General features: G+C 32.9%; 3 protein-coding genes across 5 annotated transcripts; 2 read left to right on the forward strand and 1 right to left on the reverse strand.

The window, feature by feature from the left end:
- The first annotated feature begins 26,584 nt into the window (after positions 1–26,584).
- LOC132732449 (tubby-related protein 4-like) lies at positions 26,585–96,949 on the forward strand. 3 transcript variants are annotated; one of them, XM_060718868.1, is made up of 16 exons: positions 26,585–26,650; positions 41,439–41,575; positions 44,429–44,707; positions 50,210–50,925; positions 65,537–65,665; positions 66,903–67,067; positions 69,574–69,754; positions 73,215–73,337; positions 85,970–86,112; positions 86,574–86,801; positions 87,489–87,732; positions 88,419–88,624; positions 92,081–92,318; positions 93,743–95,130; positions 96,033–96,203; positions 96,567–96,949. In XM_060718868.1, the coding sequence occupies exons 4-16, from the start codon at positions 50,659–50,661 to the stop codon at positions 96,681–96,683; spliced, it is 3,600 nt and encodes a 1,199-aa protein (XP_060574851.1). In that variant the 5' UTR covers positions 26,585–26,650; positions 41,439–41,575; positions 44,429–44,707; positions 50,210–50,658; the 3' UTR covers positions 96,684–96,949. The 3 variants fall into 3 exon arrangements, with proteins under 3 accessions (XP_060574851.1, XP_060574850.1, XP_060574852.1); XM_060718867.1 differs by having other exon boundaries at positions 26,591–26,749; XM_060718869.1 differs by lacking the exon at positions 41,439–41,575 and having other exon boundaries at positions 26,591–26,749.
- LOC132732447 (uncharacterized) lies at positions 34,018–35,758 on the reverse strand. The gene is made up of 3 exons (XM_060718865.1): positions 35,031–35,758; positions 34,534–34,792; positions 34,018–34,225 (listed from the first exon to the last, which is right to left on the reverse strand). Exons 1-3 carry the CDS (start codon positions 35,044–35,046, stop codon positions 34,018–34,020), a joined length of 483 nt encoding a protein of 160 aa, XP_060574848.1. The 5' UTR covers positions 35,047–35,758.
- A 38,795-nt stretch (positions 96,950–135,744) lies between the features above and the next one.
- LOC132732448 (uncharacterized) lies at positions 135,745–136,870 on the forward strand. Its single transcript, XM_060718866.1, has one exon. It carries the CDS (start codon positions 135,746–135,748, stop codon positions 136,868–136,870), a length of 1,125 nt encoding a protein of 374 aa, XP_060574849.1. The 5' UTR covers position 135,745.
- The last annotated feature ends 7,309 nt before the right edge of the window (positions 136,871–144,179 follow it).

Here is a 144,179-nt window from a genome sequence, read left to right on the forward strand (position 1 = left end):
TATTTTCTATAATATTTTGAAATATACCTGTCACAAAATCTTGGTAGGTTTTCATTTTTCTTTTCCTCTAAATATTTTCATCTTCCTCCTGAACTTTTGACACATGTTTAATTACCATAATTTTCACAATCTGAAAGACGAAATATAATCGTGTTAGAATTAAACCATGTGGTGGAAGGATGTTTGTCTAATACAATAGGCAAAATTCAATTACTATTAATCTTAGTTAACTCATAAGCGCATGAAAAACTGATATAACAAATACCAAAATGAAATTAATTCTACTCCCGCAAAACTTGATATTGTTATTTTTTTGTATTCAATGTACTTTGTACAAATGCTCATATATCCATTTTTCCAACTAGCTCTGCTACAGAGGCCACTTGCTCTACTTACACATTAACTTTTGTTTTGTAGAAAAAGAAGATAATAGGATGACAGCCCAATTTTTGTATTTTAAAAAAAAGCTTTTAAAAAAACCCGAAGAAAAAAAAAATTTGACAAAAACAATAAGTGACAAATTTTAAAAGATCGGCAGGGGGTTTTGAGCGGTTACCCCTTTAAGGGAATCAATCCTTATTATTATTTTTGTTTTTCCCCATATTTTTTTCCCCCCAAATTCCCTGCAAGTTTCTATTTAGCCTTTCTTGGAAATTTTTTAAAAAGGCCCACCAAATTTACATTGTCTTTTTGTATCCCCCAGTAGCATGAAAAAAAAGGTCTCCCACCCAAAATTGTATAAAAAATTTTAAAAGAGCCTATTTAATTTTTGAGAAAAGAGTACTAATTTTGTTCCAAAAATTTTTTTCTTTTATAAAAATTTTTATAAGGTTGTTGCTATTTTGTAAATATTTTATTGTGTGTTGTATAACTGGTCATGAAAACATTCTATTATCTTAGACATACAACAAATAAAAATAGGACATTATGTTATCTTAGAGATACAGCAAATGAAGACTGTGCCACAATGAAGAAACGAAATTAATTTATCATTTTCTGCAAGTCTTTACATTTACGTTCATTGAACGCCGCCTTTCCTTGTTGATCTTGCTTTTCATATTTTACAATTCAACGTACATGTGTTATTGTGATTTCAACAATGTTTTACTTCCGATTACTGTCTAGTTGTATCAAGCTGACACAGCTGAACTTGTATCATCCTTTAGGATCACAGGAAGTAGATTCGTTTCCTCACAGTGAGTATATTATGTTACTTTAAACATTGACCAGATGACTGCGAATTCTGTTATCTTAGACATGAACCAGACGGGACAGTTCATTCTTTCATATTAGATATACAGCAAATGAGGACAGTACATTCTGTTATCTTAAACATACTGACGTGAACCAGACGGGGACAGTACATTCTGTTAACTTATACATACAGTAAATGAGGACAGTACATTCTGTTATCTTAAATTTACAGTAAATGAGAACAGTACATTCTGTTATCTGAAATATATTGTAAATGACGATAGTTCATTTTATTATCCCTCACTTTTTCCATAATGTTAATTTCCCATAGGCCTCTGGGTGTTATTCTTACTGTTAATGCAAGTGTACCACGTGACTAAGAAATTTGTACTGTTACATAGATAACAGTACTTTTTAACAGTACAAAATCTGGTCACTTAGTCTATTTTCTAAATTAAATAAAATCAAATAAAATGGCCGCCTTTTTCTCAAATTATTCTTTATTCCGAAGGGTTCACCACTATTTTGCGGGATTTAGCAGAGAACTATTTACACCCTTAAAAATAAGATTTTTTGCACCCTGGAGGTTTTTTTTCGTATAAAATTTCCTTTTTTGGGTGAATAGTCAAAAAACATCAAAGTAATTGCAAAGTTAAATTTGTAAATTTTTCAAACGGGGCAAAAACAAAACACAAAAAGGGGTGCCAAAAGAATTTTATTTTTTTCCCAAATTTTTAATCAAGTGAAACATTTAAAGGGTATTTGGTTTTTAAAAGGAAAATAGGGTATCAAACCCTTTAAATTTTTTCTAAATGCCCATTTTCAAAATACCCATGCGGAAAAAAATATTTTTGGATACAGAAGGGTCAAAATTCCCCAAGTTCTAACCCTTGTTTAACCCCGGTTTTGTTGGTTTTTTTTCTAAATAAAAGCACAAAATTTTAAATTTTATGGGTCTTAAAGAAACCCGGGAAAATCATCAACTTGCTTAAAGAATAAAAGAAAAATAACGTCTCAAGTAGGCCTACAGTACGCTTAACTTGCAAAGTTAGCCACAAACCAATGTGTTATTTATATAATGTTATCTTAAATATACAGTAAATAAAGATAGTACATTCTGTAATCTTAAATATACAGTAAATAAGAACAGTACATTATGTTACCTAGATACACAATACAATAGTTTAGCTTCTACATAAAGCAAAATGCCATCTTTGACAATAAAATCAAACCATTCTGTTAGCCGAGACATGCAATGGGGGCTGTTATATATTTGGCATATAAGGGACGTTGACAGTGCGTCGTAGTTGGTGGGAAATATCTGAAAAAGGGAGATGCAATAGACATACATCAATGCCAGGCGATAAGTTATACTATCGCAGACTTATCAATTACCCGGTTTAATTAAATTACGTGTTAGTGATTTATCTTATAAAGATTGAATATGAGACATTGATCACTGACTTTGATTTTCTTTCTAGATTGAATAGATGAGACCACTTAAGAATCATTCATTGTTGACGATTTGGCATGCGCATTCAAATGGTAAAGATATAATGAGACTATGTAAACGTAATTATTTGTTATGTGTAATTTCGTTTAATGAAAGAGCTTGCGAAATGTAAACTCAGTGCCTTTATATACTGCATGTATGAAAAGTTTATTTTCATTGGATAATTGTGATGTTTATATCGTTGATATATAATTCATCAATAAAAAGAAAATAACACAAATAAATACCTGACTCATCATCAAATTGAAAATAACACAAATACATAACTCGTCATAAAATTAAAAATAACACACATACATAACTCTTTATAAAATTGAAAATAACACAAATATATAACTCATCATAAAATTGAAAATAACAAAAAAAATACATAATTCATCATAAAATTGAAAATCACACAAATACCTAACTCATTATAAAATTGAAAATAACATAAATACCTAATTCGTCATAAAATTGAAAATAACACAAATACATAACTCATTATACATGTACAAGTGAAAATAACATAAATACATAACTCATCATAAAATTGAAAATAACACAGGTATAATTCATCATAAAATTGAAAATAACACAAATACATAATTCATCATAAAATAGAAAATAACAAATAAATACCTGACTCATCATCAAATTAAATTTAACACAAATACCTAACTCGTCATAAAATTGAAAATAACACAAATACCTCACTCGTCGTAAAATTGAAAATAACATAAATACCTAACTCGTCATATAATTGAAAATAACACAAATACCAAACTCATTATAAAATTGAAAATAACACAAATACCTAACTCATAAAATTGAAAATAACTCAAATTCCTAACTCATTATGAAATTGAAAATAACACAAATACGTAATTCATTTAAATTTCTATGTTTTGCCCTCGTTATAGGTTTTTTCGGCGATATCAACTGATAAACTGTTTAAAAGAATTTAAAATAGAGAAAAACAAAATTCCTTAAAAAAGCCCAACACGACAAAATTGGAAATGTTGCAGGCTCGGTTTAATTGAGCAAGTTCATGAACGGTAGTGATAATTGCAAGCTACTGTCCACGCCTCTAGCACCGACTAAAGCAGAAATCAACATTTAAACATGAACGGGTATACTTTTGAGTTTAGAAATATCTGCAGATGTGTTCAAATGGCGGTGATCATGGAACCTCCAATGTGACACATTAGTGTCATTCTATGAAAAGCGGCATAAGACATAAAGTTTTACAAATCTTTTTCTAATAGCTACGTTTTATAATTTCTTATATGAGTAATCTTAAAACAATTTAAGACACTGGGCGCATATAATGATTTATTCAGTACCAAAATTAAATGGTGGATAAGTAAACATATTGCTCATACAAAAATTATTATATAATAAAAATCACGCAACAACCATTTTAAAACAACTTTTGTTTGTAATTATCTTTGAACAAAAACATATATGACAACTTATTTTGTTATAGGGTTGATTATAATCAATTTGGTAATCGATTTTCTAATTATAAGGCCTTCACTGAAGTGGACTCCAATTGATGTATAAAATAATTTTATCATAGTTTTGAAGTTTTCGTAGACAAATCGTATAACCGAATGCATTACGTTAACTTGAGCGTGGGCTTGTAGGCAAAAGAGTTAAAAAGTTGAAAGTTAAGTTGAATTGTTATTTAATCATTTTGAGAATTTGAAAATAAATTCTTACCTATATTATTGAAATTCATTTTCCAAGATAAATGTCTTCCACAACTGTTCATTTCCTTATATTTCCTTTCTTTATATTCAATATTAAGACAGTGTATTTGAACTTGATATACAGACTGCCTGACCCGATATATAAAAATGGGAATTAAAGTTTACACTTTACAAGATCGCTGATTGGCTACAACATTTTTCCGGTTTACATATTATGACAATAGGAAAACATTTTATTTGATTCTACTTGTATTAATCATATAACCGCGCTCTTTCATGTACTTTTTAAAAATTATTTTATGAAAGGTACGTTGTGCTTCAGAAACGCATAAATATTTATTTCTTTGTAAAGGACAAAGATAAAGGACAAAGATAATTTATTAACGTTGGAATAATTGTTTAACAAGGATAGTAGATGCTTGTTACCAATATTTAAAGTAATTTATCAGAAAGATACCGGTAACAAAATCTAAACTCAGAAGCCTTTCGATTTTTTATACAAAATACTAACGCACTATAAGTGTGCTTTTTGCCAAAACAGCTACAACAGAAAAAAGACGTTTGTCTAAAAAGTATCTTTAATGAAACTATAAAAGAACATCAAAATCTGGAAACAAAGTGCAAAACAAAATTGTTTTAAGAAATGAAAATATTTTTTTTTAATTTATGGGGGCATAATAGCCATTTACGATTCCAAATTTCGCCGTTGAGGATTAATAAAGCCGGTGCTAGAGGGCATGGATGGTAGTTCACATTTACCACTATCGTCCATGAGTTCACATTTACCACTATCGACAATGAACATGGTATGCAATACTTTCAAATTTTGCTTAAGAACTTTTGCATTCTGAGTCATCAATGCGCAATTTTAACTCTGTTTCTTTAAATGCAGCCAAGTCTTAGTAGTAGTCGCAGTTCATTGAACGCCGCCTTTCCTTGTTGATCTTGTTTATCATATTTTAGTAAATAATTCCTCCAAATGTGTCTTTACACAAGAATCTGCCAAATTATCGAAATTTAAGCTACATCTCAATGATCTGTGCTAAAATTGCTTCTATATAATTGTCTTAGCATTGATTTATAACTTCATTGTTTAAAGGAACCACCTTACAATAGCTTTTGTTAAAGAAACAATTATTTGTCCCTAAATAGTATATTCACTTACCAAATGAATTGCAGAATGATGGAGGGAAATGTTTTGTGATAGTAATAAGTGTTGTGTTTTGTATAACATGCACACAATTGTTACAACAGCGTTGCATAATATTTACTTTTTATATTATATACTAGGATTTTATAGTATTACAGCAATAAACAGCCTTTTATAAAAAATCTTTTATTGAAGACTTGCAAAATAAATCGTGTCATTCTGCAGCTGACTGAAAGTATATTTGTTTTCGACATTTCGCTGTAATATATTTTGAGCCTGATATAAAAATATTCCTTTTTTAGTTTTTTTTCGGTCTTAATAAAATAAAAAGTTAATCTAAAAGTCAAGAAAATGTGATGATGTAGAAAAAAATATTCTAAACTTTTCTGTTTATGTTATAAAGATATCAATCATTCTTGTATAATAAGTAACATTTGTTTGATTTCTCTGTTACTACTAAGCTAGGCTCATTTTATAAGACTGAACGTTCTCCGATAATCGTTCCTTATCTGACAGGTTTCCAATAAACTTTTGGTAATCGGAAGCAACAAATAAGAGAATTCAATGTGTTTAATATGGTTCTTAGAGATCACAAATACATTGCTTGTATTAGGATTGTCCGTGTAATGCAAGAGGATATCTTACGTACAATGACTATCAAGATACAAAGTATAAGTTAAAGAGACCATAATATTTTTATGCAAAATGTGTAAAATAAGGTATGTTTTAACTAAACCATTTTTTTTTAATTTTAATTTTTAGTTTATTCTTCAGATAAGTAATAAGAATATATAATCAATAAAACAAAATTGTTGTCTAATATTTTAATGTGAAAGCATATTATATAGTTTGTAATTGGTTAAAAAGTGAAGATAAAAATATTGTAGTATAAAAAAACACTTCTTAATGATAAAATGCATGCTCACATTTTGCATTGATATACTCCTTTATCTTAATATATGGCTTATCAAAGTTACAATTTCTCTGACATCTTTATGACGTCTATTGGTATCCAATAAATCACGGTCTTTCCGAATCTTTATAACACTTCCAAACTTATTTGAGGATTTCTATTTAAAGTAGATGTAAAATCAATTTTGCTTCATACTTTCAAATAGAATATGTTAATTCTGACAGAATAATTTCCGAATCACAATTTAGATTTGTAGTGACATCACATCAAGTTGCACAAAGAACAACATTTCTGAATTATTTATAACTTATACCATGACATACTACACTTTTTTATTTCAAACACTCAGGAGAAGTTTCATTGATTTCCAACAATATTTAAGATAAAAACCGATTGGCTCGAAACTTCATGATTCATTGAACGTGATCTGCCGCACATTACCAAACAATTTTACCAAATGTTCATAAGTTACAATTTCAAAATGTTTAAGTGCATATCCATGTCTGTTATAAAGTCATGTCGTGAATATTAGCCAATCCAAAAAAAAATCATATTAAGAACAAGTTTAACAAATTGTGTGACTTTTAGTTTGATAATTTCACCGGTTTTTCCTTTATCTTGTTGGCAGTAAAAGGTACATTAAGCCAAAGAAATTAATATGTACTTTCTTTCTGTAGAAACCTGACCTTTATAATATTGTAACAATGGATTTAGAACGTGCAAGATGCTTATCACTTGAAGAAAATAGCTTTGAATGTGGAGTTAAAGTAATAAAAAGAGCAAAATGTAAAAAAACTTTAATACTCGCTGTAATAATTGCGCACTATAACTGTATTAATGCAAGGAAATGGTTAAGCTATATGGCAATCGATTTACCTTTTGGAAACTGTGACAGAACACGAAAATTAAGAAGAAGAGGCTTAATTGGCCTTTAATACATTTTCCTTTAGATCGTTTGAATAAAATGCAATGACCTCAAATGTAATTATTTGTTGGTTTTACTTTAAAATACATTGCCACAATTACTCAAAAAATGTAATGAAGGTTTAAAAGCTTTGTTTGGTATTAACTTTTACGATCAAGTATATCTAAATAACAACAGACACATAACAACAGAAATAGAGGAAAAAGCGTGGATACATGTAGCATGACAGAACGTAAAAGTATAAGAAAAGTGTAAAAGTCAAATGTTGTTAATTGTTGTTAAATAATAAACCAAGAAATTTACTTTAATACGGCTACAGGTTGTTACAACAAACCATTGTGATTTAACGTATACGTGTCTTTCCATATTTTCCTATTTACTGTTACTGTTACATGAACGAAAATAATTTGTGAGTAATTATGTTGAAACATATATTTATTTAATTTTCAGAATGTTTCCGACGTCAGAAATGCGACTGATTTAACAGTTAAATAGAGAACAATTGTCTAGACAATAAAGTACGGCAATATCACTTATAATGTGTTTCATTACTAACGTTTCAATAAAACATGAAACTTTTACATGTTTCTATATCCAAGCAATCGATTTTCAGATTCTTCAAGAGAAATGAGAAAGTTTGCTGAGTTTTGGCGTAACAAATACCAGATATATCTATAGCTACTAATTATTACTTCATTAAAAGTATGTGCGTGAAATATAGACGAAACAAAGTATCTATGTGCAGAGTGGTTAAAGGTCTCCGACCAAGAATTTCACAGTGAAAACTATAAAAATATAATTTCACACTTTTCAATGACGAGACTACTTTTTAAAGATTTTCCCCATGTGGTACCTCACTTATATTCATGCTTATAATTCCGATATAATTATCCAGGGCAGTTTAGAGAAAAGCAAAGCTGAAATTGGTAACTTATATTTGAAACGTGATCAAAAAGAAAAAAACTTCAATCCATTCAATTTACCGATCACCAAATTCGTCTCTACTGATTCGTCTCTACTTTTTGATTTCGTTTATAACAGTCTGATAATTACTCTTCCTTCATCATGCAAAACTGCTCTTGGTGACCATGTTTTCCAAATTCCTAGTCGCTTCTTGAATGTATACACATATGTCAACAATTAGTTATTGTCTGTTACAATCCGTGAATAAGTATTTTTTCCTTATTATAGATGTAAAATTATCAAATCCAAATGAAATCCTTTCGAATCAAACACATTTTATTCTTTCCTCGCTTGAAATAAACAACTTTTAAATAAGGGGGTGGTTAAAGAGACTTATATATCCCCCGTTTTATTAGTTATATAACAGAATTAAGTTCGGCCTGATGTAACATTTTCATCTTTTTGCAATGTTTGTTTTAATTAAAATCATTCATATTTTTTGTTCAAAATAAATAATATTATCGCCATTTACCGTTGATTTTCGAACTTATTTTTCAGCTCAAGAAATTCGTTTGAAATTTAGGCTACCAGTGAGGAAAACAGATTTTAATATTTAAGTTAATATTGAGGAAATTTTATTTAAACTTGCTTTTAAGCATAAAAGAAAAAATTGCTTATATATAAGCATAAAAATAGAAAATATGTTTGTTTGTTGTGTAAGTTTTTTTATTTTTCATTTCATCTCGTCAACTTCAGAAACATTGAATGAACATACTATCGTAATAAGAAAGTCTGAACATTTTTGGGTAAACTGCGAGGACAGGTTTAAGGTTGATGAAACAGTTGATGCCGAACTGGGCAGCTATAACAGACAAATGTATCCAACGGCGGGAAAGAGATCTATCAAATAGATTATCTATATTTTCTTTCCAGCTTAAGTAGTTTGCGTTTCAGCGTCTAGGGAATTTTGCCATCTATATCTACTTTTGTCTTTAGTTATGCCCGTGTAGCATGAAATAAAACGTATCCATAAACTTCGTCATTCAGATAATATATTAACATAATAAAACGATTTTGAAAGTATCTAGTACCTTTTAGTGACAAATTATATTTATTCCTTCATTTTGAAGTATTCGAACCAAGCTGAAATAAAAACTTTGTTCAATTTTTCAGTGTTATATCAAAAAATTGACTGATATTTAATCATTAAGCAGCATTAAATAAATTATTACACAACGATACTTTACTTTGTCTGCCCAAAGAACTGGTCAGCACAAGCACTGCATACCTTAAGAAGAGCCCGAAAAAAATGCTCCATGGAGGAAGTTCGCTCATTTCGTGTCTATGTAGATTTTGTAAAGAACATTTTGAAGTAAGAGAGCATCAACTAAATAAAATAGTGAATACACAACAAATGACCTGAAAGTAGTATTTCTAATGTATGACCTCAGAGAAAGTTAGATGAATTATGCTTATGATTTTTGGTTACAAGGTATGTAGTTCGTGTAGTTGACAAGCTAATTCTGATTCCTATCAAAATGGACGGCGTTAATATCATATATTTTAATAATTACCTGCATTATACTTGACAAACATATTTTGGCATGGAACATTTTGCTTTTTTTTCATAAGCGATAATTTTGAAATTTCATGAAGTGTAAGGGTTTTAATGGGCGACTTCCCCATTTTTGTAAATTTTTTTTCAAACCCAAATAAAACCTTAAATTTATATATTTTGTTTTTTCTTTTTCCTTTTGTTTTTGATTAATGAATAACGACAAAAATTAAAAAGAAAATTTTCCCTTTTATTATTCTCAAAAAATTTTTTCTTGATCTTATGAAATTAAAAGATGTTTTTCCTGAACTCAGTTCCCCATATATTATATCTTCAAATCTTTTAATATGGAAAAACAAATAGGGGGCAATACTTTTAAATACTTTCATGATGAAAATTTTTTATGAGGAATGAAAATTTTTCCATTGTTGTAAAAATGTTTTCCCATTCCCCATTCGTCAATAAAAAATTTAAAACATATTATTTGTCTTATTCCTAAATGTCTTTTTATAATGTATCAATACTTTTTTACAAGGGTCAATAATTCGTATGTCAATCAATTAAAGAAAATAAGACCAAACGTGAGGAACCAATATTTAACAAACGCATTCAAGTTAACATGGCACTTGTATTTGTAAATCAATAAAACGCTTGATAATTTTAACTACTGTATGCAGTAGAATTAACTATTTATTACACCTTATAATAGTAGTATAACCTTTAAGTCACGATAATAAAGAGCATTAATTTTGTCCTGCAACTATTCTAAGTCTTTAGAAATGAAAAATGCTGTATTTTTTTGTGACATAGTTCGAAAGAGCATGACTAAACCCAATTTTTTTAAATAATAGCAAAATCCAACCCACATAAACTACTGTACTAAATGTTTCCTAACGGTACATAATATCGATACTTATAATATAGATATATATAATATACATATAAATCTACAATACACGAAAAGAAGATATCGTAACATAATTTTAATACTGTGTTTACAGTAATATTTTATAATCGTGAATATAATTGGATACGATATTACCTACGAAAGCCCGGTGACGTGAGGGCATTAATTCAACTTCATAAATTACCGATTTCATCTTCGTGAATTCACAATTTTAACTTTGTGAATTCACGTTTTCAACATACGGAATTCACGAATTGATTAGTTCTGCTTAATAAATTCACTATTTAAACTTAACGAATTCAAGAATTCAACACGAATGAAGTTGAAATGGTAATTCGACATCTTGAAAGTGAGACTCATCCTTCCGCTTTTTACATGATGGGCATTATTTATTGATGAATGTTATGTTACTCCATCTTACTGTGTTTCACAATTTAAATGGTGCACGAGTTGATAATCTTAGACTATTAAAACAGTCATGTTTTTTCTCATATTAACATATTTCTGATTAACAAAAGTTTTTTGTTTCTTTTTGTAATAAATGAGATGATTACCGATCAATGTTTGATCAATTTGAATTTAAACGTTGTCAACAACAACAAGAACAACAACAAAAGGATAACAGACAAGTTCGCCATAAATATAATTATTCAGTGTGGAGTTTTAAAGATCCTGTAACACATTTTTTTCATTGTTTTACTTGGGGACCATACGCCGCTTTTCATGGAATGGCACTACTGTGTCACATTGAAGGTTCCATGATAATCGCCATATGAACACATATGCAGATGTCTCGTAATTCAAATTTTTATTATTTTTGGTGTTTAAATGTTTAATTCTGCTTAAGCCGGTGCTAGGGGGGCGTGGACGGTAACTTGCACTTTCCAGTACGGTCCCTGAACAGGTTCAATCAAACCGAGCCTGCAACATTTCCAATTTTGTCGTGTTGGGTTTTCTTTAGGGATTCTGTACTTCTCTATTTTATTTCATAAATACGATGCTCAAATTAAGATTTGTCAGTATTGTAAGTTCCAGTAAGCATTATTTATAAAGATAATACCCAATTTAACATTTCGTGTAAATAAAGGGAAGTAATTAGAAAATTATTTTCTATAAATTCTAAGAAGAAATGAATGCATGTAATCTATTGATTAAATATAATGTGCACAAATTTTTGCAAAAAACATTTAACATATTCTTCGATGTTTGAAAATTGTTTTATTTGCATAATTATAAAGAGATTTATTTTTGCAAGTGTGGTATACACACAGTAACAATATCAATCACAAAACATACAGGATCTTTAACATAATGACTAGATTAACAAATTAATGTATGAATTGTCTCTATTTGATGAGCTTAAGTGAAACCTATACCAAAGTCCCGTAAAAAGGAAAAGATGAGTAAGTTTAACTAACTTATAAGTTAATTATAAATGTAATCAGTAGGAGAATTGTACAACAAATGCAAATACTTCATTAGCCTTAAATTGCTTTTTATGCTTGACAAGATAAAGTTGTACGTGTCTCCGTGAAATAACTATTCGACAAAAATCTGTATACTAAAGTAAATCCTTCAGAATTTAAAATTAAAAAAAAACTACTTATTTCCTTTCAAATGGAGCTGTAATAACAAATATACATCTACCCTTACAACGTGACCAATGCTATACACAGTCCTCATCAGTTTTAAGAATGAATGCATATAGCCTGTATAGTTTCAGAAATCCTTCAAGATACGCTTTACATTCATTAAAGAGAAGAAAAAACGTTACAATATATGTGATTCGATAGATTAAAACCTTTTAGCAAACCTGTTTTTAGAAAGACAATGTACACTTTTATTGTAAGATGTTCAATATATTCATTCGGAAAGTGAACAATTAGAGAATTGTGATATACGAACATATGTTTAAGAACCTTTTTATGAAATATTTCAGCAAACAATTAAATAATGTCTATTGAGGTAATTCCTTAAAGTACCATACGGAAACACTTTAGCACGAATTACATTTAAAAATCAACCTCAAACTCAAAAGGACTGCGAGGGAAATGTTCAACATTCGCATAATGTTTGTTGTATTTCCTAAAATTGCTGGTAACTTGCCGAAAACGTTTTGGAATAATACATAATGTTTGCCATTGCGTTTTCAAATCTCCCAGAGGCAAGCAATTGATCATGAGCGGTTCTAAACTGCAATATAAACCATTACTCTAATATTGAACCAGCTATAAGAGTTTAGTAATTAAGGTATATATCCACGAGAGACATTGACAGCGCCTGAAATCATTTCAATTAAAAATTTCCATGTAGAATTTCATTTAGAGCGTGTAAGAAGCAATTTTGGATGTCTCAAAGGTAAGTGGAATTTTGTATGGTGTGAAATCTGCAAACATTATATGTTAAACTTGTTTATTTAATTCTATACAGAAGAACTACTAATGTATATGTGTTTAATTTTTTATTATACATATTCTCATATTAAACATGTATATTGCATCCTGCTTTGGGCCGAAATCGGACGAGGTGCATAGACAATAGTCTTCAATGTTTTGGACATTTCTTTATATTATATTTTAAATTATCTCTCAATACAATCTCAGTTAAAACATTTTCTAAAACAAGGCAAATGAGATTTCTGATGTGACAAAATAAGTAATTGTAAAGACGTGAGGAAAAAACCTAAGTAATTTGCTTAGTTTGAATTATTTGCTGACATTACTTAAGAGAAAAGTAAAGAAAAACAGAATCCCTAAAGAAAGCTCAACACGGCAAATTTGAAAATGTTGCAGGCTCGGTTTGATAGAGTCTGTTTATGGACAGTAGTGATAATTGCAAGCTACCGTCCACGCAAGCTATCTTAGCACCGGCTTAAGCAGAATTACACATTTAACATGAGCTAGTAAAATTTCGATTTTTTTTATCATCCGCAGATGTATTCTTTAATTATTATCATTGTTTGTTAGGAGTAACGTTATTCGTGATATAATTTATTTGTTAATCCATTTAATCTGGTTTATTTGTTTGTCTTGACTTTCTTTCTGACATAAATTCATTTAAATGTTCTTGAAATTTTCTTTTACTGATCCGAACTTTGCATTTAAATATAAGTTGTTTCAATTACATACGTGAAGCTAGGAATTTAAATGCATACACTCTGACTGGTACATGTAAGAAATACTGTCCGATTGTTTTCAAAGAAGTATAAATAGTGCAACATATCATAATTTTGTTATAGAAATTAAGAAATGATAATGTAATAATAATAATAATGACTTAGATGATAAAAATTTCTTACATAATAAAATGATGTCAGTATTTCTGAGTATTTGAGAGAAAAAAAAACTTATTGTAATGGGATACAGACAATATAATGTATGATATGAAAATTTTCCAGACATGTACTAAATAGAGAGAAATAAAGAATCCAAAACGACACACAATTGTAAATGTTGCAGGCTCGGTTTGATTAAGCCTATTCATGGACGGTAATAGAAAGTGCAAGTTACAGTCCACGCCCCTTAGCACCAGCTTAAGCAGAATTCAACATTTTACATGAACTGGTAAAATTTAGAAACATCATGTGTTCATAAAGTTTTATAACTCTTAAGATTACTTTTGTTATCTTGTTTTGTTAGCGATTTTTCTATAGTTCCTCCTTTGAAATATACAAAATAATGTCCAACACAGACAAAAATGATTGTATTCTCAGTATATGAAAAATTGTAACTTCGTAGAGTTTTACAGCTTCATTTTCTTGTTCAACAAACTTAACAAATAAGGGTCAATAAGTAATTTCTCATTGCAGAAAGTTATTTACATTTGTTTCGCGTGAAATTCTATTTCCCTACAAAAAAATCCTGGCTATCGATTTAGCTGGAAAAAGAAACTGATAACAGAAAACACAATATTCACATGGATACATATTGAATCCGAGATAAATCCTCCAAGTTCCGAAATAATTGCAAATCAGTAGAAGAGCGCTTACGTTTTCTCTTAAGACCAAGAAACATGACCTGATATTGGCATTCGGGCTCTTCTATTTTAAATTTAATCAATAATATATTCCAGACATCTATTTCCACCGGATAATGTTTCTTGAATCCCATTTCTCACCCCACTTTGCAAAAAACTAAAATATATCTTGATTTGTTGGAACAGGGAGAAATTCAGTACCTAGTTAGTTTACATAGAAACTGAAGGTTTTCCATAAAGCTGAACGTATGATAATATTATTGATGTTGGATGTTTCGTAGTTATTGACTTGTAATTGTAAACGTGTGAAGTCGTCAAAAACGGACACGAAATCTTTGAATTTCCATCTTTTATGATCGCATTTTCCTCTCATATTACATGCTATAATAAATATGTATTAGCAAAAAATAGAAAATGTTGAATGAATGTAGGTTCAATACTGAATTTAATGCACAAGTTTAATAAAATTATATTATGTCACCCTCTGTCGAACGAAACAATGTTTAATTAAGGAGTTGAATAATAAATTTGGTAATGAACATATACGACTAGAATAGTCTATATTTGTATAATACAAATAACACCACGTTGTAAAGTAATTACATTAGTACAGTGTAAAAATACCTAAACAATGAAATTCTAGCGTATCATTACTATATCTTTTGAAATGGCAAAATCGTTGGAAGTGATAATAGAGAGGTATGCTCAGAATCAATTAAAGTCGATATCTTTGTGCGATTCTCAGCCATATTCGAGTTAAAAGAGTTGCACTTTTTATATATGGTCAGGTTCTCTTTGCTGACCTTGAAGGATTCATTTACTTTCAGTGCAAACACTTTTTTTTTAAAGTAATCCTTTGATCACAGATCTTTATTTGTATACAAAAGTATTTCTCCACTTCTACTGCAATAGATAAGTTTTTTAATATCCATATAAATCCAATTTTATACTAGCTTTGTAAAAGTATGGATTCTGGGAAAGGCTTAATCTAATGTTGCTCAACCCATTTGTTTTTTGTTATATACTCATCATTTGTATAACATTTGACATTATTTGATGGAATAAAATATGTTTAAACTAAATTGAAAGTACTGATTAATGTCACTAAGGTTAGCATTAGACTAGACTTCATTTTCAAATTTGCCGATGTTGGCGTTCTTTCACCGTTTTTCTAAACTTCATATCAATGGGGTGCATGTTTCTAATTAAAGACAGCGTTTGTCAACACCAAAAATCATTTCTTTGCAAATATATGTGTCGTAATATACCCCTTTTGCTGTATTTTTATTTTAAAATACCAAATTAGGTAAAATTGTATTAGCATAGAGATGATATTTAGAGAAGGAAGTGAAATTCAACTTACTATCAGGTTTTTATAATTATATAAAATAATGTTAATTTTAATGAATTAGAAATTTACAATTTGATGGGGTTTTTTTGTTTGTTTATTTTTATTAGAATTTTAAAGTGAATGTTTGATTTTGAAAACTATTCAATAATCCAAGGATATTCTTTCTTAAAGACACAGACAATAGAAATGAATTTATCTATGCCTCTTTGCTCTTATATAATAATAAAATATGGAAAACATTGATCAAGAGACAATAGAATGTGTGTCCTACCGCCCCAAGCATCAGATGAGGAATGTGCAACATTGTTCACACCTTACCATTCCTAGCATCAGCAGATAAATATGCATCATTGTTCACGCCTGACCGGCCCCATCATTAATTGGTGAATGTGAAACATTGTTCAAGTCCTATCACCACAGCATCAGCTGATGAATGGTAACATTGTTAACGCCTAATCACCACAGCAACAACTGATGAACGTGCAACATTGTTCATGTCCTATCATCCCTAGCATCAGCTGATGAATGGTAACATTGTTAACGCATAATCACCACATCAACAAGAGTTACTGATGAACGTGCAACATTGTTCATGCCCCATCATCCCTAGCATCAGCTGATGAATGGTAACATTGTTAACGCCTAATCACCACAGCAACAACTGATGAACGTGCAACATTGTTCATGTCCTATCATCCCTAGCATCAGCTGATGAATGGTAACATTGTTAACGCCTAATCACCACATCAACAAGAGTTACTGATGAACGTGCAACATTGTTCATGCCCCATCATCCCTAGCATCAGCTGATGAATGGTAACATTGTTAACGCCTCATCACCACAGCATCAGCTGATGAATGTACATATTGTTCACGCCCCATCTCCTATAGCATTAGATAGAGAATATGCAAAATTCAATTTGAAGACAAAAATAGTTGAATGTCTCTAAAGCAGTTTTTAGGGGAGCATGCACTTTCCATTTCCTGTTATTAACATTCTCCATAAAACCCAGTATTCTATGTTGAACTATTTGTTTTTCTCAGGGTATTGATTATGAGGAGTTAGAAAGAGCAATTACGCTATATAAGTTGTCTAGACTCTTGGTCATTATAATGATATATGTTGTTTTTGTTTTGTAATTATTCAAATGATGCTGCAAAATTCCAAAACAAAAAATCTTCTTTCTCTTTACATTTATATGAATAATTTTATACTAAATGTAAAAATGAAAATATATGTTTTGAAAACAATTTTTAATGAAATCTAATCATCGTTACTTATTATTGTTATAATTCATATTTGACATTAGATTGGCAGTAACCAATGCAGATCTACAACAAGAGTATTAGAAATGACGGTAAATATGGTGATGTATTATAACAAATAATTGCGATGAATCTAAACCTTTTCAGAAAAATAACTATCAAGCCAAAATCTTTCTTAACATTTGATTAATCTAAAAAGTTTTATGTTTTCTTGAATAAAGACAATGAGAACTTGACACACGTTATTCTACATATACCATAATTTAAAATTTTAGGCAAAATTTTGGTATAAACATTTGACTGACTACATGTATAAGGATGGACGGTTCAATTACTATATGCCCGGGGGCATAAAAACACAAATTTTAAGAGTCTTCTTTTCTGAGCACTTTGTTATAATTATAATAAATACTTACAAAGAGGGGCCCTGTAATATAATGTTTAAACTTTTGTCTCTGGGGTTAAATTTGGCCCCCGCCCCGGGGTTCATGTGTTGGTTTTCCTTTTACATATACACATGTATAGCAAAAACTTTCTCTCAAGAACTTTAAAAAGTTCTCTTCTCTGAATCCCTACGTGCTAGAGCTTAGATATTTGGCATGAAACATCATCTGATGAATCTCTTCTGAGATAGTTGAAACCATTGGACAGGGATTAAAATTGGCCCTGCCCAGAGGGTTATGTGTTTTCCTTAAATATATATAGTAAAAATTTCAAAATATTTTTCTCTGAAACCCCAGGGACTATAGTTTATTTAGATATTTGGTATGAAACATCATCAAATAGATCCCTACTAAGATTGTTTAAATTACCCGTAGTAATTTAACTTGTCTGTGGCCTTGGCCTGGTGGGTTATCTCGAAGACTGCGCGAGTAATGTTTTGATAATAAATATACGGTAGACATTTGTTTCTTTCTGGCATGGAATGATGGACCCATGGACCTTCCATAGTCACAATGAATGGGTAAGGTACCAAATTATCTCATCGTTCATTGACATTTATAAAGTTATATAGTCTAAGAAGTGCGGACATTTTAATGTGGATATGTTCTCAATTCGAGATGAGATGTATTAAATTTTCATGGAAAAAACAAACAAAAAATGCCTGTTTAGTAAAACAAGAAGACCATTTACCCCAATGCGCTCACCTGTGGACAGAATGAACTTTGACCTGCTGACCTCAAAATCAGAAGGGCTCATCTACTAGTCATGGTCAATATGATAAAAACAAGATCAACAGGGAAAGGGGGCGTTCAATGGGTAAAACCCACGACCACCCGGGACGTGGTCAATTTTAACATCAGAACAATAATTTGAGGAAAAAAATCTTGTTAGAGGTCAGCTAGACAATTTAATGAATGTTTCATCACAAATACCCAAGTTTAAGCCTTTGGGCAAATATTTAGAAGTTTTACTGTGTATATTTATTAGGGAAACCAATAAACTTGTTTTTATAAAATATTAATGTCAATGGTGACCTCAACATCGGTACAAAAATAGAGGTATTATTTTTAAAAATGAAACAATATATATCAATGAATATTTTTAAATGTTAGCTTTTTCAGTCAGCGTTCGTCTTCCTATGATTTAATACAACACGAGCATGCCAAATATCAACACTAATGGAAGCTATAATAAACCAGTAACTGTTTTTATAGAAATATGTTTACTTATTTACATTTAGGATAATTTTGTTTAGATCTATGTTGCATTGACATGTGTTTGATTATATGGAATTTCAAAATGAACTGCTGGCATGCCTATCACGCAATAAGACGATCTTTTCAACAAATGCACGCTAACTCCATATATATCGTATCGTTCTGCATGTAAACTGAATATATTTTAACATTGTGTCTGCACGGTGTAAAATCTTAACATTTCCCATGATTTATTGTTTGCCGCATGGGCACTTTTAAATCGGGACATTATAATAGACTGAGTAAAAAAACTGAGATATGATAAAAGTAAAACGTAAATTTCCCTCATCATGCAAAACTACATTTTCTTATTCCCTTAATGTCTTCCTTTTTTATAAATTTTACACCGTGAGCTGAAGTTCTATCTTTAGAAATTAGAACTCATAAGAATATGATTATTTGATTAAGCAGGTCCTTCGATGGCCCATTTGACCCTCTATATACAGTTTATCTTGCAAAGTGTGTCTCGTTTTGCAAAAATTATTTTGTTTTCATCTTTCATAAAACAAAAATGTGTGGATAGGGAAATTAAAATATTGCAAAATTGTCTCAAAGACAAGGCATTAACTTTAAATCGTCGTAACTTTATATTGTAATGCATATTTTTTCATATTAGAAAAATTTGAGATTTAGAAGATTATAATACAATAGTTGATACCAATGTAACGTTAGTTAAGGGAAATCCCCCCCCCCCCCAAATTTTTTTTTTTGATTTTTTTTTTTTTTTGTAAAAAATCTTTATTTCTCTCACCAGATAATTTCGTCATTTCTTTACCACTAGTAAATTAATAGTTTTGTAAAGTTTCAGGATTTCATGTCAATATTGTGTTTAATTAAATGACTACCAATTTCTCCGTGTTATGATTGGCGGTCAATAGAAAATGATATTGACCTCTTGTAGCCGACCGAATCAACGTACAGCTTTAGACAGCTTTCTTTCTGTCCAAAATACAAAATAAAAAAATTTCTTATGAAGTTTTTCACACTTTAAATTGGAATCGAATGCCGATAATAGGAAAACGACGTACCTCTCTCCGTTCGCTTATTGAGGCGATGTTTGCCTGAAAATGGAAATGAAAAATTTCAATTTGTAGTCAAATAATAAAACAGTTATTATATGAAGGTTTCGGTGAATATATGTTGGCATTTAATGTATCAGTGTTCATCAGATGCAAACTGGGAAAGTATAGATATGCGAAACTTATTTCCGAACGTGCTTCGATAATATTTCATAAGACACACTTACAAAAAACATTTTCTTCATTATATATCACCAATTTACAAGTACGTTCATATTTCATTATTTAGTATACACTTTTAAGACAGTTATAAATATAGGATTGTACATTGTAATTAGGTAATTACTGTAAACACAAATCACTTACTATTCATGAAGAGACTATGTTTCAGGTATGAGACAATCTATTTTATTATACATGTATATTTAAGATTTTTTCTTTCTAATTCTTATGAGAGGCATGTACTAGCAGTTTTATATACATGTATATACATGTATAACAGGGGAAGGGGTATCCATATAAACATTAAAAACGGCAAAATTGACAATATAGCAGGCTCGGTTTGATTGACCCTATTCATGGACGGTACTGATAACTGCAAGCTACCGTTCGCGCCCACTAGCACTGGTTTTAGCAGTATTCAACATTTAACATAAAGTGGCATAATTTTGTGTTTAGAACATCCGCAGTTGATTTTTTTTTGAAAACAAATCTCACAGATTAGAAAAATAAGAAAGGAATACCAATATAAGATCATTTTTCAGTTATTGTGATTCTACTGATTTGTTATTAGTCTTGTATTTGGTAGATTTATTTCGGACACACTTTATGTCCAAGTGAATATTGTATTGCCATTTTCATTTTCCCTGTCGATTTAGAAGGCTGTAAACGTATTTTCCTTCTTAGAGAACTGTAATCAAATGTTTACGACTGCAATAAGTAGAAGTTCAATTTCTTTTTCATCAAATCTATTTCTGATCAATCGACACGGAAACAATATGTTAAATGAAACAATGATAATCACTATACGAAACATTTGTTACCGAAATAAAGAAAGAAAGTCGTATGTAATGCGTAATACCAGTTTAATCTTAAATGAATACAAGTTCTTAGAACCTTGATAATCTTAAAAAAATTCTTTTCTTTAGTAATATTTTGATATTGTTTTACATGTATTAACTACAGGAAATAGTTATAAATTATCTTTATGGTATGTGACAATCTTAAAATGTTGCCAAAACCAATTAGGATAAAAGACAACTGACGTAACTTATTTCAAGACACTAAGCATACATCCAAAAACATAAAAAGACACATACAGAATATTCGTACAATTCTTTTCTTACAATAGTAATTGCATCTATTAAAGGCACATTAATTATGCCTAAGAAACGAATGAATTTTTCCTTTTTTAGAATGGGCACACAAATTTTGTAATATTTAAATAATGGTTTTAGAGCATGTTAAATGCTTATTACCCGAAGAAAATAGCGCTGAATGTTAAGTTATTTATCATAAAAGTATCAAATTGTAAACAACGTAGTATTTTGACTCCCATACTTTAACTCCATTAATTATCAAAAGGCCACAGAAACAAAAAGTGATCCAAGTAATTCACCAATGAGTAATATATTCAAAACTACAACATGACACTAAAAATAAAACAAAAAGCTTTTGAGAAATTAAAATAAAAGCATTTTGGTGGTAAAATGGGCCTTTAAACTAATGTGACCTTAACATGTAAACAGCCTACTGCAAGAATAATACTATGTTTCCTGGAAGTCACAAATTACATGCAGTAATTGCAGTTTGGATAATTTGTAAATGTTTTGTTTCTGCAATATTCTAATGATTGATGAGCTATTTCTAATTTCTTTAGACTCATGACATTTGGTAATCTCACACTGCAATTCTTCAGATTTGTTTTAAGTTCAAAGGCAGTGTTAATTACCAAAACTTTAGTTTATTTTCTTACCTTGAAAGAATGCTACTACATGTAGTAACAATTATATCTGGAAAACAAAACAATTTTCAAAATGTTAATTGAAAGCTTAAATCACATATTTCCAATGAGATTAAATGAGAACACAAAAGAAACTAGGAGATAAGCAAACGATACCATAGTGTGAAGTCGACAAAACTAAAATCAAAGCACCCTGGAGTGATGTTTATGGCAAGAAATATTTAAGAAAACAAGTATATGCGCTTTTAATTTTTCGAAAGTTAAGATTATCGAAAAGCGTGATTTTGTGTTTTTCTTTTCAACAAGCATCCTTTCAAAGCAATATACATGCATACCTTACTGTTTAATTCAACAATAAATTAAATCAATTGAAATGGAAAATTTATCATATCAGAGCTTTTCTTTTTAATTTGGATAAGTAAAGTTATCGTAAGGAAGCTGTCCGAAACTAAGTAGTTTAAAATTTGCAGAAATGCATTTTTGTTAATTTTTTATTTAGACTTATTTCCAGGGATCAACCTTTGTTTAGATTTTTTGTACTTCATTTCAGTGTTTTATTGTCCATTGAGAAGATTGAATACCGCTAAAGCCAGTACTAGGAGGCGTAAGGTGTGATGCATTTTCCCATTAGCCCTCATGAGCAGACCTAATCAAACCCAGCCTGAATTTTTTTTTATAATTTTGTTGTTTCAATCTTTCTGGGAGGTATAACCCCTTTTCTAGATTTTAGTACAATTTCTTGATAGATTGATATTAACATTAAAAATGCTCGTAAGCAAGTACAGTCACAACGCGAAGCAACTACTCGAAAACATTTCATTTTCAATGTCTGAAATTGGCAGCAGTATCTTGCCCATATCAATACAGAGACCACTGCCATCCGCCACAGAGCTGAGTTTGTTTTATGCTCGCCGAAGGTAGAACTTATAGTCACCGCTTTGTCCGTCCGTCCGCTTTTCTTGTCCAGGACATAACTTTAAGAGGTATCAATATGAACTTTGTAGGTAGATAGATCTTATTGAGTAAAAATACAGTGCAAAAAATAAATCTAACTCTGCCTTACCACATTTTGGACTTATTACACTTTGAACTTTGTCCGGGACATTACTCTGAAACCACAGGAGGCATCAACAAGAAATTTAGTAGGTAAATAGATCTCACTGAGTAGAAGTGCATTGCAGAAAAACCGTCACTCTGCCTTGCCTAATTTCGGAGTTATTGCTTTTTTAAATTTTTATACTTTGAACTTTGTCGGGTACATAATTCTAAAACTACATGAGATATCACAAGTACTAGTAGATCGATCTTATTGGGTAAATGTGCAAAAACGTAACTCTGCCTAGTCTTATTTTGGAGTTATTGCCCTTTGTTTCACTTTACACTTTGAACTTTGAGACAAAACTCAGTAACCACAAGAGGTATCAATTAGATGACTTATAAGGTAGATAGATCACATTGAGAGTAAAAATGCAATGCAAAAGAACCGTAACTTTGCCTTGTCTAATTTTGTAGTTATTGTCCTTTGTTCATTTTAAAACACTTAACCTTGTCTGGGACATAACTTTGAAACTACATGAGATATCAATAAGAAACTTTGTCCGGGACATAACTCTGAAACCACAGAAGGCATCGACAAGTATACAGACATATCTCTGTGAGTAAAAGTGCAGTGTAAAAGAAACGTAACTCTGCCTTGCCAAATTTTGTAGTTTTTGCCCTTTGTTCATTTTTACACTTTGAACTTAAGTTTGCCCGTGACTTAACTCTGAAAACACAAGAGGCATCAACAAAAAACTTTGTTGGTAGATAGATCTCATTAAGTAGAGGTGCAATGCATAAGAACTGTAACTCTGCCTTTCCTAATTTTGGAGTCTTTGCTCTTTTCTTCATTTTTTTACACTGTGAACCAATTATCTTGTTTTCTTTTTGTTTAATGTGGTTGTTGTTTAATAACTACATAACTTATATGAGTATAAGTATAAACCTTATTCATTTACACATGTGTAATGCTTTATATAAATAAACACATACGTGTTGAAAAATGTGCTGAATTTATAAACATGTGTACTGTGTTTTGCTAATGTGAACATTTTTCCTTTGATGAAATCACAGACACTTGGAGTGTGGAGCTTAAAACGCCTTTAAAATCAGCGCAAAATGCGCTGCGCTTTGAAGATGGGAACCAGTCGGCTATGGGCGGAGCCATTCGGTAATATGTTGGTTCCCATACTTCAAAGCGGGGCGTATTTGTACACGGCAAAGCTGGGGCCACGTTTGAATTTATAGAAAGATTTTGTAAATGGAGTAAAACGGCGATAGTCTTGATGTTTATTTCGGCTGTTGCGTTGTTTATATTACCGTTGAAGTTTAAAATTGACCATCATCGTGAAGAATTATATCTTCTGTGTCGATGGACCAAAGGATTATGTGAAAATATTAGAAATGGAATGAAATACATGGTGATGTTGACGGTATGTGTGCGGATTTTTTCCGGCGAACATTTTTATCTTGTGTATTATTATAGATGTTGAAATATGATTTTTTTCAAAACGGCTTATAATATATTAAGTTTTTTGATATATATGATCAGTACATTTGCTGGGATTGACAAATATATACATTTTATTTGGATTTTAAAGGCGTTTTAAGCTCCACACTCCAAGTGTCTGTGGATAAAATAAGGTTATATGGAGTATACCCAACATCACTAATTCCGCGCCTGGTAATGGCATATTTCTATGTGACCAGTATAAAAATTGGTAAGAATTGACATATTTTATTAAAACATCTAAACAACAAAGTTTTTGTACAAAATAGTTTAAATCTATAGATTTTACGTAAAACAGAACAATATTTTACAAACTTCTGCTAAAAGCAGCAATAGTCCGTTAAATGTGTACATACGTCTGAAACAATCATCATTACAAAATGTTCTCGTTTGTTGAAAAAATAAATTTTGAGTTACACTGTAAAGATACTTTTAATATTTAAATTATGCAAAATAACATGTAGAAATTTGAACTGAAACATGAAAAAACTGAAATAAAACACCATTACCGCGATTTAAATGATGACATACTGTTTTCGAAATGGCCGACATATGACCTACGTCTGGCTCATTTAAACTGATTTTGACTAAAGATATTGTTGTTTCCTTGTGTAATACAGCAGAAAATACCCATATGTTACAGCTCATGACAATTTCTGTACCATAAGTTTTGTGTGTTGTTTTCTTTCTTGCTTCAAAGCGTTAAGTACCATGAACTATTAGGAGCAAGTACAGTATAATATTGATGTTTAGCCATATCCTGTACCATGCAGAAATGCATGGGTTAAATTATTCTTCATCTACATCTACATTGTACGTCGGCGCAATCACACTTGATTATGACGCGACGGGTGGTGCTAGGTCAAGAAAAAGAAATATACGAGAAAGTAAGAAGAGGTTGGATATAGTACAAAGATAGAGATATAGACAAAAAGTATGGCCAGCTATATTTCGCCTCTTCAACCCAAACCTCTCCGGTTACGGTGGCCGCTGCCGGCACAGCCTTGGATATCACTAGTGGGTACTTGTAGCTGGGCCCCTAAGGCGAATTAGAATGTGAGGGCTGATAGCCCCTGCTTGAAGGATACCAAGTCAGGGGCCTCTGCAACGGAGGCAGGTAAGCTGTTCCATATCGTGGCTGTACGAGGGAAGAAGGAGTTCTTGTAGTACGATGTAGATGTTGATGGTAGATGGAACTTCTTGGAGTGGTCACTTCTAGTGCGGCTCGGGGCAGGGGTGAGATAATCACTGACTGGTATGTCTACAAGGTCATTGGTGATCTTGAACATCATGGTCAGCTGGGCTTTGGTCCGTCGTGACTCTAATGTCTCCCACTCCAAGTGTTGGATCATTGAGGATACGCTGCTTGTGTTGTGGTAACGGTTCGTCACATATCTTGCAGCTCTCCTCTGGACCATCTCGAGCTTGCGTGTAAGGTCCTTGGTATAAGGGTTCCAGATGGTGGAGCAATATTCAAGGCCTGGTCGCACGAGTGACATGTAGGCTGTGCTCTTGACCTGTTCATTGCTAATGCGCAGGTTGCGTCGAAGGAAGCCGAGTGTGCTGTTGACCTTCTTTACGATCTTGTCAACATGTTGATTCCAGGAGAGGTTTCCAGACATATGGACTCCGAGGTACTTGGTTATCGAGTCTATCTCGAGTGTGTGGCCCTTCAAGGAGTACGGGTATATGATGGGGTTCCTCTTCCTGTGGACCCTGATTATACTGCATTTCTCTGGGTGAAAACTCATGCCCCAGCGTTTCTCCCACAATGCCAACTTCTTCAAGTCATCTTAGCATGCACATTTTTTCATCAAGTCTCTATTTTATGTAAGATTTATTTGAATGGTAAAAAACACCTTATCTCACAGTAGAGAACATCATTCGACAAATTTTAAATAAATGAGTTTGATTGGTAAAAGAGAGGGACAATCTTTTCGGTTATTACATTATTTCCGCGAAACTTCCGAGAGAGTAATCTTCACAGTCATTGCTTTTTCACAGTCACCGTTGATTTAGTGCGCATGCTCATTGGAAGCAGACAAAGTAAAAAAGTGTTTTTGTCTAAAGAAAGGTAATTTGATACCTTTTGCAGCCCCTAATTATCTAAAAATAGATATTCTGTAATTTCTATTTGTTGCTCGTGGAAGGTTTACATTAAATTCTACGGAAGGTAAGAAATTTCTGTTGATGATTCATTGGGATGTCTCCATCAATTTTCAAATATTTTATTCTTTAAATGAATGATTCTGTCAAATTTATGAATGTACTAATGAATGACAGTTATATCATCTCATTACTTTGATTTCTGTTGATTTAATGCATGTCTGATAAATTGAGCTTTATCAGACACCTCATAATAGGCTCATGAATTATTCAATACATATTGTAACAGAAGTGGACTATTTCAATATTTTTAAAATATTTAATTAAAGACCAGGGTTCCCGCTGTCGCTCGCCAATGGCGCCAAATGCGACAATATATTAATTCTGGCGCATAAAATCTTTAATTGGCTAATTTAACTGGCGCCAACGTAAGATTAAAGCATGCCAACGTAAGATTAAAGCATCCGACAACTAGTACACTAAATGTCATAAGCGGCCGCGTCAATTACATAAGCGGCCCAAATGTGAAAGGTCACGCGCTATTAGTTTGTTTATCAAACTGTATAATCGGGTACCGTATAATCAATTATGTCATCAATTGTGTAACACTTCGGGAACATGTGAAGATGAAAGTGTCAATGTGTTAAATGGAACAATTTACGTCTTGCATTCTCTGACATGTGTGGTCAACAGGTGTTAGTAGCGAACAGAGAAGTGAAAGATTGTCCGTGATGTTGACAAACATTGAACTTTCGGTAAGTTGACTCGTCAACTGATTAAAAATAATTACAGTTTGAATATTAAATCGGATGACAATTAAAAGAATAATTTCACCAATGATTGATCTAAAGTCACTGTACTGCAATGTTAATATTTTCATATCTGAATGTAAAGTGCTGAAGTGTCTATTCACATGCATTAAACCCTATTAAAATAAACAATATTTTTCATTGTTAAAAATACTTAGAATCTATTTCATTTTTTGTTCTCCTTGATTTTTAGATGAAGTCAATTTATAGTAATGTTGTTTTTTTTATTTTGTATCTGTAGATCACCAGATTGTCGGGTAGAGGCTGGGAAAGATCTTGGCTCAGTCCAGCCTGTGAGAAGAACTGCTATACTGGCAAAAGAACATGGAGAACATGACCTCCCATGACTAACTTAACATGATGTTTTTGATTACATTTATGCCGTCATGTGTATTTATTTAAATGGAATTTGAAAACCACATAATAGTATGTCTATATTTTAGATAATAAACATGTGCAGCTGTAATAAAATGAAATATTATAACTATGTGTTTGTAATCATAATAATATATAACTGCTAGCATATCTTAGGAAAGATAGGCATGTCTCCCTTGCAGAATTATTGGCTCCAACTTTGGAGCCATTGGCTCCAACTTTTTCTGATTGGCGAATTTGGTGGCGCAAACTAATTTTGACCCAGAGGGAACCCTGAAGACGATAGCTTTATAGCTTTCTTTCGGTATTTTACGTTCCTTTTTGTAAACCTTTTTTTTATTGGTCTTTTAATTCTTCGTTTTTATTGGTCCAAGTTGTTGATATAACGACGCGTTTAGAATATCGCGCCACTTCTCTGAGAAGATTTTTCATAGTGGTTCATACAAGAGGAAATATTTATGTTACTTTGACATCGTCTAGAACACTACTCATCATGTAGCAAGAGACATGGAAAAAGATCTTATGTTTTAATTAATTAATTAAGGGAGAATGGATTATTTTTATGTCTACTGTAACTAGTTTGAAAATAATAAAGTGAGCTCTTTGACAGAAATTATAGTATTATTATAATTTAAAACCACTGGTGGCTACACATTTTATGTTTTCAATACACTTAGAACTGCACACTTTGCAAAATCATTCATTTTTATTTTGCATTTTCCGTTTTAAAAGTGTCCGTATTTTATGCACTGCTTTCGTTTATTCTGGTTCCCTGTCCTATATGATTCACATAGAAGTATGCAGGAGAACAGTCTATGCGTCTGTTTTTAATCAGAATTCCTTGGCTTTTATCCTTTTTTCGTAAGCCAAAAAGTTGCGATAGACCATAATAGACCATTGCCCAAAATTTTGCGAAAGTTTTCAGACACTAGCATGGTATTTTCTATACCTTTTACTAGTTTGAAAATAATATGAAAATAGGCAAAACCTATGAACAGGTTAGTCAATGAAAATAAAATTGTTGATTTCTTACTTTACATTTTCCGTTTTAAAGGGGGCATTTAATTTTTTATGCACTGCGTCCGTTTAGGCTGGTTCCCAGTGCACTTCATCTTGGATTGGAACCATGGTACAGGGAAGTAAAAGCCCTGGGCTGCAAAGCGGCTCTGGGCTTCAGCTTACCCGGCTATAGACTACACATGTATATTTAAAAAGAAAAAGGAAGAAAAAAATATATAAAGAATTCTATACCTATCATCAAAATTTTCAGTATCATTTCTTGTTTGGCGCTGTAACGCAATGATACACGGCGATGTATTCCAATAAAAGCCAATCACAACTTTTCAACTTACAAGATAAAAGCCGAGGTATTCTGATTTTTAGCTTGACTATTCAAAGTATATGGAGAGCTGTCCTACTCGCCCCGGCGTCGGCTTCCGCGTCCAGATTTCAGATAAAAGTTTTGGTACAGTAAACTATTTTTCACTATAACTTTTTCATTTCTCAAGGTATCAACTTTAAATATATGTTCCTTATCATCAACTACATCTTATGTGACAAGGTTCATAACTCTAGCACAAATATTTTCAGATTTATCTCCCCTTGAACTTAGAATTTTCCTAAAAAAATACTATTTTTACTTTTTTATGTCCTAAGGGATCAACTTCATACTTCAAATGTATGTTACTTATCATTAACCACATCTTATGTGACAAGGTTCATACATGTAACTCTAGCACCAATATTTTCAGATTTATCTCCCCTTGAACTTAGAATTTTTCTTAAAAAATACTATTTTTTACTGTTACTTCTTTATTTCTTAAGAGATCAACTTCATACTTCAAATATATGTTCCTTATCATTAACCACATGTTATGTGACAAGGTTCATAACTCTAATACCAATATTGCAAGAATTATCTCCCAATAAACTTGGATTTTTAAAAAAAATGTTATTTTATACTATAATTCTTTAGTTTTAAAGGTATCTACCTCAAACTTCAAATACTTATTCCTTATCATCAATTACATCTTATGTGACAAGGTTCATAACTCTTGAAGTAATGTTTTCAGATTTATCTGTCTTTGAAGTTAAGATTTTCTTTTCTTTGAGCTTAGGATTTTCTTTAAGAAATATTATAACTTCTTTACTTTTTAAGGTATCTACTCTAAACTTCAAATATATATTTCTTATCATAACACACATGTTGTGTGACAAGATTCATAACTCTAGTGTGACTATTTCCAGAATTATTCCCCCTTGAACTTGGAACTTATGTTAACAAATGCTATTTTTTAACTATAACTTATTACATAATTATACATTATTTATTTTTCTTTCATAGTTTTGTCTTCCTTACTGCATCCAGTATTTTATTAGTCGAGCTTCGCTGTCTCCTGTGACAGCTCTTCTTTTTTCTTAGCCTTGCCTGATAAATTTTGTAGTATCAGACAAATTAGCATTAGCAAGGTACATGTATTATATATGATTTTGACTGTTTGAGTGAGAATGTATATATGTTATTGCAACAGATATTAGATACCTGTTTTCTCATAATACCTAACCCTAGCAACCTGGTGTCTAGATGTTTACTTTTAGAGTGTACCAATGAAGTTTGTTTGGTGTTTAGGGATGCCTGACCTGGAATACTGACCGAACCAGATCTTCTCACTAGTGCTCCAGTTGTGACCTGCAGTACAGTGATGCTTGTGTATTTAGAGAGTTTTTTTTATCCCATATGACTTACCTTTTATTTTTAGATGATCTCAATGGCTTTCATGTTTGTCTGCAGAATGTATGTCATTTAAACTTTTGTGATGTTACCCGAAGGGAAAGCATATAGTCGCTGCTTTGTCTGTCTGTCCGTCCACTTTTCTTGTCAGGGATTAGTGTAACTCTGAAACATCAAGAGGTATCAATATGAAACTTTGTAGATAGATAGATCTCATTGGGGTGAGGTGCAGTGCAAAAGAATCAACCATAACTCTGTCTTGCCTAATTTTGGAGTTATTGTTCTTTGTTCATTTTTACACTTTGAATATTCTCTGGGATATAACTCTGAAACTATAAGAGATATCAACATGAAACTTTGTAGGTAAATAGATCTTATTGGGTAGATGAGCAGTGCAAACTGGTTTAATTGGTTCTCATTGACTTGGTTAAGGTGATTACAGTTTCTTGACATGGTGCAGATTTAAGTTTAACTTGCATAAAATGGCTGCAAACTAGATAGTGACACAAAAAGATAACATTTATCATTGACGGGTACATGTATTTCTGTTAAGATGCAATAATCAAGTCAAGAACTCAAAAATCGTTTTAATGTTGATGCATGTTCCTTATTAATCTGTAATTCATAAATTATGAAAATTTGTCATTTCATCATAACATGGCAAATGTGATTTAACAGGCCCCCACCCCCTGCCCTATGCCCCCATCCCCTTCTCTCACAAAAAAAATATTAAAAAGATTTATGTCATATATAATTAAGCAAAGATCATATAGGCATTTTCCACTTTTCTATTTAATAGCCAGCTCGATGATGAGCTAGCCTAAAGGGCCTTACAGTAATATTAGTTTGTTGTAAATAACATGTATGACTTTGAACATATTTGTTCCAACAATTCTGTATGTTTATAAATGTGGTCTTTCTAACAACTGTATTATTAGGATGAAAGAAAAATACATATGCCGGTACTGAAAACAAATTTGGAAAAAAAAGCATCGCCTTTACTAAAATGGGGATTTTTTATGTAATACGCCATGTATTCATTGGAATTTGTCTATTTGACAATTTTTTTATTTGGTTGTTTTGTCGGGTAAGTACTTCTGAAAATTACTTGCCCTGACCCAAAGCTTGATTGCCCTGACCTAAACTGGCAGAGTGATGAAAACAGCTATACATGATTTAGTTTCAAGAAATAGGGTGTGCAATCTGTCAAAAGGGAGTTACTTTATCCTCTTATCATATTAGGGTTTCTAAAGAGCGCATGAGATGAGGGCCTTTTATATCTCCTGGAAATAAACAGGGGTTGTGTTATCAGAAAAATTATTTACAAAGTTATAATGGCAATCTCTTAACAGTTGTTCAACCAACTGGTTAAATGTTTTATTACTATCAAAGAATTCACATCTTCAGAATCACAGGTCAAATATAAATTGATTGATATAAGTGGATATACCTATCAGAAAGTTAGAAACAATTTTCACATCTACATGTATATAGATTTTTATGTATGCATACTTTAACTACCTTTCTTTTCTGACATGCTTATTGCTACCACTGCAGTTTTCTATAAGAAACTTATATGTTTCATAAAAAGTACTGATCAGACATCATAGGAAATAAATTATCTGAAGCAGTAACTTCCCCTGATCTGTACAGTAAGGTACTGTGACATAGTCATTTAATGTGAGCTGAAAAACTTCACTTGACTTGGGCCTTTTTGCGCATATATTGCCATATAATGGGAGTACCGCCTCCGTGGTGGAGTGGTTAGAGTCGATGACTTCTAATCCAGTTACCTCTCTGGTGTGGGTTAGATCCCGGGAGAGGCCTTGGTAGTTTAGCACAGAGGAAGGTAGTCTAGTACTAGGAAGAAAAATTATTTATAAACAAGATATGTAGAGTAGAGCTTGTTTCCCTGTTGTTAATAGGTTTACCTTAGAATGTTTGATTTCAAGAGATAATATTTAACTAATTAAATTTAATACTTGAAATTTTCATCTTTGTTCAACATATTTATCTTGAAATGTTTTGCAAACAAAAGCTATAAACGGTTTCAATGGAAATTGTTAATAATCCAACATAAAAGTAAAATACTTCATGTATGTTTAACTGATTTAGCAGTAAGAAATTATCTCTATACTATGAGAGGGAATTAATGCTGCAAGATATCAACTTGAAAATATTAAGATTGAAGCCTGCTTACAAACTAGGCTGTGTACTATTTAAGCCTTCTTGGAAAATGGACTGTCTCTTTTTGAAGCCTGCTTTTAAAATGAGCTGTTCACTATTTGACCTGCTTGTAAAACGGGCTAATTGTACTATAAATACTTGCTTGTAAAATTTTCTGTGTACTATTGAAGCTTGCTTGTAAAATGGGCTTTACACTATTGAAGCCTACTTGTAAAAAGGGATTTGTACTATGGAAGCCTGCTTGTAAAATGTACTGTGTACTATTGAAACATGCTTGTAAAATAAAGTGTAAAATTGAAGCCTGCTTGTAAAATGAACTGTTCGATATTGAATCTGCTTGTAAAATTGGCTGTGTATCATTGAATTTTGCCTGCTTGTAAAATCAGCTTCCTTGTAAAATGGGCTGTGTACTATTGAAGCTTTCTTGTAAAATGGACTGTGTACTATTGAAACCTGCTTGTAAAATGAGCTGTGTACTATTGAAGGCTGCTTGGTAAGTGAACTGTGAACTATTGAAGCCTGCTTGTAAAATGGGCTGTGTATCATTGAAGAATGCTTGTAAAATGAGCTTGCTTGTAAAATGGGCAGTGCACTATTGAAGCCTGCTTGTATTAAGTGCTGTGTACTATTGAAGACAGACTGCAAAATGTGCTGTGTACTATCGAAACCTGCTTATAAAATGTGCTGTGTACTATTGAAGCCTGCTTGTAAAATGGGCTGTGTATCATTTAAGCCTGCTTGTAAAATCAGCTTGCTTGTATAATGGGATGTGCACTATTGAAGCCTGCTTGTAAATTGAGCTGTGTACTATTTAAGCCTGCTTGTAAAATGGGCTGTGTATTATTGAAGCCTGCTTGTAAAATTGGATGTAGTTTGTACTATTGAAGCTGCTTGTAAATTGGGCTGTGTACTATTAGAGATGTACGCGCTATAGTCGGACATGGATGTGGACAACGGACACACTACATATATTGGGGGTTTTCTCAAGATATTTTTGTTTACGATTTTCTAAGGCCAAGCAAATTTGTTGCATTGTTTTTTTTAACAAAAAAGGAACAAACATTTTGTCATCATATTTTAATTATGCACTGGTTTACAGGTTTAATTCAATCGCTCCCAGTGTCAGAACTTATGCCTAGCTCTCTCAAAATCTTTGGCATTGTTTTCTTTATAAATTTGTTGTACTGGGTATGATTTTCCCTGCCCAGATCTGCCAGATACCTCTTCCGTGGCCTACGGTTTAGGTTCCTTATCCTGGTCACTCTCATTTGAAATTGCGGCAGCGATCTCATTTCGCGGGTCCTGTGCAGGACGTTGCTCTGGATTGGGAAATGCAGGTGATACAGCAGGAGCAGCTGCATTGTCTTGCTGTGGAGGTTGGGGCTCTGGTTGCACGTGAACCAATTGCCGCTCCATGTTTCTGATGTCATTCAATTTTTCTCTGAAAGAAAGCAACAACAAATATAAAAATAGAGCTAATTTACAGCAGGAACAGTCTAGCCTTTGAACATAACAAGGGCTACTAAAATGCGCAACGTTTGTTACGTAGTTTAATATATTAGACGGTATAGAGAATAAACAAGCACGACACAAGCTATTTTACTAGAAACATCGCGACTTTTGTGTACATATTCTACACTCTCTAAATGATGATGCAAAATACAGTAATAAAGGACAAGTAAATCTGGTAAGTATTAGACTATAAGGTTTTATAAACATTGGCAGAATTCGATATTACAAAACAATTACCTTATTGGTTCACTTTCTATATTTTCCTGCCTCTTAGACATGAGTGAACTCAATTTCGTCCACATGCGGTCCCTCAATTGTTTGTTTGTGGCTGAACTATACAGATTTCTGGTTGCTTGTTCAAGCTGATCTATGTTCGCCTTCACATCATTAATTATCTCTGACCATTTGCTCGGGTGAGTGAGGTAGGCCCGCAAAATTAACAGAATTTCCTGTTCTGAGAATTTCACCGTTCTTTTACGTCTTTGCAATATGGTTTCTGAAAATATAAAAAATAATGTTTATTATTTATAATTGCTTTAGCAGAGGAACCCAATATAAGATTTCAATGTTTACTTGGCCTAATGACAATGAATACACGTGCGATATGTAGTTATAACAGATAACATTAGTATTATATGGATAGGAATATATAAAACTTTTATTGATATAAGGTAATTTATTATATATAATATAATATTATATAAAACGAATGACAAATTAGTAATACTTCTTACCTTCATCGTTTTCCATTTTAACAATTCAAATTCAACTTTTTGTAAACCAATATGATGATTTTAAACTACACTCAATGATGGTTTATGCTACTACTTATATTTCGTGAAAATCGTGCACAATTTACTACCAACAATATTACATAGTACTGTATAGGCTGTTAGTTTTGCGGGTACTTCAGTGTGTGTATTCAATCTTTTTACTATTTTTTTCAGAATAAGATGGACCGCCAACGACGAAGACGTATGTTACGAGCAGTTATTTTGTTTGCCCACCTTCCGCCCGATTTTACAGAATACCAGAAATGTGTTATGAGATCGCTACTTCTTGTCTGTCGCCTACCTCCAGATCCTCTACTAGATGTAAGAAACAGGCTTTTACCCAACTCCGACGGTCCATGTACTGGTAGAAATGTGTTTGGCTTGATCTCAGATCGGCGATACGAGTTCTTTGAAACCACTGGAGAAAGTCCTGAGACTTTCCTAGAACTTGTAAATATCATACCTCTTCCAAGTAAACATGATAACATTTTGTCTAAAAGAAATCGGGTTTTACTTGTTTTGATTTGGTTACGAACTTACCATTCTTACAGAGTACTAGCTGTTTGGTTTAACATTAGTGTGACGAATGTACAAGAGGAGATAAAACGTGCACTACCATTTTTTGATGCATCATTATCTGATTATATTCACTGGCCAAATTTGCATGAATGGAATAATTTGCGTGGAAACTGGGCAAGTTGGGGCAATAGATGGTACTAGCCACGAAATTTATAGACCAACAGCAAACCAACAACAATATTATTCTGGTCATAGGCATTATCACTGTTTACATTCACAGGTCATAGTTGATAATACGGGTAAAATAGTTTACGTTGAATCTGGGTTTTTGGGACATCAAAATGATGCACAGCAATTTGGCCTAATGCAACAAATTGGTAGAGAATTACAATTTCCTGATAATTGCTTTTTGTTAGGTGACAAAATTTACCCAAACGGGTATCCCGTTCTTACTCCATATTCCGCTGCACAGATTAGAAGAAAACATGGTGTAGAACGACGGCAGTCATTACGTTTTAATCGTTACGTAAAGCGTTATAGAGTTTTGGTGGAACACGCTATCGGAGAGATTAAATGTTACTCAAGTGTTAGTACCGTATGGCGCCACCCGAGGCGATTGCTAGCTAGAACTGTTAAGATATGTGCTGCACTTGTATGCAGAAGGAAGCAAATTGGACTTATTATGTAAAGTTCAAATTAAAGTACGAAAAATAAAGATTTATGAAAACTTCGTTTTACGGTATTACTTTAAATCAATAAGTATTTTGAGATAGTCCCTAAACGATGTCCTTAATCCGATGTCCACAACTGCAGTCCGCTTCAGACCGTACATCTCTAATGAAGCCTGCTTGTAAATTGGACTGTGTACTATTGAAGCTGCTTGTAAATTGGATTGTGTTCTAATGAAGCCTGCTTGTAAAATGGACCTTGTTCTATTGTAGCTTGCTTGTAAATTGGACTGTTTACTATTGAAGCCTGTTGGAAATTGGGCTATGTACTATTGAAGCCTGTTTGTAAATTGGGCTGTGTACTATTGAAGCTTGCTTGTAAATTGGACTGTGTACTATTGAAGCCTGCTTGAACAATTTGTTTAATTGGCTGTGAACTAGCCTAGGTTCAGTCTTGGGCTATTTAAAATTTGTATAAGTTGTAGAGGAAATAAAAGTCAGACAAATAATTATTAACTGTAATCATTTAATTTATCACATTTACTGCTTATTTCTTTGTTATGTTATGATATTAAGGTTCAAGTTTTCCAATTAAGGTAAATTGGGTTCATTTCCATCATGAAAGGCCAAATGTAGAAAACTGTTATTGTGAATGTACCAGCCTACAATACTGCTTGTTATAGTGATGTGTGCGTGAATGAACAACCATTAACTGCTTCCAATCAATACACTTTAATTAACTCTTCACAAACCTCATGTTATATCAGTTATACATGTATGAACATATATGTATGGATATGTTAGTATGTTACTGTTGGTAACTCGATAGGCACTGGTACACTGTTCTGTTTTATTGATATAACAGGTTTCACAGCACTAAATGGTAATTAATTAAGATAGTGTTGATAACTAGCTTACAATTATTACTTATTTTATATGTGATTAAATTAAGTCATGTAAGTCACAGATATAATATACATATAAACTTGTGTCATAGGCCTCTTTTAATGAACAACAAAGTTTGTGAATTGATCACAGACAGTGTATTTAGGGCCACCTTTCTTGATAAGAATTTCACATTTGTTTCTGCTAGCAGCTTTTTGCAAGTAATTTAATGAACTTGCAAAATGAGAAACTACCTAACAAAGTAGAATAAAGTAATAGAAAGAGCATCGAAACACAAGGTTATCTGATTTGTGCCAAGGGGGTGTAGCCCCGTTGACCCCCGGCACCCCCTTTTCTATTGTTATCTCTTTCCCTGTCGTCAAAATAAGTAAACCCTAGAAAAAAAAGCCAATCTCAATGGGTATACTCTGGAGTGCTGGTAACTAATATCTGCACTCTAGTAAACCCACTGTGCATGTATATGTATACAATTTAACTCTGACACATTTTCAACAGAAAGGTCCCCAAACTATGATACAACTGAAGTTTAATTCCTGCTCGCATTCTCCATGAACTTGTTGGCAAACCATGCAAAAATTATAAATTATTGTCTGAGTTTGTTATATGAAATAATTATAAAATTTATGATTTTGAAGGTAATCTGTGGTTGGTTTTCTCAGCCATGTTGTAAACAAACTTTGTTTCAAAAGTTTTATTTTTAGCTTGTCTTTTTTGTTGAAAAAAAAGTAGAGTTATTGTTACAGTCATGTCGGCCTTGCCGTTGCATTTCCGTCCCTGTCCACAAACTTGTATGTTGATTATAACTTGTAAGGTTCTTGGTGTATTGTCTTCATACTTGGCCACAACAGCCTTTAGGACACGACCTTTCAGTAGACCAGACTTACCTTGACTTTCATCTATAAATGACCTTGACCTTCAAGGTCAAATGTCCAAATCTTTGCTTGTTTCTTGCTTTTAGTGACTTTAACTTTGTTATTTGTGAATGATTGTCATCAAACTTGAACATAATAATCTTTAAGCGTAGCGTAGCCTTTTAAGTTAACCAGACACACCTTGACCTTCTCACATATTTGACCTTGACGGCAAATTAATTAAATTTAATTTAAATTAATTGGATGTTAACTTTATTATTGATTGATTGATTTCATATTATAACAGAACATTCTTTAGGGTAAGACCTTCATGAATATCAAACTCAAATTGACCTTAGCCTTTTCATGACCTTGACCTTGAAGGTTAAATTATTGAATTTTCACTGTTTTTTGCTATAATTGCCTGTAACTAGGTTGTGAATAAATGGATTATCTTCATTCTTTGATAAAACATCATTTTGGACAAGACCTTCTGAAAGGTTGAACTGACCTTGACTTTGATTGACATTTTGATCTGACTTTTTTTTTATAAAAAAATAGATCCTTTATATAATATTAGAATATTTTAATATCTATTTGGATATTATTTTACTGCTATAAAATATTGTGAATATTTTTTTATTACTCTTCATTTTTGGTCTGCTTGTTCAGAATACCTTCTAACTTTGTCGAGGGGTTAGAGTCGATGACTTCTAATCCAGTTACCTCTCTGGTGTGGGTTCGATCCCCGGTGATGCTTTGGTAGTTTAGCGCAGAGGAAGGTAGTCTAGTACTGACGTAACTCTCCAGGAACAATGGTTAGGAAACTACCCGCCTATATGACTGAAATACTGTTTGGAAAAGGTGTTAAATGAAACAAACAAACAAACTTTATTACTAAATGTTGCAGTGTGTACATAGTTACAGAACAATGATATATAATTTACAATTGTAAATTTCTTAATAAATTGAAGTATTTCAATGTAAAATAAAACAACATCACAATTGAAAGAGTGTCTGTCTCCCGGCTACAGAATGTCCATGGATTTCCATGGATATAAGCATGGACAGTGTCCATGGAGTATTGAAACACTTGTCCATGGACAATTCTTTATATCCCTGGACAGTGTCCATGCTATCCATGTCCATGCTTTCCATGTCCATTGTCCATGATACCCATGGACAATGTCCATGATGTCCATGGACAATGTCCATTCTTACCATGGACAATGTCCATTCTTAACATGGACAATGTCCATTCTTTCCATGGACAATGTCCATTCTTTCTCTGGACAATGTCCATTCTATCCATGTTCAAAACAAATTTTGAGAAATCTTTTATAACATCCATGGTCAATGTCCATGATATCACACTTGTGTTGAGATACCTGTTTAAAAGTCTGTAAAAAAAGGTCCCACACAATCTTTTTCACTTGGGAGTTGCACTAGTGTAACAATGATTTTGAATTGACAAGGCTGTAAAATTATGACACATTAAAGATTTATTTACACCATATATGAAGTAAAACAAGTTCTCAAATGTTCTCATTTATATTGTTCTGAATGGCTAAAATGGCCACAGTTTATTTTGTACACATATTTATTGTTTCACTGTTTTGTTGGCAGGAGATGGCTTGACAATATCACGCAGCTTTTCCCTGACCATCACTGGTGTGACATGCGGAAAATTCCTTTTGATGATATCTGTAAAGAACATAACAAATTATATAAATATTGACTTGACAAATCAATGTATTATACTTAACCCTTGAATAATTAACAATTCAAATTATCTACATGGACAAGTAGCAATTAGAAGACACTTACATTAGTCCTGCAAGACGATTGGCTATGGAAAAAATTTTCAATCCCTGTTAACATATATGTATGGATATGTTAGTATGTTACTGTTGGTAACTTGATAGGCACTGGTACACTGTTCTGTTTTATTGATATAACAGGTTTCACAGCACTAAATGGTAATTAGTTAAGATAGTGTAATAACTACCTTACAATTATTACTTATTTTATATGTGATTAAATTAAGTCATGTAAGTCACAGATATAATATACATATAAACTTGTGTCATAGGCCTCTTTTAATGAACAATAAAGTTTGTGAATTGATCACAGACAGTGTATTTAGGGCCACCTTTCTTGATAAGAATTTTACATTTGTTTCTGCTAGCAGCTTTTTGCAAGTAATTTAATGAACTTGCAAAATGAGCAAAATGAGAAACTACCTAACAAAGTAGAATTAAGTAATAGAAAGAGCATCGAAACACAAGGTTATCTGATTTGTGCCATTAGGGGGTGTAGCCCCGTTGACCCCCGGCACCCCCTTTTCTATCGTTATCTCTTTCCCTGTCGTCGAAATAAGTAAACCCTAGAAAAAATAAGCCAATCAATGGGTATACTCTGGAGTGCACTCCAGTAAACCCACTGTGCATGTATATGTATACAATTTAACTCTGACACATTTTCAACAGAAAGGTCCCGAAACTATGATACAACTGAAGTTTAATTCCTGCTCGCATTCTCCATGAACTTGTTGGCAAAACATGCAAAAAATTATAAATTATTGTCAATGATATATATAATTTACAATTGTAAATTTCTTAATAAATTGAAGTATTTCAATGTAAAATAAAACAACATCACAATTGTAAGAGTGTCTGTCACCTCTGTTAAACAGTCTTGTTTTGTTATCTATTATACAAGGTAGCTGATATCAACTTGTTATATGACTCAACAAGTTGCATTCAATTTTACATGTATTGATTGATATCTGCCCATTTTATCTTTGTTGGGAGGTTTTAGGATGGTATTCTTGAAGGAGTTCTTAAAGCTCTACTTTATTTTCTGTCAGGGAAAGCATCACATTTATAATCCAAGGGTTGCTAGTTATCTTCTCGGGTGAGTGACAAATTATCTCAGACATTGAGCTGAATCATTATTTGCTTCTCACTGATGATTTGTGATACAATTTGATACTAATAATAATGCACATATTTTCAGACCAGACTGATTTAATTCTTGTTGTAATTTGTCTGTTGTCACTGTCAAAGAGTGAAGTTATGAGTCTGTATTATTGCCATTCATCTTTTAATAATCTGTGACCTCATTTATATTTAATAATAAGTATTCCTGCAAAGGCGTGATGTTTTGCTGTTGTTGTTGTTTTATGAAGTTGTGTTGTACATTTTTTGTTGGTACAAAAGCCAATTCAGTGTTATGTCAATATTAGCCTACACAAGCATTATCAATATTTGGATGCAATTATATTGAACATGGAAAACAATTAGTACTTTTAAGTATTCATGATATTACCCATGATTAGCTATAGGCCAATAAAGCATCGTGGCTGGAAGAAGTTGTGACAGCCATGTATTGAATTTCACTTTTTTATCCCTGTCTGTTTTCAGGCTTTAGTCTTGTAAGACATTCTAGAGAAGAAGTTATTGTGACTGGTTCCCAATATTGAAGTATCTCCTGCCAGGAATATATTCACTGCTATACTGAGATCGGATCGCTTGTTAAGTGGGCAACATTATTTACTCATGTAGGTACCAGTATTTATTTGTGGAATTTATTGACACTGTCAAGAGTAAACCACTTTTGGAAAACTTCCTATGTGTAGGTGTTATTGTTTAGAATATTTTCACTTATATGGTGTTATTTTTGGCTGCTATTGTCACGCTGAAAGTAACTTCAATAATAGTAACATTGGATTTTAATGTAATACTGTTCTATGTGTTCATCTAACTATGAGGTGTGTTTTAATGAATAATTAATTCCTAATTGATTGTAATATTGACTGGATATTTTTGCTTCATCCCTTGCTGTAGTAACATTAAAATAAAATGGTAAGACCTTGTTTATTTTATTCCTTTTCTTCATTTTAATAGTTAATTTAACACTTGCTGTTATATTCTTTAATTTAATGCCCTCTTATGTAGATTAAAGTTACATGGTGAAGTATATTTCACTTTTTGATGTTCAGAAATTAGGAAAACAGAAATAAAAGGATAAATATTGCATCTGCATTAAGCAGTGTTTGTTTAATTTGGATATTTTGATACACATATATTTTTTAATGATAAATGTTTTTGATTTATATTCATTGTAAACTGTGAGGTATATGTGACCTGATATGGTGAAAAAATAATTTGTTTGATAATTAGCAAAGTTATTATTAATTTAGATACAATGTATTGTTTACATGTTTCTAAATATTTCCATTATAATTCTATGTATTTGTTTGATTAGCATGATTAATTTGGCATGTATTATTCTAAGCCTTTGACAGGATTTCAAGAAAGTAAATGTAAGTTTTTTTAGAAAATAATTTACGCACAACAAAGTTGTTCAGCACAATAATTTCACTAAGTAAATCTCAAATAAGTTATTTTGACAACTAGCACTTTAGTTGTATGATTTGATTAATCAGTTATAACAAGTTTTTCCTTTGATTGTATTGAGAATAGTAAGTCAATTACTTGGTCAGTTCATGTGAACAAACAGGAACCCTTGTACATACTTGGGTCTTGAAAATTGTAAGAACAGAAATCCCTGCTGATATTGTGTTTCTAAATTGTAAAGATTAAAGAAACTCGGTATTTTATTTCCTTCCTTACAGTTAAATTGACCCTAGCAAGCACTGCTGCCGTAATGCTCTATACAGTAACACATAATGATTTCTCATGTATGATACATAATTTTTTTTCATATCCAGCCTGTACTGATTTCCTGAATCTTATTTTTACAAAGCAATATGATTATGCTGAATATAAAATAAAATGTTTAGAAAAATTCATATTAATATTGATGGTAAGGATAACTTTAGACACCAGTGACATATGACAATTTGCTTTATAGCATTATAGATTATGTTTGTATGATTTGTTTTAAATTGTCTATATTCTTGATAAATCAATGGCAACATTTTAATATGTCTCATGTGTTTTAAGATCCCTCATTTTACTTTTATTTATATAGGATATACAATCTAGCAACTTTATTTGATGTACCAGCACCTGTTACTTTAATTTGAAAAGAATGTAGATAAAGGTCACTTTAAATATTTATATTTTAATTTCAAATAAACTCTCCAATAATGTATATCTGATCTAACTAGTCAGTTACTTCAAGTTAGAAAGCTCTGATATTCTTTTCATATTTGAGACAATGTTATTTTATGACATTGTATACTAGATTACTACGATTAATCCAGTGATATATTCTGCTCAAGTATCGACATTATAAGCTCTTCATACATAAAGGAAGAATTAGGAAAATGAACAACACTTGAAGTCAAGAAAAACAGCATTGTCATTCAAAAATTACACCACAGACTGTCTTCAAGAACCTGTGTGTTGCACAGAGCAAATCAATAGAATGTTTTTTTAAGCTCTTGATTTTTTGGTTGCTACCAGTTTCTTTGATAGGATGATTTCAGTGTTGGTATTGATTTTAAAATGACTCATTGTACATTGTTGTATTGATTGGTTTACAATGACCTTTTACTGGATTGTCATGTAATATCTTGTAATTAGTTATCTCAATGTTTTGTGTGATATAATGATAATTCTGTATCACCAGTATATTAGCCATAACTAACTTTATATTAATTCTGCTGTCATATAAATGTTATTATTGAAGTAATGACACATAGATTTACAGCTTATCTCTAGTTGATTTTTAGCTCCTCTGTTTGAGTAAATATTATCATGACTCCACTCACTGTCAGTTAACCTTTTTGTTAACAAAGCTATCCAGATTACATGTATTTAAAGTACATTCACCATCATTTAAAACTGCAGATAACCCTCCAAGATTTTTGCAAAGTTATGCCTCCTTTTCAACTGCTTTAATTTTATCATCCAGCACTGTGCTGTCCAGGGACAGGTCTTGTTGTATGATATAGTCATAAGTATGTCTTCATTCAATTTCAGAGCGATTTTCAGCTCTTATAAACAGTTTATTATGTGTGAATTTGAAATATCAATGACTATTTAAACTTGAAACTTCTCTTAATGAAAAAATTACTGATTTTTATTCAGAAATCATGGGGATATTTACTTGAATGAGCAGGATCTACATTTTATCCAGTTAAAAATAATATTTTTTTAAAATGATTATGAAAGAAATTCTTAACTGGACAGGACTATTTTATCAGTTATATTGCCCCACTTAGATAACTAAGTGTCACATGATATAAGCAAACTTCAGTTCTTTATAACCAAGGTCAAGGTCACATGCAAAGGTAAAAGGTCAGATTATATATAAAGATATATATCATTCGACTTAGCATTTTTAACAGCTCTTAGCTTTTTAACAGCATATTTTGTTTTAACAGCATATTTTGTGACAATGGCACTCTTACATTTATGTTATGTTTATTTTCAATTTTCAGATCACATGTGTGCTTGAAGAGATAGAGTTCTTGGAATTCATCAACACTTGATTTCTACAAAACTGTGGTGTATTGAGTGTATAAACTGTTCATAGGTCATTGTGATAATTTGCTTGACATAAGTTGACAAACTTGCTAACAGAATTTCACACAAACACTTGTTAGTCATACAGTATAATTATGTAAGATGATACAGCCAGTGCTCTCTGATTAACAGCAGGCCAAGATTCCATGAGGGAAACAACAAGTTACATGCTGCTATTAGAATGGAAGTTACAGGTAAATTAAATATTGATGTTTTAATCTCTGCTTAGATAACATTACCTGTATGTTAGCTGACTTTAGATAATTAAAACAAGATAATCAATTTTTACTGGACAGGTTTAACCAATACAAGCTTTCACAAATATTAATTTGTTTTAAAGTGCTTTAAATGTATCTTTGTGTTTGTGGTAACAAATGGGATTACTCTCATTTATTTTATTGGAAATTGTGGATTTACTCTATTTTAGAAATTAATGTTATATTGTGATAACATCTTTACAATGAGAATACCCATTTATGTGTGTTTAGTGTGAAAGTATTGGGAGATGTGCATTATTGACTTGATTTTATACAGTTTGTTACTGATCCAGTAAGTCGAGTCATTGAAACAGGCTACTGCTGTATTAAGTGATTCAATTATTTTTTCCCCTCATTACAGTAACCCTATGACTTCAAAATTGTATTATCAGAGTAAAGGCCAATTTTATTCATATAAAGACAAATAATAAACTGCAATTATTGTATAAGGTTACATGCAATTTTATTTATTATATTTTCATAAGTCCACAGGGGTTATAGAGCTACATTATCAAGTAAAAAACAACAGAAATTTACCTTACTTTTTATTGTCAGATAATTGTGGTGAGTGATAAAAACATAATAGATCTAGGTAGATGTAATTTTACTTAAAATACATAGATCAAAGTTACCTGATGCTGTAAGAAAGTTTGATCAAATAAATATACTTTACAATATAATAAATAAGTTTTATTTCTATTATTATGTGAGGTTTTGTAATCTAATAACATGCCATTTCATCTACATTTTGTACCTTATAATAAAATTATCTGAAAATCAGGATATTAAAGTTGTTTAATAAACAGGTATTACACCTTACAGTTTAATACAATCATACAGTTATATCAAGTACCTTAAGCCCCAGTTACATTAGAGCTTACGATCAGTGAAGACCAGTTCATGATCACCAGTGACCTCTGGTCGCGGACAATCTTTAAAACATCTTATGACGGTCATCAGTGATCTTTGACAGTCGCAGGTTATCTTATTTAGGTCCCAAGACCAATTTCAGTCGTAGAGAGGTTTTAGAGCTTGCACAAAAACCTCCCTGCGATTAAACAGGTCGCTAGGGATCTTATAAGGTCTTAGGCTGTCTCATGATCATCGTTCGGAAGTGCGACAATCTTACGACAGTCTTTACAAATTTCCACTAGTCACTGATAATCTTGAGTAACCTTGAGTTATCGTGCGATGGTTGTAGGACAAGTTGTAGGTGATCGCATGACAGGTCACTGGTAGTCGTAAGTAATCCCAATCAATCTTGAGACCATCGTACGTTTGCTTATGACCTGTCATGCGATTGTCAATGATGACTGGTCTTAAGATAGTCGCAGAAGTAAATTTATCTGTGCAAAAAGGGTTTTGGTCGCAGACAATCGCCGATGATCGTCATTTTTACAAGTAGCCGGTGGTCGCAAGTAATCGTAAGCTCTAGTGTGACTGGGGTTTAATGTTATATATTGTGGAAGTGGCTGGCAGGTAAAACATATCAGGAACAGAAACATTGTCTTTATGTAAATCATGACATATCAATTATGGGTCATCTTGGCTTATAATTTAGGTCACCAGGTCAATACAGTGGAGAAAAAATATTCTTTAAGCCTCAAGATGAGTCGAAATATTAAAAGAAAATAAAACTTGAGAAAATTAACTAAGATTTTAAGAAGAGTCAAAGTTCCAAGATTTAAGTAATAATTTACATGTAATGTACAATTAATTACTGATTTTGCAGTGTTTATCATCATATTTTTGCTGTGTGACTAAAGCAATAAGGGCTATTTTTGCATATTTTGACCTCTTTTTGGTCATTTATGTGGATTGTAAGTGCCGTTTGTAATAACTTTGCTCACTTTGCAATATTTTACTTTTAAATGCATCTTCAAAATTGTAAGACAAATTGGCATGAATCTGGAGGCTACAGCTTTAACACTAAAGACCACTATTTCTATCAAGTGAAATTATCTTGAAGATATTTAAATTAAAAGATGAATACAGATCATCTGGGTTAAGAAAAAACTAGGGCGTATCATTAAATAGAGTTAAGGTGTGAGATAAAAGGGTTATTTCTTCCCCAATGTTTTATTATCTTTCTTATATTTAATCTATAGTCTTCTACTGTAAAATAATGAAATAAAATATGGCATCTTAAAACTATAATTGAGTTACATTTGTATGTGCCACAAATCAGAACTGTTCACTATTTAGGGGAGCAGATATGTGAGTGGCCACATAGGTCAGTGGGTAGAGCGGCGGAATGGTATTTCTAGGGTCCCAGGTTTGAGTCCCTGTCAGGCTGCACTTTTTCCTCACCCTGTGACATATGTTATCTGTTCTGTTCCTATATACATATCTTATTTGGTTTGTTACAATTGCTTGTAGACATTGATATATATTAGTGCTAACACCTGAGGTTGTGTACTATACACGAGTAATATTAAACACCTGAGGTCATATTACAGTATTGTATGATAATAGTTTTTTTGTATAAGATTTCATTCATTCTTGGTTTACAATAAGTGAGATTTTGTCTTATATTTTAGGGATTTTCATTCATTCATTTTATGTTTAATTTTTCTGGTGCATTGAGGTCCTTAATAATAATAATAGGGTTACTGATATCTGTATTTCATATTCATTCAATTAAATCTGATTTTTATTTGACTGAATAAAGTTTTTTTGTCTGGCAGATTTTCAAGAAAAGACTATTGTAGTTGTACAAAAGTTATATAAGTAATGGGGTTTGATAAGGATCACCTAGTTAACATGAATTATATAGTAAAAATGTCTTAAAAACCTTACCTTGGAAACTAATATGTCCAGAGCTTAGTCTCAATATCATGATTTTCTTACAGCAATCAATAAAGTAAAATAACTATAAATACAAAATTGCATATTTTGAGTGAAATAAGAAATAACATCATATTCCCAGTAGATAAGAGATTTAATCTTATTCATTTATTACAGTGATATGTGACTCTGTCATATAAAAACCTGAAACTAATCAACATCTTGAAGAAATCAGTTTCTGAATATTTGATCCTAAATACAATTTTTTTCCACATTTTAAAGGTTTAGTTATTTATCATTTTTACACTGTTGCATTATTATACTAAATATTGTAGTATGCAGTTTTTACAAAACTTAATATTCTTTCTAAAATTTAAATGGGAATAAACATTTGAAATTTGATCATCACATTGCTAAAAAGTTTAAATCATAATCACCACGATCACTGTTAACAACCTGCAAGGTAAATTAATTAAATTCAGTACTGTTAATCTGATATAGCTAATTACTTTCAGCAATAGAAAAAAAAACTATTTTGCTTGAATTTGTATTATATGTCGCTCTATGCAGAATTCCTCTCTAGATTTAAAAAATGAGGAAAAAAGGCTTTTGTTTTGAGAATATAAAAATTATACATATTTAATAATGTACAAGCAGTCACTGTAAATATTATCTAGGTGCTGAAAATATACAGAGTTTTGTAAAGCTTACCTCAATCAGCACTTATCATCACAAACATATAATATGTCTCCTTAATGGTGAGATACTTCTTATTATACCTTTAAAGTATAGAGCTTGCTTCTATACTCACGCCCGTTTAACTCACAACAAGTGAAAAATGTCCATCGGTTAAAATGTTGTGAGCAACTTCCGTTCCTCGTTGTGAGCACCCATCTTTGACGTGTGACACGATAAACAAGGTGAGTTTTTCATAATTTTTGAAGATTACAGACATTTATGTAAAAATATCGAAATGCAGTTAGCTAGCGATGTGTTTTCTGAGTATGCACATGTAAAGATATTGCCTGTTGGTGGACAATTTGATGGAAAAAGGGTATATCTTCGTTTCTATGAAGACTTTCAGATAATAATTTTCGCTGAAGACTTGTGGGCATCTGTTTTAGGTTAGAATGCACAAAACTTCACCAGAATCGACGTTTTCAATGTTAAATTAGGTCCAAAGAGAAGTTGTCTCCAGTTTTCCTGCTACCCCGAGTGACTGCGTCGCACGGTATTTCCATCAAATTGTCCACCAACAGGCAATATCTTTACATGTGCATACTCAGAAAACACATCGCTAGCTAACTGCATTTCGATATTTTTACATAAATGTCTGTAATCTTCAAAAATTATGAAAAACTCACCTTGTTTATCGTGTCACACGTCAAAGATGGGTGCTCACAACGAGGAACGGAAGTTGCTCACAACATTTTAACCGATGGACATTTTTCACTCGTTGTGAGTTAAACGGACGTGTATACTGGTGACACTTGTTTATCACTATGTTACAGTAAGGTAAGGATTTAAACAGTGAAGTTTCACAGGGCTGGATCAGTAACATATTTAAATATCACAGCCCTCTGAGGGTGACACCCAAGACAGGTGATGTCAACTGAGGCTTTGACTGAGGTTCTTGTCAAGGGTGAACATTTGTTCTGTCAACCTTAGTGGGATGTAATATTTATTCTGTTATACCAAACTTAACAATATTCAAGATAAACCTTTAAAAGAAAACTATATAATAAAACATCACACCCATTAAATGCATTTAAAGGCAGTTTGATAATGTCAGCTGGCCAACATAACAAATTGTTATTCTTTCAAGTCTCATAAGGCTATATAGTAAATAAATCATGTAAGTAATGTAACATTAATTGTTTTCTAACACTCCAGTTTATTGAAATAAATAAGGATGATCACTGAATTTGGATATCAAATCTATAAATCACTGTCTGATTAGACCTTTGTTACATGAACCAAATAATAAATCTTCTTCAAATTTTTTCGGTAACATTTTCTAAATTATAAATTCACTTGAAAGAATTTAAAAGACTGATCAATGCCATTGAAATATAAAGCTGATTATATATGATGTTCTTAAATTAGTTCCAAAGGCTGTAAGTCTATCAAAATTGATAAACAAAAATAATCAAATAAACATGCTGGACAGTAATTTTGACAATAATATAATGTAATAAAAATGTAGTAATTAATTGTTAGGTTGTTATAGAAATTATTCAATATTTTGATACTTTACTGTTAATTGTTAGATGCTCTGTATTTGATAAACTATCAATAAACAGTTTCATACTCGAAGTAAGGCTAGTTTATTATTAAAATTCAGTGTAGAGTTGGAATGTTAAAGGAAATGGAGAGATTGGGAGAGGTGTATAAACTAATTTTTTTTATTTTCTGATGAAAGCTTGAAGCTTATTAGAACAGGTAGCTTTCTAGCATCATATCCCATATACACATACAGCTTGAACCCACATTATCCTTAGATTAAAAGGCAGTCACTTTACCCTCCCTTTTGAGTATTGTTTAAGGGAGAGGTAATCTTGTGAAAAGCAAACAATTACATTGAGAGTTTACTATTTAATCAAAATTGATTTTGAAATAATGATTTATTAATCAGTTTTAATGTCATTACAGGTGAAAAGAACAGAAGATAACTGGATTACTGCAGAATTGGAGTTTGATGTTTTTAGATATTTTGATAGCCTAGATTCTCGGAAATAAGTTAATTCAGCATGATCAAAGGATAAAAATAGAGGTATTTTAGAATATCTCCCTGTAATTTAATAGCAATCAAATTTGCCTGAATATGGTTCATCCTAAGACATTTTGAAATTCAGAGAGTCTTACTGTTGAATTCAATTGTTTAGATTCAGAACTGAACAATGACGGCACTGTAATTTGATATACTGAGGATATTACTTTGGAAAATTTCTGAGATTTCTTTGAATTGTGTTAATGTTGCATGGAAGTGATCACGCAAGTCTCTGTAAATCTCAATGTCTCCAGTTGTCAGAAGTAATTTATCTCTTCCTTGAATAATGAAAATCTGAGCTTAAAAGGTATTTGAAAGAAGGGAGAAAAAAATGTATTTACATTTTGAGCAAAACATCTCCTCACGAACAGAGTGTACTATACATTCTTTGTCATGGATGGGAAAAGTTCCAGATTCCTTGTTGCCAGGAGACACAAATGGTGGCTGGAAGTTAAACCGAGGCCAGTATTACAGTGAGGGCTGGTTGGCCAGTGGAAATGCTAAGGGTATTGTTGGGGCAACATTTACAGCAAGTCATTGTAGGAAGTATGATCCTCCTAATAGATCCAACTTTAATCTTCGTGGCCATAGATCTGAGGTTAGTATTATAAAACTGCTGACAATTAATATAACATTTGCTTTACAATGTAATCTCATATAATCTTGTAAAAGTGTCAGATTATTTCTTGTCTTAACACAGGCAAATTTCTTCTTAATTTGGCTCTGTCTCCAGATTAATAAGTCAGCATCTTGTTTTGCATAATGAATAGACTGTATAGTCTAGAGAACAAGTTAAATGACCTTTTGATGATGTTAGTTGGTAGCTCTAGGATATCAGTATGCTTGTACTTCATTAAGATTTGGACGAATATGTAATGTGTATTACATGGGATGTAAATAGTTTTATACTACCATAAATAGTGTCCCATGAAAGAATAAAAACTAATACATAGAAGAATATATTAAATTATTGATCATAATTATACCATAATCTTTACCATGATAAATATTTTAAATGGGCTTTCAGTCTTAACTAAACTTTTCATCATTTCTGTATGGAAAATTTTGTATATTACCTACTGTCTGAATAGTGAACAGTGTAGATCATGATTTGATGCCGGCATGGGTGTGCAAGTTGATCCCGGTATACATTGATCTACAAGCAGCATAATTTAGGTGTGCAATAATTGAATAATTATTTGTGATCTATATTCCATATGTTTAAGTAATAGTATATAACTCTGTCTAGGGTGTTACATCATTGTCAAATAATTACAATAGTTGAGGTTGTTGTCTATAGTGGACAACCTTTAGTAACCATTATGTCCTTAATGTAATAGAACTGAACGTGAAAACAAGTTTTTCAGTGAAGTTAATTTTGTTGCTACAAAATTATATATTACAATGCTTTGACTACAATCTTGATATAATTACATACTTATATTGATTTTATTATAAGAATTCAATAATTACAAATGCATAAAATGAAATGGTAGCAATTATCACTAGCCTGATAGCAAAAAAATAGTAAATTTTCTCTCTGCTTGTCTGACAAGATGACAGTCTTTTCTTCTTATGCCATTCTTGTGAACTGTTCACTATGTTTGAATAATAAATAACATGTGTCATCAATGTAATAAATAGATTACTATGATTTCTAGTTTATACATCAATGAATTACTTACAGTCATAATGTCAGTAAATATGTAGAAACTTTATGTCTTTTTATGTCACATCTAGTATCTCTGTTATTCCTATTACTTGTTATTTTTTATAAGCCCTTATTAAATAATTATAATGATTATGTCATATACGGCAACTTATGCTACAAGAGTTAATTTCTGTCTTTTTTATGTTTTTTTGTAATATATTTTGTTTTATTTTGTAATGTTTTTTGTTGTGTTTGTTATGTTTGTTATGTTATTTGTAGTCAGTATTAATTGCAATGGTAGTGCATAATTTTCCGTCTTCAGTTTTATGTAAGATCAACAAAACATACACAGAAAAGTGAACAATTATGACCATCTAAATGCCAAACTATTACGTCATACCTATTTGGTAAATTGTTAAATCAATAAAAATACAGCAATATTTATGGGTAGTGTTCAGACACCAAAACTATATTGCTGGAATATTCATGAGTGGTATGATTAATTCACATCAGTACAAGTTGTGGTGTAGACATGTAATTATATAAGGTTCTCTACTGGATGTCATTGTACATGTAGTTAGTGACAGACACAGTACTGCTGTATTGTATAAAGTGTAGCCTCCAGCCTTTCTCCCATTTAATACATTAAAACACAGACAATCAAACATATTGTTTCTTTGTTTATTTCTGTATTTAAGCCAAATTCAGCATTTTTTTGTCACATCCTAGCAGTTGATCTACCTTATTTGCTTTCCTGGATAACTAACCAGTAAATTACCAATTTCTTCACAAGTTATTGACTACCATTCACACATAATTTCTGAATAAGCAGTGAGAGTCAAGTGACCATCAGATCAATTATCATGGAGAAAGTTTACCTTGACAGAGGATCAAACTAGCAACCTCTGATGCTCTCCTTATTAAGCTAAACAAGACAAGTGGGCTTAGTAAGATTTAGTCTACCCAGATGCTTAGCTGTACTTGAAGAAATTGCAAAAAGTGAAAAGATTTACTGTATTTGTCTTGATTATTTTTTTATATAATTTAAGGCAATTGAATTACATAAATTAAAAAATTAAAAAAGTGAAAGCATTTCTGGGACATAATGGACCTTTAAGATGAGATTTGATAATTATGTCAATTTTAAGATGACTTGTATGACATACAAAATTTTACTAAAGTAAACATTGATTGATTTCAGAGAAATAAACCAACTTGGATTCCTTAATTATTATCTTCTCTTATAATATTGACTTAAGAATCCAAATAAAAGAAATTGTCATATTTGATGCAGCCTCTAACATTAAGAGTCTGAATTTTGTTTGGTAAATCTAATTTGCTTACTACAATTTATCATCAAGCGAAATATGTACAGAATATGTCTGAATATTTCATATATATGAGATCCTGTCATCTTTCCTTGCATTCATCTTTAATGGATTTTTCTGGTAACATTGGCAAATTCTAACAAGCAATTATATAGATCCTCCTAATTTGCCAGCATTTCTTATTGTGGCTTTTAAGCGATATTTTGTCTTGCTATGTAATATAGATGATTCTTTCTGTACGAAATTTACCAGACAAATAAGTGAACCTTATAAAGACATTAAACGGAAGAATGAATCTGAGTTACAAGTTAGTCAAATGCTTAAATTGCCATGATTAGCCAACAAATTATTGTCCTTCATAGATGAAACTAGGTAGATATAGTGGCATTAATCTGTGTATACTGTATCTTGTAGTTCTATTGACAATGGACATGATAGTTAAAATAAAACATTTAAGTCCTTTTGTTGAATTTATTGATGTTGTTTCATCAGTGATATTGCAACAGGTGTCCTTCAGTGAAAATCTGTGTGTTAGTATTTTATGCTTTAAATTGATATTGGGTATGTTTCAAAGTCTGGAAATTAAGTTGTAAATTTTGATGACTCTTCCTTTTTTGTTCTAAATTTTTGGGCATTTGTGTTTAATTATGGTCATATCATTGTTTGGTTTTAAAATGATGACATGTTGTTACACGTTTACAGATAAAGTTGCCATAAAGGAATAGGATGTTTCCTTCCCATTTCTTAACCTAGTTACCCCATACATGTAATTTACATAGCATCTGAAACGTGCAATGACTGAAATTTAAACTAATCTTGTTTTTAGAAATATTATTTAGCATCATAAGCTAATTTGGAGGTTAAAGTTTGTCCATGTGCATGTTGGTGTTATTATTGCAAGAAAGAGTAAGCAATATATTTAAACCAATAACATTCTAAATTTATTAAACAGACTTGTCCTGTCCATTAACAATTTAAGGGATATTAAGATGAAAATCTAAAGTTGGTCAGCCAACAGTCAAGAGTCTTGATGTGCAGGCTGGCCTGTCTTTATACTGTTGGCTGAGGTTACTCACTTTCAGTTGCAGCACTGGTTTAAGGTTAACTGTCACAAATTATCATAATTAATCTTTTAATTGTGCTATAATTGACCAATGTCTCACCTTTATTGAAGATATAAGTTAGGAATTGTTGAGTACTAAAGAAATTGTTTTGTTGAAATGTTGAACAACATGAGCTGTAGGTTTTTATAGAATTATAGTAAAAGCCCTTCATACTGTATAGAATGTATTGATCCTCTGAGCTGAGATTAATTGCCAGGGAGTGAGCTTTAGATTTATTAGTAGAAAACTTTTATATGTGAGAAAAATATTTGTTGGGAAAGTTCATTTCGGATTAGCTTTAGGTAAATTAGACCTGTTAGTATATGAGATGGTTAGTAAATGAGACTCAGCTTTATGGTTGGGAAACCTTAGAGATAAATAAATGAACAGTACTGTTAGTAAATGAGAGCTTTATGGTTGGAAAACCTAAGAGACACATAAGTGAACAGTACTCTTAGTAAATGAGTTTTATGGTGATATATAAGTAAACAGTACTGTTAGTAAATGATAGCTTTATAGTTGGGAAACCTTAGAGATATATTATTGAACAGTACTGTTAGTAAATGAGAATTTTATGTTGGGAAACCTTAGTGATATATTAGTAAACAGTACTGTTAGTAAATGATAGCTTTATAGTGATATATTATTGAACAGTACTGTTAGTAAATGAGAATTTTATGTTGGGAAACCTTAGTGATATATAAGTAAACAGTACTGTTAGTAAATGATAGCTTTATAGTGATATATTATTGAACAGTACTGTTACTAAATGAGAATTTTATGTTGGGAAACCTTAGTGATATATTAGTAAACAGTACTGTTAGTAAATGATAGCTTTATAGTGATATATTATTGAACAGTACTGTTACTAAATGAGAATTTTATGTTGGGAAACCTTAGTGATATATAAGTAAACAGAACTGTTAGTAAATGATAGCTTTATAGTTGGGAAACCTTAGAGATATATTATTGAACAGTACTGTTAGTAAATGAGAATTTTATGTTGATAAACCTAAGTGATATATTAGTAAACAGTACTGTTAGTAAATGAGAGCTTTAAGGTTTGTAAAACACTGAGATATATAAGTAAACAGTACTGTTAGTAAATGAGAATTTTATGTTGGGAAACCTTAGAGATGTATAAGTAAACAGTAGTGTTAGTAACTGAGGCCATAGGTAATGTATAGGTATACAGCTAGATAAATGAGGGCTGTCATATTTGGAGGCCATAGGTAATGTATAGGTATACAGCTAGGTAAATGAGGGCTGTCGTATTGGGAGGCCATAGGTAATGTATAGGTATACAGCTAGATAAATGAGGGCTGTCATATTGGGAGGCCATAGGTAATGTATAGGTATACAGCTAGATAAATGAGGGCTGTCATATTGGGAAGCCATAGGTAATGTATAGGTGTACAGCTAGGTAAATGAGGGCTGTCATGCTGGAGGCCATAGGTAATGTATAGGTATACAGCTAGGTAAATGAGGGCTGTCATGTCAGGAGGCCATAGGTAATGTATAGGTTTACAGCTAGAAAAATGAGGGCTGTCATGTCTGGAGGCCATAGGTAATGTATAGGTATACAGCTAGGTAAATGAGGGCTGTCATGTCTGGAGGTCATAGGTAATGTTTAGGTTTACAGCTAGGTAAATGAGGGCTGTCATGCTGGAGGCCATAGGTAATGTATAGGTATACAGCTAGGTAAACGAGGGCTGTCATGTCAGGAGGCCATAGGTAATGTATAGGTTTACAGCTAGAAAAATGAGGGCTGTCATGTCTGGAGGCCATAGGTAATGTATAGGTATACAGCTTGGTAAACAAGGGCTCTCATGTCTGGAGGTCATAGGTAATGTATAGGTATACAGCTAGGTAAATGAGGGCTGTCATGTCAGGAGGCCATAGGTAATGTATAGGTTTACAGCTAGAAAAATGAGGGCTGTCATGTCTGGAGGCCATAGGTAATGTATAGGTATACAGCTAGGTAAACGAGGGCTGTCATGTCAGGAGGCCATAGGTAATGTATAGGTTTACAGCTAGAAAAATGAGGGCTGTCATGTCTGGAGGCCATAGGTAATGTATAGGTATACAGCTTGGTAAACAAGGGCTCTCATGTCTGGAGGTCATAGGTAATGTATAGGTATACAGCTTGGTAAACAAGGGCTCTCATGTCTGGAGGTCATAGGTAATGTATAGGTATACAGCTAGGTAAACGAGGGCTCTCATGTCTGGAGGCCAGAAATAATGTTTAGGTATACAGCTAGATAAATGAGGGCTGTCATGCTGGGAGGCCATAGGTAATGTTTAGGTTTACAGCTAGGTAAATGAGGGCTGTCATGCTGGGAGGCCATAGGTAATGTATAGGTATACAGCTAGATAAATGAGGGCTGTCATGTTGGGAGGCCATAGGTTATGTATAGGTATACAGTTAGATAAATGAGGGCTGTCATGTCTGGAGGTTATAGATAATGTATATAGCAAGATAAATGAAGGCTCTCAGGATTGAGAAGCCATAGATAAGTATAATGCAAGATTAATGTAGATTATAAGGTTGGGAAGCCATTGATATATAAAAGTAGTACAGCAAGGTAAATGAGTGCTGCAAGATTTGTTAAACAGTTTATCCTTGTTTCTTACACATATTTTGAAAAGTTCACTGAAATTGGTAGTTTTCTATTGCTTGATGAAGACTTGTTTGTAATTATAATCAGAATCAAGTAACTTTATAGAATATGGATACATACTACATGTTTGTTTTACATTTATCTAAATAAAGTTAGAAATGACAGATAAATGAGACTATTTTTACAAGACATAAATTACATGAAGTTAAGCTGAATGTCTTAAGGTATCAAGTTCTCAGTGTAGTTGTAAGATGTAATTTTTTTACTGAAATGATATTTCTCAGTTATTTTTGTTGAATATTTTTGAGCAACATTTAATGGTACTTTTATCTCTTCCATTTGCCGCTTGTCTTAAAAGTCTAGAAATAAAAGCGTATCAGCTTTTCCATGTGCCATTGTTATTGAGATTTTATTGTCCTGAATGGTAACATACAAATGGTCATTAGAAACTGTAATACAATGTAATATTGAGGTTCTGTTAACAAGAGAATTTTTACGAGATAAGACATCAGGAATAAAAAGCTGGTCATGATTGCCAGGATATAAAGGTTTTTGAGATTTCAAGATGACTCAAAAAACTAGAATTTATTTGTTTTATTTCTGATTAAAGTCCCAGACAACTTCTCAAATTGTGTAATCCTAGAAACCTAGGAGATATAACACTGTACTTTTAAAATGGATGCTGTAGCAGACATGTAATTGTAGTCAGTGATTTCCTTGCAATTATTTAGGATTTTTCTTCTTCTTCTGTTTATCTCTGCAGTATTCTTAGTTGTAATTATAGCTTAAAAGGTGTGTTTCCCTCTAGGAAAAATGTTCAATATTGAAAATATAATAATATAAAATGCAAATATTTATAAGCCCATAATAAATGCTATAATTCAAAATTTAATTATGAGAAAGGAATTTTTTAAACTTAATTGTTGATGTAACACATGGTTTTAATCAATAAAATTTTCTTTAATGATGTTGAGATTTTCATCTCAGTAATATAATTAACTAATTTGATTTAATTTCAAATCCTGCACAAGTAAAAAGTAATGAAATTTGCAGATGAAATAATAAAAAAATGTGCATGTGTTTGCCTGCATAAAGAGACATGAAAAAATTCTGGAATTCAGAATTTGCTTCTGAGGTAGCAATTTGTTGATTATTTAAATAATTATATTATTATTTGCTCAAGATGAATTGATGTGATGTGATTACTGCTATGTTCATATACACAATACATCTGTATGTCCATATACACAACATATCTGTATGTCCATATACACAAAACATATGTATGTTCATATACACAACATATTATGTATGTTTATATACATAACATATTTGTATGTTTATATACACAATACATCATTCTGTTTGTTTATATACAGAATACATCTGTATGTTGATATACACAACACATTTGTATGTCCATATGCACAATTCTTTGTATGTCCATATACACAACACATCTGTATGTTTATATACACAATACATCTTTATGTCCATATACACAACACATCTGTTTGTTCATTTACACAACATATCTGTATGTTTGTATACATAACATATATGTATGTTTATATACACAACATATCTGTATGTTTATATATACAATACATATGTTGGCCCATATACAAAACAAAGCTGTATGTTCATATACACAACATATATGTATGTTTATATACACAACATATCTGTATGTTTATATACATAACATATATGTATGTTTATATACACAACATCTGTATGTTTATATACACAATACAAATGTATGTCCATATACACAATGCATCTTTATGTCCATATACACAACACATCTGTATGTTCATTTACACAACATATTTGTATGTTTATATACACAACACATCTGTATGTTTATTTACACAATACATCTGTATGTCAATATACACAACACATTTGTATGTCCATATACACAACATATCTGTATGTTCATTTACACAACATATTTGTATGTTTATAGACACAACACATTTGTATGTTTATATACACAACATATCTGTATGTTTATATACTCTTATCTGTATGTTTATATACACAATACATATGTATGCCCATATACACAACATATTTGTATGTTTATATACACAACACTTATCTGTATGTTTATATACTCAACATATCTGTATGTTTATATACACAATACATATGTATGCCCATATACACAACACAGCTGTATGTTCATATACACAACACAACATATATGTATGTTCTGATGATTTACACAACACATCAGTTTGTCCATATACACAATACATCAGTATGCTCATATACACAACACATCGGTATGTCCATTTATATGTTCATACCATGTTCATAAAAACAACATTACATATATATAGAGGATATTTGTTTAGTTCAGTGTAAGATTTGAATATATTTCACCGAGTGAGCACCAAAGGGTTAGGGTTAGCCTAACAAGTGAAATATGAACTTTTGGTGTTCACGAGGTGAAATATATTTTGATCTTGCACTAAACTAAACAAATTTTCTTTTTATTACATGCAAAGAAACGTTTTTATAGACATATTTACCTTATACTAAATGAAAAGCGCGCCAAATAATGATACAATGTGACATCATTTACGACGTCACGTCATTTAGTTGGTTTCCAGTCGTGTGCACCTTGGTATTTCACTGAAAAATGTAAGGGGCTTTAATTCAAAACAGTGAAATTATCAAATTGATAATTTCACTGTTTAATTATTAATCAGTGAAATTATCAGTTTTATGTTTCACTGATATATTTCTATAAACCACCGAAAAGCATGTAATAAATGCTTATATACTCAATATTACATTGATATGGCAATGTAACAATTGTGTGTCAATATACACACTGCTACATCTATATTATGCTTTTATAATAATGCAGATAAATTTCTTGAATTTTGATTGGCTTAAACTCAATCCTATTTCTATGTCTATATAGTTATAACTGTATTACATCTATATTTCTATATATACAACATTAGTTCTGAACAAATAGATCCATATTTTATAAAACATTACATACATGTTTCCAAATACACAATACCATTACCATTCCTTCTATTAAAATGTAGTCAAGGTGGTTTTGGCTTATAAAAGTAAGATCTTATTACCATATTGATACTGTCATGTCTGGCCTTTAGTAGGGGTAATACAATCAAACACCATCTTCAATATGTATTTCTAATATTCTCCTGAATTTCAAATCAATGTTCCTTTTTCAAAAAAAAAGACATCATTGAGACAAACAACAGTGTTGGTTTAATATAGAAACCTGTAAATCTTGTCATATTTTGGTGCTAGTTTAGAAATGGTAGAAACTGTTTAAGTGACAATGTGATATATGGGTGTCTAGGACAATTCTCATTTTTATGCTGGTCTTTCATTCATTCCTTTTGTGTGACAGTTGATATTCTCCTAGGCCCAGCTTCTATGGTATCTATAGTCTCTCTAAGGGAGTGATAAATCAAACTTTACCAATCATATGATCACGCTATGACTCACACTCAGATATATAGTGCCATGAAACAATCTTTCTAAGGAAGACTTTGGCATCATCAAAATTATAACTGAACTGTGCAACAGAGATGTTATCATAAAAATTATATTCACCGAGTGTTTAGATAATGTTTCACTGTAACACTGTTCACTTAGGGTTTATATTATATGTCACTGTTCACTAAGTGTGTAGCTCATGTTTCACTGTTCACTGTGTGTTTACATAATATTTTACTGTTTGTTGTTACAGTAGTCAGATATGTAACATAACACATTTACTGAGGGTTTAGATATTGTAATACTGTTTTTAGATTAGAGTTTACATGATTATACAATGTTCACTGATGGTTTAAATGATGGTGAACTATTAACTTATGGGTTAGGTTTACTGAGGGTTTATAATTAGAAGAAAGAACACCTCTTTTAGATGATGGTGCACTGTTAACCATTGGTTTTTTGTAATAGTACACTTTTCTCTAAGGGTTTAGGTGATGGTACATTGTTTACTGAGGTTTAACATTGTTTACTGAGGTTTAACATTGTTTACTGAAGTTTAACATTGTTAACTCAGGTTTAACATTGTTTACTGAGGTTTAACATTGTTTACTGAGGTTTAACATTGTTTACTGAGATTTAACATTGTAAACTGAGGTTTAACATTGTTTACTGAGGTATAACATTGTTTACTGAGGGTTTAACATTGTTTACTGAGATCTAACATTGTTTACTGAGATTGTTAACTGAGGTTGAACCTTGTTTACTGAGGTCTAACATTGTTTACTGAGGTTTAACATTGTTAACTGGGGTTTAACATTGTTTACTGAGGTTTTAACATTGTTTACTGAGGTTTAACTTTGTTTACTGAGGTTTAACTTTGTTTACTGAGGTTTAACTTTGTTTACTGAGGTTTAACATTGTTAACTGAGGTTTAACTTTGTTTACTGAGGTTTAACTTTGTTTACTGAGGTTTAACATTGTTTACTGAGGTTTAACTTTGTTAACTGAGGTTTAACTTTGTTTACTGAGGTTTAACATTGTTAACTGAGGTTTAACTTTGTTTACTGAGGTTTAACTTTGTTTACTGAGGTTTAACATTGTTAACTGAGGTTTAACTTTGTTTACTGAGGTTTAACATTGTTTACTGAAGTTTAACATTGTTAACTGAGGTTTAACATTGTTTACTGAAGTTTAACATTGTTTACTGAGGTTTAACATTGTTTACTGAGGTTTAACATTGTTTACTGAGAGTTTACAAGATGGTACACTGTTCTCTTAAGACGATGGTAATAAGCTATCAGTATAGAACAAGGAAAGAGTATATTGTAGTCTGTTTTACTTTGTGATCTTTTAAAGTATTTATCATTAGACTGTTCTAGTATAACTGAAAGGGCCTGTCATACAAAATCATTTAAACAGTATAAGGGAAGATGCTTTTCCTCTTTCTACTACATCAACATAAAGCAACAGGTAGAAGTATTAGAATATGTATGATTTGTCAAAGATGTCTGTCTTATACAGGATATTATAAAGAAGAAATTAATCAAGAGAGAAGTTATTAAAACTAGTGTAAGGTCATTAGATAGAACATAAAGCTTTCTCCGATAATTAGATCCATGTATTAGAGAAAAACTAATAAAAGTGTTAGTTTTAATACCTCTGATATTCCCTGAATAATAATAATTCATTAACAAAGAATTACATTTCTTGGGATTTTTTTTCCAGTATCTCTGATAATTATTAAAAGATTTTTTAGTAGCTTAATTTTTTGTTTTGTTAAATTGGAATAATGAAGGTATGATGTTTTTATCTTATAGTTTAATTATTTCTATAGGATGTCTGTCACAGAGTGGTTATAAAGGCAATGCTAATGATTATTTAAAAAAAAAAAGACTATACAAATTGCTTTTTGTTAATTTTACCCCTTACATTTTTTCAGAATTTTCATTTTACCCCTCACTCTTGATTTTGAGTGGCCAATAAAATTATTTAGAAATCTGAATCGTTAATTATATATTTGTGCTCCTCAAGTTGGCCTTATTTGAGTGAAAAGTGTTGAAACTCTTCAATTTTTGGTCATTTTTCACAAGTAAAATAAATATTCTGGAAAACAGAGTGAGGGAATGATCTGAGATTTTGCACATTAGTTATTTGTCTAGACCTTCATCAAATGGAACATTAATCTCGAAAAACTATTTCCAGTCATGTAATGTCAAAAAATCTAAGTGGAGTCCCTTTAAAGTTTAATAAAAGTTTTTAAAGTAGGGAAAATTTTATTGTTTTATCAAACCTGTTGTGTTATTATACTGAGAAACAGTTGGAACACTCTTTATATAAATGTAAATTATAATTGAGATGTAAATGTACATTAAAATACATAAAGTGATTTGACCTTTGAAGTATTTTAACTGATGTGATATTTATATTACATTGTAATTGCTTCTTACTTATTATGGCTACTGTCATATAACTATGATTAAAATTTCAAAACAAACAATATTGTTATTCAGATAAAAAGGGGGAAACCTAAAATCAAATTCAAACTATGGAGAATGGAATTTATCCACACCTTTGATACAATTTTCAATTTAACATGCATGGTACATAGCAGAGGCTATCTACAGTGACAGCTTTCTGTCTTTCAGTCAATTAAAATCAAGTAACTGATATAATTCAGCTGCTCTGGTGAAGAATGTGCACATGTATGGAATTTCAGGGGGAAATACAGTATTTTTAGCTGAAAATATACCTATTCTAGGTTAGGAGAAACAGCATGTATTTGGCTGTGAAATGTAGAAAACAATCACTGATTGTTAAAGACTATTGGTCAAGATTTGAAGTATTTTGCTTGTGTGTCTATAAAAAGTTAGATTGATTCTGTTTAATTGGTTCAGACAAAAATTGCTGTGAGTCAAATTAATTGTGTTCAAAATAACCAGCTTAAGTGCTGGTGAGGGTTTAAGGTATATTAGATGTATAATTAACACATTTTCAAAAGGCATTTAAAATTTTTTTATATTAATGAACTGTATTATTTTCTGGACATGACTCTAGAAACAAAATTTCCAGAGTTATTCCCCTTGAACTTTGAATTTTCCTTAAAAAATGTTATTTTTTAATCTTACTTAATTATATTTCTTAAGGTATATTCTTCAAACTTCAAATATATGTTCCTTATCATCACCATCATGTTTGACAAAATTTATAACTCAAGCACAGTTTTATTAAGAATTATCCCCTCTTGAACTTGGAATTTTGTTAGAAAAAAAATGTTATTTTGCTCTAACTTCTTTATTTTTAAAGGATTTACTTTAAACTTAAAATTTAAGTTTCATATTAACTACAAGATTCATAACTTTGGTGTCAATTATTTCAGAATTATCTTCCCCTTAAAGTTAGAACTTTTTTCATTTTCTTTTTGTGACTTCTTGATTTCTTCAGGGATTTATTTCAGCAATCGGAGCGTCCTCGGCTTTTTAATCTATAATAACCTCAGAAACGAGTGAAAGTTAAGCTTACCACATGGTTTCAGATGCTCTTCCATAATGTTAAACAATTGCACATATAATTGACATCCAAAAGAAAATTAAGTCTGTTTTGGTACAATTATGATTGAAAATATGTCTGACAACCATTTTTGTATTTTCTGATCGCAGATCAGTAAATACAATGCTGACATTCAATCTCTGACACAGAAGCTTCACGACAAACCTAGCAACAAGTAGTTCTCAAAACAGCTTAAAACTAGCGATGTAAAAGAAAGAAATATTTTTATTTTGTAGGAAATAATGTTGTGAGAATATTTTATCAAAATCATTATTCTTACCTGTGCAATCAATCGATTGAATAATTAATGGATAGCGGTATTCATGTACTGATCTTAATCTAGAGCATCTTGACATTTCAATTAAAACAGTTTGTTTTAACCGAGGAAATTTACATGTTTTTCGTCTTTTGGGACTTCAAAAAATGGTTTGCTATATCCGAAAATTCATTTTAAGTGAATACGTATTAAGTGATGTGATTTAATATAAATAAAGAAGGAATCGGATGGGGATGTCAGATTTAGTTCGCTATTAACGATAATTCGTTATAAGCGAGTTCGTTGTAAGTGGAGTCGACTGTAAATGATTTTTGATGCAACTCTAGTCATGCAAAATTCGGTATCTATCAAACTTAAACTTTTATAGTAAAATATCCAAACGCAGTCGCTGCATCCTGGTGCCCTGCAAGGTGAATTAAAGTATATAAAAATAAACTTATACAGGAAAATACATACATATATACAGTACGATTTAGATTGCAAAGATCAGAAAATACCACAGAGCTTGCAGCCCTTTGATTAATTTAAATATGCCCACTGATGAAACAAATGAGACTAAATGTCAACAGGTTGGCATTTCAGTTTCTACAACCATAATAATAAATATACAAATATAATGTCTTGTTTGCTTTTGTATCTATGAAGTCACTTATTTTAGGTGGATGATGATTTACTTGATATATTGGAAATGACTTGTCAACAACTCACAACATTAAATTATTATTTGTTTACATATCTAGTTTCTTAGTGTAGGATAGACTGAAATACTGTATCCATTCTGTGTATTTATATTATTGTGTTTGAGGTCCTTATCTGAAGACTGATGGAAAGGGCCGAAAAGTTGCGATTGTCATTTCCGACTTTACTTAATCAAAAATTTTCAGTGCACGCAAAGCTGTGTTATTTTCAGACTTGTTTTTCATTTGTCAAAATTTCCTGTTGATTTTCTTAGGTTAAGTACATTTAATGCAGTTCCATCCGTCAAAAAACATGTTCTTATTTGACAAAATGGCATGTATGGTTATTTTGGCAATTACAGTGGCTTGTTATATTAATGTTTCAGAAACTTGTATTTGTAAAATCATATGATTACAGCTGTAAAAATACCAAAACTATGATATAAAGCTACTACAAAATATAGTTACCATGACAACATTGTATGTCATTTGAGTATTTTGTATTTTTCAGGTTGTTTTAGTGAGATGGAATGAGCCATATCAGAAGTTAGCTACATGTGATGCTCAGGGAATTATTTTTGTGTGGATAAAGCATGAAGGAAGATGGTCTATAGAACTTATCAATGACAGGAACTCTCAGGTAGGTATCTGAGTTGATGTTTTTATGTCAATATTTAATAACACCTCAACTTACTAAGGTAAAATTCCAGCCATACTTATTATTACATGCACAGGTTATAACTTACTGGGTAAAACAAACATCTGCAAGCCATTCTGGTAGTCTCTGTTCAGTTCTTAGTGAAGCATTTGTTGTTCTTTCAGTATATCCCCATCACATTAAGTAAATAGGCTTTTTTGGAATCAGTCTGTTGTTTTGATTGGTCTGGCCATCAGTTTGTCCTTTTTTCCACCGTGTCCACTTATACCTCTTGACAAATATTCTTTCAAACTTGGTTTACAGTTGTTCACCTCAACAAGGCAATAGACAACATCCATGCTGCTGCTGTGTTGGCTCAAAGTCAAGGTCACCCTTAATTGTTAATTGTAAATATCAGGCAATTTTGACCTTTAAAGTATTTTCATCAAATTTTGGTCACATGTTCACCACCACCATCATGCCAGCTCAAGGGCAAGGTAACCTTAAAGTTCAAATGTCAGATACTTTTGTGTCCTTTCTTCTACTTCTTGAAGGTCGAATTACTTCAAACTTGGCTAAAATGTTCACCTCCATAGAGCAATTTGCAGAACATATGCCACTCAATTCAGCTCAAGGTCACCCTTGAAGGTCAAATGTCAATTTTTGTTCTATAAAGCCTAAATAGTGATAAATTGTGATTTAAATCCTGTGCCAGATGTAGAGATGTTGTGGGCTATTGGTACTTTCTGTGACAGCTCTAGTTTGTTATGCATTCTGCTAAAATTAAACACTTCCCAAATTTTGAAAATCTAGTAGATTATATGCTTTATTGTTAGATTTCACTAAGAAATGCGTTTTATATTTTATAACTTTAACAGTGTTCTGTTAATCCAAGAAATTCCTGAGTAGTATTGTTTTAACAGAAAATTACCCACTACAATTTAAACAGCAGCATTTCCTGGCAACCATACAAAAAGCTTTACTAGAACAGAAATCAATCATTATAAATAAGTTACAGTCAAATTGAAATTGTAAATTTTAAACTTTTTAAAGACAATTACATTCAAATAATCATAGACACTGGTAACAGAAATCTGATATTTTAATTCATATGTTGCATGTTTGACAAATTGGTTATGGGAAACTAAATTGACAATGTAAAGTTTTGATATATCACTGTTGTCAGATGTTCTCTCGTAGCTATGGTTACAATTATTATAAAAGATGTTGTTGATTGTAGGTGACAGACTTTGCATGGTCACATGATGGCCGAATGGCGTTGATATGTTACTGTGATGGTTTTGTGTTGGTTGGGTCAGTAGCTGGTCAGAGGTACTGGTCATCTATGCTCAATTTGGACAATACCTCAATAACCTGTGGTGTATGGTCTCCAGATGACCAGAAGGTTTGTTTTATGTACTGCAGTTATTTTTACTCAATTCTCCATAGCACATCTAAATTTTCATCAAAATGTAAACATAATTTTATTCATGCCATGACAAATTTAGTCCATGTTTTTAGCTCACCTGTCACAAAGTGACAGGGTGAGCTTTTGTGATCGCTTTTCGTCCGGCGTCCATCCGTCCGTCGTCCGTCCGTCGTCCGTCCGTCCGTCCGTCCGTAAACTTTTGCTTTAAATGACATCTCCTCATAAACCACTGAGCCAATTTCATCCAAACTTCACAGGAATGTTCCTTTGGTGGTCACCTTTAAAAATTGTTCAAAGAATTTAATTCCATGCAGAACTCTGGTTGCCATGGCAACCAAAAGAAAAAACTTTAAATATCTTCTTTTAAAAAACCATAAGAGCTAGAGCTTAGATATTTGGCATGAAACATCTTCTAGTGAGTGTCTACAAAGTTTGTTCAAATAAAAGCCCTGGGGTCAAAATTGGCCCCGCCCCTGGGGGTCATTGATTTTCCCTATATGCATATAGTAAAAACTTAAAAAATCTTCTTTTAAAGAACCGTAAGAGCTAGAGCTTAGATATTTGGCATGAAACATCTTCTAGTGAATGTCTACCAAGTTTGTTCAAATAAAAGCCCTGGGGTCAAAATTGGCCCCGACCCAGGGGGTCATTGATTTTCCCTATATGCATATAGTAAAAACTTAAAAAATCTTCTTTTAAAGAACCCAAAGAGCTAGAGCTAAGATATTAAGCGTGAAACATCGTCTAGTGAGTGTCTACCAAGTTTGTTCAAATTAAAGCCCTGGGGTCAAAATTGGCCCCGCCCCGGGGGTCATTGATTTTCCCTATATGCATATAGTAAAAACTTAAAAATCTTCTTTTAAAGAACCATAAGAGCTAGAGCTTAGATATTTGGCATGAAACATCTTCTAGTGAATGTCTACCAAGTTTGTTCAAATAAAAGCCCTGGGGTCAAAATTGGCCCCGACCCAGGGGGTCATTGATTTTCCCTATATGCATATAGTAAAAACTTAAAAAATCTTCTTTTAAAGAACCCAAAGAGCTAGAGCTAAGATATTAAGCATGAAACATCTTCTAGTGAGTGTCTACCAAGTTTGTTCAAATTAAAGCCCTGGGGTCAAAATTGGCCCCGCCCCGGGGGTCATTGATTTTCCCTATATGCATATAGTAAAAACTTAAAAAAATCTTCTTTTAAAGAACCATAAGAGCTAGAGCTTAGATATTTGGCATGAAACATCTTCTAGTGAATGTCTACCAAGTTTGTTCAAATAAAAGCCCTGGGGTCAAAATTGACCCCGCCCCAGGGGGTCATAGATTTTCCCTATATGCATATAGTAAAAACTTAAAAAATCTTCTTTTAAAGAACCCAAAGAGCTAGAGCTAAGATATTAAGCATGAAACATCTTCTAGTGAGTGTCTACCAAGTTTGTTCAAATTAAAGCCCTGGGGTCAAAATTGGCCCCGCCCCGGGGGTCATTGATTTTCCCTATATGCATATTGTAAAAACTTAAAAAATCTTCTTTTAAAGAACCATAAGAGCTAGAGCTTAGATATTTGGCATGAAACATCTTTTAGTAAATGTCTACCAAGTTTGTTCAAATAAAAGCCTTGGGGTCAAAATTGACCCTGCCCCAGGGGGTCATAGATTTTCCCTATATGCATATAGTAAAAACTTAAAAAATCTTCTTTTAAAGAACCCAAAGAGCTAGAGCTAAGATATTTAGCATGAAACATCTTCTAATAAGTGTCTACCAAGTTTGTTCAAATAAAAGCTCTGGGGTCAAAATTGGCCACGCCCCAGGGGGTCATTGATTTTCCCTATATGCATATAGTAAAAACTTAAAAAATCTACTTTTAAAGAACTCAAAGAGCTAGAGCTAAGATATTTAGCATGAAACATGTTCTAATGGGTGTATACCAAGTATGTTCAAATAAAAGCCCTGGGGTCAAAACTGGCCCCGCCCGGGGGGGGGGGGGTCATTGATTTTCCTTATATGTGTATAGCAAAAACTTAAAAATCTTCTTTGGAAAAACCCAAATAGCTAGAGTTTAGATATTAAGCATGAAACATCTTTAAGTAAATATCTACAAAGTTTGTTAAAATAAACGCCCGGGGGTCAAAACTGGCCCTGCCCCAGGGGTGACATTGTTTTTAACTATATGTGTATAGTAAAAACTTTAAAAATCTTCTTTTAAAAATGCCAATGAGCTAGAACTTAGATGTTTAGCATGAAACATCTTCTTATGGGTGTCTACCAAGTCTGTTCAAATAAACAAATAAAAGCCCTTGGGTAAAAATTGGCCCGGGGTGGGGGGCCTATATACAGGTGAGCGACCTCAGGGCCATCATGGCCCTCTTGTTTTTATTTTTTAGTCAATTAGCTATTTCAATGTTTGAGGTTGTAAAATTATGAGTTTAATCCTGCAGATATTCTGGTTATTTTGTGAGTTGATTATATAATTATGTTGTATTCATAATTAGGTTATGTTTGGTACAACAGATGGGCAGATTATTGTGATGTCATCACAGGGTGCCATGGTAACTCAAGTTACTGTATTAGAAGGTATGGAGATCACTACTTTATTATGGTCATGTGAAAAATTCAACATGGAAGAAGAAGAAGGCAACCAGGAGACAGATCAGAGTGGACCTAGTCAAGACAGTAAGTGTAGACTACTCGTTTTAGTTTATACAGAATTTATTTTAGTTTGATTGTTTAGGAAGCTATGAGCTTAAAGAAACATTCTTGAGTCTGCTCCTGGAACTAATCAGTACTAAGGAATTTCTGTAAAGTTTCTAGCTCAAAGATCAACTGTTTAACCCTGATTGGATTTGAACACACTCTGCTAGTGATTCTAAAATTAGTATTCTGATGCAATGTATGCTTTAGTTTGATAGAGTTGTTGAAACTCCTGGCATATGCTTCCGATTTTTTCATTTTTTTTGCTCCCAGAAGGGAGCATAAGGACCAGAATTGAAATTAAGGACCACAATGATAAATAAATTATAAAATAGCTCTTAGCAAAAAAACATTATGTTGAGTAATTCTGCTGTGACCCTGACCTTAAAATGACCTTGCCCTTTCCGGTCAATTTATGGAATGTGTAAGTACAGTCCTAAATGTTCTTTTTTCAATGTTTAAACTAAGTTTTTATGGTATATGTGGATAAAATGTTTGATCTTCCCATATGTATCATTGATATTAATGCAGCAGTTAGATCATGAACCACAGAATGTGGAAGTAAGTAAGCAAGTAAGAGATTTGTGTAATTTGATAGGTTTACGTGGAGAAAAAAAGACAAGATGATCGAGATAGAGATTTTATGGAAGGCTTCTTGATGATAAAAATTGTAATTTATTTTCCTCTTTTATGGAATACTGGAACACAAACTGATTGTTCTGCTTTTGAATATATACAATCATGCAAAAATACAAAAATAAAAAAATGAATTAATGTACATTTTTGTAGTCATCTGATATTAAGAGTTTTGATTTTGAATGAAAATATATATGAATATTTATCACAGTGTATTTTTCTAAGGTATGAAGTGATTTGAGAGAAATGTAGAAATGTGGTTGATATTTGTATGATATATATTTATATGTTTTTTCGTTTGTTATTGTGTATATATTTAGTCAGTGTTATATAGAGTGTTTTATCTGTGTTTTCCTATCTTCTAGCTAATAGGAAATGTTATAGATTTAGGTTGTCTTATAAGATTAGTGTCAGATACAATCAGGCTGTATATTTAATGCTCAGTAGTGTCACTTCCAGGGAACAAAATATCTATTTCTGTCTCCCATACTCAATCATTGTCTTACAATTCTCTCTCTCTCTGGGACCTTATAGCTTTCCAAACAAAGTCAAACAATATCCCATAAAATGAGAACAGTTCTAGGTTTGCCATTCCTGAGCTCACGGAATTCAATGAATATTCATACCAGTTTTTTATTGTTTGATTTAATCAGTGGCAGAAAAAACGACTGCTGAATCTATAATGAAAGTTATGTGTTTTTATCTCTTGAAGAAGAAATGTCAGATTTTTAACTGAGATGAATTTTTATGAAGTCAGAAATTGTTTAGTTTAAATAAACTGAAGTTTTTGTTACTTTTAGTATGTATATGGGAGTTAGTGCTATTTTGTCATTTCAGATTAATTAGATAATCCCATGTTTATAAAAAAATTTGAATTAATTCAACAAAAACTTGAGACCTCTTGTTAAGGAATGAAGTGTATAAAGAAGTTATAAAGGCCTTCACACTGAAGATAATAGTGTAAATACTTCTTTATGAATATTTGTAAATTAACAGAAAAGACTTTTTAATACTATTCTCTGACAAATTTAGTCCTAGTTTCTGCCTAATCCGAAGATATTAGTGATAGTCAACTTGTTAACCTATCTCTCCTTTTATATTTTAAATATAGCATACTATGCTTTTCTGATTGTTACATAGAACAGTTTTAATAACAAACATATTCTCCAACTATCAGATCCATTCAGATTTTTAATCAGCAATTTATTGTTGGGTGTATAACAAGTAGATGTATATGTAATATGAATATATGAAAGTTATCAAGCATGTAATCTTACTGATGTATATGATTATTTTTCTCAGGAATTTCATTGTGTTTTCAACATGAGTGATATATTTTCATCATGAGTCTGATATATTTTATTTTTATCATGAATCTGATATATTGTATTTTCATCATGAATTCGATATATTGTATTTTTATCATGAATCTAATATATTGGATTTTCATGAATCTGAATATTGGATTTTCATCATGAAACTGATATATAATATTGTATTTTCATCATGAATCTGATAATATTTATTGTATTTTCATCATGAATCTGATATATTGTATTTTCATCATGAATCTGATATATTGTATTTTCATCATGATTCTGATATATAGTATTTTCATCATGAATCTGATATATTGTATTAAATATTTCTACATTAGTTTGCTATATAGATGATATTGAATGGGTGTAGAATGAATAATAGATTTATTGAACAAGATTAAAGTCATATGCGAGCCTCTGGCTAGCATAATATATATTTTTAGTTTAATAAATTTAGTATAGAGTTCACACAAATATAATATTATATTTATCACATATCTTAAATAAGAATGTGATGAAATGTGTTAACCTATACTGACAAACTTCTAGTAATATTCATGTCTACCAGAATCAAGCAATTCATAAAGAATTCAGCCATTCAAGTTTATGTGTTTGTGTTTAAGAGTCTGTGACAACATATCAAATATTTACATTTTGAGAGACTTAAATCATTCATTCATATAGCTAAACAAGCCATGTGTACCTCAGAAGTTTTATTAGTTTTTGCTACTGATGATAAAGTGAATTATGAGTAAAGTAATATGTTTATAGGGTATTTATATTCTCCTGATGATTGCATTGCTTCATTATATATAAATAATAAAGTAGATATATTGTCTACTTATTCTTCCGTATGAATAGTTAATTATTTTTGCTAGTCAGTTCAATAAGTATTGACAATTACATGCATTATTGGGACATAACCAAAATTAGAAGTAGATCTGTAAGTCGAAAAATTCAGCAGAACAATGTCTGTTGTTGGTTATTAATGTATATCATTGTGAAAACACATATAAGATGATATTTATATTATCAAAGATGCTTGTAGAATAATAGTGTGTTATTTTACCGTGTAATTGTGGTATTTCTGGTCAATCACTATTGCAAGAGCAACATATGTTTATGACTAAATGATAAAATTACAATTATATAATATTACTTAAGAAAAAAAGATTATTTTTGCTTTTTTTTTAACAGACACTGGAGTCTGTTGTAAGTTTTATAATACTTTACAGTTTCTTTGGATACTGCAGTCTTTAAGTGCTAAATTGTTTTGGTTTGATTGGTCTTTTTCTACAAATCTAAATATAAATTGCATTCACATATTTATGTATACACACACATGCTTTTAAAGTAAATCTGTAAACATTTTTGTTTAACTATTTTGATAAAAAAATCCATAAACTAACAATGGACTGTCGTAAAGTCAAAACAGGTGTTGTTATTAACATGAATTCAGCAGAATAAGGTTTGTAATTTTCTTTCAGAAACTTCCTCAACACCTGTAGAGAAGAATTATATGTTAGCTGTATGTTTCAAGTATGGTGCCATTTATTTCATGACAAGCTATGATGATCAGTGTCCAAAAGTTGTACATAGTATGTTAACTGGTAAGTAGCTTCTTAAATCCTCATAGAAATATAGCTTTCCTGTTTGATGCCACTTATCCTAAAAATGTCTTTATACAACATCTATTCCGAAGTCATGGAGAAGAATTCTGATATTTATAACATGCTTTAACTCTAGTGCTGCTAAAATGCTGCTGACAGAATTATGATATTTAAAACAAGCAGTAACTCTAACACTGCTGACAGATGCTGTAACTCTTACGCTGCTGACAAATGCTGTAACTTTAACACTGCTGACAGATGCTTTAACTCTAACACTGCTGACAGATGGTTTAACTCTCACACTGCTGACAGATGCTTTAACTTTTATGATGAAGAACAGATGCTTTAACTCTAACACTGTTGACAGATGCTTTAAGTCTAACACTGCTGACAGATGCTTTAAGTCTCATGCTGCTGACAGATGCTTTAACTTAAACACTGCTGACCGATGCTGTAACTTTAACACTGCTGACAGATTCTTTAACTCTAACACTGCTGACAGATGCTTTAAATATCATGCTGCTGACAGATGCTTTAACTTTAACACTGCTGACAGATGCTTTAACTCTAAGACTGCTGACAGATGCTTTAACTCATGCTGCTGACAGATGCGTTTACTTTAAGACTGCTGACAGATGTTTTAACTCTAACACTGCTGACAGATGCTTTAAATCTAACACTGCTGTCAGATGTTTTAGCTCAAACACTGCTGACAAATGCTTTTAATCTAAAACTGCTGACAGATGCTTTAACTCTTACACTGCTGACAGATGGTTAAAACTCTAACACTGCTGACAGATGCTTTAACTGTAACACTGCTGACAGATGCTTTAACTCTTATGCTGCTGACAGATGTTTTAGCTCTAACACTGCTAACAAATGCTTTAATTCTAACACTGCTGACAGATGCTTTAACTCTAATGCTGCTGACAGGTGCTGCTATAACTTTATTGTGCTGACAGATGCTTTTACTCTTACACTGCTGACAGATGCTTTAACTCTTATGCTGCTGACAGATGCTTTAACTTTAACACTGCTGACAGATGTTTTAACTTTAATGCAGCTGACAGATGCTTTAACTCTAATGCTGCTGACATATGCTTTAACTTTAACACTGCTGACAGATGCTTTAACTCTAACACTGCTGACAGATGCTTAAATGCTCACACTGCTGACAGATGCTTTAACTTTAAGATTTCTGACAGATGCTGTAACTCTAATGCTGCTGACAGATGTTTTAACTCTTATGATGCTGACAGATGCTTTAACTCTAAGACTGCTGACAGATGTTTTAACTCTAACACTGCGGACATATGCTTTAAATCTAACACTGCTGACAGATGGTTTAACTCTCACACTGCTGACAGATGCTATAACTCTAACACTGCTGACAGATGCATTGACTCTAACACTGCTGACAGATGGTTTAACTCTAACACTGCTGACAGATGTTTTAACTCTACACTGCTGACAAATGCTTTAATTATAACACTGCTGACAAATGGTTTAATTCTAACACAGCTGACAGATGCTTTAACTCTTACACTGCTGACAGATGCTTTAACTCTAACACTGCTGACAGATGCTTTTACTCTTATGATGCTGACAGATGCTTTAACTCTAACACTCTAGAAGGGGAGCAGTGGCCTAGTAATTAAGATGTCTGCCTCTCAACCCAGAGTTCATGGGTTTGAGCCCTACTTGGGTCATGACCATGTTTCATCATATGTTAGAAAAATAATATTGCTTGACATGATTTGTTGCCTGTCATTGGTTCTCCTTTAGCCTGTAATGTGAGATTGGGAAACATTCTCTAACATGCAATATTTGTTAGATGTCAGAGCTGTAACAATGGATGTTTTTCTACAGAAAAAGAAACTCATTAGAGGGGGTTATTGTAACCATATTAATTAAATAACATAATGTCACCAACACAGCCTAATTGTAAATATCACACTATAAATGTCCTACTTTAAACATGCAACAATTATTAGCCAGTTTCTTAGAAAGGTGAACATGTTTTATTGATGCAATCTGATTTATGTGCACAGTCTTATTGCTGTATACCTAAAGCTAGAATATAAGAAATAATATATACAATACTGACAATAAAAATGAGACTAATATACAAGAGATCAAGAGGTAATTCCTATGTCTGTGAACCATTGTGTTTTCTATTTTCTTTTTTAAATTTTACCACAGATTTATACAACATATCTTACATCTCACTGTGAACATTTACATGATTATCTTCCATATTAATGGTTACAATAAATATGTCTTGACTTTTTACAATTTGTTAATATCAATTTACTTAATTACATTCCTTTCAGAAGTAGATTGCTGAAATATAAAAGTGAAAAATATTTGATAAATGCAGAAAGCATGACATCATTTATCATCACATCTGATATTCACTCAATGAGCTTTAATTAAATCTTACACTGAAAGAATGTGTCATCTGTAGCTAATAGGTTAAATTATGAATGACTTCCTCCTCACTGATGTGGCTGATAAGTTAAACTGTAAATGTCTTCCTCCTCACTGATGTGGCTGATAAGTTAAACTGTAAATGTCTTCCTCCTCACTGATGTGGCTGATAAGTTAAACTGTAAATGTCTTCCTCCTCATTGATGTGGCTGATAAGTTAAACTGTAAATGACTTCCTTCTCACTGATGTGACTGATAGGTTAAACTGTAAATGGCTCCCTCCTCACTGATGGATGGGTGATATGTTAAACTATAAATGACTTCCTCCTCACTGATGTGACTGATAGGTTTAACTATAAATGGCTTCCTCCTCACTAACTGATGGGTGATAGGTTTCACTATAAATGACTTCCTTCTCACTGATGTAGCTGATAGGTTTAACTATAAACAGCTTCCGCCTCACTGATATGGCTGATAGGTTCAATTGCAAATGATTTCCTCCTATCTGATGTGGCTGATAGGTTAAACTGTAAATGATTTCCTCCTCACTGTGGCTGATTGGTGAAACTGTAAATGACTTCCTCCTCACTGACATGGCTGATAGGTATAACTGTAAATTACTTCCTCCTCACTGTGGCTGATAGGTTAAACTGAAAATGACTTTCTCCTCACTGACATGGCTGATAGGTATAACTGTAAATGATTTCCTCCTCACTGTGGCTGATTGGTGAAACTGTAAATGACTTCCTCCTCAACGACATGGCTGATATGTATAACTGTAAATGATTTCCTCCTCACTGTGGCTGATAGGTGAAACTGTAAATGACTTCCTCCTCACTGTGGTTGATAAGTTAAACTGTAAATTATTTCCTCCTCACTGACATGGCTGATAGGTAAAACTGTAAATGTCTTCCTTCTCACTGATGTGACTGATAGGTTAAACTGTAAATGACTTCCTCCTCACTGTGGTTGATAGGTGAAACTGTAAATGACTTTCTCCTCACTGACATGGCTGATAGGTAAAACTGTAAATGTCTTCCTCCTCACTGATGTGGCTGATAGGTTAAACTGTAAATGACTTCCTCCTCACTGATGTGACTGATAGGTTAAACTGTAAATGACTTCCTCCTCACTGCGACTGATAGGTTAAACTGTAAATTATTTCCTCCTCACTGACATGGCTGATAGGTTAAACTGTAAATGACTTCCTCCTCACTGTGGCTGATAGGTGAAACTGTAAATGACTACCTCCTCACTGACATGGCTGATAGGTTAAACTGTAAATGACTAAACTGTAAATGACTTCCTCCTCACTGATGTGGCTGATAGGTTAAACTGTAAATGACTTCCTCCTCACTGATGTGGCTGATAGGTTAAACTGTAAATGACTTCCTCCTCACTGACATGGCTGATAGGTTAAACTGTAAATGACTTCCTCCTCACTGATGTGGCTGATAGGTTAAACTGTAAATGACTTCCTCCTCACTGATGTGGCTGATAGGTTAAACTGTAAATGACTTCCTCCTCACTGATGTGGCTGATAGGTTAAACTGTAAATGACTTCCTCCTCACTGCGACTGATAGGTTAAACTGTAAATTATTTCCTCCTCACTGACATGGCTGATAGGTTTAACTATAAATGACTTCCTCCTCACTGATGTAGCTGATAGGTTAAACTGTAAATGACTTCCTCCTCACTGCGACTGAATGGTTAAACTGTAAATGACTTCCTCCTCACTGCGACTGATAGGTTAAACTGTAAATGACTTCCTTCTCACTGATGTGACTGATAGGTTAAACTATAAATGACTTCCTCCTCACTGCGACTGATAGGTTAAACTGTAAATGACTTCCTTCTCACTGATGTGACTGATAGGTTAAACTATAAATGACTTCCTCCTCACTGCGACTGATAGGTTAAACTGTAAATGACTTCCTTCTCACTGATGTGACTAATAGGTTAAACTGTAAATGACTTCCTCCTCACTGATGTGGCTGATAGGTTAAACTGTAAATGACTTCCTCCTCACTGCGACTGATAGGTTAAACTGTAAATGACTTCCTTCTCACTGATGTGACTGATAGGTTAAACTGTAAATGACTTCCTTCTCACTGCTGTGACTGATAGGTTAAACTGTAAATGACTTCCTTCTCACTGATGTGGCTGATAAGTTAAACTGTAAATGGCTCCCTCCTCACGGATGTGGCTGATAGGTTAAACTGTAAATGACTTCCTTCTCACTGCTGTGACTGATAGGTTAAACTGTAAATGACTTCCTTCTCACTGATGTGGCTGATAGGTTAAACTGTAAATGACTTCCCTCACTCACTGATAGGTTTAAACTGTAAATTATTTCTCCTCACTGACATGGCTGATAGGTTTAACTGTAAATGACTTCCTCCTCACTGATGTAGCTGATAGGTTAAACTGTAAATGACTGCGACTGAAGTTAAACTGTAAATGAACTGATGTGGCTGATAGGTAAACTGTAAATTACTTCCTCCTCACTGATGTGACTGATAGGTTTGAACTGTAAATGACTTCCTCCTCACTGATGTGGCTGATAGGTTAAACTGTAAATGACTTCCTCCTCACTGCGACTGATAGGTTAAACTGTAAATGACTTCCTCCTCACTGATGTGGCTGATAGGTTAAACTGTAAATGACTTCCTCCTCACTGATGTGGCTGATAGGTTAAACTGTAAATGACTTCCTCCTCACTGCGACTGATAGGTTAAACTGTAAATGACTTCCTTCTCACTGATGTGACTGATAGGTTAAACTGTAAATGACTTCCTTCTCACTGCTGTGACTGATAGGTTAAACTGTAAATGACTTCCTTCTCACTGATGTGGCTGATAAGTTAAACTGTAAAATGGCTCCCTCCTCACGGATGTGGCTGATAGGTTAAACTGTAAATGACTTCCTTCTCACTGCTGTGACTGATAGGTTAAACTGTAAATGACTTCCTTTCTCACTGATGTGGCTATAAGTTAAACTGTAAATGGCTCCCTCCTCACGGATTGTGGCTGATAGGTTAAACTGTAAATGACTTCCTCCTCACTGATGTGGCTGATAAGTTAAACTGTAAATGGCTCCCTCCTCACTGATGTGGCTGATAGGTTAAACTGTAAATGACTTCCTTCTCACTGATGTGGCTGATAAGTTTAAACTGTAAATGACTTCCTTCTCACTGATGTGGCTGATAAGTTAAACTGTAAATGACTTCCTTCTCACTGATGTGGCTGATAAGTTTAAACTGTAAATGACTTCCTCCTCACTGATGTGGCTGATAGGTTAAACTGTAAATGACTTCCTTCTCACGGATGTGGCTGATAAGTTATAACTGTAAATGACTTCCTCCTCCACTGATGTGGCTGATAGGTTAAACTGTAAATGACTTCCTCCTCACTGCGACTGATAGGTAAAACTGTAAATGACTTCCTCCTCACTGATGTGGCTGATAGGTTAAACTGTAAATGACTTCCTTCTCACTGATGTGACTGATAGGTTAAACTGTAAATGAACTTCCTCCTCACTGATGTGGCTGATAGGTTAAACTGTAAATGACTTCCTCCTCACTGATGTGGCTGATAGATTAAACTGTAAATGACTTCCTTCTCACTGATGTGACTGATAGGTTAAACTGTAAATGACTTCCTCCTCACTGATGTGGCTGATAGATTAAACTGTAAATGACTTCCTTCTCACTGCTGTGACTGATAGGTTAAACTGTAAATGACTTCCTTCTCACTGATGTGGCTGATAAGTTAAACTGTAAATGGCTCCCTCCTCACGGATGTGGCTGATAGGTTAAACTGTAAATGACTTCCTCCTCACTGATGTGGCTGATAAGTTAAACTGTAAATGGCTCCCTCCTCACTGATGTGGCTGATAGGTTAAACTGTAAATGACTTCCTTCTCACTGATGTGGCTGATAAGTTAAACTGTAAATGACTTCCTCCTCACTGATGTGGCTGATAGGTTAAACTGTAAATGACTTCCTCCTCACTGCGACTGATAGGTAAAACTGTAAAATGACTTCCTCCTCACTGATGTGGCTGATAGGTTAAACTGTAAATGACTTCCTCCTCACTGCGACTGATAGGTAAAACTGTAAATGACTTCCTCCTCACTGATGTGGCTGATAGGTTAAACTGTAAATGACTTCCTTCTCACTGATGTGACTGATAGGTTAAACTGTAAATGACTTCCTCCTCACTGATGTGACTGATAGGTTAAACTGTAAATGACTTCCTCCTCACTGCGACTGATAGGTTAAACTGTAAATGACTTCCTCCTCATTGATGTGGCTGATAGGTGAAACTGTAAATGACTTCCTCCTCACTGATGTGGCTGATAGGTTAAACTGTAAATGACTTCCTCCTCACTGATGTGGCTGATAGGTTAAACTGTAAATGACTTCCTCCTCACTGATGTGGCTGATAGGTTAAACTGTAAATGACTTCCTCCTCACTGATGTGGCTGATAAGTTAAACTGTAAATGACTTCCTCCTCACTCCGACTGATAGGTTAAACTGTAAATGACTTCTTTCTCACTGATGGATGGGTGATATGTTTACTGTAAATGACTTCCTCCTTACTGATGTGGCTGATATGTTTACTGTAAATGTCTTCCTCCTTGTTTCAACACAGATTCCTTCTTGTGCTGGAAAAAATTATTACAATGAAGTCAAGGCATTAATTGTCTCCTGAAACAAAGAAATATCCTTTTTATATTATCTTTATAATGTTACTTTGATATAATTGTGCCATTATCCCCAAGAAATTTTTATTTCTCAATTTTTTTTTTTTTGTGTACTTTTATATTTTCAAAAAAAACTTTTTGGCCATTTACCTGATCCATCTTTTGTTCTATTGCTTTTGGGCATTAAGTACAGTTATAGTGATTCATATTTTGTATGGAAGTCAAAACATTACCTTGTTTACATTATGCTACTTTCATGACAACAAATTTAACATTTAGGGCTCCTTTCGTTAGGTAACAAACATCTAACATGCTCTTAAATCATTATTCAAGAGTTTGGAAACTTATGTTTGCCTTTTTTAAAGAAATAAACATTATTTGTTTCTGAGGCATAATGTGGCCTTTAAGCAACTATTTTATTGTATATAGCAAAAAATCAATATATTAAGAAAAGGTCAGTGTTCTAAGAAACACAAAAATAGCAACTAACAAAAGACAAAAGTCAAATTTAATTTACTTGTTCTCTCTTGGGTTACTATTTATTGGTATATGGTCAGGCTAACTGTGTTTAGACATGCAAACTTGTCTTGTTTGATTGACATCAGAGAGAAATGTACCTAATTAACTACAAGAGAAGAAATGACCTATAAGATTATGTCTTTGTACGATATAACTTTTTCAGCAAATACAAATTTCTATGTTTTATGTCACTTGTTATACTTGATGTCTTTATACAATGTCTCTTCTGAAATCATTTTGTAAATTTCATCAAACTTGCATTAAAGGGATACTCAGGCAAAATAATGACAAAAATATAAAAATTATCTTCTGTACTCAAATCACCCTTAAATGACATTTCTTAAAGTCCCAGCATGAATTTCTGTATAAATTCTATATATTTTGGGTTTGAAGCTTGAAAATAACTTCATATGTTGAACGAAATTTAGACGTCAACAGAATCACCGAATAGTTAAAAAAACAAGTCATGTGATTTGAACAAACCCTGGAAGTTACAATAACAGGTGTTGTGGATATTGTATGATTAAAATAAGTCTAAGTAATTGATTTGACATGTTTTTTAACGTTTCCAGAGTACAGAGTGACAACTATTGTTAAATCTTAGTGCTCTAACCTGACCCACGCGGGTCAAGATAGGAAAACACCATTTTATTCTTTATATGGAGAAACGTTTTGTTCCTTTGACTGTTTAGTGTATTTAATTGGAGGACATTTACAGAATAATGAATGAAAAATTCAAAACTAAGAAATGAAAATTTTGCCTGTGTCTCCCTTTAAAAAGGTGCTTCGGACAGCACTATTATTGCATAAAAGTATGCATATGATTCTGTTACTTTGGATTTTGGTATCTGTTTTTCATATAAAGAAACCACTTTGTTAAGCTTTCTATATGCTAGTGTGATGTCACTATATGCTTATGTGATGTCACTTGACAGTTATGTTTTGATAATAAAACAACCAGGCCATTATTTCAATAAGCTAGTTATTCTTCCACCAAACATAGTTTTGGGGGAATCAATTTGCCCCATCTTGTCCTGTCTTGCCCTGTCCCATCACTGAAATATTGAAAGATCACAATGCAACTGTCTATGTGAAGTTTCATACCTCGAAGTATTTTGACATAATAATGCCACTTATTAGAACATATCCCAGAAAGGGTACAAATTGGCTATAGCTTTCTTGTTAATTAATGAATTGTCTTCATAATAATTGAACACAACAATTCTTTGGAATGTTCTTTCAAGTTGACCTAACTAACTTTGACCTTGAGTCATCAATGACCTTTACCTTTAAGGTCAAATTTTTAATTTTGCAAATGTTTTGCTTTAACTGGTTATTTATGAACATATTGTCTTCTTATTTAGATACATATCCTTTAGATCCAGACATTTACAAAGATCAAACTAACTTTGACCTTGGCTCTTAAATTAAACCTTAAAAAATTACTGAATTTTCACTGTTTTTTTTATATGATTCTTTATAGTAGGTGTAGTTATATATCTGTATAGTAGATGTTGTTTTATAATTCTTTATAGTAGGTGTAGTGAGTGTTATATAGAGAATAACATGCTACCGTCTTTTGATATCAATTTTATCAGGTGAGGCTGATCTGGGCTAGAAAGGCCGAGGCTTGCCGAGCCCTTTCTGTCCATATCAGCCTCGCCTGATAAAATTGATATCAAAAGACAGTAGAATGTTTTTCTATTTATCATGTAACACATAAAAACTGTCAAAATTACAAAATAATCTACTTTTAAATAGCGAATTTCATAAAAAGGGGCATTTTTGTTCAAAGAAATAATTCTTGAAAACAAATTCCTCCGCCCCTGAAACTTAGAATTTGTATATGGCGGCCATTTTTTCTTTCAACTCGAGAATATTTCCTGTGATAAAAAAAACAACAGAATGAAACACGATAAAATTCTTACCTTTAAACATCGATCCAAAAATCCCTAAAAATCACAAAAACTTTACTGCACTTTTTGTCTTGAATTGTCAAATTCAAAAGTTCATGATATTTTCAATCAATCAAAAGTCAAATAGGCAATCAAACACAAGCTACACAAACATGCGTCTTATTTTTTAAACAAAACAATTTGTTCACTTATTAAATAATAATCCGGCAAAATAAAGTTCTCAAAGAAAATCATCTAGCCTGTTTTTTATGATACATGTATAGTATGACGTGAACATCGATGATGTCATTTGCAATTATTAATTATGAGGTCACTTCATTTAGTTGGTGCTTAACTATTCGCTATCTCATTTATTCGTAATTGAATTCAAAATCGATGTAATAAATAAATAAATATCGTCTTGATTCAAGACTTGTAAGTGACTATGATTACATTGCAGAATTCACATGCTGATGAAAATGAGAATAAAAGCAATTGTAAAATGGGCGGGGCTTATTTTTGATATCAGGTTACTGACCTGATATCAAAAATAATTATCAGGCAAGTGTTATCGGGCAGTTACCATAGCAGTTACATGATAAAATTCTTTATAGTAGGTGTAGTTATATATCTGTTTAGTAGATGTAGATATATAATTCTTTATAGTAGGGTTTAGTTATAATCTGTATAGTAGATGTAGATATAAAATTCTTTATAGAAGGTTTAGTTATATATCTGTTTAGTAGATGTTGTTTTATAATTCTTTATAGTAGATGTAGATAGTGTATATATCTGTATAGTAGATGTAGATATATAATTCTTTATAGAAGGTTTAGTTATATATCTGTATAGTAGATGTAGATATAAAATTCTTTATAGTAGGTGTAGTGTTATAATTCTTTCCAATAGGTGTAGTTATATATCTGTTTAGAAGATGTAGTGTTATAATTCTTTATAGTAGGTGTAGTGTTATAATTCTGTGTAGTGGGTGTAGTGTTATAATTCTGTGTAGTGGGTGTATTTCTTTATAGTAGGTGTAGTGTTATAGGTAGGGTTGTTTTTGTATCTGTAGGACAAAATTTTCAGTAACTGACTTATTGCGTTTAACTGTCAGTACAAGATAAATTACCTATTAAATATAAAGATGATACCTTACATATCGCCTCAAACTTTACAATCATCAATTATTTACTTCCTGATGTCAACCTAGACAAATTGACTCCCATTTTACAGTTGCCTCTGTTTTCTTTGTGCCATTATTTGTCTTTAACAAGATTAAAGATCAGATTATTTAGATTGATGTATTAAGTAAAGATAATTACTTTATTTGACCATTTTCCTGCTATAAGCACAGGGCACAATCAGATTAAATGGTTGTAATAGAATATTTCTCCTTTATATAGTGGTGTTAACCTTGGTATTTATTGTATACACGATACTCTAACAGAAGGTTATATAATTGGTAAGCTATATTTTAGAGACATATAATAATTGGCAAGAGCTTTCTGTTATATCTGTGACCTTTACATTCCTTTAAACTGATGAAAATAAATGTTCCTCAGGTTGTCGTTATGGAACAATTTCATCTTCAGAGAATAAACAAATTTGTTCCTGTCACCCCTAAAGTCTTTGATCTTTGCAATAACTTATTTCTGTCTTGTTTTGAATGCATTATAAGGCCATCTAGAATGCTTAAAGTCTGCGATTAACTTTGATGTATTTTCTATAGAAGTTAATTTTACCAAAGAAACAGACATAGGTTTTTTTCATAAAAACTGTTTAGAATTATAGCATTGTACATGTATATACATGTATACATTATGGCATTATGAAATAAGTTTTTGAGGAAATATGTTGAAAAAGCTTGAAGTAAAATAAGATGATAAAAATCTTACAGGACTGACCATGGCAATTACAAAATACATAGTGTTATTACCATATACAATAGTGTTATTGTAAGGTTCTATTATTAGTGGTGATATATGTTGGAATTCTGTCAATGATATATTACTATAAGATGAACTGTGATGTATTCTTTTCACTGACAATGATGACTAGAGATTGAATGGGTTTTGTCATACAGAAACTATTTGTCAATTGTAATTTATTACTGAATTAGATGGATGATAAATAACAATTAAATTGGTCTGTGAATTATTTCTCTAATTATTTAACCCTTAACCTGCTGAATTTCTGAGATAGACTTTGCTAGCTTGCTTGAGGTTTGGAACTGATCTGTGAGTGATTAACATTTGGGGATATCCTGATGAAATTTTATCAGCCAACTTTATAATGTAGGTCAGACAGGGCATGCATGTTGGTGAACTTTATCCTGGTCACTATCAGTCCCTGCATAGTAAGGGATGAGTGCTTCATTCATTTTCTTCTTCTTTTTTCTATGATACTTTGATAGATATAGAGAATTGAGTGTGCTTACTGCATTTATTTTTCATGAAAAGAGTGCATATGCTTGTAACTAGTTGTCAAGCACTGGGAATAGATTAGCACTATAGATTAGTCCCTGTCCTTATGACAGTTACCTAGGAAACCTGGTAAGGCAGAATGACCACAGAGATATGACCAAAGATGTGTTAAAATCTGGGTAAAAACTATAAAACAAAATTATGGTAAATGTTTATTATGGCAGACACATGAAAATATCAGCCTTTTAAACTTGAGTTAATGCAGTTTTGTACAAGTGCATTTGTTATACGTATAGGTTATGTGGAATAATTTTAACCCTTCCGCTGCTGCTGCTGAAAATGATCTTTCACAAGTATAGAGCCAGGCCGGCCTGAACATAAACATTTGTGCAGTCTGAACAGGCTCTGTATGTGTTTGTTAAAATGTTCATCTTGATATACCCAAAATTATTAATGGAATGTTACAAAAAGGGAAGCTGGACAAATTTATATTAGAATTCAGCTGCTGAATGGTTAATAGTTCTTAAGGATGGTAATATCAGGTTATGAAGTGTTTAATACACAAAGAACATGTCACACTGTGGTCAGTTTTTGTGGGATTTTCAAGGATTACAGATAAACTGTGAAAGTATATTAAATGTTTGTATTTGTTTCAGGTTTGAGAATAGACTGGTCAAACTGTGGTCAGTATTTGGCAGTTGGAGGGTTTACACGTCTACCAAATCTTCTTTGTCAGAATGAGATACATTTTTATACAGCAGATGGGGAACTAGTACACTGGGTTTCAGTACCTTCTCAGGTATGTTACTTTCTATTACTCATAAGAAATGCTTCTAATATCATTTTCTATGTTATATTTATGACGTAAACCTCGAACCAGGGACTTTGGAATACTGTATGGCAGGTCAAACTGAGCTATCAGGCTGCTTACACATTTTCTACCCTAATGAGTGAACAGTCAAGTACCATAGCATTGTTTTACATGATGATATAAATGTGCAATAAGAAAATGGGAGATTGTTACTAAACAGAATGTGGTAATTTATGTACCAGTGAAAATGGATGCATATCTTACCGGTATATAACAATGTCTATTTTTACTTTATGAGATTTTAAATTTTGCTAAATATTTTATTTAAATGTTTTTTTACAGTGAGATAGCTATATGTTTTAAAGTATTTCCTACAACATGAGATTGTTTATGACATATCTACATGTAAATAATCTTATTAAACTCATTAAAAAAAAAATTCATTACAGGGAAAACCTCTTACAGCATTATGTTGGGGACACAATGATCGGAGGTTATTTGTTGCTGCAGGTCATTGTTTACATGTAGCATGGATTGTAAAACATGTACCATCATTACAATATCTGTGTCAGCGGAGTGTACAATGTCTTGTTCGTAATGACTACAATGTAGAGAAACTACCACTTCCTGTCAAATTATGCTCAAATGTTCAGGCTCTCTTCACACCTACAATTAAGGTGAGTGTTTAGTCACTGCAATTATAATAACCTTTAGTATAGAAATTTTTAATATTGTCTGTTTCAGTTTTAGCTTGTTATTTAAGAAAAAGTAGGCTATCTTAACAAGGTTAAAATTAAATTTGGGGTAAAATTTTGATACAACATCTATTTTTATAACCTTAATGATTTTCTTGTACCACCACTTTTTTGAGAAAAAAAAGGGCCACTCCAAAGGCCCATAAATGAATTTTAATTTGAAAATTATGCCCTTTTTTAAAAGAAAAATTTGGGGAAAAATTTTGCATGCAATATATCTTTAAAAATTCTGAAGTTTTGTGAGCTTTTATTGGTACAAAAAGTTGGCATTTGGTCTTTTTTAGCTTAAAAATATATTAATTAATATCTTTTTTTTGTTTTTCTTTTTTATCAGTTAATGTGCTGTTTTTGTTTTTACCCGATTAAAAAATTATCGATGAAAAACTTAACTAAAATTTCATTTGATAAAGATATACAAAATTTAAAATTAAAAAACATTTTAGATAGTAATGGGGGATGTAATGAAAAATATAATTGAAAAATTTTTAAAAAATATTTAATCCTCCTGAAAAAAGTATTGGGTTTAAGCTACCTCATGTTTGATTAAGAAGAAGAGGAATTTATTGATAAATACATAGCTTGTACTAGAATGTTATAAAATATTTACAGAGTTATATACCTGATCCATTTAAACTGCGAGCATTTGTAAGTACACCACCACCGGGATCAGAGAGATTATTCTGTACAATGATTCATCATGGTGAAGAGACCTCTGGTGGACATTATACACTCTATCTAGAATACCTTGGTGGTTTAATTCCTTTACTGAAAGGAAAACGTGCAAGCAAATTGAGACCTGACTTTATTATCTTTGATCCAAGGATTAAAGCAACAAAAAGTCTGAGAAAAGAAGGTATAGTATCAAGCTTTATAAATATATACATATATATATATGACATATAGCATCTCAATATTAAAATATCTCAACATCAAAGCATGTGTAGTTAAACCCCTTAGCTCAATAGGGAGAGCATCCTTGATTCACTGGTTGTTTGACTGGCTAATTTCTGTAACAATTAAACTCAGACATTGAGTGTAAAGGTGATTTGTCTCTCACTAGATTCAGAAATCATGTTGGATTAGACGTGGATCACTTGCAGTGAAATTTATGATTGCTGGTTTACTTAACTAGGAAAGCTGGTTAGGAGGTCCTGTCATCATGAATGTGTAAAAATCTACAATAAAGTCAGACAAATAATTAAAGCATGTGTAATCCATTATTTCAAAATGAAAAAGTCTTGTCAGATGTTCATTCATAAAGAAAACAATTGGATATTTTTGAACATCAAAGTAAATTTAATGTTTATCTGCTAAGTTTCTTCAATATTGAATGTTTGAATAAAAAGAAAATATAACGTATCAAATTAACACACACAAAATGCTCAGGGTAACAAATTATGGCCACCCATGTTTATTACATAAGTATTAAGTCTGATGGCAGCACTATATTTTACTAGTAAAGAGTTTTCATAGTAAATAGAGTTTTCAAAATACTTAGCTCAATATTAAAGTAGCTGATGTTTTTTTTATGTTTTCAAGGTGACACAGGACAGATGTTTAACTTTGAGGCTGAGTTGTTGACAGAAAGTTCTTCATCAGACAGTGATATAGAGTTGGATGGTTGTGGAGGAAGCCCTAGAGTTCCACGTAGAAAAAGACTCAAACATTGTCGTCCGGAGAAGATTGAAAGAAGTACAACTTTCCGAACTCTTAATGAGCTCTTCTATAATGATAACTTACCAGAGGTAGATAATAACTTTGAGAATTATCTATAAATAAGTTAGAGGTAGAAAATGACTTTGAGAATTATCTATAAATAAGTTAGTGAGCTCTTCTATAATGATAACTTACCAGAGGTAGATAATAACTTTGAGAATTATCTATAAATAAGTTACTGAATATATCCATATATAAATAGCTTTGAAATGCCTTCCTCAATACTGATGTGTTGAGTTTTTATACATTTTTGCATGAATGTTTATTTTAATATAAAAAAAAAGATTCACATTCATTAAAGTCTGTATTGTATTATTGAGTTATGGCAATGTATAACTTAGAAATTGTCATCTGTTTTCAAAAAATATTCTATCTTAAGCCAAACATTGTTCCTAATCAAAATTGACATGTATGTTTATATATTGATTGTCATGGTGAATGATAATCAGTGTTGTTGGGTTGACAGTTTATCTAACAGTCATTTTGTCTATCACTCTTAGTTGGTTAGTTATTCAGGAAAGTTGATTAGGATGATCTACCACCAATATATGGCAAAACAAATGTGTTAGAATCGGCATAAAACAAGCCAAACAAACAAAAGCTTAAGCTGAAATATTTGATGCCTAGCATCAGCTTTTAAGCCTCAATGAAATTTGTTTAAATTTTAGCACTTAATTAAACTATGGTTCTGTTGACAAGTTAGTGTCACCATAGTGGTCAGCAAGATTCTTTGTTTTGTCATTAACCCATTATTTGTTGACTGACATAAAAAAATTGATTTATATATGCACCTTGCTTGATCCTCTACTATTTTCTGGGATTACAAGAGTTAAATAAATTCAAATTTGAATTTATTTATTCTTTATACATATGTGATCTTTAAGGCAAAATAGATCCCCCTTTCTGATACAGTTATATTTCCACAAGAATAAGATGAAAAAAGTTGCAGACTTCATTCATGTCAGAGATAAAAAAATGGTCAATACAGCCCTTTTATAACAAATAACAGGGTAATTATTAGAACAATAATTTTACTTGTTTTTCTGCATTGTGAAATTAACTAAAGAGCCCTGTTTCATAACTTTTGGTCCAAGGCTGTCTCTATGTAACATTTTTGCTTGGTCACATTATTCTATTAGATAAATTTTTAAAGTTTGAAGTTACTAAAGTAGCTGCCATTCTGATTATAAAGTGTCTAAACAATGATAAGATTATACAAGGTTTCACTGTTCCATTATTTTACCAGAAAGTCTGGCTGCTTTGGTCAATGATCTATGACTTGTCTATATATTCTTGTACTGAAATGAACATTTGATTAAGTGTAATGTTACATTGGTTTGGCACTTATTCCCTATACAATTTAATGTGTCTGAAAATGGGAAAATAGGATAATGATATATACAGTTATCAGTGAATTTCTGAAAGTTGTTTTTGTACTACTGCAGTAAATATTGATAGCACTTAAATGTTCTTATGTTTACAAGATAAAAAATTTGCAAATTTTACATTTTTAGCTCACCTGTCACAAAGTGACAGGGTGAGCTTTTGTGATCGCTTTTCGTCCGGCGTCCGTCCGTCCGTCGTCCGTCCGTCCGTCCGTAAACTTTTGCTTTAAATGACATCTCCTCATAAACCACTGAGCCAATTTCATCCAAACTTCACAGGAATGTTCCTTTGGTGGTCACCTTTAAAAATTGTTCAAAGAATTTAATTCCATGCAGAACTCTGGTTGCCATGGCAACCAAAAGAAAAAACTTTAAATATCTTCTTTTAAAAAACCATAAGAGCTAGAGCTTAGATATTTGGCATGAAACATCTTCTAGTGAGTGTCTACCAAGTTTGTTCAAATTAAAGCCCTGGGGTCAAAATTGGCCCCGCCCCGGGGGTCATTGATTTTCCCTATATGCATATGGTAAAAACTTAAAAAATCTTCTTTTAAAGAACCCAAAGAGCTAGAGCTTAGATATTTGGTATGAAACATCTTCTAGTGAATGTCTACCAAGTTTGTTCAAATAAAAGCCCTGGGGTCAAAATTGACCCTGCCCCAGGGGGTCATAGATTTTCCCTATATGCATATAGTAAAAACTTAAAAAATCTTCTTTTAAAGAACCCAAAGAGCTAGAGCTAAGATATTTAGCATGAAACATCTTCTAATGAGTGTCTACCAAGTTTGTTCAAATAAAAGCTCTGGGGTCAAAATTGGCCCCGCCCCAGGGGGTCATTGATTTTCCCTATATGCATATAGTTAAAACTTAAAAAATCTTCTTTTAAAGAACTCAAAGAGCTAGAGCTAAGATATTTAGCATGAAACATGTTCTAATGGGTGTCTACCAAGTATGTTCAAATAAATGCCCTGGGGTCAAAACTGGCCCCGCCCGGGGGGGGGGGGTCATTGATTTTCCTTATATGTGTATAGCAAAAACTTAAAAATCTTCTTTGGAAAAACCCAAATAGCTAGAGTTTAGATATTAAGCATGAAACATCTTTAAGTAAATATCTACAATGTTTGTTAAAATAAACGCCCGGGGGTCAAAACTGGCCCTGCCCCAGGGGTGACATTGTTTTTAACTATATGTGTATAGTAAAAACTTTAAAAATCTTCTTTTAAAAATGCCAATGAGCTAGAACTTAGATGTTTAGCATGAAACATCTTCTTATGGGTGTCTACCAAGTCTGTTCAAATAAACAAATAAAAGCCCTTGGGTAAAAATTGGCCTGGGGGTGGGGGGCCTATATACAGGTGAGCGACCTCAGGGCCATCATGGCCCTCTTGTTTGTGAATCTGTGATCACTACTTCATAAATTAAATTATAGTCTTGGCGTGGAACATTTTTTGCTGATTTCTATTGTAGATCTTATTTTTTTACCTTTAACACGAATGTTATTGCTTTAAGAAATGTTGTTCCATATTAAAAAAAACAGAATAATTTTCAATTAACAGTACAACCTTTGTGCAGCAACACCTTTTTGGAGAGAAAAATTTTGGTTGTTGCTGAAAGGTGTTGCTCCAGATATGAAATTTATTGTAAAGTCTTACTTTAAGAGGGTAGTCTGTTGATGTAAAGAGATTATTCAGGTCATTCTATATAGAGGTTGTATTGTACTAAAAATAGTTGAGTAAGAACATTTAGACAGTCTGTTAGCTACATTTTACATTAGTTACACTGTTGCAAGTCAGGGTAAAAGGACAAAAATGAAGGCTTAGGATTTTTGTGAAGGAAAGTTTTGTTGACATTGAAGGGAAGAGATTTCACACATTTTAAGTTAGACTGATAAATGGCAGATATCAGAGAATGATAACTGTTATTTCTTTTTTACAAGGTGAATAATTGGAAAGGTGGTTGTCATTATTTTACGTATTTCTAGGTTAGGCAATTTAGTTAATTGGTTTTAAACTTAAATTATTGTGTCAACATTGATAATTAATGGTAGTTTGTATCTAAATTATCAAACAATTATTTTTTTTGTATCTATAAAATAAACAGAGCAGCAAGCTGGTTGAAGTGATGTCAAATATCTGGGGCACAAAGTTTCGTATAGTTGGTACAGCAGCTCACCTGCCAGAGGACCTGGGTAATGTGTTGTATAAAACAAGCCTGTTACATCTACAACCACGACAAATGACTGTGACAGTGACAGAACTACCACGTGATGATTCTCTTCTAGCACAAGATAAAAACTTCACACCTGCTGGAGTAGGAGAAGATGACACAGATCAGCTTTGTATGACCATATTTTACAATTATCCTAGTCATATGTAATTGACTTTTATTTCACTATTTCACAAGGGTTTTTATAGTCAGATTTTAGCAAACATGAATTTTTCACCATTCTAAAACCAGGCCAGCATTTTATACTGTCTGATCAGAACCCATTTGGTGGATTAATTTTTTTATCACAGTACGAGTTCAAAGGATTGATACTGTTTTTGTTTTTTTCTTAAATAATATTGACAAAAGTTATATAAAACTATATATAGTGTGATAAACAGTTAATTTAGTGTACTTGTTGTTTTTTATAGCTAAAGGCATGCTTTTTGTATAATTAAGTTTTAAAGATGTTAGTACACTTATACAAATGAAATATACTTGAAAAAGTGGCACATTATTTATATGCCTGTCCAAGTGAAAATGGTCAGTGGACAATTAAAAGATAATCTAAATAACTTTAGATTTTGTCAGAATTGTGCGCAATATTATATTTTACTATGAAAAAAATAATCAGTAATTCACATGATCAAAGGAAATTTATTTGAATATGAAATTTTTACTAAATTTATATTGTTCAAAATGTATTGGTAAAACTCAGTTCTCAAAAACAGTGTCTTTATGATTTAGATAGTTTCTTTTGAAATATATTACTAATTCAACTCAACTTGACAGGGAAACAATGAGCTTAATGTCGCTTGAAAATACTGTAAAAATGATGTAAAATGAATTTAGAAAAGATAGTGTGAACTGGAATTTACATGAATTTAAAAATCAGATACAAAACATGCCAGATTTCATATGGCACTTAGATTTGAAAATTCAATGCTGATATTAAGTCACATGTTTGTGGAAGTAACATTTTCATAGATTTCTCTGTTATTTGTAATTTAAATTAATTAGTTTTGCAAAATTATAACTGCAATTAAATATTGTGCTTCATTTCCATTTATGATCCAAGATTTAATAACTTTGTCGATAATTGTTTACTTCATTAGAATAATGTTGGTAACTTGAGAATTATCAAGGGATGCTAGGGAGAAACCAGTTAAGAATATTTCATTTTTTTTGGAGAGAATATTTCAGTTTTTTCTTGGTGAACAAGAAATTAAATTATATTAAATGTAAATGTCAGGGTTGTTGAATATGTTCAAAGTTCCATCTTTTCTCTTGCAACATCATTTAGAACTATATAAGTCAAACTTTGAGTATTCTTCCCTTATTGTGTTATTATGATGCTAGAATTTTACAAAAATAAAAAAATTGTAACCATTAACATATGATGATGACTGAAAGTAAGTATTATATTATTAACATTTTGTGAGTTTGTACTGTTATTATCAAATAATGTATTCATATTGAATTAATGTTAATTGTACTTATTCAATCTATTTTTTATAACTTTTGATATTTTATGAGAGTATGTTTTTTTAATTTCAGCAATGCTAGATGGTTTACTGTCAGGTGTACATAATGAATATTTTATGAAGAACAACATTCCTACACAACTTGATAATCTGACCAATCAGGACTCGGAGATTATCAGTGTTGACATATTAACTAATCATGTTGAGTTATCTGATACAGCAGACAATAACTCTGACAATGGGTCCACTGTAAACTGTTACCCAGACAGGCAAAAGTCAGTGTGCATGAAAACAAAACTTTCCCCCGCCTCAGAGACCCATCCACAGAACAATCATGCCTTTAATACAGGAGAAGATCCTGTCATTATAAACACATGTAGTTATGGCGGGGCACGTCCTAAAATTCCACTACATTCTACATATACAACAAATCAGACAGTCACTGATGAATCTATTGTAATAGGGGTAACAGTCAATTCAAATCATGTCAGCAATTCAAAACACTACACAACACATGAAAATGGTGCTAAAACAGTGTCGTGTCAAAATGAAACTAATGTTAAAAGTCAGGTGAGTGACTGCTCAGTTCATGGCGCAAAAAGTCCGGTGGTTGGTGATTATTTTTTCACAAATGGTGATCCAAAAGATTCCCGTAAAAACAGTGTTAAGTCCGAATCTCCTGACAGTGTTCATAAACATGTTCCAAGTTTTGTTGATAGGTTTATACGTTCTGACAAGGTAGATAACGTACCTCGCTGGGCAGATCCAGCTTGTCAGGGCATCAAATTTGCTGATGATGATGATCAAAGTGTGAAAGATTTAACATTCGAAGGAAATATTGTGTTTGACAGCAGCCAGGTTCTCACTCCAACATCTGACAGTCAGAAAAGACTGTACCTAGAGGGATATACAGAAACAGAGGCAATTTTACCTGATGATGAAACTGTAATAAAACATGAGTTATGTGACCATAGCAGGTTATCAAATAATCGTAAATTAAGTAAAGATGAAAGTTTATTGACTTCATGTGACAGTGATGTGATAGGATCAGATAATTTAGGATACATTAATCAAGAGGATAACCTTAACTGTGACAGAGAGATACAGATTAATGGGATTACTAGAACCCAAAATGATTTTGAAAGGGAATATTCAGTGCTCAATAAAAGAAGAAAATCTTCTCTTCTGAGTGAAGTTGAACGTTTGGACATTACACAATCTCTGCCATCGTCACCTCTACATAGACTACATAAACCAGACTCTCCAACAATAAAATTGAAGGAAGAAGTGATGAGAGGTGGAAAATGTAAACATCACAGCCCATTGTTTAAAAGAAAATCAAAATATCCTCGATCAGTGGAAACTTCAGAGGATGACTTTAGTTCCTCCTCGGAGGATGTGAGGCTGTCATATAATTATAAAAATTTAGAGTCTTTCCAGAAAGCTCAATTAAAGCACAAGGTAAGGTTCATTTCATAAAATGTCTGATTTCTTAACAAATATTCCTTGGCTGAAATTTTTGCTTGTATGTCCAGCAGACATTTTTTATTCTTGTCAGCATACAAAACCTTACAACAGATACGATGATCGCACATTTTTAAGACTCGAGCTATATTTCTTGTGCATATTAGGATTATTATATAAGGTGGTTACACTGTTCTGCACCTGAGGAAGATATGACATATGCATGTTGCTATCTCAAAGGTTACTGTAATTATGACTTATCTGACTCTATTTGTTGTCATTCTAAAACAGAGACTTCATGTATTTTATCATTCTAAAACAGAGACTTCTTGTATTTGTAATCATTCTAATACAGAGACTTAATGTATTTATTATCATTCTAAAACAGTGACTTCATGTATTTATTATTGTTCTAAAACAGAGACTTCATGTATTTATTATTGTTCTAAAACAGAGACTTCATGTATTTATTATCGTTTTAAAACAAAGACTTCATGTGCTTATAATCGTTCTAAAACAGATACTTAATGTGTTTATTATCGTTCTAAAACAGAGACTTCATGTATTTGTTATCATTCTAAAACAGTGACTTCATGTATTTTATCATTCTAAAACAGAGACTTCTTGTATTTGTTATCATTCTAAAACAGAGACTTCATGTATTTATTATCATTCTAAAACAGAGACTTCATGTATTTGTTATCATTCTAAAACAGAGACTTCATGTATTTATTATCATTCTAAAACAGAGACTTAATGTATTAATTATCATTTTTAAACAGAGACTTAATGTTTTTATTATCATTCTAAAACAGAGACTTCATTTTACCTTCCTTTTTCTTCCCTTGTTCCTCATTGTTTGGTTGATTAACTTCAATCTTTTCATTTTCAAAATTTAGCTGAAAAAAGCGCTCAATAAAAGTGAAGAGAAAAGCCGTTATCGACAGTTTGTCCTGCACAACAAGGCTCCTTTGTGGAATGAGAACAGTCAAGTTTATCAACTCGACTTTGGTGGTAGAGTCACTCAAGAATCAGCTAAAAATTTCCAGGTTGAACACAGAGGAAAACAGGTGAATAATTAACAGTAATATTTGACAATAATTATTGTCCAGTGCCTATCTGCTTGATATAATGCATGCATGACAGAATAATATCTTTTGATTTCTAATGTAAATTTTGAGTTTTCAAAAATGTTTTTTTTTTGGAAGAGTAAACAATATTTTGACAGTTTACTGATCATATAAAATGAATAATCTATATAAGACTGCATGGTGTTCATTTGAAATTGTTTACTTTTTTCTTATAACATTATGATTAATAGGCTCACATATTATAAATCATTTGTCAGCAGATCAGTCACTGCCAGCATATCAATGCAGTCTAATCTAATATATCTACAGATGAAGCAGTATAATTATATGGTATAATTACAGGTGATGCAGTTTGGACGTATTGACAGCAATGCTTACACCTTAGACTTCCAGTACCCATTTACCGCAATACAGGCTTTTGCTGTCGCTCTAGCCAATGTTACACAACGATTAAAATAAACATTCTTAGCCATATATCATTCTAGTCTGATTCGTTTATTACAGTCCATATAATTGTAATAACATTTATAATAATATATTACATAAAATATAAGTGTTACATAAGCAATAAGATAATTTTTCACATAAACTTTTGTTGGACAAGTTTAACATAGCACAAAGTTTTTTAGTCAAATACTTTGTTATATGACATTAAACAATTACTTGATTCTGTAAAACTGTCAGTGGTTATATAATACAAATTGTAATAAATTGTAATTAATTTTATGTTGTTATCAGCATATAGTGTAATAAGATATTTAGTAAATGTTCTCCAGATACAGCTTCTTTATAAATTAATGGTAATATTGGTAATTTTCTTTTAACTTAAACCTGCTGACTTTGTGTATTGTTTTTACACTGATTTGAATTGGGAACAGTCTATTTGAAGTTTAAAGGATTTTAAAATCAAAATGCAAGTTTAAGCTACCAACAGTATAGTGTGTTCAGACTACTCACTGGTGGTTAAAGCTGATCACTTTTGGTTTTAGCAGTTTAAGCGTTAACATTTGGTTGTTATGTTGATCTTGGTGAGATCTTGGTGGCCCACCGAAGAGGCCTTCCTGATTTCTAAGTTAAAGATAAGAGGCAAATGACAAAAGACCAAATTTCAACTTCAGTTGTTAGGGAGAACTTATACCTTGCCAGAGAATTACACCAGCTACCCCAGGATTACTTCACAAATACTCTTTATTGAACTGAGTAGATGGACAAAATATGTTGTAATAATAGATTGAAATGTTGTACCAGTATAAAACTTTACTTTTTGTATAGCTCAACGTCTCTGTTTTCAAATGCGAGAAATACAGTGTATAGTTTGCATTTAATGCTAAAGTTGTTACGATAGATTTAAATGTGTTTTTTATAAGTAAAACAAAATAAATACAGATGTAAAAGATGTAACTGTATATCATTGGATGGTTTACTTATGAAACATAGATTTTTTTATGTATGCCTGTTATTGATTTATAAAATGTGTTTTAAGAAATGTTATGGATGTTGAGGCAAGTTGAATTAAATGTCGACAAAAGTTAAATATGACAAATGGGAAACACTTAATTGTACATTTTTCTATTTTCTTGAGCATGTTGAATTAAAAAAATCAATTGATTCAACCCAAATACAGATTATCTTTTACTTAATAGTTGAATATAATTTGACTTTTTTTATACATTTTTGTGCCATAATTTATAATAAGTACATCGAAAGTTTCATTTATGTAAAAACTATCATGAAAATGTATATATGTCATGTAAAGGTATATACGGCATTTAAAGGTATATATGACAGGCATTTAAAGATATATATGACAGGCATTTAAAGGTATATACGGCAGGTACTTAAAGGTATATATGACAGGCATTTAAAGGTATATACGGCAGGTACTTAAAGGTATATATGACAGGCATTTAAAGGTATATACGACACGTATTTTAAAGTATATAGGACATGTGTTTTAAGGTATATATACGGCATGTAAAGGTTTAAACGGCAGGCATGTAAAGGTGTATAGGGCAGGCATGTAAAGGTGTATACAGCTTATAAAGGTATATACGACATGCGTTAAAGGTATATACAGCATTTAAAGGTATATACCGCAGGCATATAAAGGTGTATACGGCTTGTAAAGGTATATACGGCAGGTGTTTAAAAGTATATACGGCATGTAAAGGTATATATGGCATGTAAAGATATATACGGCAGGCATGTAAAGGTATATACGGCAGGCATGTAAAGGTGTATATGGCTTGTAAAGGTATATACGGCAGGTGTTTAAAGGTATATACGACATGTAAAGGGATATACATACAGCAGGTATTTTAAGGTATATAAGGCATGTTAAGGTATATACGGTAGGCATGTTAAGGTGTATACAGTGATGTATGATCATCTGTGCCAGTTTTAAATGTGTTTATTCGTATAAATTTGAGGTACATGGTATTTAACAGAAGTACACAAAAATAAAAATCTTTGTAAAACATGGTAAATCATAATTTGATTTTTTGATTTTCCCTTACATTCATAAATATATTTGACACTTTTCTGACCAACTGTCCATCCATCTGTCTAAGCACCTACATGTTGGCCAAATAATGGAACCAGTAGATTAATTCTGTTACAGAGTAATAACTCCCAAGTACATTTAGTACATTCTAGCAATTGTGTTTGAATTATATTTCTGCAACTAATTTTTATTTTTTTAGTCATTATTTCATAGAAAGCTTCACAGACAAAAAAGTTGTTCATATTAGCAGTATGTCCAGTTAAGTGATCTATTATTACTATAAAACATCTTTAATCTTTAAAACAAGGATTTTATTTTTTATTTCTGCTAGTACTAGTGATGGAATTTTCATTAACTCTTATTTTTAACTTAGTACAAACTATTGCATTTGTATAGCTAAGTAAATATTGTATAGATAATAAAGCGACCTTCAACTTTTATTTTCTCCTGGTGTTTCAAACTAAGTATTTCAGTGTTTTTATCTTGAAAAAATGCATCATAACAAGTGCATCATATCAATGTTAAGCGTTCTTCAAAACAAGAGTCCTAGCAGCTATTTATATAGTGTCAGTAATGTTTGTGTCTATAAATAGAAGATCGAGAAATGATTTGTCTGCATTCTAATTTAAGTATTGAGAGCTGAGGTTTTAAGTGGTTTTCTTATTGTTTATGTTAAGAAAAAATCACCATTTTGATTTGACAATTATATGAAACTATTTATCAGAAAATAACATATTTAACCTTTAGAAAAGCTGGAGGTCGCTTTAAATTGTGTAATAAGTATATGTGATTATTTTTTTAACATGAAGATTTATTTTGAATTTACAAAAATTGTTAAATTGCATATTTTTACCCAAAAATGAAAATTTAGCAATTTTGTTTTATTACTATTTGTTCCTCCATTTTGAGTATAATTTATAAAAAATATATATCGAAACATTTTACTTCACAAATATATACACATATCTGTAAGGACCTTGATTATGTCCAAAAAAGTTTACATTAGATTCTAGATGAGTGTATAATTATTTACTATAATGTTAATACTTAATTAACGAGAAAATAATTGACTTTCTCTTCAGTTATACTGGCCATTAAAAGATTTTGAACATCATGTTTGTTGAGCAGGTTTCCATCTTCATAAGATGACCAATTTTCAAAATTGTGTGTATGAATTTAGAATAATAAGATAATTTTAAATAGTTTTCTTTTTACGTTTCTTATTCAAATTCTGTAAAAACTTGATTCTTATCTTAAGCATCTTAAAAAAGGTATTGAGTTGTTTACATTTCCTGTCTGAATTTAGCTGCTGTTTTCCAATATTATTAAAACATATATTCAGATACTGTATTGGCAAACATAAAAAAATTATCTCATTGAATAATGAGTTTATTTGAACAAGTCTTAAATTGCTGTCATACATTTAATAGTGAATTACCAACTTTACTAGATCTTAAACCTTGCTTTGTTGTTTCCTTTTTACTAACAAGCTCATGCCTAGACTGTAAGAGGTGGACATAGGCATATAGATTTGTCCTTGTCCAGCTGTTTGTCTCTAGACTGGATGTAGACAGTAGAGTATGGGGGCATCAGTGTCCTTTGGACAAATTTCTGGCTTCCCACTTCATATCATATTTCACTCTATCTTCCTTAATTTATATGATATTTCACTCTTCCCGCCTATGTATACCATTTCACTTGAACTCACCCTTCTCATCATTTCACTCTCAACTCCTCATAATTTTATATTTCACTCTAACTTACCAAGATCATAATATTATTTAACTTTATAACTATGATCTGAAATTGTATTTTTATGACATGTTACATAAGGACAAGGTCACATGGATGAGTTTAAAGGAAGTGAAAACAACTCCAATTATAAGTGTTACAAACCATAGATCTGTTTTTGATGTTTTTGTCCCTTTGTTTTGCTGAAATAGTATTTTATCAGGTGTATCAGTTCTCTGAATTAGTTTGAGACGTAAATGTTTTCAGAAATATAAATAGTTTTAGAAAGCCTTCAAGATAGATTGTGAAAGGTTTGTGGTAACCACAGCCCTGTCAGCGCCCAAAATAAAAATGTAATGAATTAACTATGATGTCTTTTTATGCCCCCACAATGTGGGAGCATATAGCGTTGCACTTGTCCGTCCGTCCGTCCGTCAGTCCGTCCGTCCGTCCGTACGTCCCGAAATCTTGTGAACGCAACTCCTCTTAAACCGGATGGCAGATTTTGCTTAAACTTACAGGGATGAACAACCTTAATGTGTAGATGGTAGTAAAGGAAGGAATTTTCCCTGCGACCAAATTTAACAGAATTATGGCCCTTTCTTGATTTTTTCACTAGATACTATGTAGAAATTTTGTGAACGCAACTCCTCTTAAACCGGATGGCAGATTTTGCTTAAACTTACAGGGATGAACAACCTTAATGTGTAGATGGTAGTACAGGAAGGAATTTTTGCTGTGACCAAATTTAACAGAATTATGGCCCTTTGTTGATTTTTTCACTATATACTATGTAGAAATTTTGTGAACGCAACTCCTCTTAAACCGGATGGCAGATTTTGCTTAAACTTACAGGGATGAACAACCTTAAGGTGTAGATGGTAGTAAAGGAAGGAATTTTCGCTGCGACCAAATTTTTCAGAATAATGGCCCTTTGTTGATTTTTTCACTATATACTATGTAGAAATTTTGTGAATGCAACTCCTCTTAAACCGGATGGCAGATTTTGCTTAAACTTCCAGGGATGAACAACCTTAATGTGTAGATGGCAGTAAAGGAAGGATTTTTTGCTGCAACCATATTTAACAGAATTATGGCCCTTTGTTGATTTTTTTACTCTATACTATGTAGAAATTTTGTGAACGCAACTCCTCTTAAACCGGATGGCAGATTTTGCTTAAACTTACAGGGATGAACAACCTTAATGTGTAGATGGTAGTAAAGGAAGGAATTTTTGCTGCAACCAAATTTAACAGAATTATGGCACTTTGTTGATTTTTTCATTATATACTATATATAAATTTTGTGAACGCAACTCCTCTTAAACCGGATGGCAGATTTTGCTTAAACTTCCAGGGAATAACAACCTTAATGTGTAGATCGTAGTAAAGGAAGGATTTTTTGCTGCGACCAAATTTTACAGAATTATCATCACTACAGGCCCTTTGTTGATTTTTAGTTTTCAACTTGTGGCACATGTAGTCCAAAAAATATTTGACCTAGAGTCATAAGATTGACAGAACAGTGGCGTGTGGGGGCATCAGTGTCCTCTGGACACATTTCTAGTTTTCTCTTTGAATAACTTGTGGATGGCCTTGTGACATATATATATATAAAATTTCATGTAAATATATAGAATGAGTATGATTGATAACAAGAACAGAAATTGTTAAATGCTTCATGTAATTCTTACAATTTCATTTCATTCAGTATTATGAGTAATCAATCAAAAGAAGTAGAAGATATAGAAGATATATGCCAGGTCTCCGGTATTTTCAGATGTTTATCTGGTATATAACTGCACTTTATTGTACAACATAACATCATGTTTTATATCATATTCTAGTCAGTAGGTCAGTAGTCAATATTTTACATTTACACAATTTATACATTGTAGTATGAATATTGTTAAGTTAAATATATATACATTGTGTTGTTTTACTGCAACATGACCTGATTTTGTGTTCAACATGTTTATATGTCCATGTTCTCAAATATTATAAAACAAAATGGGAGAAAGACACTATTCATGAATTATTTTTATGCCACTGCACGATCTGCAATGCGGTGGCATATAGCAATTTACCTGTTTGTGTATGTTTTAAAGATTATATAGCAAATTTAAAAAATCATCTCCTGAAAACAGGTAGTCCAATTTCAGCCAAACTTAGCAGGATTGTTCCTTTGCACTTGGCAGAAGGGCTTCCAAAGTTGTTCAAAGATTTTGATTCCATGCAGATAACTTTTTGCCTTGGCAACCAAAAGGAATTATAAGAAACAAGAGAGCCCTGGATTGCTCACCTGAGAAATAGGTAAAAAGGTCACAGTGGAGCCCCTTTCCACCCCAGAAGCACAATTTCAAAACAAAGGACACCTTAATCTAATCTTATACACTGTCACCAAGGCTTAATTGATAATTGGTATATAATATCATCTATAGGTCCTCTGCCAAAGTTGTTCAAATTTTGTGTCAAGTGTATAAATTTGCCCCGCCCCGGGGGTCATGTTTTTTGCTTATATGTATATATTAAAAACTTAAAAATCTTCTTCTCTGAATAGTTTCTACCAAGATTATCAAAATATTTTCTGGGGTTAAAATTGGCCCTGTCCTGGGAGTCATTGATTTTTTATTATGTACAGTACATATAGTAAAAACAAAAAAAAATTGTTTCCTGAAAAGGAGAAATATAGAGCTTAGATGTTCTATGTGAAACATTGTCGGAAGGACCTGTATCAAGATTGTCTAACCCTAACCCAGCCTGGGTTCAAAAATTTGCCCTGCCAAAGGGGACACAGTGACCTACTTTGTTGTTCTTTGATGTACAGCTATGAAATTTGGATCATGTGCACAGTTTTAGATGTAAAATTGAACTTTGGCCTGACCCCCAGGTAATGTGTTTTCCTTATATGTATAAAGTAAAACTTAAAAATATTTTTCTTCAAAACTACAAGAGTTAGAGCTTAGTTATTTAGAAACATTTTGTCCAGTGAACCTCTTATAAGGTTATTCAAATTATATCTTGGGGGTCGAAATTGACCCTGTCACAGTAGATCATGAGTTTTCTGCAAATCATAGTTTAATAATGTGTACATGTTATGAATTTATTTATAAAAAGATTCAATAGCTGGGAGTTAGTCTAAAGGTCATGACCTCTAGCAAGAGAAATGTTAGTTTGGCAGGGATATTTGTGAAATAATTTGAGCACATTGTAAGGACATTATGATATAATGATGATTTTAAATAATAAACATTCCTGAAAAGTTTCATGACTCTTGGTCAAAGACTTTTGGAGCTATGTGCGACACAAGTTGAAAATTGCAAATTTTTACTTGGTCAACGGCAATAATTCTGAAAAAACCAAATAAATCCACATGCGAAAACTCAGATGCACAACCTCCAATGCTGACCAACATTCCTGTAAAGTTTCATGACTAGGTCAAATGCATTTTGAACTTCGTGCGACACATGTTTAAATTGCAAATTTTTACTATGTCAAGGGCAATAACTACAAATACTGAATAAAGCCACAGGCAAATTCCAAAGGTGAACAGCTAGATATGCTGACTATCATTTCTGTAGAGTTCCGTGACTCTAGATTAAATACCTTTTGAGCTACGTGCGACACAACATGAGAACGGACTGACAAGGATAAATCTAAATGCTCCGCACCTATAGTGGGGGCTCAAAAGTATTGACATAATTAAGAAATATCTCACCCACAACCATCTTTTATTCACATAGCTTAATTGAAAAGATAGTTTTTAAGAAAAATAACTGTAACTGTATTTCAAAGTTTAGTACAGCTTTGTATCATAGTTTGGGGACCTTTCTGTTGAAAATGTGTCAGAGTTAAATCGTAAACATATATACATGCACAGTGCGTTAACTGGAGTGCAGGTATTAGTTACCCACAATCCAGAGCATGCCCCATTTTTGCTGGGGTTTACTTATTGTGACGGAAGAGAAAGGAAAACGACAGAAATATCATATTCAGATGATTGTTCATTGGTTACTTTTTCTGGGGTTTCTTATTGTGACAACAGGGAACGTGTTTTTATGTTTGACTATGATACAAAAAAAGAAAGAACATCAAAACACTCGGCAATCTGATTAATACTTTGGTGCTACGCCCCCTCGTACAAATCAGATAGCCTCGTGTTTTGATGCTCTTTCTATTACATGTTTTACAGTAAATATATAAATTTTTGTATAAGTATAAATACTTATATTTTTAATTAATTATTGCACTATGGACATTGTATTTGAACACATCTGCACATTGTCTTTCATTTGACATGCTGAAATTTATGACCTTGACCCCCAAATTTTGCAGATACTACTGCATTATGGCAAAATTCACTAAAATGGAAAAAACAAATCTATTCTGTTCATTCATTTATTGTTGTATTAATGCGATGGCATAGCATTTTTTCACAAATGTCATCTTGTTTAAGATTAAACTTTTAACATAGCATATTTAAAAATGGTATTTCAGTTAATAATGCTTAAATATTTTTATTTCACATCCTTTATATGTAAAATAGCTGCCTATTTTATGGCTTCTTATCCATTTTATTCAACTTTGCATGTATCAGTTCACATAATTTAAGAAGTATATACCACAAAGACCTTCTTATTTTAACATGCTCAAATATAAGTTGTACATCATCAATTGATTAATGAAAACATTTAATATAGATATTTTGTAGTATTTCCGCTTAAGGAATTGTAAATTTTTGCAGTTCTGTAGTAGACTTCAATTACGCTTTGTATAATGTTATAGGTATAAATGTGTATCAGAAGTGAATTTGTTAAATGCAATACTCCAGTAAATGTATCTCTTCATCATTATAAGCATCAATGTAAAATTTATTGTTGCCTAAATCTTTGTATTATATGGTTATTGTTTGCTTTTTGTTGCCATTAAAAGTCTTCGTTTCGACTATGAATTTGTGTTTGTTGTATATTTGAATTAATTTTCACTTAATATATTTTAAGCTCACCCGTGTCAGGAGATCGTCGTTTATCATTATCCATAATTTTTTTAAACAACATTCCCTAACCCACAGACGTAACACAAATTTGAAATTGGAATTTAAACCAATTTGAAATCATAGTTTTGTCATGTTTGTCATGAAGGAGAATACTGACAAAAACATGGAGCTCTTTTGACAGGCTGTATAAAGAAACTTGTCATGAAAAGGCAAACCATATAGGTGTATTCGTTTGCATGGGAAAATAAAGTACTAAAAACATGGAAAGGAACTCTATTGTCAGACAGTATCGTTATATAAAAACATTAACCCATACACAAAAGAAATATTGATAACTTTATACAAAGCACAAAATATTTTAAAAAAAATCAAGATCATGAAGAAAGGGCGGCGTTCAATGAACTCAACTGTTTTGGCCTAACTTCATAGCTTGAGAAATTACCGCAAGAGAATTTATAATTTTTATCCCTGATCTGCATTCATATGGTCTAAGTTCTATAATGTAGTTACAGGAGTTGATCCTTGGTCCGTTGTTAACGCGCTGTACAAGTAATGCAGGATATTCTTCTACGTTCTACCTCTAACAATACTAATTAATGATTTCTCTGATGATACCATAAAACCTAGGTCCCAAGCATCGAGGAGGACTCGCCACCCGTGTTTCTTGTTATTAGTCTCAGTTTCTCGGTAAGACACATACTTTAATGGTAATGTATTATATGAGTATATATCTATGTCTTTGGTATAGATCCGTGTCGAGCACCATCTTAAAAGTACTTCTTTTGTACAAAAACAATTTATTTATGTATTTTAATATTTTTTATTTGAAACTTTAAACATCTGTTAAAACACCCTTTATCAATGTGTTTCTCAATTAATGATATATAGAGATATTGCGTTACCCTTATATTTCAATTAAGTTGCATTCTGGAGGTCGTAGATTAACCAAAATCGTCTCGAACTCTTTAGTAAGAGCAATATACCAGTTCGATCATATGCAATCTTAGGGGGTTCTACATTGCGTATGGTCATGAGCCCAACGTAAGCGTTTGCTTACATGGTTATTCGTAAAACGACCACGAATTGCAGGTAGTCTGTGGCATTCATGCCAGCATCATGTAAACTATTCTTTATTATCTGTGTACGTATCAGTACATTTGTTGCATTCTACAAGCTGTTTCCGTAAACGATTGCGCAGGGACTGAACAGCAATATATCAGTCTTGTGCTAATCGTGTTAATGTGCTACATTTCCTACGATATAGAAACGATTTAATTTCGTTGAACAGCACTGTGTGCTAGCAACCTGTCTCTGAGACATGCTTGTTTGTAACACATACAATTCATCTCGCCAGGCGTAAACCGCCTTCTTAGATCTAAGATCATGTACACTTAGTATACATGCCGTCAAAATCTTGGTTTTCCGGTTCAATAAGTTCTCGTGCTTCATCTGTTGTCATACGTGTCGAGCAGGAATGCATATCAGTAGTACCTCACTTTCAGTATAGTATATCAACAATGAATATTTTTAAGCCATGTTTATAACTTGTAAGCATAACTTAATACAATATTTCATGACATTCATGCTACACATATCTTATGCATGGTCTTTATCTTATTAAGGGTTATTCTATAAATTTTACATAAAATATTTCAATATATTTGTAGAGCAAAATATTAAATCTTCATATTATTCAGTCAAGATTTTGTAACATTCCTCTTTGTAATTAATTTTCAAGTCATGTATTTTCCATGCAATGTGGCAATATAAGCCGGTAACTGGTGATTTTATTGCCTTGTCTACAGATACCAAAGGAAGCGTATAGTATACCTTTCATCACGGCTGACTTGGTCATTTTTCTGATTTTTCAATAAAACTAATGAAATCTTAAATGCGTGTGTTTTACTTATCTGGATTTTTTTATTTAATCCTAAATGAGCCTGGGTAAATAACTAGGATGTTAATTGTGATCACTGAGTGTCTGTTTGTTCTTCCTGTTTCGCAAGTACAAATAAATAATTCTTTTGCATTGCTATAACTCAAATGGTATAAATTTAATATGGGTTCAAACTACGTCCCTGTTCATCTTACTGGCAAGACTGCCATTGGAGAGAAGAGTGGTCCTTATCAAATTTTTGGTAGTTTATAACTTATCTTAGCTTTTCATGACACTGTCACTGATCTGTTCAAACGTCATTCTGAAAATGCCAGTGGTGCCTGAAATAATTATGATCATAATTTCTGGCTTTATCGATATCATCTACATGTATATCTTTTTGTATGTATCTATATAGTAAATTACTAGTTCAAAATTCTCTTTTTATATAGTATTGTACATTTTCTTGGTTTGTGCAAAAGCTGGCCCTGTCTTTGCGCTTAATTATTAAGTAATTTTGAGATTTCTTATGTAGAAACGATACGACAACTCAAGATGTACTCAAGGTTTTATTTTATTTTATAAAACTATATTAACGGGTATAAATCTATATCTTATGAAATAATTATTAAATTTATCAACAGTAAAATTATATTGCTTCCATTATTATATGGCTGATTCCCGAAAAAGTTGTATCAGAATGTCTCCGTTATTTAATGCACATAAAAAATGTATGCAAACATAATAAAACGTTTTTGAACAAAATATTATTTTGCTATTGTAAGTAGGGGTATGGAACGCCGTGACTATCTTATGTGATCAATGTCTTCCTATCTTATGAAACGATGATATTATTTTCTCGTTTGAGCATGTTAGCATGTGCAATTCACATCATGATCAAAGGATCATGCTGACTTGTTCAAATAGCATGTTAACTTGGCCAATTATCATAATGACATGTGCAGACAACATGGTAACTTGTCACAGTATCGTGATGACTTGTGCAAATAACATATTAACTTGTCAAAATATATAATGACTTGTGCAAATGACATGTTAACTTGTCAAAATATAATGATGACTTGTGCAAACGACTTGTTAACTTGTCAAAGTATTGTGATGACATGTGCAAAAGACATGTTAACTTGTCAAAATTTCATGATGACATGTGCAAACGGCATGTTAACTTGTCGAAATATCGTGATGACATGTGCACAAACATGTTAACTTGTCGAAGTATATTGGTGACATGTGCAAATAATATGATAACTTGTCAAATTATCATGATGACTTGCGCAAACACCATTTAACTACGGAAGCTTGTATGTACCCCCGCTATGAAGACATGAAGTCGTCTCCCTCGACTTATAGAACACAACAAGTCGTCAAAATTACGACGACAAGTTTATATATACCATGTCATTTTGACAAAATATATGTCATCATGTCGAGATACGGCATCCCGACTTTCTTACATAAATAAATTTGTCGACTTGAAGTAACATGTATGTCGACATCCATGTTATTTCTAGTCGACAAATATATTAACGTATGAAAGTCGGGATACCGTATCGCGACATGATGACATATATTTTGTCAAAATGACATGGTATATATAAACTTGTCGTCGTAATTTTGACGACTTGTTGTGTTCTATAAGTCGAGGGAGACGACTTCATGTCTTCATAGCGGGGGTACATACAAGCTTCCGTATTTAACTTGTCAAATTATCATGATGACTTGTGCAGACAACATGTGAACTTGTCAAAGAATCGTGATGACTTGTACAAACGACATTTTATCTTGTATTATGCCCACATGTCAAAATGCACTGTTAATTTGTCAAAGTATTATGATAACTAGTGCCAATTATCACCATGCTTAGATGTCAAATTATCATGATGACATGTGCAGACAGCATGTAACTTGTCAAAGTATCGTGATGACTTGTGCAAACAATATCTTAACTTGTCAAAGTATCATGATAATTTGTGCAAATGTTATGTTAACTTGTCAAAATTTCAAGATGACATTTGCAAACAGCATGTTAACTTGTCGAATTATCATGATGACTTGTAAAAACAACATGTTAACTTGTCGAATAATCATGAAGACATGTGCAAACAACATGTTGACTTGTGCAAATGACATGATAACTTGTCAAAATTTCATGATGACATGTGGAAACAGCATGTTAACTTGTCGAATTATCGTGATGACATTTGCAAACAGTATGTTAACTTGACGAATTATCGTGATGACATGTGCAAAGAACATGTTAACTTGTCAAAGTATCATAATGACTTGTGCAGACAACATGTTAACTTGTCAAAGTATCATGATGACTTGTGAAAACGACATGTTAACTTGTCAAAATTTCACGATGACTTGTGCAGACAACATGTTAACTTGTCAAAGTATCATGATGACTTGTGCAAAACACTTCAAAACAACTTCTCAAAGTATCATGAGCATGTCATCACGATAATTCAACAGTTGTGTTTCAATATCCCTTAATAAATGAAAAAGTAATGGACCGGACACAAAATATATCCTTTAATAGACCATGTTCAGATTTGGCCTTGACCTTGAAGATAGGGGTCCTGGTGTCGATTTGCAGCAATAGACTATATTTACACACGGCACTAGCAACAAATGAGCTCGTGATGTCTTGACTTTTTACATTATTTTCATCTCGATTTTTAATATAATTAACAGTTACAAAAAGTTACATTATCAACAGGTACACACAAATATGAAATATAAATATGGACATGTGCGGAGTCAAAACTCATATTCAATTTCAGGGACTACTTTTTAAGATGTTTTTCTCTGACAGTCTGTTCATTTATTTATTCATTGTATTATCACAAAATTTACATAATAATTCTTATATTGTTTCCTCAACACATTTCAAGATGGCGGCGATAAATAGTGCATCGGAGCGCGTTACTCACTTATAAAAAATCAATGTATATCTTCATGATGTACATGTGTGGTTGTGTGTTAAGCGAGGGTTTTCGTTAACACTACTTTTTCTTGGTTGGAAAAAATAAATTAAAAGGTTTTATTTCTGTGTGTTCGTGATATATTGAATACATTTTCACTCAATATGAAAACAAATCAATATATTTTCTCCCGCCGCCGTTTCGGCTCTTGACAATATATTTCATATTTCGTGAAAATATATTCCAAAGTACTCTTCAAATAAAAAAAATATCCTCTTATTATAAAATGAATAATTGTATTCTGTTCTAGAATACTTAGTAATTTACTATCAGCTATCATCTATATGTTATATCGGATCATGTATCTCGCACTTATCAACACTATCTTTAGTCCAAGGTTACAAAAAATGTCCCAAGTTCAAAATCAGAGATCAGTTATTTGATTTGTTAGGAACTTGCACAGAATTGGCACTGACCAATGAAAATCACGAGATTTGAGGCAGATAAACGTTTTATAACCTCAGATTATATTTAACTCTTTCGTGTTTTTTTGTATTTTCTGATCGAAGATCAGGAAATACAAAGCTGACATTCAATCTCTGACACAGCGGTTAACGACAAACCTAACAACAAGTAGTTCTCAAAACAGCTTAAAACTAGCGATTTAAAAGAAAGAAATATTTTTATTTTGTTACAAGTATCCAACAAATTACAACGCATTCAAAGTTTAAAAGTAGCGTTGGCTTATAGAATTGTCAATAAATGCACAATCACAAATTACGCGGATGAATATGATTTTAATCAATGAAAATGCTATTTTTAGCGATGTCGATTACCGAATACTACACAAATAAATCTGACTGTCGACGAGTGTCGAGTAGTGGAATATATAGATTCAATTTTAAACTACAGGTTTATCGCGAACAAAATACCTCGAAATTAATAACGATTACAAAACCGAAATGCAATGGAAATTCTAAATTTAGAATTACTTGATTTTATTCAGTTTTTTTTCCCGTATAACTTCTCTGTGGTGCAGATGTGACGCGCTCGTTTAGTGTGTGAGAGGTCTGAGGTTTAAATACCAGTCGATGCAACTTTAAAAAGAAGTTGCGTTCATTGAACGCCGCCTTTCCTTAATGATCTTGTTTATCATATTAAAAAAAAAATTAAGTGTCTTTATTAAGAAAGAAGCCACGATATGCAAGGATAAAGTGTGGCTGTCATAAAAAATGAACATAAATGCTTTTTTGATGCAACTCTAGTTATGCAAAATTCCGTATGTATCAAACTCTGGTGCCTTGCAAGATGAATTATAGTACATAAAAATAAACTTATACAGGAAAATACATACAGGTATGCAGTGCGATTTAGATTGCAAAGATCAGAAAATACAACAGAGCTTGCAGTCCTTTGTTTTTTAAACTATCAACATAATTTTTATTGATATGACTGACCTTCTATTATGGATCAAATTAAGTGTATGCCAATATCAAATACAATAAAATCTTTAAAACCATATCAAGCTAAAATTTGATTTATAATTTCACTATTGAAGTTTGAACAAAAAAATAGCGAACACATGTGGAAAAAATGAAAGTAGCCTGGCGGTTTCTTTTCTAAGACTTTGGCGCGGTAAATGCTTTCCATGACGATTGTTTCAAAGGCTACATGTTTATATTGGCTTATATAATTGCGTATTGTATATTCATGTGTGCTATGCTGTTTATAACATTTATTACTAGGTTCAGTTGTATCTGTTTCAGGAGTACTTGTTTGATTACGTATAAGCTTTCAAAGTGGCTTTTTACCTTCAAAGTGTAATATAAACTGCTTTTTCGAACCATTAGTACAACAATCTATTAAAAATTCTTCAGATAGTTGACAAACACATTCTTACGTATCAATTTCCCTTACGGAATCCTTCAGGAAATTGTTTTCATGCATGTCATCAATTACGGCTAAATGTCCATTATGCTGACTACAGTAGTCCTTTTTTAAAAAAAGATGAAATGTATTTATTACCTTCTGAAGTTACTATCGTTACAACCGTCACCTATAACGGGCTAAAATATTCAACGTTGAATTCCATTGAGGGCAGTTAGTTATGAGTTCACAAGTTCAGATTTGTTTGATAAATATCTTTATTATCTTAACATGTGCCAAAATTATTTAAGAAACAAAACTCTTGACTGATTTAAAATTAAAATTTTAGAAACACAGTCACATGGCTATCTTCAAATTGTAGAAACAAAATTTATTGATACAAACTTTTTTATTTGAAAACAATTCTCTTTGTTTTAAGAAACATGTATTGTCAGAAAATATCATAACGTAGCCGATACATGTGTTTGTAATCATTTTTCTTTGGCATATGATTTTTTGACTTTTGGAAAAGTATCTCGAGATTTTGGGTTAAGAATGTACAACAATAACAAATACTTTTATTTTCAATCAGGCAACATAAATGCAACGACATGATCAAAAAGAATTTTTTTCTAATTGTGGGCATTTTAATTATATTTTCAAACTCCAATAAAATAGAATGATTATAGCTTTAATGACAGTTATATAAGGAACAGGTGGGGACATTAGTTTTCGTATGTAACAATTTAACGAGATACAATGTGTAAAATTAGCAGTAAGACTTTTTCTCTAGATAAATATAGTATCTTCGTATATAGAAATAAATTAAATAGGTAATTTTAAATCTATGGGAGAAACGGAAATCATTACACCGTTGAGAAGTAATTTCTACAATGTCCTTTGTAGTATCAGTGTATCACTGATACTCCCATCTGGCGCACGAGAATCACGATTTTTCATTCATTATCTTAAATAGGCGATGCCAAGTCTGAAGATCTTTCAGCGTCACAAAGCAACTGTGTGGTCGAAAATCTAAGTGAAAAACAAAGGTGTTCGCGTACTACTCAATGTGAAAAATAATAAATGGATTTATTGTTCATCGAAATATTCATATTCATAAATGTATAGAAATTCTAATTCCTAATATAATTGATATAGTTCAATGAACATATTGAACATACCTTTGCATCTGAAGTAGTTGCACAAATTTGGGTAACAGAAATTGCGTGGTGCATAAAAATTAAACAACGTCATAAAATTAAATCATTATTATAGTTCATTATTGTGATGTTTAAGTCATATTGATTGTTGTTCAAGACATAAACAACTTTCTGCTTGACGCGTCATCATTTAGTTCTGTCCCAATAAGTAAACTTAAGTTAACTTTACATTATAGCTTTTAACCAACCCATAATGTCAAAACCTCTATTGAATATTGCTGACAGCCAATCTCACGCATCTATGACAGGAGAAAAGTTATTATTTTACCAGCACTCATTTTTTTACATGGAAAGATCAGGCCCATACACCGTCAGTCTTTATATATTTGATTCTTTTACATTTTATATAAAAAAACACAATAATTTTATAATAAAAAATAATTTTCAGATTTAATACACAATGAAACCGAATTTCAAAGATACTTATATGTCTGTGTTGAATATAATACTGCTGAATATCTTACTTGAACTTATCAAGGTTCTATTTTTCTAGAACTTTTATCAATTTAAATATATCGAGATAACAATATACTATTATATAGTATTTTGACTGATCAAATACCGATGTCAAAGTTTAATCAATTTTGGTACCAGAAGGGTTAATGCTGTCTCTGAGACTTATTACATACGTACCATACTGATAATCTGGATTTCTTTCTTTGATATCAGACAACTTAAAACAATATATTCATAGATATATATACACGTATAAATAATTATGAGGCTTATAATTATGTTAGGCAAAAATCTTCGATTTTACTGGAAAACCTTCTGTGTATCATTTATATGTAGTTTTATAATTACTTCTTTTAGATATTTGGGTGTTGATTGCATCAAATCATTTAATCATGTATTATTATTATTATTGTACACTCTTTTCCATTGTTTACAGCAAGAAACATAATCAATTAATTCTTCACCGTCTCTTTATTTTCGATATACATGTATAAGCTTGAAGTTTAGTTGTGAAATGCACAGACCCAGGTAAACTGTCAATAATCCCTCTATGTAATCGCACTGTGTCTCGACAACCAATGCACGCATTTGATTTTTGAGATTGGTAAGAAAAACCAGAACATTCATTATTTATAAGACACAGTCTTCCACAAACAACTGGATAGAGAATGTCTTTTACATGGAACATGGTATTGGGTGTCCACATACCTGTCCGTCAGACTTTGGATCATAACTATTTTTTCTCCATTTTATAGCGTGAAAGAAGTGTAAACAAACACATGTTACCACAATGATCCAGAAAATGTATAACCATGAACACACTCTGATAAAATTAACAAAATTATAAATCATTTTTATATGTTTTAATATTATATTTTCTACATATATTATGACTATGTCACATCTCGCATACACATATGCGCGTTTTGTGCTTTAATTTTAAAACGCCGGCGTAAACAATACAAAATCTTTTCTCATATGCAAAATCAAATTGTTATAAAATTTATGGACAAACTATATTCATTCCAAAACAGCAATTTTTCTTACTATCTATTCGTGTTTAACGTAAGAAAACAAGAAAAGCAGCGCCATTGACCTCTCTTATTTGTTTGTTTGTTATGTTTCAATCGAACTTATATTAATCTGAATAGCGCTCAACTGCTATTTAGCACCAGTTTGTTGTTTTTAATACGTATTAACCTACGCATTAAAACTCCAAAACGATGAATGATGATAAACACTGCTTAGACCGATATAAGTTCTGAATAAATGGTTATATTCTTATTCTATTTATCTGCGTTTTAAATATCAAAACAAATAAGGGATAACTATAAATACACAAAAACAAACAAAAGTAAATATAAATTAGTATATTATCCACGCCGTTGAACTAAAGAAATGGCATAATTATAATGTATAAATAACTAAAATGTAATTGAAATCCAAATTGGACGCTTGTATATTCACTTGTAGGATTTGTTGTCTCCTACCTAAGTATGCATCTAACAAGTCAATTCATTTCAACCCAAGATTTCACGGTTAAATCAATTATTTACTAAAAACCTGCAAACAAAGCTTTGTTTGCAACTAGCTTTGTTTGCAACTATTGAAAATATAAAAATGTCTGAAACAAAATGTCTGTCATATTTAGAGCGGCCCAACTTCAGGTGATTGCAGTTGATACTCTGTTTTAACAAGGTTCATCAGACGACAACAACAGCATTTACATTCAGACAGTGTTATTTTGAAGTACCTGTTCCAATAGACAACTGATGTGCTATTTGCAATTTAGCAGTCCCTAAGCTATCTCGAAAATTCTCAAGCTTTAAGCTATGATTTAATTAACTATATGTCTGTAGCTTACTAAAATTGTTAAAAACTACCATACCATTGTTGATGAAAACAATCTCTGTTTTTATAGAGACATCGGCTTGTCCCTGGCCGTCCAATACGTTACTTAATCCATGTTCTTTGAATAATTCTTCTAACTGGAATGCCTTATTTTCAACATTATATAATGTAAAAAAATTCTGCATCCTTCAAATTGCATATAAAATAAAACAGAAATTAAGTATGAACAAGTTTTTAGTGAGTACACAGATATCGTCGCAGACATTGTGATATACATGTATCTTAATATATTTCTATTTGTTATCAAAAATCATTTTCTTAGCAAGTTACATCATATATCACTGTATAAAGTTCTATTTAAAGTTAACCGATGTTGTAGTTGTAGTGTTTTATCAGTCACTACAATGTTATTCACGTGCATTTAGTAAATCTATTGTTTTAGTTCCCAGGCGGTAATTTATTGTGCACGAGATTTTTTCCCCATGTTTTACGTGCTTTTCTTGCCATTCTTAATTGTAAAGGCGGGAAAGTTTTGCTATATAAATAGGGACATTTTATAAGTGGCTTTGGCTGAAATAAGATAACTAAATTCTGGAAACAAAGTGATCCCTCGGAAGCATAAATCACAACAAAATAACATAAGAATTGCAGACTCGGTTTGATTGAGTCTGTACATGAGTGATAATGAATAAGTGCAACATCACTCACGCCCCCTAGCACCGGCTTGAGTGGTACTCAATTCTCAACACTTTATAGTGTTGGCATCAATGATCCCGAAGGACCAGAAAATATAACAACACTGAAGTGAAGTACGGGGCAACTTTTTACGGCTGCCACACGGCACTTGACACCTGCTGTTGTGAAGTACAAAATTCTGGAAACAAAGTGATCCCTCGGAAGCATCAATCACAACAAAATAACATAAGAATTGCAGACTCGGTTTGATTGAGTCTGTACATGAGTGATAATGAATAAGTGCAACATCACACTAATAAGACTGATTTGTTAATAAAAAGTTGTTAAGTCAAATAATTGGATTATATTTATGATAATTAAGTAAAATTGTTTAAATCAATTTAAACTGTTTGTGTTTAGTTAATTTAGATAAAATAAATTAATATTCAAAAAGGAAAGGTATTCAATATCTTATAAAATAAAACAAAAAGGAAATTCACAGATATAGACAGATATTAACGCATAAAATCACAACTAAAATATTTGATAGAGGCCACCAAAATATCAAACAATTTAAATTTTGTGAGTTTGATTAATGTGAGTTTGATAGGGTTAGGGTTAAAGCTTCAGCTGATGTATCTTTGAAGGCGTCACGGTACGCTGATTTGGGCACAGTAATAAGGTACTGATGAATGGCAGATTCAAGTGTCTGTCGGGACTTGTATTTCCGCCCAGCAAGAAAGGATGTCAATTTCGGAAACAAAAAGAAATCACATGGGGCAAGGTCTGGAGAATACGGGGGTGAGGCAAAACAGTTACTTTTTCTTTTTTCAAAACTCCGAAACTATTGCGGAGGTATGAGCGGGTGCATTGTCTTGTAGAAGACGGATATCTTTAAAACCAGTGACAGGGCGTCGTTTCTTAAGTACTACGTCTTTGTAGTACTTCCCAGTGATACTTTTGCCCCTTTTCACCGGCATTTTTATTGCGACTCCTTCACCAGAGAAAAAAATTGAATACAAAACCTTACAAAATTGCACTTAAAGACCGTTTGGCAATGATTGGGCGTTTGTTGTGTTTAGTGGCCCAGATTTTGTTGCTAACTTTTCTGACGGGCTAAAAATAATGGACCCAAGTTTCATCACATGTGACGACATTGGCAAACTGTTTTTGTCATATTTTGGAAACATTTGTAGCAGCTTTTTGGCCACCTTAACCCGTTGCCCCTTTTGCTCATCGGTCAACAGATATGGCAACCATCTAACAGAAATCTTTCTGACTTTCAAATGCTTCTTCAAAATAAAATGAACCGTTGATAGTGATATGCCTACCTTTCGAGCAATATCACGAACTGTAAATCTGGCATCTCCTTCAATGATATCCTTTATTTTGGAAACGATTTCGTAACGAGATGCAGATTTTGGCCTACCTGATTTTGGTGCATTTTTGATGCACTCTACACCAGACTCAAATTTCTTTTTCAATCACCTAACTGTGTCACAAGTCACACAAGAAGGCCCATGAGCAGTAGAGATTTCAGTCATCAACTGCTTCAATGAGCAACATAGCTTTGAGCGACCTTTGATGTAAGTCTGTATTTCATCGTTGTTTTTTTTCGACGCTTCTACCAATCATTTTTACTACAGTGGTCAATGACTGCGTGTATTTAAATGACAAATTGTATGCCTTACACTTAGTCTAACATGTACATTTATACACCGTTGTGTAGGTATTGAATTACCCTATACAGGTATGTATTTGTTTTTATCGTGTCCTACGTGGATCACGAGATAGAGGAAAATAAGCAATTCTTTTCGAACAGCCCTCGTATTTAAGACTATTCCCTACCGCTAAGTTAGTGCCAACCAAAAATAAGCCATGATAAGTTAATCTTTCTGATATATTATTATCTTGAAATTTTATATATTTATTTCTTATCCCCAGACAGAGCAATAATTTTCAATATCATTTTATTCTTAATACAAACTTTCTGGATACTTTGCAAAAACAGCTTTAGAGTAAATGTAATAGTTTCATGTCATTTAAACTAACAATATCATTTATATTTGTTCATATTATTCATTAAATGCGTTCACGCACGTTAAATACGAATAGTAACGAATTGACGGGTCGCCCTGCAAATTTGTAAGCTAGAACCTTATCACCAGACTGAAACGACCTTACTTTAGTATCCTCGTCATATCTAAGTTTCATTTTGGTTTAAGTTACTTTGAGATTTTGTCTCGCAACCTCACAAGCTCTAGATAATCTTTCTCTAAAGTCTGAGACATACTTCAGTAAATTTACAGGTGAATTATCTTCAGACAAGAATTTCTCTTTTAACATTTTCAAAGGTCTACGAACTGTGTGTCCATACACGAGTTCAAATGGACTTAGAGATTCTTGTACAGACTCTTGTGGCAAACAGGAGCAAAGGAATACCTTCATCCCAATTCCTTTCAGTGTCAAAACAATATGTTCTAAGCATATTTTTCATAGTTTCATGGAATTGTTCATAATTTAGAGTAAATGTTTATGAAAACCGCCGATTTTCTTAGCCGCGCGCTATTTTGTCAAAAGGTCTATAAACTTGTTCACACTAACACGGACGGACAGACAGAGAAATATTTAAATTCTCTTTTCTTTTCTTAAAGTACACATACAGCCCTACAATATGGTTTATAATTTAAAAAAATATATTAATGATTAAAGTTATAATTTATGGTTAAAATGATGAAAAACGCCGATTTTCTAGCCGCGCGTGATTTTGTCAAAAGAATATATACTTGTACACAGTTACACCGACGGAGAGAAAGAGATATATTTAAATGCATTATTTTATTTTAAAGTACATATCTATCCCTACAATGTAGTGTATTGTTTATAAAAATATATTAAATATTAAGATCATAATTCAGAGCTTAAAATGATGAAAAACAAATCCATGAAATATCACCAAAATTGTGATAAAATATAAGTTCGAACCACGAGTACTCACCGTGTTCGACTGCCTAGACACCTATGGACAACCATCATACATATAAGACGTCGTATACTTTAGTGTACACACATACCTACACAACCATGTATGATACAGATGTATACTTAGACTGGGCCCTTAATCCTTAAAATATCGCAAAAATTGCGATAAAATATAAGTTCGAACCTTGACTACACAGATGGTAGGACTTGCCTAGACATCTATGAATCACAATACCTATAAGTAGTCTCATACTTAAGCAGACTTCAATACTAACCCTACAACAATGTATAATACAGATGTTTACTTAGCTTGTGCTGCTTTAACAACTTTTAAAATTGTGATAAATAGAAGTTCGAACCTCAACTACACACCTTCAACTCTCATACTTTAGCAGATATCCATCCCTACACAAAAATGTATGATACAGATGTATACTAAGGTCATGCTGCTTTAACAGGGTCGGTAATCAATTTAATATCCAAAAAATTGTGATAAAATATAGGTTCGAACCTCGAGGACTACACAACTTATAAGACTGGTCTAGACCCCTGTGAACCACATACATACCTATAAGTAGTCTCATACTTTAGCAGATATATATACCTTCACAACCATGTATGAAACAAATGCATACATGACCTGTGGGGATCGAACAGGGCCGTAAATCCTTGAAATATCACAATATTGTTTTCAAAACCCCTATTAACCAATCTATTACCCTAACCCTAACACTTCACCCCTTACTCACCATAACCCTCTATTACTCTATTATCCAGTCTATTCCTCTCCTATTACCCACTTTGATATTTTTCCAAAACCCTATAAACCAGTCTATTACCCTTTATTACCCATACACTTACTCTGTACCCCTTACTCACCATAAACCGCTATTACTCTATTACCCAGTCTATTACTCCCCTATTACCCATTTTGATAAATTTTCAAAACCCCTTTTACCCAGTCATTTACCCTAACCCATACTATTAACCCCTTACTCATCATAACCCTTTATTACTCTATTATCCAGTCTATTACACACCTATTACCCACATTGATATTTTTCAAAAACCCTTATTACCTAGTATGTTACCCTCTATTGCCTTAACCCTTAGTCATAACCCCTTACTCAACATAACCCAACTATTACCCTCTATTACCCAGTCTATAACTATCCTATAACCCACTTGATATTTTTCCAAAACCCCTATTGCCCAGTCTATTACCCTCTATTACCCTAACCCTTACTCCTAACCCCTTTCTCACCATAACCCTCTATTACTCTATTACCCAGTCTATTACTCCCCTATTACCCTCTTTGATAAATTTCTAAAACCCCTATTACCCAGTCTTTTACCCTAACCCATACTATTAACCCCTTACTCACCATAACCCTCTATTACTCTATTATCCAGTCTATTACACACTTATTACCCACTTTGATATTTTTCCAAAACCCCTATTACCAAGTCTATTACCCTCTATTACCTTAACCCTTAGTCATAACCCCTTACTCACCATAACCCAACTGTTACCCTCTATTACCCAATCTATAACTCTCCTATAACCCACTGAACCCACTTAATACGAAGATTGATCCTTGAACAAAATGGCGGCCATTGATAAAATCTTTTGATTGGTTCATTTTGTCACGTGAATTTTATTCAAATGTTTTTCATTTGTTGTATGGATTGTACGTTACTGAAATTTTATTTGTATGTTTTAAAAATCTTACAAGAAATTGTTAAAGGTTTTGATATTTTTCCGAAACCCCTATTACCCAGTCTATCACCCTTTATTACCCTAACCCTTACTTTTAACCCCTTTCTCACCATAACCCTCTATTACACTATTACCCTGTCTATTGCTCTCATATTACCCATTTTGATATTTTTCCAAAAGCCCTATTTCCAAGTCTATTATCTTCTATTACCCTAACACTTACTCTTAACCCCTTACTCATCATAACCCTCTATTACACTATAACCTAGTATATTACTTTCTTATTACCCACTTTGATATTCTTCCAAATCCCCTATTACCCAGTCTATTAGCCTCTATTACCATTACCCTTACTCTTAACCCCTTACTCACCATAACCCTCTATTACTCTTTTACCCAGTCTATGACTATCCTATTGCTCACTTTGATAGTTTTCCAAACCCCCTATTACCCAGTCTATGACCCCTTATTATCCTTACCCTTATTCTTAAAAAAGTATTAATTATCCTTTTAAAAAATATGTATAATCTTTTACCAATGTCAGGTAAATCTTATTTCAAAATATTTGACTCAAAAATATGTCCTGTTTTGTTATATGGGTCAGAAATATGGGGACTTGAAGTTAGGGATTGTATAGAACGTGTTCAAATATATGCATGTAAGAGATTTATGAATATTTCTTTAAAGTCGTGTTATGCAGTTGTAATGGGAGATTGCGGAAGATACCCAATGTATATATATGCAACAAAAAGATGTATTAAATTTTGGATACGGATTTTATATTTGGATGATGAGAGATATGTTAAAAAAAGGTATTTTATGCTTAAACGGTTAGATGAACTAGGTTATAAAAATTGGGTGACAACTCTACGATTAAATCTCTATAAGAATGGTTTTGGCTATATTTGGGAACAACAAAAGGTTGAAAATGCAAACTTATTCCTTACCCTTTATGTAAATAGATTAAAAGATCAATACATGCAAAATTGGAACAGTGAGTGTTAAGAAAACAGAAAGCTAGTATTTTATAGAAATTTTAAATGTAATATTAATTTTGAAAAATATCTGGACAGTATAGATATATTGAAATTTAGGAGTAGTCTTGCTGCTTTTAGGTCCTCCTCTCATCAATTGATGAAGGAAGACATATTGGTATTCCAAGGGAAATCCGTTTTTGTATACACTGTCGATATGAAATTGAATGCGAATTTCATTTTCTGTTAAAATGTCCTTTATATGATAATTTACGTCAACAATTTATACCAAATAAGTATTGGGAACATCCAAAATAATCATAAATTTAACTTATTAATGTCATGCAAAAGTGTTAAGACAATACGAAACTTATCAATGTTTTTATATTATGCATTTAAACTGCGAAATGAATCTTTATGTTAAATTTTTTTAATATGTTAGTTGCTAAATCTTATTACACAATTATATGTTTTGTGAAAATTGGCTAAAATGCTGCTCTGACAATATGTCATTGTACTTTATACAACTCTATGTAAACCTGTATATTATGTGATGTTATATTATCCTAACTATTTGCCATGTCATTATGCTATTGTGTTTATATATACATATTATGTATTCATGTGTATGGGCCGGTGGCCTGAATGCAAATTTGAAATAAACTTAACCCCTTACTCACCATAACCCTCTATTTCTCTATTACCCTGCCTATAACTCTCCTATTACCCACTTTTATATTTTTCCAAAACCCCTATTACCCAGTCTATTACCTTCTATTACCCTAACCCTTACTCTTAACCGCTTACTCACCATAACCCTCTATTACACTATTACCCAGTCTATTACTCCCGTATTAACCACTTTGGGTTAGGGTTACGGTCATGGTTAGGGTTAGGGTTAGGAATGCAGTCAAATACGAAGATTACTACGTTACTGAAATTTTATTTGTATGTTTTAAAAATCTTACAAGAAATTGTTAAAGGTTTTGTTGTTTATCTATATCCTGCCAAATAGGAAGGACTTCAAAATTGTTCATACATACTTACGATCTTTTTTTTCTCAAAATGCAGAGAATATAGAGCTCCTAGACAACGGAATGGGTTAGAAAATTATTGTCATTTTTAGGGCCATTGTGCAACGGGATTGGTGAGAACAAACGTTTTATGTATGTCATACCGGTTATCATTAACTGGACGCTCTAGTGCGACGCAATGCATTTAATACAAACAAATTTCAAAAAGCTTGCTTTATAGATAGCCCAAGTCATATAGATTTTTTCCGGTTATTTTCTTTTACATTGAAACTTGCTAAACTAACATTATTGATGTGAATAAGTACTTAAGTATTACACTGTTAATACAAATGGTAAAATGTCTCCTCATATGCAAAATTGCCATCTATGTGGCAGAAAGGTAGTTCATCTACTATTCACGCCTATTTGGAAGCATAATGTTTGCATATTCTGTGCCAGACAGTTAGTAAGGTGCTACAACTTTGTCAGTGTCGCGCACATACGATTGGCTCCCTGCTTCCGTTGTCGGTGCATTGGAAAACCAATAACGTACAGATGGACCTATTGGAACCAATTATTTCTGACAACCCCCAAAGAGGGTTAAGATAAAAATGAAATTCTTCTCAGTCAATCTGTCTGTTCGGCTTTTCTGTTACTGTACATGCGTGTATCTACATATAGATCTTTATGTTTGAGTGTATGTTAGGTTTGAATATATGTTTTATTATTTTCAAATGTTATTCTGTGTCCCTCTAAATAAGTAGGACTCCAAAGTTGCCGTGAATTAAGGCTGTTGATACAGGTTTGAGGTAGATATGTTAAACACAGATAGCTTAATGCTTTTGTTGCATAGTCTTTTTTATAAATAAACATTGTACAACCAAAACATTGGTTCATGACTTTACGTAATCTTACAAATTACGTTTCGAATCAATGCGTTGAGATGAACATATATAATAGAAATCAAATATGCAAGTTACATATGTAAACAAAATACAGATAACTCTATGGTGCTCCTAGGGTTAGGGTAAGAATAAGGGATAAAAACGAAATGCAACACCCGTTTATGCAACACTCCTATCTTATTGGTCGGAATAGTTACGTGTGTTTTTAATTTTCAATATGTATGCGCCCCTTTCCAAATACAAATTGAATTAAACAAATGTCTTTTTTAAAGTTGCTTTGTTTGAGTGAGGCTCAATTGACATTTTTATTTGGTTTGGATATTAATAAATGATAAACATTGGTTATGGCCATTTCTGAATGTTATTCCTAAAAAAGGTATGTAATTTGGATAGAAAATATTTGCTTTTGTTGATTTTGAGTTATGCAGTGCAGTTGCTTGATGGTTTTTAATGACGGCGATGGATGATGATGATAATTGATGGGTGGTTGATTGATTGATTGAAACAATTTTTGACTATGTGTAATGAAGTATGAACCATTGACACTGCGTTAAATATTGTTAAGCAAAACCTGGCGACATGGAGTTGGTTGATATCCCTTCATTTGATAAGCTAATACCGGCTATCAGTCACGGGGACCAGGTGCTTGGTTTCCGATGAATAAGAATGAGATTTTGTGGCATGGTTTCGAACTTTTTATTTGTTCTTACTAACCCATTATACTCAGTAAACTTCAATGAGCAATTGAAAACTTTATTGATATATAGCAGTGCAGTTTTTGTCATTGATTTATATAGGAAAAATATAAATTGATATATAACAGTTTAGTTTTATTTTCACCTGTTATATATAGGTTGAGCTTTTTTCACAGAGGCTCCGCTCCAATGGTGCATCGGTAACAAACATTCCGAATAATATAAACAGAGGTTATCAATGAAATAAAATTTATTCTCATATATACAACGGCTAAAATCAAGAGGTGCATTCGCTGAATGAATCATTTCCACTTAAAACGTCCTTAAATCTTGAATCAATATTACTTTCATTACAAAGTATCAGTTTATGATCCGTTTCTAACATTTGACGTCTTAAAATTTTCAAGGGTTTCATATCTTGTATTATTCTTTCTTTTCTTTCTTTTCTTTTTTGCGGCAGTAAAACCACCTTAAAAACTGGATTATTATAAATAGCTGTAAGGTAACGTACGACAGCATTAGATGGTATTGGTTCATTTTATCTCGGGTTTCTATTTTTTGTTTTGTTTTGCTGTTTTCTATTACAAAAGAAATTAATGAAATTGCGATAAAACTGTTATAATGTATTAATCTCATTAGTTTCATATACTATAGCTATTACATGTTGGATTAGAGTAAGGGTTGTTTGTGCCGTGTGGGGGCTGTAAAAAGTCGCCTCGTACATTCAATCAGAGATGATATATTTCCGATCCTTAAAGATCGTTCACCACGACATTATTGTTGTGCTTGTGGTATTTTTAGTTTTTACTTTTCTAGTTGGTAGGTTCCAATATTCCTACTTGAATAATGTTGAATCACCCATAGGATATGTTGCCTGCTTTTGAACTTTGTCTTTTGACGTCTTATCTGTGATATGCAGGCTTCATAACCTCTGATCCCCTTTCAAAATTCCATTTTATTTAGTTCCGCCCATTGTTTTCTCGTTTAGGGCACACGCTTTCTAATACTTGGGGACCATACGCCGCTTTTCATGGAATGGCACGGAAGTGTCATGTTGACGATTCCACGATAACCGCCGTATGAACACATCTGCGGATGTATCTTAATTCAAAATTTCACCATTTCATGTTTAAATGTTGAATTCTGCTTAAGCCGGTGCTACCGTCTATGAACAGGCTCAATCAAACCGAGTCTGCAACATTTTCAATTATGTTGTGTTGGACTTTCTTTTGGGATTCTTATTTTCTCTATTTTAGTGTAAACGTAAAATATCAAAGTTCAGCTCCAGTTCAGCCCCATTTGAACTTTGTTCCGTATTCTTTTTATCGTGGTTCAGCTTCGTTAATCTTCCTTTTTTCTCATTCACGGCTGAATTGATTTTGATTTGTTACTGAGTCCAAACTTATATGATTCAAGATGAAATGATGCTAAAACAAAGTTGATCTAAAGCTGATCCGATGCTGAACTCGAGCTGAATTGATGGATCTGTACCAAACCTGATTCGAAGCTGATTCGAAGCTGTACCGAATGTGATACTAAGCTGAACCGATTATGACTCTGACTGAACCCGAGCCGAGAAAATAGAAGCTGAACCGAACCTGAACCGAACCTGAATCGAAGCTGATTCGAAGCTGATATGAAGCTGAACCAATCATGATTTTGATTTAAACCGAGCTGGTACGACAAAAGCTTAACCGTAGCTGAACCGAAGCTAAACCGAACATGAACCTAAGGTAATAAGAAGCTGAACCAATCCTGATTATTAACCGAACGCGAGCTGAGATGATGAAAGTTCATTCGAAGCTGAACCGATGCTGAACAAGAGATTATAGGAAGTTGCACCGATCCTGATTTGTTGCTGAATCCCAGCTTAAATGATATAAGCTAAACCGAACCTAGTCCGATGCTGATCCGAAGCTGATTCGAAGCTGAACCGAATCTGATACGAAGCTGAATCGATCCTGATTGATGACTGAATCGGTGTTGATACGATAGAAGCTAAACTGAAGCTAATCCCAACCTGAACCGAACCTGAACCAAAGGTGATACGAAGCTGAACCGATCCTTATTTATGTCCGAACCCCCGATGAGACGATAAAAGGTAATCCGAAGCTGAACCGAAGCTGATCCGATGCTAAACTAAAATTACAGGAAGCTGAACCGATCCGGATTTGCAGCTGAAGCCGAGCTGATATGATAGAAGCTGAACCGAACCTGATCCAATGCTGAAGTGAAGCTGATCCGAAGGTGAACCGGTCCTGAATTTGAAAAAAAAAAAACACTAGCTGGTACGATAGAAGCTGAACCGGAAAGCTAAACCGAAGCTGATACGAATCTGATCAGAACCCGAACCAAATATGAAATGAAACAGAACCGATCCTGATTAATTACGCAACACGAACTTAGAAAGTTGAAACTGAGCTAAAGCTGATCTTAAGCTAATCCGATGCTGAACCAAAAATTATTGGGAGCTGAGATGATCTTGATTTGTAGTCAAAGCTGAGCTAATATGATAGAAGCTGAACTGAACATGATCCGATGCTGCACTGAAGCGGATTTGAAGTTGATCCGAAGGTGAGACGAAGCTAAATAATTACAGAACAAGAGCTGAGATGACCCCAGCTGAAATGACAGATGCTGAACCGAACCTGATCCGATGCTGAACCTATTCTGAACCTAAACTGAGTCGAAGCTGAACCAATCCTAATAAGTGAATGATTAATAGAAGCTGAACCTAAACTGATCCGAAGCTGATCCGAATCCGTACCGAAGGTGATACGAAGCCTGACCTAAACTGATCCGAGGCTGACCCTAAGCTGACAAAAAGCTTAACCCAAGGTGAAACTAAGCTGAACCGATCGTTTTAAAGTACAATTCAGTCGTGAGTTGACCGTTGTCAGAAGAGCACATATTTCATTTAAATTTTCTAGTGTTAATTAATTTTGGACTTTGGAAAATCTTTCCGAAAAAAGGTATGTTTGTTTATTATTGATGGTATATTTATATAAATATTTTTCTTAAAAAGGCGATAAGATGAGCTGAATGTTATGATGCTTTATATCAAATTGTTTCTAGAATGGTATCAGTTTGAAAATTATTTTTTTCCTTGTATGATGAAAAAGTACTGTGTTTTTAAAACTTTCTTTGCGTAGTTGAAATAAATATTTATCTATTTTCCATTCATTGTTTTCTGTTCATTGATGTATCCTTTGAATAAAATTATCAATATGAAATGTTAATATTAAAAATAATTTTTGGCCAATGAAGAATGCTGTCCCCTTTTTATGTAACGGTCGAAAAATATGGTAACATTTAAACAAGGTTACGGAAAGGACACATGACTAAACCGACTAAACCGAAGCTGATTCGATGCTGATACGAAGCTGAACCGATCCTGATTCATGACTGAGGCCGAGCTGATACGATAAAAGCTGAACCGAACCTGATCCGATGCTGAACCGAAGCTGATTCAAAAGTGAACCGAACCTGATCCGATGCTGAACCGGAGCTGATCAGATAGTGATACGAAGTTGAACCTATCCTGATTTTGTGACTGAACCCGAGCTTATAAGATAGAAGCTGATCCGAAGCTGATACAAACCTGAACCAATGGTGATACGAAGCTTAACTGATCTTGATTAATTACGGAACACGAGCTGAGATGATAAAAGCTGACTCGAAGCTGAACTAAAGCTGATCCAAATCTGATCCGTTGCTGAACCAAAGATTAAAGGAAGCTGAACATATGAAGATTTGTGGCTGAAGCCGATCAGGTATAATAGAAGCTGAACCGACGCTGATCCGATGCTGAACCGAAGCAGATTCGATGGTGAACTAAAGTTGATACGAAGCTGAATCGGTCCTAATTTTTCAATGAACCCGAGCTAATACGACAGAAGCTGAACTGAAGCTCATCCGAGGCTGATCCGAACCTGAACCAAAGATGATACGAAGCAGTGCCGATTCTGATTACTTAAGGATCAAAAGCGGAGATGATCAAAGCTGATTCGAAGCTGAACCGATGCGGATGCGATGCTAATCTGATGCTGAACGAAAGATTATAGGACGATGACCGATCCTGATTGGTGGCTGAAGCCGAGCTGATATGATAGAAGCTGAACCGAACCTGATCCGATGCTGAACCAAAGCTGATTCGAAAATGTACCGAAGGTGATACGAAGCTGAACCGATCCTGATTTTTTAATGAACCTGACCTGATTCGATAAAAGCTAAACCGAAGCTGAAACGAACCTGTTCTGAAGCTGATCCGACCCGGAACCGTAGGTGATACGAAGCTTAACCTAAGCTGATCCAAAGCTGAACTCTAGGTGATACTAATCTGAACCGATCGTTTAAAAGTACAATTCAGTTGTGAGTTGACTGTTGGCAGAAGAGCACATATTTCATTTAAATTTTCTAGTGTTAATTAATTTTGGACTTTGGAAAATCTTTCCGAAAAAAGGTATGTTTGTTTATAATTGATGATATATACATAATTATTTTTCTTACAAAGGTAATTAGATCAGCTGTATGTTATGATGTTTTATATCAAATTGTTTCCAGTATGGTATCAGTTTAATTTTTTTCCTTGTGTGATGGAAGAAAGTACCGTGTTTTTAAAAATTGCTTTACGTAGTGGAAATGATTTATTTATTTATTTATTTTCCATTCATTGTTTTCTGTTCATTAATGTATCCTTTGAATAAAATTATCAAAATAAAAAGTTAATGTTAAAAATAATTTTTAGGCAATGAAGAATATTGTCCCCTTTTTACGTAACGGTCGAAAAATATGGTAACATTTAAACAAGGGTTATGGTAAGGACACGTCACTGAACCGACTAAACCGAAGCTGATTCGATGCTGATACGAAGCTGAACCGATCCTGATTCATGGCTGAAGCCGTGTTGATACAACAAAACCTGAACCGAACCTGATCCAATGCTGAACCAAAGCTGATTCAAAGGTGAACCGAACTTAATCCGATGCTAAACCCGAGCTGATCAGATAGTGATACGAAGCTGAACCTGTCCTAATCTGTGACTGAACCCGAGCTTATACGATAGAAGCTGAACCGAAGTTTAACCGAACCTGATCCGAAGCTGACACGAACCTCTACCAATGGTGATACGAAGCTGAACTGATCCTGATTAATAACGAAACACGAGCTGCGATGATAAAAGCTGACTCGAATCTGAACCGAAGCCGATCCGAATCTGATCCGACGCTGAATTAAAGATTGAAGCAGTTGAACCGATCCGGATTTGTGGCTGAAGCCGAGTTTATATTATAGAAGCTGAACCGAACCTGATCCGATGCTGAACTGTAGCTGATTTGATGGGGTAAGGGTTAGGGTTGAACCGACACTGATGCGATGCTTATCTGATGCTGAACGAAATATTATTGGAAGCTGAACCGATCCTGATTTGTGGCTGAAGCCGAGCTGATGTGATAGAAACTGAAACGAACCTGATCCGATGCTAAACCAAAGCTGATTTGAAGGTTAACCGAATGTTTTTCAAGGCTGAAACGATCTTGAGTTTTGAATAAACCTGACCTGATACGATAGGAGTTGAACCAAAGCTGAACCGAACCAGTCCGAAGCTGATACGAACCTGAACTGAAGGTGATACAAAGCTGAACCGATCCTGATTTTTGAAAGAACCTGACCTGATACGATAGAAGCTAAACCGATTCTGAACCGAACCTGTTCCGAAGCTTAACCTAAAGTGATTCGAAGCTTAACCTAAGCTGATCCAAAGCTGAACCCAAGGTGACATTAAGCTGAACCAATCGTTTAAAAGAACAATTCAGTCGTGAGTTGACCGTTGGCAAAAGAGCACATATATCATTTAAATTTTCTAGTGTTTATTAATTTTAGACTTTTGAAAATCTTTCCGAAAAAAAGTATGTTTGTTTATTATTGATTGTACATATATTAACATTTTTCTTAAAAAGGTGATAAAATGAGCTGAAGGTTATGATGTTATATATAAATATGGTAACTTCAAACAAGGGTTATGGTATTGACACGTGACTGAATCGACTAAACCGAAGCATATTCGATGCAGATACGAAACTCAATCGATCCTGATTTGTTGCTGAAGCCGAGCTGATACGATCAAAGCTGAACCGAACCTGATACGATGCTGATCCGAAGCTGATTTAAAGGTGAATCAAACCTGATCCGATGCTGAACCCGAGCTGATCCGGTCGTGAAACGAAGCTGAACCTATCCTTGTTTGTGACTGTACCCGAGCTTATACGATAGAAGCGAACCGAAGTTTAACCAACCTGATCCGAAGCTGATACGAACCTGAACCAATGGTGATACAAAGCTGAACTGATCTGATTAATTACGGAACACAAGCTGAGATGATAAAAGCTGACTCGAATCTGAACCGAAACCGATCCGAATCTTATCCGACGCTGAACTAAAGATTTTTGGAAGATGAACCGATCAGGATTTGTGGCTGAAGCCGAGTTGATATAATAAAAGCTGAACCGAACCTGATCCGATGCTGAACTGAAGCTGATTCGATGGGGAACTAAAAGTGATACGAAGCTGAATCGGTCCTGATTTTTCAATGAACCCGAGCTTATACGACAGAAGCTTAACTGAAACTGATCCAAGATTGATCCGAACCTGAACCGAAGATGATACGAAGCTGAACCGATTGTCATTACATAGGGATCAAAAGCTGAGATGATCAAAGCTGATTCGAAGCTGAACCGAAGCTGATGTGATGCTAATCTGATGCTGAACGAAAGATTATAGTAAGCTGAACCGATCCTGATTTGTGGCTGAAGCCGAGCTGATGTGATAAAAGCTGAACCGAACCTGATCCGATGCTGAACCAAAGTTTATTCGAAGGTAAACCGAAGGTTATACGAGGCTGAACCGATCTTGATTTTTGAATAAACCTGACCTGATACGTGAGGAGCTGAACCGAATCTGAACCGAACCTGTTACGAAGCTGATACGAACCTGACCGAAGATGATACGAAGCTTAACCTAAACTGATCCGAAGCTGATCCAAAGCTGAACCAATGTGATACTAAGCTTAACCAATCGTTAAAAAAGTACAATTCAGTCGTGAATTGGCCGTTAGCAGGAGAGCACATATTTCATTTAATTTTTCTAGTGTTTATTAATTTTGGACTTTGGAAAATCTTTCCGAAAAAAGGCATGTTTGTTTATAATTGATGATACATATATATATAAATATTTTTCTTACAAATGTGATTAGATCAGCTGTAATGTAATGGTGTTATATATAAAATTGTTTCCAGTATGGTATCAGTTTGAATTTTTTGTGTGATGGAAGAAAGTACCGTGTTTTTAAAAATTGCTTTGCGTAGTTGAATGAATATTTATTTTGTTTTCATTGTTTTTTTTGTTCATTGATGTATCCTTTGAATAAAATTATCAATATGAAAAGTTAATGTTAAAAATAATTTTTGGTCAATGATCAATGTTGTCCTCTTTTTACGTAACGGTCGAAAAATATGGTAACATTTTAACAAGGGTTACGGTAAGAACACGTGACTGGACCTGCTAAACCGATGCTGATTCAATGCTGATTCAAAGCTGATCCGATCCTTATTTGTGGTTCAAGCCGAGCTGATACATTGAAAGGTGAAACGAACCTGATCCGATGGTGATACGAAGCTGAACCTATCCTGATTTGTGACTGAACCCTCGCTTATACAGTAGAAGCTGAGCCGAAGTTTAATCGAACTTGATCCGAAGCTTATACGAACCTGAACCGATGGTGATGCGAAGCTGAACTGATCCTGATTAATTACGGAACACGAGCTGATATGTTAAAAGCTGATCCGAAACTGATCAGATGCTAAACCAAAGATTATAGGACGCCGAACCGATCCTGATTTGTGACTTAAACTTAGCTGATGTGTTAGAAGCTGAACCGAACCTGATCCGATGCTCAACCGAAGCTGATTCTGTGTTGAACCGAACCTGATCCGATGCTATACCGAAGCTGATCCGAAGGTGATACGTTGCTGAAGCGATCCTGATTTGTGACTGAACCAGAGCTGATACGATAGAAACCGTACTAAAGTTGAACCGAACCTGATCCGAAGCTGATACGAACTGTAGGTGATACGAAGCTTAACTGATCTTGATATATTATTAAAAACACGAGTTGAGAGTAAAAAAGTTGATTCAAAGCTGAACCAAAGCTGATCAGATGCTGATTCACATACAGTATACAAAGCAACGGACAGAGAACTGACCCCTGGGGGACGCGACCTTAAACTAAAGGAGGAACTATATACAATATTAAAGATACTAATTCTGGTATGTCATTCACATACAGTATTAAAACCAACGGACAGAGAACTGACCCCTGGTACACGCCATTTTAAACTATAGGAGCTACTATACAGAAATCTGGTATATCATTCCATTTTATTTAGTTCCGCCCATTGTTTTCTCGTTTAGCGCACACGCATTATTTTACTTGGGGATCATACGCCGGAATGGCATTACTGTGTCACACTGAATTTTCCATGATTACCGCCGTATGAACACATCTGCGGATGTTTCTTAATTCAAAATTTCACCATTGCAATGATTAAATGTTGAATTCTGCTAAAGCCGGTGCTAGGGGGCGTGGACGGTAACTTGCGCTTTCCATTACCGTCCATGAACAGGCTCAATCAAACTTATCATGCATTATTTTCAATTTTGTTTTGTTGGGCTTTCTTTAGGGATTCATTATTTCTCTATATTTTTCCAATCAATAACTAAAGAACCCTCAGGCCTAGGAACTTCAAACTTGGTACGATGATTGGTCATGACCAGTAGTTGATCTCTATTGATTTTGGGGTCAAGGGATGAGAGTTCAAGGTTATATTGACCTTGTAGATGAAAACGGTTTCCAATCAATAACTTAAGAACGCATAGGCCTAGGATTTTTAGATTTGGTATGATGATTGCTCATGACCAGTAGATGACCGCTATATATTTTGGTGTTAAGTGGTCAAAGGTCAAGGCCACATTGACCGTGTAGGTAATAACGGTTTTCGATCAATAACTGAAGAACACTTAGGCTTAGGAACTTCAAACTAGGTATAATTGTTGCTCATGACCAATAGATGATCCCTATTGATTTTTGGGTCAAAGGTCAAGGTCATAATTAACCTTGTAATTTACCAATTACTCAACAACTCAAGTTGCCTTGGTTGATATATTTTATTAAAGTTAAAATGCTTTTGGTATGCACAATATAAGGTCTTCTGTAATATCATAAAATGGCTGTCATTAAGGAGGCCTACTTGATTCATAAAATATATGCATACATTATTTGGTGAGATTTGTGATAACTTTGTCATAAACTTGCTGGACATAACCTTTACAGTCACATTTACATAGTGACTAGTCATGACCAGTAGATATTCCCTTTTTATAGGTCAAAAGACAGTCACAATAACCTGACCACATGACTAAATGGCTGTCGATAGGGTGCATACATGTTTTACAAACATATATTGTTTAAAGTATACTTTTAAAAATAAATTTCGATAGATTTATTTCTCATTTCGTGTCAAAAATAATCACTAGGTACAATGCTATCTTTATAAATGCTTTGCTTATTTGAATGTTATTATATATGTCCCCCGTCGAAATTGCGGCGGGGGATATGGCAATAGTCTGTGTCTGTCCTTGCATCCTTCCGTCTAATCCACCAACCCACATATTTTTCGGATCATGACGGGAAAAGTATTTTTGGTAGCCATGTGAAGATGATTAGATCTCATTAAGGAGAAATGCAGTGCACAAGAAACATATATGCACCTTTCATATATAATATCTTTTACCTATTAAGCTTTAATATATTATGCATATTTTGAGTATTTGAGGTAGTAATCTGAAAATTCATAGGTGAATAGATCTCTTTGACGAGAGGTGCATTGCACAGTAACATAACTTAACTTTTCTATTTTCTTAGTTATTCCTCTTTGATATTTATGGAATTTTTTTTATCAGGAGCATACTTTGATACAGGTTTCAGGTAGCAACTGGATCAACATTCGTTGATATATCCCTTTAAAACTTTCTCAATAGGTAAAGTTGAAATGTTGAATAAAGTAATGATAAAAGAAAACGAGCAGTCTTTTACTTTTTTACGAACGAAAGTAAGAATAATATTTTGACCCTAATTTGTTAGAATACGTGATTGAACCTGAGCTGATATGATATGACATTAAGTTGAACCAAAGCAGATTAAATGTTTTACCAAAGATGATCCGAAGCTGAACCTATCGATTTTTGTGACTGAACCCAAGCTGATATGATATAAGATGACATGAGACTAAACCGAAGCTATTTAAAGCTGCCTCGTGCCATCATATGATTTCAGGTCGGGTCCAGTCACGACTAAGGATCGGTTTAGCTTTGGATCATCATGGGTTTTGAACCAAAGCTGATCTAAAGCTGAACCGATGATGATCCGAAGATGATCTTTAACTGAACCAATCCTTATTCGCGACTGTACCCGGGCTAAAATGATATCAGATGACATGAGGCTAAACCGAAGCTGATCTGAAAATGCCTCATGTCATCTTATATCATTTCAGCTCAGGTCCAGTTACGACTTAAGATCGGTTCAGCTTTGAATCATGAGTGCTGAACCGAAGCTGACCTAAAGTTGACCCAATGATGATCCGAAGATGATCCTAAACTGAACCAATCCTTATTCGTGAATGTACCGAAGCTGATATGATATAAGATGACATGAGGCTAAACAGAAGCTGATCCGAACCTGTCTCATGCCATCTTATATGATTTCAGCTCAGGTCCAGTCACGACTAAGGATCGGTTCAGCTTTGGATCATCATGGGTACTTAACCAAAGCTGATATGAAGCTGAACCGATTATGATTCAAAAATGATCCTAAACTGAATAAATTCTTATCTGTGATTCTTGCTTTCTCTATTTTAGCCGAGCTGATATTAGATAATGTGAGACTGAACCGAAGCTGATATAACTGAAAGAAAAACAGAAGAAAAACTGAAAGAAACTAAACTAAACTGATCGTCCGTGTGTCACAGAAGCCTAATGGTTTTATTCTATTTTCAGGCATAATGGCATACCAGGAGAGCGATGGTGGCGAGAAAACTGTCGATCTTGTTAAGGAAATATTGAGTAATTTTCTCGATAATGTAACAAATAAATTCGAGGAAGAGCTCGGCGAAATGAAGAACGAGCTTGGAAAAAGTGTGAGGGACATAGATGTAAATCTACAAAAAGTTGAAACTGTACAAAAGGAGATCCAAAGTGAAATGAACAGTCTGAAGGAGAAACAAGGAAAAACCAACCAAGAACTCATTTCAAAATATGAGAAATTGGAATCGGTTGTTCGGGGGTTAGAACTGGAGGTAAAATCCCTTCGAACAAAGCAGGAACAAAGTTTGCCTTGTAAATGTCGTGAAATGTTATATACAGTGACAGCTGCGGGAATGCAGATACTGGATGATGGAATGGATAAAGGAGGACACCTTTTGCAGCAAGCCATACTGTCATCGGGTTTAGAGCAGTCTGTTATGTTTGATGTAAACCTGAAGTCTTCAGTGGCCTGTAACGATACGGAAGAAGCTGAAGGGCGCATAATCTATCCCAACCTTAAAGCAAATTCTACCTTCATCCTTAAGGAATCCATTCAGGACAATAACTTGGAAAAGGACGGTGATTTGTTTGCCACTAAAATAAACTTACAAACAAACCCTACAAATGAACAAGGTGATTCCACTGCGACTCAAACACAAACTTCCATAAAAAATGTGAAGTCAGGGGAAGATGAGATCAAAACTTTTCAAGTCATCCCCCCGCAAAAGAAAACATATTCCATCCTGGAAGAGCTGCCTTTGGGCTTGCGGGAAAAGATGCAGCAGTTCTATCAAGAAAAGCCCAAAAGGGCCTTTAATGAATGTTTGCTAGACCTTCAGAGGGCGTATGTGCGCTACCGTTGCGGGTCTGGGGAGACTTTAGGCCCCACCGAGTTAGCAAATAACATCATTTTGTCAGGAATAAAGGATAAAATTTGTGATTCTGAATATACTCCTAGAAAAGGGTCCAATCTTAAGAGGTACTTAACTCAGCGAATAAAGAATGAAAGGACAGGGAAAGAAATCGAAGGCATTTGTAAGGATGCAAATGCGAAGATGAACCCTGCCGCAAAGAGACAAAAGATGGCGAACAGTAAAGTTTGAGGGTTTTTTGAAAATATAGTGTGTCTTACCATAACGTCATAAGACACATCACGTGGTATTGCCAACCTGAAATAGTTTGTTACTTTTTACTATAGTTGAAGAAGTTGTTTTTGTTCCAGTGTTATTAATATTTCATAACATTTTTTGCATTAAAGAATGTTTGTTTTAGTTCATGTGTAATTGATATGTCTTAAAATTTGAAAGCATTAAATAAATAAAAATGTTTGTTTTAGTGTTATTAATATTTCATAACAAATTTTAATATTTCATAACATTTTTAATCATAAAAAATATTAATATTTGTCTTAGTTTGTTTGTTTCATTTTACGCCTTTTCCAAATGTATATCAGTCATATAGGTGGGTAGTTTACTAACCATCTTTCCTTGAGAGTTACACTAATACTAGACTACCTTCCTCCGTGCTAAACTACCAACGCATCTCCCGGGGATCGAACCCACGCCAGAGAGGTAACTGGATTAGAAGTCATCGGCTCTATTCCCTCGACCACGGAGGCGGTTTTGTCTTAGTTCAAGTGTTATTAATATTTCACAAAATTTTTAAGCATAAAAGAAGAACGTTTGTTTTAGTTATTAATATTTCATAACATTTTAAAGCATTAAAGAAAATAAATATGTTTGTTTTAGTTCAAGTGTTAGGGTAAGGGTTTGGATTAGGGTTAGGGAATAGGGTAAGAACCGAGGCTCATCTGCTTCTGAACTGAAGCTCATCTGATGCTGAACCGAACCTGATCTGATGCTGAACCGAAGATGATTCGAAGGTGAACCGAACCTGGTCTGATGGTGAACCGAAGCTGATCCGATGGTGAACCGAAGCTGATCCGATGCTGAACCGAAGCTGATTCGAAGCTGATTCAAAGATAAACCTATCCTGATTTGTGAATAAACCCGAGCTTATACGATAGATGCTGAACCGAAGTTAAACCGAACGTAAACCGATGCTGAACCGAAGCTGATTCGAAGGTGAAGAACCTGATCTGATGCTGAACCTGATCCGATGGCGAACCGGAGCTGATCCGATGCTGAACCGGAGCTGATCCGATGCTAAACCGGAGCTGAACCGGAGCAGATTCGAAGCTTACTCAATATGTTACAAAGCTGAACCGATCCTTACAATTCAGTCGTGAGTTGACCGTTTGCAGTAGAGCACACATTTCATTTTAATTTTTTAGCGTTTATGTATGGACTTTGGATAATATTTGAAAAAATGTATGTTTCTTTATTATTGATGGCATATGTATAAATATTTTTTTTAAATGTGATTAGATCGGCTAAATGGTGTGATGTTTTATATAAAATTGTTTATAATATGGTATGAATTTGATTTATTCCTTGTCTGATGGAAGAAAATACCGTGTTTATAAAAATTTCTTTGCGTAGAGGAAATGAATATTTATTTATTTCCCATTCATTTTGTTCTGTTCATTGATGTATCCTTTGTATGAAATTATCAACATGAAAAGTTAATGTTAAAATGATTTTTGATCAATGAATAATGTTGTCCCCTTTTTAACGTAACGGTCGTAAAATATGGTAACATGAAAAAAAAGGATTACAATCAGGACACGTGACTGAACCGGCTGAACCGAAGCTGATTCGCTGCTGATACGAAGCTGAACCGATCGTAATTTTTGGCTGAAGCCGAGCTGAGACGATATAAGCTGAACCATAGCTGATCCGATGCTGAATCGAAGCTGATCCGATGCTGAACCGAAGCTGATCTGATGATGAACCGAACCTGATTCGAAGGTGAACTGAACCTGATCTGATGCTGAACCGAAGCTTATCCGATGCTGAGCCGCATCTCATTCAATGCTGAATCATAGCTGATCCGATGCTGAACCGAAGCTGATCCGATGCTGAATCTAAGCTGATCTGATGCTGAACCGGAGCTGATCCGATGCTGAACCGAAGCTGATCCGATCCTGAGTCGAAGCTGATTCGAAGGTTAACCATACCTTGCTGAACCGGAGCTGTTCTGATGCTGAACCGGAGCTGAGCCGATGCTGAATCTAAGCTGATCCTATGCTGAATCTAAGCTGATCCGATGCTGAACCGAAGCTGAACCGGAGCTGAGCCGATGCTGAATCTAAGCTGATCCGATGCTGAGCCGACGCTTATTCGAAGGTGAACCAAAAGTTGGTGAACCGAAGCTGATCCGATGCTGAACCGGAGCTGATCATATGCTGAACAGGAGCTAATCCGATGCTGAACCGGAGCTGAGCCGATGCTGAATCTAAATTGATCCGATGCTGAACCGAAGCTGATTCGAAGGTAAACCGTATCTGATACCATGGTGAACCGAAGATGATCCGATGCTGAACCGGAGCTGATCCGATGCTGAATCTAAGTTGATGCGATGCTTAACCTGAGCTGATCCGATGCTGAACCGTAGCTGATTTGAAGGCGAACCAAACCTGATCTGATGCTAAGCCTAAGCTTAATCGGAGCTGACCCTTATCTGATCCTAATGTCATACAAAGCTTAACCGATCCTTACAATTCAGTTGTGAGCTGACTTCTTGCAGTATAGCACACATTTTATCTAAATCGTTTAGTGTTTATTCATTTTGGACTTTGCATAATCATTCCGAAAAAAAGGTATGTTTGTTTATTAGTGATGGTATATTCTTAAAAATGTAATTAGATCAGCTGAATAGTTTGTTTTATATCAAATTGTTTATAGTATGGTATTATTTTGAGTCTTTTCCTTCTCTGATGGATGAAAGTACCGTGTTTTCTTTTTTTTTAATTTTGAGGAAATGAATATTTATTTACTTTTCATTAATGGTTAGGGTTAGGGATGAATACGAAATGCAACAACGGTTTATGCAACACTTTTTTCTGATTGGTCGGAATAGTCACGTGTTTTTATAATAGGGTTAGGGTTAGGGCAAGGGATAAATACGAAATGCAACAACGGTTTATGCAACGCTTTTTGTGATTGGTCGGAGTAGTCACGTGTTTTTTTGTTTTTGTTTTTTTTTCAATATGTATGCGCGCGCTTCTAAATGCAATTGAACGAGACAATGTCTTTTTTGATGTTGCTTTGTTCGAGGGAGGCTAAAAAGATTGTGTGTGTGTTATTTAAATGGTAGATTAAATTATTTATGAAACATGCAGCATGTGAAATGAAATTTTTATTTTTATGTGGTTATTAATAAATGATAAACATGGATTATGGCAATTTCTATATGGTATTCCATAATAAGGTATATAATTTCGATAGCAAATATTTGCTTGTGTTAGATTTGTGTTATGCAGTGCAGTTGCTCGGTAGTGTTCCATGGCGGCGATGAATGATGATGGCTGATTGGTGGTTGACTCATTCATTGAAGAAAAATAAATGTTTGACTATGCGTAATGAAATATGAACCATTGACACTGCGTTTAATTTTCCTTTGGTTGATGACTACGTGCGGTCTTTAGGGACAATGAATTTGGAGTAACACCTGGCGACAATGAGTTGGGTGGCGCCCAATGATACCCCTTCCTTTGAGAAGCTAATACCGGCTTTAAGTCCGGGGGGACCAGGTGCCTTTTCTTTTCGATTAACAAAAATAAGATTATATTGGATTAGAGTAAGGGTTAGTGGTAAGAATAAAAAAGTTCAGCCATATTCGAACTGATCCCAACTTGAACCGAAGGTGATACGAAGCTGAATCGATCCTGTGTTGTTACCGAAGCTTGGCTGAGATGATAAAATGTAATCCGAAGCTGATCCGATGCTGATCTGAAGCTGATTTGAAGCTGAGCCGAAGGTGATACGAAGCTGAACTGATCGTAAATTGTGACTGAACCCGAGCTGATACGATTTAAGCTGAACCGAAGCTGATCCCAACCTGAACCAATCCTGAACCGACGGTGATACGAAGCTGAACCGATCCTGATTTGTTACCGAACCTTGGCTGAGATGATAAAAGGTAATACAAAGCTGAACCGAAGGTGAACCGAGGCTGAACCGAAGCTGATCCGAAGCTGAACTGAAGCTGATCCGATGCTGATCCGGTGCTGAACAAAAGATATTAGGAAGCTGAACCGATCCTGATTTGTGGCTGAACCCGAGCTGAAATAATAAAAGCTGAACCGAAGCTGACTCAAAGCTGAACCGAAGGTGATATCAAGCTGAACCGATCCTGACTTGCCACTGAACCCGAGCGGATATGATAGAAGTTGAACCGAACCTGATCCGAAGCTGAACCGGAGCTGATTCGATGCTGAACCAAAGCTGATTCGCTGCTGATACGAAGCTGAACCGATCTTAGGGTTAGGGTTAGGGTAAGGGATAAATGCGAAATGCAACAACGGTTTATGCAACTCTTTTTTCTGAGGTAAAGGTTAGGATATAGAGCAATTTACGAACCGTGCGCATTTGAAAGTTGCGCAACCCTTAGCTAACCCTAAGCTAACCCTTAGCTTAGCTTAACCTATTGGTAAGCCTGATCCAACTCTAAGTTTTCCTCAAATTTTCCAATGATGTTTGGAATGGTGTTTATTAAATATATTTTACAAATAAGTAAATATTTGTTGGTCTGTCCGTCTGTTCAAACATCAGAGAATATAATGTTATATTATGTATCATTTTCGCGTTTTTACGCCATTTTCAATCATTAATTATGACATTAATAATTCAGATATTTATATAAATTATATGATATTTTACGGAAGAGACTCGTGTGAAATAAACAACAAATTCTTATTAGCATATGTTCGTCCATCTATTTATGATAGTGTACAAAAGAATGTTTTATTTTATATGTAATACCGTTCATTTTATATAAGAAATAGAGCAAATATTACTTAATTTCTTTTCATTTTCTTTACTTTGTAAGTCATTCTATAATAATGAATTATATATAATATTGTTCAGTTTTGAGGAGTCTCTACATAATAAATTAATAAACACCATTGTCACTTGTGATCGGAGGCACATACTTAAAATTATTGTTTCAGTTCAGAGACCAACGTTCTCTTATATTTTCACAAGAAAGCTTTCAGTGTACGAATTGCAACTCCTGCCTTTACACATTTCTCTGTATATAGTTTGTATCTGTCTATCATACTGATATTAACTTCTTCCATTACTTGCTTTAGAGTGGCTATCTCTTCAGAAATCCATGGTGCAAATCCTAACGTGGCACGGTTTGATACATGCCTACTTGCAACAACATTAACTTGATCTGCTTCTGTAGTAATGTCAGTGGTATGTGTTGTGTTCATGGTGGCAAGTTCGTCTTCGTCTCTAATTAAATTACTCTCTTGTTCTTTAGATTTCAGTTGCATAGTTTAGCCTAGATAAGCCTTTGATTATAAAGGTTTAGCTTTGTTAAGCATTTTATTCAAAAGGTTTACCTTTGTTGAGCCTTTTATAAACATAGTTGACCTTTGTTGAGCCTTTTATTAAAATAGTTTACCTTTGTTGACCCTTTTATTAACATAGTTTAGGGTTAGGGTTAGGGTTAGGGTTAGGGTAAGGGATAAATACGAAATGCAACACCGCTTTATGCAACACTTTTTTCTGATTGGTCGGAATAGTCACGTGTTTTTTCTTTCAATATGTATGCGCGCGCTTCTAAATACAAATTGAATGAGACAATGTCTTTTTTTGATATTGCTTTGTTTGAGGGAGGCTAAAAAGATTTTGTGTGTGTTATTTAAATGGTGGATTAAATTATTTATAAAACGTGCAGAATGTGAATTGAAATTGTTATTTTGATTTGGATATTAATAAATGATAAACATGGATTATGGCAATTTCTATATGGTATTCCATAATAAGGTATTTGATTTCGATAGGAAATATTTGCTTGTGTTAGATTTGTGTTTAATTTTGCTTTGGTTCATGACTACGTGCGGTCTTTAGGGACAGTGAATTTTGAGTAAAACCTGGCGACAATGAGTTGGGTGGCGCCCAATGATACCCCTTCCTTTGAGAAGCTAATACCGGCTATAAGTCCGGGGGGACCAGGTGCCTTTGCTTTCCGATTAATGAAAATAAGATTATATTAGATTAGAGTAAGGGTTAGTGGTAAGAATAAAATAGTTCAGCCCTATTTAAACTTTGTTCACCCTTTTTTATCGTGGTTCAGCTTCGGTCAGCTTCCTCTTTCCCTCTTTTCACGGCTGCATCTATCCTGATTTGTTACTGAGCCCGAAGTTACATGATTCAAGATGAAATGAAGCTCAACCGAAACTAATCCAAAGCTGATCCGATGCTGAACCAAAGACTTTAGGAAGCTGAACCGATCCTGATCTGTGGCTGAACCCGAGCTGAAATGATAGAAGCTGAACCGGATCTGATCCGGTGCTGATCCAAAGCTTATTCGAAGCTGAACCAAAGATTATAGGAAGCTGAACCGACCCTGATTTGTTGTTGATCCCGAGCTTAAATAATAAAAGTTAAACCAAAGCTGATCCGAAGCTGAACCGAAGCTGATTCGAAGCTGAACCGAAGTTGATATTATGCTGAACCGATCCTGATTTGTCACTTAACCCGAGCTAATATGATAAAAGTTAAACCAAAGCTGATCCGATGCTGAACCGGAGCTGATCCGATGCTGACCCAAAGCTGATTCGAAGATGAACAGAACCTGATCTGATGCTGAACCGAATCTAGGGTTAGGTTGTCGGGTTAGTGTTAGGGTGTCGGGTTAGGGTTAGGGTGTCGGGTTAGGGTTAGGGTATCGGGTAAGAGTGTCAGGGTGTCGGGTTAGGGTTAGGGATAAATGCGAAGTAGGGTAAGGGATAAATACGAAATGCAACACCGGGTTAGGGTTAGGGTTAGGGTTAGGGTTAGGGTTAGGGTTAGGGTTAGGGTAAGACCTCAATGGCGTGGATGCCCAAATGGGCATTCGAATGATGCCCAAAATGAATTTGATTGGTCAATATTATCACATGGTAACAATGTGATATTTATAGAATGCGCTATATTATATATAAAATGTGCCATTTTCTTCGCCCTTTCCTGAACAGACGGACTGACGAATGTTTAATATTATTTGTTTTATATTTAGAGGGGACTCTTGCATATAATATTAGATATAATTTACAAAAATATCTTTATTAATAATGTCATAATTAATAATTGAAAATGACGTAAGACAGCAATTTTCATATAAGAATGTGTTTAATATATCATTGTTGTGAGTTCCTTTAAATCCTTACTGAGACTTCCGTAATTGACTGAAATACTTTAAAATGGTCTACTTTTGTCGCCAAGATGTGTACCTATATAACCCTGCATGTTATGTGTATATATCTATTCTCTGGGACTCGAACCGGGTTGCAAAACC

The sequence above is a fragment of the Ruditapes philippinarum genome, unplaced genomic scaffold (assembly GCF_026571515.1).
Source record: "Ruditapes philippinarum isolate M1 unplaced genomic scaffold, ASM2657151v2 ctg1269_1_1_1_1, whole genome shotgun sequence".
Classification (NCBI taxonomy): domain Eukaryota; kingdom Metazoa; phylum Mollusca; class Bivalvia; order Venerida; family Veneridae; genus Ruditapes; species Ruditapes philippinarum.

Excerpts from the sequence above, each read along its gene's own strand:
- LOC132732447 (XM_060718865.1), bottom strand. Across the intron at positions 34,226-34,533 it reads ATAGAAAGTGAACCAATAAG|AGAAAAATTGAATGACATCA; the intron begins GTAATTGTTTTG and ends GCTTTCTTTCAG.
- LOC132732449 (XM_060718868.1), top strand. The coding sequence starts at position 50,659 with ATGTATTTACATTTTGAGCAAAACATCTCCTCACGAACAGAGTGTACT. Across the intron at positions 65,666-66,902 it reads TCAATGACAGGAACTCTCAG|GTGACAGACTTTGCATGGTC; the intron begins GTAGGTATCTGA and ends TGTTGATTGTAG. Across the intron at positions 73,338-85,969 it reads TGTACATAGTATGTTAACTG|GTTTGAGAATAGACTGGTCA; the intron begins GTAAGTAGCTTC and ends TATTTGTTTCAG.
- LOC132732448 (XM_060718866.1), top strand. The coding sequence starts at position 135,746 with ATGGCATACCAGGAGAGCGATGGTGGCGAGAAAACTGTCGATCTTGTT.